The sequence below is a fragment of the Buteo buteo genome, chromosome 23, assembly GCF_964188355.1.
Source record: "Buteo buteo chromosome 23, bButBut1.hap1.1, whole genome shotgun sequence".
Taxonomy (NCBI): Eukaryota; Metazoa; Chordata; class Aves; order Accipitriformes; family Accipitridae; genus Buteo; species Buteo buteo.
Genome location: NC_134193.1, coordinates 20,824,258 through 20,966,683, shown reverse-complemented (window position 1 = coordinate 20,966,683; position 142,426 = coordinate 20,824,258). Strand labels below are relative to the sequence as shown.

At 47.6% G+C, this 142,426-nt stretch overlaps 3 protein-coding genes across 4 annotated transcripts; 1 reads left to right on the top strand and 2 right to left on the bottom strand.

The window, feature by feature from the left end:
* Positions 1-23,457: 23,457 nt before the first annotated feature.
* Positions 23,458-56,951, top strand: KCNT1 (potassium sodium-activated channel subfamily T member 1). Its single transcript, XM_075055121.1, has 31 exons — positions 23,458-23,492; positions 28,076-28,155; positions 29,244-29,343; positions 30,593-30,649; positions 31,013-31,061; positions 31,624-31,683; positions 32,549-32,623; positions 32,983-33,066; positions 33,584-33,678; positions 35,462-35,642; positions 35,738-35,902; positions 36,777-36,913; positions 37,159-37,222; positions 38,067-38,175; positions 38,723-38,831; positions 39,676-39,825; positions 39,993-40,231; positions 41,830-42,046; positions 42,990-43,095; positions 43,211-43,383; positions 43,601-43,672; positions 43,961-44,095; positions 44,347-44,458; positions 45,111-45,212; positions 45,333-45,416; positions 45,782-45,910; positions 46,331-46,351; positions 46,978-47,281; positions 49,382-49,444; positions 52,554-52,638; positions 53,123-56,951. Coding segments are annotated over exons 1-31 (3,480 nt in total). The 5' UTR covers positions 23,458-23,490; the 3' UTR covers positions 53,244-56,951.
* Positions 56,952-64,537: 7,586 nt separating this feature from the next.
* On the bottom strand, positions 64,538-93,299 carry CAMSAP1 (calmodulin regulated spectrin associated protein 1). Its single transcript, XM_075054663.1, has 18 exons — positions 92,962-93,299; positions 91,893-92,055; positions 82,216-82,478; positions 81,865-82,026; positions 80,940-81,020; positions 76,296-76,437; positions 75,227-75,366; positions 75,032-75,128; positions 74,434-74,611; positions 73,619-73,713; positions 72,727-72,811; positions 69,930-72,366; positions 68,383-68,519; positions 68,084-68,292; positions 67,895-67,997; positions 67,411-67,526; positions 67,056-67,174; positions 64,538-66,708 (listed from the first exon to the last, which is right to left on the bottom strand). Exons 2-18 carry the CDS (start codon positions 92,053-92,055, stop codon positions 66,406-66,408), a joined length of 4,830 nt encoding a protein of 1,609 aa, XP_074910764.1. The 5' UTR covers positions 92,962-93,299; the 3' UTR covers positions 64,538-66,405.
* Positions 93,300-106,266: 12,967 nt separating this feature from the next.
* UBAC1 (UBA domain containing 1) lies at positions 106,267-131,432 on the bottom strand. 2 transcript variants are annotated; one of them, XM_075056087.1, is made up of 10 exons: positions 131,001-131,432; positions 124,251-124,371; positions 122,094-122,167; positions 120,705-120,812; positions 119,525-119,642; positions 118,702-118,810; positions 117,004-117,235; positions 115,815-115,901; positions 114,742-114,880; positions 106,267-112,344 (listed from the first exon to the last, which is right to left on the bottom strand). In XM_075056087.1, the coding sequence occupies exons 1-10, from the start codon at positions 131,136-131,138 to the stop codon at positions 112,229-112,231; spliced, it is 1,242 nt and encodes a 413-aa protein (XP_074912188.1). In that variant the 5' UTR covers positions 131,139-131,432; the 3' UTR covers positions 106,267-112,228. The 2 variants fall into 2 exon arrangements, with proteins under 2 accessions (XP_074912188.1, XP_074912191.1); XM_075056090.1 differs by having other exon boundaries at positions 119,525-119,627; positions 131,001-131,429.
* Positions 131,433-142,426: the final 10,994 nt, after the last annotated feature.

Sequence of the window (142,426 nt, the reverse complement as noted above, 5' to 3'; positions counted from 1 at the left end):
GGACCTGCCGTCCCCCCTCTGGGCTACCCAAGAGGGGACTTGTTTGCAGATCCCCTACATCCATCCGTGGGGATCGGGGAGAGCCCCCCGGCAGTGGGATCGGCGGGATGCCGGGGCTGGCGCGGGCACTGCTCAGTGCACCGGGCGGGAGGGAAGCCACAGGGCATGGCTGGCTATTGCTGGGCAGTTTCTGAAGTCCTGGGTCCTCTCTTCTAAATGCTAATGGTTTGAAATCGTTAACATTTGAAGTGTTAATGCAGAGAATTCGGGGAAGAGGAGAGAAATCAAAGGCTCTTGTACTATCAGGCACACCGTCCCCCTCCGGGCTTGCAGCCTGCCTGCAAGCTCTGTATGTATTTTCTTACTTTACATAATTTTTCCACCTCTCTCCATCAGCCCAGCTCTTCAAAGGCTTCCTTCTGTTTCCAGCTGTCTTGCTGCTGCTAAATATGCTCTCCTCTGTGCTTTCCAAAATGTTCCTTCTGCCCTGAAACTCCAGTGCTCCGGTTTATCAGAGAAGTCTCCCAAACTCTGCTGAGGAGATGCTGGGCATGGCAGTGAGCTGCTGCCAGGTGCCGTTCAGTTGTACTGCCTGATTCAGCTGCCAAGACTAAATAGGGGAAGCGAGAGAGTAAAATGCAGCCAGTTAATTTCTGCCTGTGTCATGCAAATCTTTCAGGCGCCTTCGAGTGCCTGGTCTCTGGTGCGGCACCGGTTGGCCAAAGGTTTCTGCAGCTGTGCGATGGTGTCGGTGAATATTGATGTTCCCCTGAGCCAGGCTCTCTCCTGTTGGGTTTCTTTGGTTTGTCGTGGTGCTGAGCACCCTCCAGCAGTGCATGGGGGGATGGAGCAGCCCCCCCCAAACCCACCGCGGTGGGAGACGGTCCCACGGGGCGGTGCAGCAGGGAGATCCTCAGAGGTGACACCCTGCCGAAGGTGAACGTGGCTGCAATGGTGGCATTGAATGGAGACAGGTCTTCCGTACGGTTGTGGGTTTGGCAGTAACCGTTCAGCCCAACTGCCATCCCAGCCCGCCGCTGTGATGACAGAAATCCCTGCAGTTTCCCAACTTTTCCTGAAATGCTTTTAATGACAGTTTAATAATAACACTTAGCGCTTGGTACAGAGCTTCTCACCCCTGGAACTGAAATGCTTTACCACGAAGGGTAAGGACCATTATCCCCCATGTTCACAGGGGGGGAATAGATGGATTTTATTTGTGAAAGTAATTATAACAAGTGGAATTAATCAACTTTTCATATGAATGGTGTTGCTTTTTAAAGACAAACGTCGGGGAAGAGTCCTAGATGCAAAGGAGAACTCACAGTGGTGTAGATCCATCTGACGGCTTCTCGGGGAACTCGTCAGTGCCTGTGGTGCAAAGGCATTAACGTGCCAAGGCAGTGTGCAGAGGGAACAGAAACCAGTGGAAGTAAGTGAAAGGCAGGGCACAGTATTGACTTACTGGTGCCCTAGATCTGGGTGAGCAGGCGCTGCAGGGAGCTGCTGTTGCCCTAACCCCAGCGTGTATTGCTCCCTCTGCACCTTGCCTCTCCAGCTGCTCAAAGCCCCATTGCTTGGGAAGACTCTCCCAGCTCCTGAATGTCCTCTGGGGCTTGGTGCACTCTGCGTACTACATGGAGAAATTCCACTGAAATAATTACTGCTTCTAGTTTCTTAGCTGGTGGGGTCAAAGAGGCCGTAACCTCTTACAAGTTCCTGCAAAGTCACTGAAGGTTGGGCTTTTCTTTCCTTTCCTCCTTCTCTGTCCTGCTCTACATCTCCCTCTTGCATCTTGGCCCTCTTCAGACTGCTGGCTTGCAGAGGAAAAGGGCTGGGTTCTTGTGTTGAGTCCAGGGAGACAGGCTTGTTCTGGCTCGGACCTCTTGGTGTGACGGGAATGCACATGGTGAATAATAACGCCTCTGTGCACCGTGAACGCAGGTGGGAGAGTCACTGAGATGCTTTCTCGTGTCGCTGTCCTACTGCTTACAGCCCATTACTGGTTCTGTTTGTGGAGATGCCAAGACATGGATTCACCTCAAAGAAAACTGAAGTTCTGGGAAATCTTCCCATTATCTTTGGCAATCTGCTGCCAAGGGCCTCTGCTCGTAGGCACCGCAGGAGAGGGGGAGGCAGGAGCTGTGACCCGTCAGATACAGAACGCTACAGGAGCAGTAGCACAGACACGTTTGCAAGTACTTTGAATTGCAAAGCGCTGCTGTGGACTTGTCTGACCCTAACCTGGCGTGGAGCAGCGCTCAGACAGCACCGGGCCCTCGGCCGCTCAGGGGGATCCACGTCTCTCTCGTGGGGAGCAGCCTCTGGGAAGCCCCAGGTCACCTGGATGCGCGTCTCTGTGAACGTACATAGCAGTCACCATCCATCCCTGGCTTTCCCCCGGCCCCTTCAGGAAGGATTTGATCATCTGTGTCTATTAAACCCCGATTTTCATTGCACAGCTCATCTCTGAGAAAGATCTGCTGGCTCTCCACAGCAGCTGAGTGCTGAGGTCCTGCTCCCATGCCGGTGGCCACGTGCCAGAGAGGACCTTCCTCTGCAGGCTAATGGAAAGAAAATGGAAAGAAGTTTTTAAATTGACTCTGGATCAATACAAACAGTATTTTCTAAGCACTTTTATTAATAAATATACACATCATTGCTGTCCAGAGAGGATTCCCAAGCATCTCCTGTATGTTCTAATATCTCTGCAATCTGAAGTAATCAATGTATTGGTATCATATTTTTGACTGTAAAAGGAACTGAAACTCTTTGGATTCAACCCTCTCATTAACTGCAACTCCACCTGCTGATCAATAGTGAAAAATATGGGCAGAAGGACCCGTCTTGTGAGGAAAAGAGTTACTTGGGCCACTCTTGTGCACAGTGTGCTGTTCAGGAGAGCAGGCGAGGGTCTCCCGGGGGTCTCTGAGCGTGTCCGTGCTCCCACCACATCCCTGTGTGGAGGAGCAGGGCTGGCACCCCACGGGGATGGAAGAGTCACGTCCTATGCACAGAAGGAAGATGGAGCATCAACTTTTTTTTTTTTTGCATTTTTTTCTTTTTGGCAAATTTGTTATTGTAACTGAAACAAATGTCAGAGGAAAAAATATTCTAGTGAGGAAGCAGAAGCTCCATCTTCTGTAATTTTAACTTCCCATTGAAAAAGAGAACAATTATTAAACAGAAAAAAAAATTTTTACATTTCTGCAAAAATGCTGACATTTCCAGCCAACTCTGGTGAAGAGGGGTGCTTCTGCTGGTGCTTAAACAGTGCTGCTTTATGCAGCTCGGTGCTAGCCTGGTTGCAGAAGCCTCGCGGAGGGGCGTGGAGTTGTTTTTGCAGGGCTGTGCGTGAGCCTTGGCAAGCTCACAACATTGGCAGCTTTTGAAAAGCTATTTTGCAAAATGCATGGTGACAATGTAGGGCATTCCCCGGTGACTAAAGGGCAAAACCGGCGCATGTGCACTTCTTGAAAAACACTTCAGCAAATGGCTGGGCCAGATTGGTTTGTAACATTTGTCAAAGTGTTAGTAATGCTCTAAAGTTTATTAAGCCATTAATGTCATGCTATGACATTTGTTGGGGTCTTGAAACATAAGAAATGTTTGTGGTGGTAGTAAAATTGCTGGAATCTTGCTTTTTCTTGGAGCTATTAGGTAAAGGGAGGTCAGGACTGCCCTGCAAAGGCAGCACAAAGACCAAGCAGCCTGACGAGGAGCAGCCGGAGGGGCTGTGCGGGGCGCTGCTCCTCAGGAGCCGGGCGATAGCCCAAATAGAAAAGTGATTTTCCTAGAGCGGCTCACCAGTGGGTCCATAGAAGCGGGTGTTCACTAGAGAGATAATAATGAGCCTTAATGACTTTTCAGCTCGGGGTCCCTTGAATTATCACTGTATTTGGATAAATGCAGTCCCTCCTGCAGAGCAGCAGCTCTGCCGCGGCTGATAAAGTTTCTCGTGAGATGCTGACGTGGTCGTGAGCACAGACGTTTTCTAGCAAAATGTCCTCTCCTACACAAGTTACCTTTTGTGGTTTTGGAAGTATCTTTGCATAGTTGATGCCTTTCAGGGTGATTTCTCAAGATTTTAAAATATATGAAATTGGCTTTTCTTACAGAAGGCTTTACACACTAACACTTTTGGATTGTATCTCAACATAACGGGTTTGTTTGCCAGAAGAATATGAAAAAAACCCAACCCTTTCCTGTTTCATCAACTAGTTATAATGGGCCAGGTCATGCTTTATTAAAAATAAGTTGAAGAGCTGCGTAAAAGGAGTTTTGGCAGTTGGGACTGAAAGCTACCTGGATAAAAGGAGAATATTTAACAATGCAGTTGCTGTGGATTCAACTAAGACTAATGAAGAATCTGCTTCTTTCTAAATCTTATTTTCAGAAATATCATTACCACTGTAACTGCTGTGCCGCAATTCCCAGCCATCTCTCCAGCCCTTGGCACAGCAGTGGTCTCTGCATAATGCAGATATTGAAATGAGAAATCAGCAGTTTGTAATGGGCTCTCAAACTAAAATTAAACATCAATTTCCTGGCTTACAGTCAGATGGTTGTCATTTGGTTAGCTAGGCAAATATTTCTGGACCTGAGGAATTCTTATTTGGACTTTGATGTTACTGGGGTTGTCTTTTGTCAATTTTCACACTCGGATTCCCTTGGAGAACGCGCTGTACAAACAAGGTGTTTGATGTGTAGCTTACCCTTGTATACCATGGGTGGAACGCAGACAACGTGTCCCTGCAGAGCAGGCTCACCGAGCTGTACTTCAGGTTACACTTACAGCCACGGCTCTTTCTAGGAACATGCAGTTTCTGAGCAAGAATGAGTGTTCTGGGTGTGCTGCGTGATGCATTTTGCCTGTTGCATTGTTTGAGTTCAGGGTAAGCATAAAGCAGCCATGAACGGGCATCACCAGGCACAGGCAGTTAGTCTTAAACGGCTTTTTCTAAGTAACAGCCCTTCACATTCTGAGTTACAGGAAAGTGGCTTTATCCATTCTGTGTGATGCTTTACCCTTTGACAGACAGCGACGTACTCCACCAACAACCCAGCACTCAAGTGCTTTTATTTTTCCTTTTTTCTTGTCAGTGCCCTGGCTTCCCATCTCCCAGCCGAGAGGACCAGGGTGCTTTTTCTGCATTGCTGGTGGCTCAGTGACCCAGACAGCTCCAGCTTGGGATGAGAGATGTTGCCGGGGCTGTAGGTCCTTAGGTGAAGCGTGGAACACATTGTGTTGCCTGAGAGAGGAATATTTTTCAGACAGAACTTCAGCAAAGGAACTGCTTCAGCAGTCCAAGGCGGATCTGAGCAGCTCTGTGGGATTCTTCAGCCTTGGAGGGGTTCTCCTCAGCATCAGGTGACCTCTTTTCTCCCTTGGAAGGGAAATGGCTCTTCAAACCAGCAGCCCTGTTTGCAGTTTCTCATGACCCTCTGCTTTCTTCTGGTTTTTGTGTCTTGGTTTGCGTTTAAGTGCTTAACAGGAAAGGCATCTTCATGTAAAGGGTCCCACAGGCAGGAACTGAGTGTCTCAAGAGGTTCTTTGATGTGTTTTTTGTCACCTTCTATACAGCAAAAGTATGACAGGAGAGTTTCCATTTTCTGTTAAAATTCCCCAGGTCTTTCCCTAATACCTCTTCCGTTCAGTGCTACTGCGTGTTGGCATTAGAGCTGAGATTATAATTTAAGCATAAACCACTTTTCACATCAAACCTCAATCCTGAAATTAATGTTCTTCTGGAATTAGGAATACAATACAGCGTAGAATTTGCAAATAGCTCCCTAAAAGAGAGACCTGATTGCCCCAGTCCCAGACACCCCTGTTGTCCAGGAGGATTCATCAGGCCCTGAGCTGGGCACAGTCCAGTCCAGAGGGCTAACGGCAGTAATTATATCTGGGGCTTGAGAGCTACACCCTGAAGTAAACAGATATGGAGCAATAAGTTAAAGATGAGGCTGAAGCAAACCATGAAGCGGAAAGGAATGACTATTAGAAAATGAATGCATTGAGATAATGCATTATTTTGAGGCAAAAGGAGAAATTAAATGTATGCTGAAAGCTGGCACATCAGTAAATGGGCTGTGGGTTTTACCCATTTTACATTTTAAAATGCTGAAATAATGTATGTCTTACGGTGAAATCCCATTAATAAATAATGCTCTGAGTAGGGAAACAAGGGTTTGGTTAACAGGAAACGGGGACTTGGTTTCTCTTCCCAGAGCAGACAGGAACTGCCTTTGTGTCACGGGGTAAGTCATCGTTAGGTACTGATCTTAGGGGGAACAACAGCAGGCAGAGCTCATGCCTGACACTGATAAAAGAGAGGAAAAAAAAAAGACTGGCCTTTTCTTCCCAGAGTTTGGCACAGGACAGTGGTGCCGGGTGCTCCGATAGCCTTGTGGGGGTATGGAAGTGTGCAGTGTGGTTAGGGCACGCAGCTGGTGCCAAAGGAAAATGTCAGCTTTTCATTCTGAAAGTGAAGTACTTCGGATCCCAGATTTCCCATTTCAGGGCAGCTTTTGCCCTTAAGTCAAAGACAGCCCTTACACACCTCTCTGTTCTCCGACTCTGGGAAGACACTTCCAGCTATTAATATGTTGAGGTTTTGTACGTAGTGTTCTTTTTAAAGAAATCCTGTTGTGAGTTTAATTATTTGCATTGGCTTTTCATGTTGCGATGTCTCGCTGGTGATCAGTCGGTGAATTTAGTCTTTATATTTAAAGTATGCAGTGGGGCAGCATTGTCATGCAACAGTGGTGTGCAGTGGAGCAGCATTGGCACACCATGGGGCAGCATTGGTGCACCACGGGGCAGTGTTGGCATGCGGTGTTGGCATGTCGTGGGGCGGTGTTGGCATGTCGTGGGGCGGTGTTGGCATGTCGTGACGTGATGTTGGCATGCCGTGGGGCCGTGCCGTGGGGCCGCTGTCCGTGGTGCTGAGCCCCGTGCCCGGGGGAGCGGTTCCGACCCAGCGCGCTGCGGCACCGTCATGGTCCGCTTGAAGATGCTCCGTGTTGGGAACTGCCACCAAGCATGAGCTGGGGCGGCTACGGACTGGTGGCATCCCCAAAAGAGGGCGGAATGGACGACCCCCCCTTTCCAGTCCCACCTGCGCACTGGGGGACTCCCGGGTTTAGCTCCTGCTCCAGACACCCCTGGCCACAGTGAATTCCCTTTTCTGTTTGACATCTTAAATCGATGCCAAGCATGTTCAAGGAGCAGCAGCTTTTGTTCTCACCTGAAGAGGAAAAGCTGAGTTGTTCTGGGACAGGCCGCGGGCACCTCTCCAGGCACTGTTTTAGCCTGGCCAGGCGAGCAGGGATTGATTCCCTGTGGCCGCTCAGAGAGAAGGAGCAGCGAGTTCCTCTCTGCTCAGTTCACAGCGGGTGCATTTAGGAGGGGACCTTGCTCTGCTGCTTTGTGTCTGCGAGCCAAGCACGCTGAGTCTAGTCCCTGGCATGCAGTCCACACACTGCTCTTTACACAGAGGAATAAGATAAAATAGCTTCCTCCCCCTCACGTTGCTACTGAAAAACAGGGATGGGGAAAAAATAATCCCTCAGCCCCTGCCGTGCTTGTGGTGATAAGAGCAATGCAATCATTTCTTTAAAGGAGGCAGCCAAGGCAATTACGTTATTTACTAAACAAAGCCATTTCAGAGATTTCTGCATTGTGGATGTTTTCTCGGTCATTTTGCACCAAATTCGTTGCAGCAGCAAGGCCAGAGAGTTTGCCTTGACTCTCCTCACTACCAAAATAAATGTACAGGGCAGGATTGTTCCACTGAGCAGCCGTGAGTGGGGAGAGAGAAGAAGGAAGAGATGGTACGTGCCGACAGCTCTAAACTGAATGCGGTGAGGATTGCTATGTATGAGAGAGTTCAGGGGGAAAAGAGGAGGAAGTCGGAGAGGCAGCCAAAGCTCACGGGATGGCGAGAGCCAAGCTGAAGAATTCCCCTTCAGAGAGCAATTCCCATGTAAAAACTGTCCCACCAGCCACGACAGAAGATGTCCATGGGGTGAGCCCCTTGTTACCGGCTCGGAGGATGGGATCCTTGGGGAGTGATGTCGGACAAAGGTATTGCAGGACTGCAGTGATGCATGGGGCTTTGTGGGTGGGGGAGGCAGCACCTTTTATCTTTTAAATGAGAGAGAAAGGATTAGTGCCACCATGGGCTGGAGGGGTGGTGGATCAAATCTTTCTGATAGCGATGTTAAAGAGCCACACCAGCTCCAAAGTTGTATTATGAAATAGGTAGCTGGAGCAGAAGAAAGCCAGTTCCTTTAAATTTTTTATAAGTGCTTCTTGGTTTTTTTATATGCCAAAAGCATGTCTGAATGGCAGCCCTGAGGCTGTGGGGCTGCCACACAACACTGTTAACTTGCATTGCGCCTTATCTGTGCAGTATAAGACCAAAGCTTATTTACACTGCTAATGCCACAGTATGCACTGTACATAAGCACCATGTTTGCATGGAAGGAGAGATGCTCAATCCCCATCTGAGGAATAATTTATCTACAACTGCAAAAAAAAAAAAAAAAAAAAAAAAAGAAAAAGCTACCATACAAAATGCTGCAGCCTCTTTCTGCAAGCACACAGCTGATGTGTACAGAAAGAAATGAGCTGGTTTTGAGGAGAATAAAAATGCTTTACATTGCACTTGAATTACAGTGTTTCAGAAGAAGCCAGGTCCCCTAGTTATGATGAGGATGCATATGTCAGTAATTTAGTTCTTGTTCTGTTCATTCCATTTTCTGTTTTATCCCCCCCCCCCCCCATCTATTCAGCCTTTCAGCCTATCCATGCTGTCTTCCTTCTTGGCAAAAATTGCCTCACCTGTGATTGTGTACTGTATATCTTGTAGGATGTGATTTGGTGCTGTTTGTAGCTCTGGTTTCCAGTGCAAATTAGCACTGTAGGAAAGCTGCTGCTGACGGTGAATTTTACTTGTTTGGCTTTAGATTGGAAGGAGTTAACCACCTCAGCTTCAGTATCTTGGTGTATCTCACCGGTGGGCTGGGGGGAAGATGGCAACAAACCAGGATTAGCAGATGTGGTCCCCACTGGGGAAGCCGAGGAGGGAGGTGTGCATTGCGGGAGCAAGGCAGGGGCATCGGCGTGGTCATTCCCCTGGTGCTGACTTTAGTCTCCAGGTCTGGGATGCAGAGTCCTGGCGTACTTGTGGAACTGAGAGTGCATGTCTTGGTCTGATGTGTGGTGTGTCAACTCTCCAGATGGCACCGATGCCAGTTCTCTAGTGAGCAGACACTTGGATCTTGTGGGTCGGTGCCTTCTGACTTTATGAGGCAAGAGCTTACACGTGTGGAAAGCTGCAAATGGGCATCATGTGGGGGCATTGGAACTAAATCCCTTAAGCTTGTGTGGTCTCCACGTGTTTGGACAAGCAATCTGTATCTGCTCCCAGTGTTAATCAGACTGCTTTCACTCTATTTTCATGTCTTGCTTTCATTGCTTCAAAGAGACATCAAAGATTGACCTATTCTGGGGGTACCTACATCTCTGAAGGCATGTCCCCAACAGTACTGTTGGCAAAGCCATTGGAGTGAGCTTGCTGCCTTCCCTGTGCCCTCCCAGGCACTGCTGGTGTATCCCTCATAACAGTGCCAGGATGTTCACATCCAGATGCACTGGGGCTGGAAAAAGACTCCTACTTGCAACTGGGGGACTCTTGCAACTCATCCCAACCACTGCTAATCAGCTGCAATTAAACACCCAAGAGGGGCTTTTCCTCTTCTGCGCTCAGGGGCTTGGCGGGTTCCTGCCCAGGACCAGGGAGCCAAACCTTCATCCCAGAGCTGATCCTCCTTGTCTCTTGGGGGGAGCATGGCACAAAGGAGGGATGCTGCAAGACATCATTGGATCTGGGGGGGCAGCAATTCAAAAAATTGCATAGGTACAGTGTTTTGGGGAACCTTGCCAGAAGGCCAAGCGTGCAGAGTACAAGCAGGGTGCCTCAGGGCTTTATAAAAGAACCCAATTCCCTGTGTTTCACTGGAATTTCAAGTGTTTTGCTGCAGTCTTGTTGTAAGGAAGTGATGGTGCCTTGGGGTCTGCTGCTGAGAGGTAGAGAAGTTGATGGCAACGCTTCTATGCTCCTTTGGCAGCGGGCAGAGCCCTGAGAGCTGCTGCTTGCAGTGTCTGAATTCCCGACTGCTGGGCTTTCCTTCTTCTCTGTGCGCTGCTGGTTGACAATTGAGTTGGCAATTAAGATTGAGATTTGTGCACTTCTCTTTCACTCTGTGTGCAAGCAACAAAGGCAGGAAGATTGCTTTGGAAATGATGAATAGTGTGTTTGAGATGCTTCGTCTCCTCCAAAGCCAGACACAAGCAGCGTTATCAAGTTAGCAGTGACAATTGTCACTGGGAGTTGGGATTGAAATTACCAGGTGATGGTGGAAGAAGAAGCTGTGTTACAGGGTGTTCTCAGGGATGCAAATGAATTCTCAAGACGACTGAAGCCAGTGAAGTTTATTCTCACCTACTTTATTTACCTCATTACTCTGTCTCTTAGTCATTGCAGCATCTCAAAGCTTTTAGGGGTCCTCAGTCAAAACAGGAGGAAAGGATTTGAATTCCTCTGAAAAGAAACCACTCCACAGCCATGCATTATTCCACATCTGGAGGAAAAAAGGGGAGTTCAGGGCTGGCCCTGGGCATCTGGGATGGGGATGCTTTCCTGTGGGTGGAGAGCTGTGGGTGGGATGGGACGGGCCCAGGCTGCTCATGTGGAAGTGGCTGCTGCTGAAGATGCTTGGAGCTACTTTGGTACATCAGGGGATGTGACCAGGGCAGGCTCCCGGCCGCTCTGGGGAGGGCAGGCTCTGCTGCCAGACATGCAGTCCGGGCACTGAAACTCTCCTGGCACGCAGTAATCATGCAGCTGGAGCAAGCCGTGAAAGGTTGAGTCTTTCCCCTATGAGCTGGGCTTTTCCTGAGGCAGGTTGGTCCTGTGTAGCTTGTATTGGGGGGGAATTTGAAAGAGAAAGGTGTGATAGGGAACAAAGTCACAGAAAAGCCCAATGCTGCGCTGTGCTCTCCATGGAGCGGCTCTGTGTTTGGGAGGAAGCTGCTGGCAGGCGTGAGGACATGTAAATATCTGTGTTTGGATCCCATTTCATGGGCTAGTGATCTCTCTGTAATACCGGAGATGTGCGTTTAAAAACACAAACATCTTTACAAGATAGTCATGTCCTGTTTATGCAGCTCTGCTGGAAGTAGGGGAAACTCTGACCACTACCCGTCCTGGGGCAAACTGATACTCTTAAGGGACTGCAAACATAAATGTAAAGTATCTGGTTTTGAAGCTCTGCCCTAAGCCCTGCGAGGGCCAGAGGCTGGCAGTGCTGTGTGTCCCCTCCCTGCCCCACGTTTCCACCCCTGTCTCTTTGAGTCATGTTTGCTGAGCTGCCGATAGCCGAAATCTGAACTGCTGAGGTTTGGGGAAGAAAATCAGCATTGCAGAAGAGTTGAGGTTGGAGAGGACCTCTGGAGGGCTCTGGTCCAACCCCTTCTCAAAGCTGGACTAACTTTAAAGTTGGCTCAGCTGGCTCAGGACCAGTCCTGCTGAGTTTTGAACATCTCCCAGGGTGGAGATTTCTCAGCTTTTCTAGGTGCCTGGTTTAGGCTTTATCACTCTCAGGATGAATAATTTTTCCCTTGCTGCATCTTGTACCTGTTCCCTCTTGTCCTTTTACTGCACACATCCGAGAGGAGGCTGACTACACCTCATCCGTCAGGTAGCTGAGGGCAGCAATTAGATCCTTCCCTCCCTTTCTCTCCTTCAGTCCCACCTCCCACAGCCTCGCCTCGTCTCTCGGTTTGAGATATTTTTGGCAGGAATAAATGGGACTTTGCTTCAGCCATGTTACAGTCAACAGGGTGGCTGCAGTCTGCTCAGTGAGAAATAGCAGCACTCTGCTAGGGCGAGTTTAATGCAATGTTTCTTGGAGATAAAGCACTTCGGGAAGCGACGAAGCCATCCAAACATGTCTGAAAATGTAATTTCTGACCAATTGATGTTTATTCCCCCAAGGGGCAGCCAGGCATTAACAAACAGATCTCGCTAAATGTGTTTTCATCGCCTGACGCTGACCAGTGGGAAGGTCCAGTCTGGCCGTTGAAACCATTATAACCACTCTGTCCTTGCGGCCAGGTTTCCCGGTGATGATCTCCATAGCAGGTCGCGGCAGCAAGTACCTGGGTGCAATTCCCCCTGCTGTCGAACCATTGCTGTGCTGTATTACTGAATCCCCTCCCGAAGGGACAATAAGGCAACAGCTAATTTTTTTTTTTTTTTAACATTTCTTTAACAAAAGCTTTTTCCCACAAAGAGCTTTTGGAGACCTATCTCTGTCTTCAGTGAATAGCATATGCTGGTATGCCACTTCAGCTTTCAGTGAGGTGCTTTTGTGCAGGAGAAATGCTGCGGCAGGACTTCACCGGAGCGGGCATTGCCCACCCCTGCCCATGCCAACACGCACAGTCCAGCCTCAATTCTACTCTCTTGGCTGCCCACTGAGGGTTTATATCAGAAATTTAAGAAATGCTGAGACTGGGGGTAGTGGGATGGCTTGGTTATGGGAGGATTTCTGCGTCTGTGCCAGACCTTGCTCCTGCACTTCTCCACTCTGAGCCGGGACCGTCTGTGCCAATTTGTGAAGGTGGCACTGCCGTGTGTCCGGGGGGGGGCAGGAACCGGCATCGCTGCAGGCAGGGTCCCTGCGGGAGCCTTCACAGAGAAGACCTGAAAGAGAGCCCAGGGGATCCAGAGAGTTTCGCTTACAAAGTGCTTTGGCCTTGATCCACCTTCCCTCCGGCTGGGCTGGGCAGCCCCTCGCGGGGATGTATTTCTGGCGGTGGGAATCTCTGTACGGAGAGCGCTGAGTCCACGTCAGGCTTCGCTATGCCCCGCGGATGTTTGCTGACAGGGTGTTGATGCTCTGCGATGGTTGCCCAGACTGGAGCATGGCATCTCCGAGCATTCCGCTGGCAGTAACCAAACCGCGGGCTGGTCTCGGAGTTGGGGTCCGACCACCCAGCCCGCCTGCGGGTCCGTGCCCAGTGTCCCAGTGGGAAGGTGCCCGCTGGGCATCGCCTCTCCTCACAGCCTTGGGTGTAGTTTCCTTGGGTAGTTCTGCCAGGCACCGTTGTACAGCTCGGGGGGTTGGGGGACACTTTAAGCTGGGCATTTCTTTCCCACGCAGCAGTGGGCATTGCTGTGTGATGCTGAGCGTGTTTTCAGCGTAGGACCGCTGCAAAACGGGTTCAATCGCTGAACTCTGTTATAAGGGCAATATGCAAACGCACTGCTTGATCCTGATGAACGGGAAACGATCCCAGATCCCGGCTGCCAGCCCAGCGAGCTGACAGCTGGCATCCTTCACACTAAACAGAGCCGTTCATAAACACAGCCAGCAATTTCATCCTGGGCTGTGGCGTGGGGGCTTGAGCCCATTTGTTTCTTGTGCTCATCCCAGAGCTGTGCTGGAATGACCTCGAGCTCTGCTCATCCTCCCTGCTCTGTACCCACTCCTCTGCGCGGGGACAAGACCCACATCACTGTGTCCCAGCCAGGGCTCAGCTCTGAGCTCCCTCCTGTGGGTTTTGGTTGTGTTTTGGTGGCTGGTCCTGTGTTTGCGGTCCCCATCCCTCAAATCCCTGTCCCCAGGCACACTCTGGCAGAAAAGCGTTTGCACCCCCGTGAGCCCAGGGCTATGCTAACCTCTGAGCTGGCAGCACTGCAACCGGGTGTCTGAGGGGAACAGGCTGAGCTCTGGAAGTGCTGAGCGCTCCTCCCACGGCTGCTGGTGAGATGCCAGCGCCGCTGAAAATCTTGGTGCCCTATATAGGCGCTGACACGCAGACGAGGTGCCTAACCTAAAGATGCCTACACTTGAAACATGCACTTGGGCTCTGTTTATTTTAGGTCCCTCATTCCCAATCAGGTCCCATCAGGGCATGGGGATTAGCACATTCCTCCTCCTCCTCCTCCAGTGGAGGCTTTCCTGCTTGCGGTGAGAGCGGGATGCCAGGCACGGGCATCCCTCTGAGCGGGCACCAGCTGCCAGTGCTGCCAGCCCAGCCGTCGGCATCGTGTGGGACCGTGATGGAGCGGGGTCTCGCAGCCCATCTCTGAGCTCACGCACAGTCCTTCCTCTGCAAGGCTCAGCCGCTTGACGGGACCGCAGGGACTCTTCTAGCTCATTAGGAAAGGCAGGGAGGTGTGCGTTAGGGCAGCCTCAGCATCTGTAGGACCTTCTTGCCCAGTGGGCAGAGCCCCGTGCCCAAGCTTGGCAGCATCCACCCCTTTGGGAGAGCCCAAACTTTCTGGAAGGTAATTGCAGGCAGCGCCAGGAGCTGCCGGGCATTGGGCTGGGAACGGCTCGTCTGGCTGCAGCGGGCAATGCTGCGTTTTTGGCACTGCACCTTGTTTGTTTCTAAACCCTATGTATTTTAGTTGCGATGTAGGTTTTGCAGAGGAGCGCCAAGAAAAAAACTACCTCTGCAATTAAACAAGAGCCCCTCGGTGGGGAGGAGGCAGCTGCGCTCACGCTGCCGGCGTGCTGCCTGCCTGCCTGCATGGCATGCTTTGCTGCCGGTGGCGGGAGGGTTTGTTCGTGTGCCACTTCTCCAGCCGTCAGACGGCTGTCAGCGCGTGCCTGGAGCAGTCGGTGGCTTTTCCTGGTGCCCACCAGCAGAACTTGCTGAGCTTCCCCCGGACCGGGGGTGCTGGGGGCTGGAATCCCTTCCCTGGGGTGATCCCTGCTCCGTCCCACAGCCGGGGAGGTGGGCTGCCCTTCCCCGGCGCGGAGCATGCCTTCCCCTCTCACACGTGTTTGCAAGCAGGACGCGTGCATCTTCCTCTCCCTTTCCCCTTCCTCTTGCTCGTTCCTTCTCCCCCTCTTTACTTTCTTTTTTCGTCTCCTCCCATCTGTCCTTCTCACATCAGGCTATTTTGGGGGTTGAGTTTCTCACTGTCAATATGGTAGGAACCGTGGTGCATCTCATGTCTTAGAGGATGAATGCCACTTTGGGAAGCCTTCCCAAGCAGTTACCTTGCTTGATTCATTATAACCCCCCTGCCTTGCCCCCTTCTTGGAGGTGCTTCAAGACCAGGGGCTGAAGGGCACTAAATCTGACGGCTCTCTACTCTGGCTCAGAGCCCCTGGTCTCGAAATGCCTCTGAGCCTTGCAAGTGGTTATTAAGCAGCCTGAAGCCAAGCGTGGTGTTGGCAGGTCATTACTTCTGTCTTTGTAACTTCCAGGGGCTTTAAGTCAAGGCATGATTTATTTATTTTTTTGCTTGGAAATGATGGCTGTAAATTGAATAGGAACTGAAAGACAAGAAGTGAATTTTTAATACTCTTCATTTACCAAAATACCTCCCAGAAAAATCAGGAGACAGCAGCGAAGGCACAGAGCTGGCAGGGAGTTTGCTGGGATCTCTGTGCAAGCTCAGCTGAGCTGCTGCCATGCTTTGCTGCTCTCTCTCCCATCCAAGCATCTTTGAGCACTTGAAGCCCAGGGACAGTATCTAGCCTCAAATTATCTGCGTGAGGCAGATGAGCTCAATGCCACTGAGATCCCGCAGCACCCTGGCAGAGCTGAGAGGAGAGCTGGGGCTCGGGGCCGGCTGCCTTCCCTTCCCCAGAGGCAAGGGGACTGGATCTGCAGCCTGAATCCTTGGGGCAGCGGGATGCGAGGGGTGCTGCCCGCATCTCTGCCCAGTTGGAGGGAGCAGAACTGCCTTTGCTGGGGTGTGCTGGGGCCGGAGCCGGAGCCGAGGAGGCAGGACGGGGTGAAAAGGTGGCTGCTCAGCCGAGGAGCTGCCGCGCAGCGTGGGCGGGCAGGTGATTGCTCTCTCTTGTACATAAGCAAGGTGTATTACTGGCTTTTGTTCTAATAATAAATACGCCATTGTCTCTTCACCTTCTAATAAAACCCTTCCATTTTTTAAGGGGCTGCAGCTTGAAACGCGATGACAGACCTGTCTCTGTAGCAGCGAAATTTCTTCCCCCTCTGCTCCGCTCCTTTCTCTCATCCTGCCCTGCTCTGCCCCTCTCTCCAGGAGATGCTGTTTGTGCCAGCCGGGAGCTCAGCGTCGTGGTTTATGGTTTTCGGGGCTGAGACGAGGGGCTTCGGCTTTCCCTGTGCGGGTACGGCACTTCTCTCCCAGACCCCAGACTTTGGAGGGAGTAAAGGTTGGGCTCACTGCCTGTGTCCTGGTTATCTTCCATAGTAGGAATGAGATGAGTCGAGGTTTGTCTGCACAAGGATACTCAGGGAGGCAGATCTGGATGAAATAAAAGTGAATTTAAAGTAGATTATCTAAAAGACATTAAAAGTCAGTGTAACCTTTCTGACTCAGTTAAATGGCTTTAATTCTGTATATTGTAAATCTACTTTCTTTTCAAGTGAGACTGTGTGCACAAAAGGGTTCGTGCCGTTCTGCTGATCCCCTCTAGAAGTTAACCTGAGTTAACTGTCAGATAAGTGACACTGCAGACAAGTGCACAAAGGCTGGGGTGGCGTTTGAGGAGCAGCAAAGGGAGGATGCTTGTGCAGCCCCTCTGGTGCTGGGTTAGCAGCTCTGCTCGGGCCAGGCTTACACTTTTGAAAAATTTTGGGGATCTGGAAAACAACTGTTTTTCAGATGAGAATTAGAGTGATTTTTAGTTTTCCTAAAATTTTTTTCATATTTTCTCAGCAATTTGACTGTTTATGAGAATTTGGGTGCCTGGTGGGAAGGAGAGCTTTCAGCACGACATCTCAGGGTCGCTTCTTCCCCCTGTGATCGGCACAAAGCAGCTAGTTCATTGGGAAGCCGACAGCACATTTTTGTTACTATTTTATTGCACAGAGTGGCCAAAGCCACTGTTGGGGAGGTTTGTGGTCTGTCCATCACTGGACTCCCTTTTATTCATGCTGCCTTTTTGTGAGATGTTTATTCGCCTCGCAAGCCTGTGGCTTGCCTGTTTGGGAAAGGTGTCCTGGGAATCACTCCAGCTCATCCTGCTGCTCCGGGACCCATGGTGATGCCAGACCTTCGGGGTCTGCAGGACCCCATCATGCTGTGTGATTAAATGGGCCATTGCTGATTAGTTTTCAGGAGTGGTGTTCTGCCTTGGGGAGCTGCAGCTGAAATAAGCCCCTGCTCATACAGTCTTCCCAGTTGCCAGCTGGCAGTATAATAGGAGAAAACCAAATCATTTGCTGTTTCTTTCCCATAAACATCTCTGCGAGACATAAAAGGCTCCTGTGCAAAACCAAACGCGGGCGGAGGGGCTTGAGGAGCCCCTGCTGCTAATGTGGGATAATCCAATTTGACTGGAGGGAGGTGAGCTGACGGGGCTCCTTCCTGGGGCTACGCTTTCCTCTGGCTTGCAGCTGGAGAAAGTCTGGGTTGTTTGTTACTAATAAATGCCAGGGCTGCTCCGAGGGACGGCGCAGCTGATAGACCCACCGCGGGGCTTGTTACCGCTGGGAGAGATGGTGCGAGAGAGCACTTGGGTGTGAACCGACTTACTGCTCCGTGATCATGGCACCAGCAAGTTAGAAATTAGAAGGGCAGGGGGGCGAAGGTGGCAGGTCAACGGCTTTCTTTCCACAAGCGGATTATTTGTGGGTGAGGCTGGCTGTGCAGCCCCAGGGGCACAAACCCACGCTGGGGGGGGGGGGTCCTGTGGGACCCCCCTTGGGCTCCTGGGAGGCCAGGAGCGATGGCCAAAGCTTGGCCAGGGCTGAGCCTGCAGAGCGGAGGTGGGAACCCCCAGCTCTCCCCGCAGGCAGCCCCAGCACCTCCTGCCCCCGCGGCCCCCCGAGCAGCTCCCCGGGGAGGGCCGGTGGCCGGGCTCGTGGGGAAGCGGGGCCGCGTGGGAGCCTCTTGTCTAGACAGAGCATCTCCTCGGCTCCCCCGGCTCCCTCCCTCAAGGTCCTCCGGCATCTCCCCCAAGCTGAGCATCTCCTGTGGCTCTCCTGGGTCTGATGTGGGGGGACGTCGCTGTCGGTGTCACCCGGGATGGCGGCTCCGGTCGGCACAGCCTGCGCGCTCTGCGGGCGTTTCGGCTTTGGGGTGATGGGTTCGTCCCTGCAGCCTTCACACAGATAATAAAAGAAGAGTAGTAGCAAACTAAATCATGCTGCAGGGAGGCCCTCAGCTCAGGGATGAATTAGCTTTCCTTTGGACTCACATTTTAATTGAAATGTCAATTTATTGCTTTTATTTAGTTTGAACTATGCTGGAGTGCTGTGGACTCATAAAACACAAAGTAAAATAAAAGAAAAACATTTACGAGCTGCAACTGCCCCCTTTGCTTTGGTTATATTTCTCGATTGCCCTGACTCACGTTAAATAAGGACAGGAAAGAGGGCACTGCTGGACACTGGGAGGCAGGGAAGGGCTCCAGCTCAGGCGACAGGGACCCGTGGCCATCCACAGAGATGGATGTGTCTTGAAGAGAGTGTTGGTTTTGCAAAGGGAATTTTTTTCTTTGCAGCTGCAATTGCTTTGTTTCTTAGCACTGTTCTGCTGGCTGGCTGGCTGCGGGATGTACAGTACACGAGCACAGTCCCTTTGCCTCCCACCCACTCTCATACATCTCTGTGTTCTTCTTTCTCCCCCTGCCATGACCCCCTCATGTTACCCTCATCATTCTTTTCTGTTCCTTTATTTTGTTTTCCTTTCTCTGGTTATCACCTGTGTCTGTAAAATAATCTCTGTGAAGGTGTGCATAGGAGAAAGGCCATGTTAGTTCCTAAAAACACCCCAACCAGCATCTTTCAAAATCTAATTTCTCCACAGAAAGTGATACACTGATTTGAGACAGAGCAGCGATGCAGTTTGCGAGATTCATTAAAAGAAACCCCCCAAAATCATACAAAATGTTTTTATCCACGGAGCTGAGTCCTTAAAGGGGCCGTACACTGGCAAAGCCACCAGAGCATCGCCAGGTCCCCAGCATCCCCAGCCGGGGACCTCAGCAGGGACACGTCCCAGGCACGGCGCGACCCCTGGCCGAGCATTTGGGTGGTCGCTTGTCCCTCCTGGCACAGCTCCGGCTCTCGCGCTGGTTTCTGCCTGGCGGCTGTACGTTTCCCTCACCTCCTGTGATGCTCTCGCTCTGTAGGCCACACGCCGAGGACTTCAGCATGGATTCCTCCTTCTCGCAGTAAGTGCACCGCACGCGTTTCCTTGCGCCGGCGCTGCGGGGAGGGGGGGTGAGGGCTGCTGTGGCACCGCCGGCCCCGGGGACCATCACTCTTCCACTGGGGAGAAGCCAACCGCGTTCTCCGGAGAGCGAAAACCTCCTTGCCGTTTGGGGTGTGTGTGCGGTGCATGTGCGCATGGTGTCTCATGAGCCAAGTATTTTGGGCGGTACCTGCCGCCAAGAACAGCGGTTAGCCTTGACTTTAAATTAGTGGTAGATTATTCCGCTTTTAAGGGAGTTGATAAGCATGAGGTTGGTCTTTAACTGCTCTTGGCACCAAGGAGTTGTGTCCAGGACTGGCAAACCCTTCTGAAAGAGCAATGGTTCCCACCATGGGGAAGACTAGCTGCGCTCAGAGACAGACAAGTTTCTTGGTGAAGGAGTGATATCTTTGGCAGCAAATTGGTGATTACCCATTAGCGATGAGCTCCATGCGCAGACTCTAATTAAACAATCCAGATTCATCAGCAGAAGCAATTATAGGAGCAGACTCATGAGTGTCAATATCCAATGTTGCAAAACAAATAAGCCAAACAAAACACAGCATGTTATTCCATTGCTGCTTCTCTTTCTGGGTTTTAATCTTTTTAATTATTATTATTCTATTAAGAGCAAGCGATGCCACTGCCCAGCCTCAAGCAGTGTGGGGCCAGGGCTGGGGCTGCTCCGTGTATCCTAGTGAGGCTGTGGAGACCTTGGATGGGAAATGCAGTGTAGGGTTGCACGTGGGCACGGCACGGAGCCCCTCGGTGCTCCCCTGGCTCCTCTCGGATGTATTTGCCTTGTGTACCTTTCCGCGGTGCACGCTTGTGCCGATACCCAGAGCAGCGCTGTCCCCCGGGAATGGCCCCGACCCGGGGTTCCCAGCCTGGGGAGGCACCGGAGCAGCCCTGGGGTGAAGCAGGGTGTCCCGCTTCACCCCGGAGCTGAACTCACATTTTTGGGGGCGTGGGGTGCTGCCGGGTAGGTGCCGCGCTGCCGGCCCCGCCGTGCATCACCGCCCCTTGCTCTTTGGTACCGAGGGCACTTGCACAGAGACATCTTCAACCCCTGAGTGCATCCCCGCTGCCTGCAGTGCTTGCTTTGGTGCCTGAAAATGAGCTCCACACCTGCTAAATACAGTTGGAGAGAGATGATAGCTGCCTTCGGGGAATAAGGAATTGATGAACTCTTGCAACATAAAAATCCCATTTTCATTGCAGTGTCCTCCCTAATAAAAAACCAGGAAGAAGCCTAGGAGCAGCAGATTTCTTTTTTATCACTACAGATTCATGTACCCGTTCCTGCAGCGTGTGTCAGGGCTGGCCAACGCCTGTGTCCCAGCTCAGCAGAGCCCTTGTGCCCTCAGCGTGGTGCCTCCTGCCCGGCCTTTATCCCCCCGACACAGGAGTGCTTGTGCGGATGAGTTCAGGGCATCGTTCATCTCACGGTGCAGGATGAGTGGCTGTGAGAACTGGCGTGTGAAGCCAGCCTTGGCCTTGGGCAGAGTTTTTCTAGAAGTGGCTGCTTGGAGCTTGCTTTTCATCCCCCCAAAATAAAATTGCAGTATTACTGCTGGAGCCAGGATGCCATTACCTGCATCCAGCTGTGTTTAATTTGCTGCAGAGTGGTTGGCAATATCGCTCTTTTCTTTGGGCAAAAATCACACTCCATAATAAAACAGGAGATGCTTTTTTTCCAATTTATTCCCATGATAAATGCATGAAATCTTGAAGAAACAAGTTTTTGAGCTGGTCCTGGGGCAATGTGTGCCACAGCATCCTGATTCCCAGTGCAGCGTGTCTATTGGTGTGGGACTCAATTTTGCTAATCATCGTTTGTGATGTGCCTCGGCATGTGCTCTGCCCGGAGCAGCTCGGCCAGCTCATTCCTGGTGCTGCGTGAGCAGCGGCTCGGAGTGCTCCATCATTCCGATGGGGCCACCCCGGCAGCTTGGCCGAGAGGCCGGAGCTGGCGGGAGCAGCTGCCTTCCCGCGGGGCTGCGATGGTGCCACGGTGGCTGCGACGGTGCTATAATGACTGCGACAGTGCCATGGTGGCCACGACGGTGCCACGGTGGCCGCGATGGTGCCCATGAAAGTCTGCAGAGTGCCTCGGGGCTGGGTGCTGCCACGATCTATGGGGATCGTCTGGGACTGTGCAGAATGAGGAGGGAAGTGGCTTCAGTATTGCACCTACTAAGGGATGGGGGACAAGAGTGATTCGTAGAAAACGGGCAGATTTCCGCTGTTTGCAATATGTGGCCTTTGAGACCGTGCAGGTTCTCGCCCTGGTCTCCCAAGTGCTCTCAGGTACCTCCCCGGCGCTGAAACCTTCACCCTGAGAGAGGTCTCCCCTCTCCCCTTCCCTGTGCGGGTCAGCAGCATTGGCCTTGGGGGCTCTTCTCCCCAAAGTGGGGAGAGGTGAGCGATGCCGCGGCTCCCAGTTACTTTTGTGCTTTCTTGTTTAAAAATGTGCCAGAGGTTTGTTGGAGAAGCTGCTGCAGTGAGAGACGTCCAGGGGTGTTTGATAAACCCCTGGAGAAGCTGAGCTATTGATGGAGGAAAGCTCCGAGCGTGCTGGCGGTGCTACACGGCTCGGTGGGAGGGTGACGGGGTGTCCACGCCACGTTCGGCTTGCAGCACAGCCGAGCCTGGAGCTTGCAGAAGAGGCAACGAAGCAAAACCAGGCAGCAGATTTTGCAGAGCCCCTGTTGTGGGCTGGTCCCTGCCTGGTGCATGGGGGGACATGCAGGGGGTGCGGTGGGAGATGCCCCCCAGAGCCGTGCAGCCCCACGTGGTTTTGAAGCCGTTTTCTTGCACGCTCGCCGGTGCTGAGCCTCGTTGAAACCCACAACCCTCCTCCTTTGAGTAATTGTTCAATTACTGCTTATTGAGCGTGGGGGCAGCCTGTTCCCTGTTTCTCACTTTGGCAGGCGCCCAGGTTTTCTATACGCACACAGCCGTACAGCTATTCCCTCTTCCCACCCCAAAACTGTGCGCTGGGAGCGGCTCAGCGAGCTGGGAGCTCTGGTGGGAAGGGCCGTAGCTGTCCCCTGTCCTCTACTCATCCCAGGATAGATGGAGGATGGAAAACGCACGGATCACAGAGGTGGTGTTCAGTACACAAAGCTTACCCAGTGTCATCCGTCTTGCGTTAGCTTCTGTACCCGAACGCCTGTTACCGTCAGAGAAAACGGTGGAAAAAAGGAAAGAGCATCTCCGAAGGAAATCAGGAGGGCTGGCAGCTGCGGGAGATGTGCCTGGGTAGTTCGTGTGGTTGCCATCAGCAGGTGTCTGAGCTGTAGGCTGGCTGGTTCGGTGGTTTATTTGAGAAGAACTTTGGCTTCCACTTGGCTTCCCCTGATGCCCCGCGGGGCCGTGCTGGCACCGGCCGCCCTCTGTGCCGGGCCGGTGGCTGAGCGAAGGACCAGCAGCAGCCCGGCTGGGATGCGGTGCCTTTAGCAGCACCCTGCCTTTTGCACAATATCCCCTGCCGTTCCTTGCGCTGCAGGATGCTGAGGGCAGAAACGTCGCAGACCTGCACTTCAGCGCTGCTCCTCACCTTCCTCTGCCCGGGGCCTCATCTGGTACCCACAGCCCATCCCCAGTGAGCCCACCTGGGCCATCAGCACATTTCTTTAACTTCAGCTATTGTATGCCACAGCCGCATTTCTTATGTATTTGACCGCTGTGGTTTTGCAGGGAGGATGCAGAGCTGTCCTCCGGGCTCAGCCAGAGTGGGGGGGTCAAGTGGGGTCTCATCTGAGAGTACACCATCTTGGCAGAAGTGGGTGTTGGCAGCCACCAGATTGCAGAGTTTTTGGTTTTATTTTGTTTTTTTTTCTCCCCATATCTCTGAAGAGTCTCATTTGCATCCCACTACATGATGGGGGAAGTTTCTTGAGAAATTTCCTGGAACAAGAACGGCATTTCCCACCCAGCCAGAGTGTGAGAGCAAGGATTGGAGCTGCGGAGAGATGCTGAGATTTTTTTTCTTGTCTTTCAAGAGCCATATTTTTTTGGAAGATACCCTTCTCATGGCAAGAAGTCTCTGTTACAAAATAGAGCAAAAACTCCCTGGGCACCTAAGCCCTTTTTTGGAAAGCAGCAGGGCAGCAGGGAGGCTTTGGGCAGCATCCCAGCGCAGGGGGTGGCAGCTCGCTCCCGTGGCCGGCCGGTGGATTTTGGAGCTGTCTCAGTTTTCAGGCCATGCCTGGTGACTGTCACATGCCGCGGGGACCAGAGGGGAGCTGCCTGCGCCCGACTGCCCATGTAAGTCTCCCGGGGACGCAGAGCTCGGGGGTACGTCTCCGTCCCCCGTCCCTGCCTGCGCTGCCCGTGCGGGTGAGCCCTGGCGTGGGGCTGCACGTGGGTTGCTATTTTTCGTGGTTTACTCATCTTTAAGGGGAGCGTGTTTATCCCCAGCTCTCTGGGGAAGGCACAAGTATGGAGCTGGGGCTGTGCTCCTCGGTGTCTATTTTAATGCCGTCGAGCCGGGCTGTGCTCGTCCTGGTCTTGCATCCTGCACTTTTCCAAAAAAACTATTGTGTCTTTTTTGGGAACTCATCATCTTAGAACAAATTGCCTCCAATCTTAGATTAATAAAGTACAATAAATAACCGAACAAAGAAAATGAAATTGCTCAGGCATTATGAAGTGCATAATAGCAGTAATTACACTTCCAAGCAGAGGGCTTGTAACTAAACTTGTACCGTGATGATTATCTGTGGCCCGGGGAGGTTCAGCCGGGGCGAGGAGGGGGGAGCGGCGTGCTGCCTGCACCCGTGGCTGCTGCCTGCACCCGTGGCTGCTGCCTGCACCCGTGGCTGCTGCCTGCACCCCTCGCTGCTGCCTGCACCCCTCGCTGCTGCCCGGGCTGGGCTGGGACCACGCTGCCCGGCCAGCGGGAGGGATGCCTGGCTGGCAGGAGAGATGCCTGGCCATGGCAGCGGGGAGGGGGCAGTTTGAATGACCCAGCTTGGCTGAGCTGCTGTGAAGGCAAAGCCAGTCGGGGTGCGTGTTTTGGGGTGGTAATGCAGTCGGAGTTTAGCTTGATTTTTATTTGAAGTTAACTTCTTGACAACGAAATTCAAGAGTATATTTTAGAGGGTACAATCTCCTTCCCTCAGCTGGAAGTGCAGTAGGAGCTTTGATGCTTTTGGGTGGTTGCTGCTGCCTGGTAAAAGCCATCGCTCGCTCAGTGGGTCGGTGCTGGGGTGTTGAGTTAACCTGGTGCCCACAGAGCGGGTGCAGCGTCGGACCAGGGCAGTGTCCTGGTCCCCGTCCTGCCGAGCCCTTGCTCTGCCCTCCCTCCTCCTCCAGACAGAACCACGGGCGCTGTCGGAGCTCGGCAGGGCATCGGCCCGCAGGAGCCCGTACAGCTCCAGGGGCTCAGCCCAGAAACCAGCGACGCAGGTTGTCTGCACAGAAACGTGTTCTTTCTATGTTCTATTTCTTCATCTCTTAGCAGTGATAAATACCCCCTTTCCCCTACAAGACCTGCTTCAGTTGCTTTCCAAGTGTTTCTTCTTCCTGCAGCCATTATGATGGATAAATACATGGGCTACTTTTTGTCACAAAAAGTTAGATCTCTTCTAATCGTTCAGTTCTCTTATCCATCAGCATTTATATTCATAGTCTCGAGGTGGGCTGCAACACTATAGATCAGCAAACCATCTGTCTGGCGACAGAGATTTATACTGCTGTTTGTTTCTTTGGTGCGGAAGCGAATGTCTGGGAGAGGAATCATGCTCCCTGAAGTCTCCCTCTCCTCGATGCACTTAATCCTCAGGGACTCTGATGAATGGGGTGCCCAGCGCTCATGACAGAGCTGAAGGCCAGTTCCTGGCATTTCCTGGGTATTTTTAATAAGGAGAAGGAGCAATTAGTTTGTGTGTGCAGTGTCATGAGCAATTACGGCAGCTGATTTATGCCCTGACACAGATAAACTATTTGCCAAGTCTGGCTTTGGGAACAATTAATTTTAACACGTGTTAAACCTGCGCTTACGAAGCTCTGCGTTTATGGCTGCTTGCTCCTAAGGCATCGTGCTGGCTGAGCCGGCGTTCATAAATTCTGCTGCTCGCTCCCCAGCGCTCGCCGTCCCCACAGCGGGGTCCGTGGTTGCCCACCCGCCTGCCCGCTCCCTTCTCATGCCAGCGAGTGCGGCTGGTGAACACGCAGCGGGTTTGGTGCAAATTCCCCCGGCTGCCCTCCCTGCTCCTTGGGCTGCCCGGTCCCCGCGAGCATCGGGGCCCCAGGGGAGACGCAGGCTCAGGTCCTGTCCCTGCCGCTGCTGGCTGGGGACGTTTGGGGTGAGATATGTTCTTGGTGAGCCCCCGCAGCTGCTGCCTCAGGTGCATTTGTGTTTTAGCGTTTTTCTTCAGCTGATGCTGTGAAATGTCCTGGCGAGGAGCGACGCGCTCGCATCGCTGCTGATGGGCTTGCTGAGTGCTGCCAGCCATACCTGGGCATCCTTCCCCTCGGCATTCTAAGCAGCACACATGCCAAACCTCTTAACAGGGTTAGCGACTGCCCCACCGAGGCTGTTGGTTATTGTCACCTCCGTTACGGAGCTGCTCGGTGCGTGACGTCCTGCCAAGGGACCCGGGCAGGGCACGGAGTCCGCAGAGGACATGCCTGCAGGTGGGCAGCAGGAGCTCAGTGTTTGCTTCCCGGTTAAGGCTCCTGATTTCTTTCCTCTCCAGCACCGTCGATGGGGACAAGGTGACCCTGCAGCGTGGAGCCCCTCGGCTCTGCCCGCAGCAGCTCTGGAGCCGGCGGGGCTCAGACGGCTGCATCTCACCCACCTCCCCGGCTGCACCCGGTCCAGGCTGTGCTGCTCCAGCAGCGTTAGGGAGATGCTGAAGGACAAGGCTCTCGGAGCGGGTCAGCCACCCCCAGCCTGTCACCCGCTCCCTGCCAGCCACCAGACCAGGCAGCTGCCGGTGGTTCCCGCTGCGTCCCTCCGAGGGAGGTTAAGCCAGAGAGCGGTTACTGCCTTATGGCAGAAGCATGCAAAGTTTGATAGCTCGTGTAAAATTTTATCCCAGCTATCGTGCCTGAGGTGATGGGTTTCTCTCTGTGTGTTTGCTTTTTGTACGCAAGAGCCTTGTAAATTAAAAATCTGACTTTTCAACTGATAAGGGAGTCCGTGAGAAGCCCTGAGGAGCTCTCAAGCGTGTGCCTTGCTTTTTACATGCTGGGCAGTTTGCCCACAAGCAGTCAGGCTGGCTGTGAAATGCCAGCAGGCGCTGGTGGGTATCAAGACGAGGGACTCCTGAGCAATAAGGGTCTCGTAAAACCCTTTCCCAGTTTGCTGCCCGATCAGCTCAGCAGTAACGCTCGGTAAATATTTGTTTATCCCTCTGTTGTCAGAGCGTGTAGCAGCTGCTTTCCAATAAATCACGATTCGGTGGCGTGTGCCAGGCAGCACGCTCAGCTGGAGTTGGCACCATGTGTGCACTGGGGTTGCACAGGCGAAGTAGAAGGGGGAGATAGGTTTAATGACTCTCACTGTGGATTTGCTCACTTTGGTCTATGTCTTGGCTTAGTAATGTGCCTGATTAATGAGATCTTGATGACCTCTTCCAAGCAGTTAAAAAAATAGTGATAATAGTAGCACTTACTTAACAGACTTGTTGAATACAGTGAAATAGGGGAAATGGCTAATTCATTGCACTTAACTCCATTATCAGCTGTAACAGTAATGAACAGACTGTCTTGCTTAGACACTGAAGCCGAGGCATCAGAAAACCATCTCTTTTTTGCCTGCACTTAGCAGGCGGGAGTGTAATTTATAACGCTGCCTAGTGTGAATAAGTGAGTTTGCAAAGGGCTGCGGGCGTTTCTAAAGTAATAGGAGAGGTGGGTGGCAGATGAGCTAAGCAGGGACCGGTTTCTCCTGCACACCCTTAATCCGGGTCTGCCTGATCCCAGACCCCACTGACATCCGTGGTGAGGAACCTCCAGCCTTGGTGAGGCTTTGCCCCATCCACACGGCTGTGGGCACCCACCCGGCACGGGGGGATCGGCAGGAGGGCTGCGGATGGGAGTCGGTGATGGAGGCTGGAGCAGCTGAAGATGAAGAAGTGCCCGTGGTGGTCACAGCGGTGGACGGGCCATTTTCGGTTTCACCTGCAGCTCCTCCCTGCTGGTTTCTACAAAGTGCCCCGACAGGCAACTCCCTGCCACGGCGCCTTGTCCCTGTGCCACAAGTCACCAGCGGCTCCGAATGCCAAGTGACGTTGGGAGTTGGTTGGCAGCTCTTGTTTTTTTTCTGGAATGGCCAAATGCGGTAGCTTAGCAACAAAGGGAATTTTTCTCCTTTTAGATCAGATTTGTTTTTTAACAGCTTCAGTGCTGAATGTTGCTCCTACCCGGACAGAGCCAGGGCATGGGTGTACCGGGGATGTCGCCCTCGCCGGCTCCTGCTCTGCTGCAGCCACAGAGGATCGGAGCAGATAAAACATTGCTGGGGGAGACTGCTCCAAGGCCACCGCTTTTCTGAGGGGCTTTGAATGTTGTAAAGCATGCGGGAAAGGAGAAGTTTGCAAGTCCAAAGTCAGCTGGTTGCACGTGAATGAAAGCAAACCCTCAACCCAAAGCAGATTTGGCCCCGTGGGTCACATTTGCTGCTTTGGCAGTTGTCGATGCACCATGTCCTGGTGCTCACGGCTGGTGGTACCGGTGATTTGGTACTGTGGGAGGAGCTGGGAGCCTGGGGCTGAGTCTGGGGTCTGCTGTGGGCTGCTCTGGGGGGTCACCCAGCCGGGATGGGGGAACGGAGCTCTTGTGGGGCTCCAGGTCTGACCTGTCACCCTGCTGATGGGCTCCTCTGGGTGCTTTCCCCTCAGGGTGCAGGTCGAGTTCTACGTGAATGAAAACACCTTCAAGGAGCGGCTGAAGCTCTTCTTCATCAAAAACCAGCGATCGAGTGAGTGCTCCATGCGCAGAGTGAGCGTCTGCCGGGAGAAACCAAACCCTGCCCGAGCTCGAGAGCTGTTCTCTGTCCTCGTCGTGGGACGAGAAGCCGTTGCCATCTGCTGGTGGCTGTTTCCCTGAGTGTCCCCAGCGCTGGCTGCCCAGCCCAGGGCTGCCGCTGCCTGTTGGCCTTTCTGTTGGGTGTTGGCCAACTTGGGTTTGGTGGGAACGCAGATGAACGGGGACTAGGGGATGCTGCCTGCCACCTTTGCTCGCTGGGGACAAACATAGCATGGGAACCAGCTGGGACAAGTTGGCCGGGAGCAGGGTGGGTGTTGGGAGCTGCTTGGGGGGAGTCAGGGAGCAAATGTCCCCGTCAGAGAGCCGGCGATGCTCCCCCAGCCTGCAGGGAGGTCAGCGGCTGTGGGGACAGCCGAGGCAGGCTGTGAGTTACCCACTCCTGCTTCAGCCAGCCGGGTTAATATCCACTTGACTAATGGTGTTTTTATTTTCTTTCTCTGAGATGTCATTAGCCGTCTGGAGGGAGTCTGCTCGTTAATTTATAAATTCACATTTTCTTTTCCTCCCTGCATCCTGTTGTCTTGTTAAAAAGCTGGAGCATAGCACAACAGGGTGCCCACGGGGAAGTTTTTAATGAAAATGTGATGAATTTCTCACTTGTAATTTGAGTAATAACCCAGTGAACTGGCTGGGGAGGGAGACCGGATAAAGCAGCAGCTTTTGCTCGCCGTCCCTCCTCCTGCAAGCTGTTTGCAGTGCAGTGAGCGGAGCGGGGCCCTGGCCCTGCCTATCTGATGCTTTTTAATGGATGCCTGTTAATGAGGGGATACACTCCAGCAGCTCCTCATTTGTCTCTCACATCTATCGGGGCCAGCAAGGAGCTGACCCATTGTTGCTTATTTCTATATTGGTTTCCTATATATCTGACACTGGGTAGGATGTGTAGAGCCCCGGGCAAAGCATGAGCGACACCCTGCAAAACTCGTAGGAAACTAAAGGTGCTGTGCTGTGGGGTGCAGAAGGTGCCTGGGGTGCCCGGGGCGTGCTGCCTGGCCCACGCCGTGCTCCCCTCTGCCGCAGGCCTGAGGATCCGGCTCTTCAACTTCTCGCTGAAGCTGCTCACCTGCCTCCTGTACATCGTCCGCGTCCTGCTCGACAACCCGGAGGAGGGTATAGGATGGTGAGTGCCCCCCGCCGACACCGCCGGGCTCCCCAGCCCAGCCTGGGCAGTGGTGAGCGTGGGTGCGGCGGCGGCCGCTCGCCGGGTGCGAGGATGCACGACGGACGGCTTTTCTCACTCCGGCTGTTTGAATTGGTAGTTTAGCAAAACTCGCCGGTCCTGGCGGGCTTTGCTCCCTGCTCACGCCCCACGGAGAGGCACGTGGGCGTCTGCTGGCCCCGCACGGCGCACGGGGAAAAGGTGGTGGAAAAATTCAGCGTCACGTTCATTTCCAAATGCTGTCTGGCTCTAATGGTCAGGGGTGTAACGTGGCCTTCAGACGCAGGCAAGAGCTCATGACTTCAGTGAATTGCCGTGCAAGTATTTCCTGAACGCTGATGCCCTTGAAGACACTTATGCTAAATCCCATTTAAGCATTTGGGAAGGAAATACACTGTGCCATTTAGATCCCCGAGGTGACAGATGATTACATACATCAGCTTTGCTCTGGGTTTCAGTAAAAGCCTATTTTTAATATGTCCTTGCTTTGTTTAGCTCACATACAGTGTGGGTTTTTTTTGTCAAGAGCTAGGAGAATTAGCAATTTGATTTTCTCTCTGTAAAGGTTGCAGACTACTAAGTACATCTGCGTGGTCCAAAAGTGGTTTCAAACCTGCAAGAATTAAGCGTGACACAGACACACATCCTTGAAAGGTTTACCACAGCTGCTCTTCAGGGCAGTCCGCTTTCCTGAGGGTTTGTGGCAAAATAAACCCTGGCCAGCAGGAATGCATCCCCTGCAGCAAGGCAGGGGGAGAACTTGGCTTCAGCGCTGCCTGCCTGGCAGGCTGCTCGGGCCCAGCTAGCCTTGTCCTAGAAGCTGAAGCTCAGTAGTGTTTGCTAATTGTAACCTGGTAATTAGTTCCCAGCTGCAGCCCTGTGGTTGAGCACTGTGCCCAGGGAGCCCCGTGCCTGGCCAGTATCAGTATTTTGCAGCATCTCTGGTACGGACTGAAGTACCTGGCGGGTCTTATTCTCCAGTAATAAGATGTTAAAAACTGCCTGGGTGAGATAGGCTCCTGTCGAAAGCCATGGTTATAGGGACCAGCGTGCATTTGGACCCGTGGGCATGTTGTCCGGGGGCCTCCCCCAGCACCAGGACAGTGCGGTGAGGGCACCCCATGAGCCTGGGGACCCCATGCCAGCACCCCTTTTTCTTCCCCCGCCACTGCTGACTGCTTTCCCCTGCTTTGTCTTTCTCTTCTCCTAGCTGGGAATGCGAAAAGCAGAATTACACGGCGTTCAACCAGTCCACAAAGATAAACTGGTGAGTCAAGAGTCGCTCCAGTGCTGGGGTCTGGCTCTGCTGGGATGTGGGGACATAGCGATGGATGTGCCTGGTGCTGGCAGCTGCCCGTGGCCGTTTTTCGGTCATGGGGCTGCTCGAGGGATGTGGAGCAGCATCCCAGGATCAAATCAATTGACAAGCGCCTGTGGGTGCACCCTTGGGAATGGCTTATTCCCAGTGCAGAGGCTGCTCGAACAAACCGTGTGGTAAGGAACACCAGTACCAGTCCTGTGCTGGATCCTGCATCAGTGACGGCCTCAGATTTGCATTTGGTGGGGGGGTAAAGGTTGGGCTACAATTAGCTGGGCTACAGTTTAGATCCAGTTTGAATTTTCTTCACAGGTCACACATCTTCTGGGTGGATAGAAAAATGCCACTGTGGGCTGTGCAGGTGAGTGCCCAGACCTCGGGCATGGTCATGCAGGAGCGCAGCAGGAGCTGGGGTTTGAGCTCTGCCGCCAGCGGGTCTCTGTGCATCCTCTGCCCGCAACAGCGAGGGGCAACGGGTTGTCTTGGGTGAGCAGAAAACGAGCCGGGGCTTCTGTTGGAAGCAGCCACATAGCCCTGGGTGAAAATCCTGGGGGCTGATAGGAGAGGACAAGCTGTAGGAAGATAAAATCATGAGGTTGGCTCAACTCCTCCCCAGCCTGGATGCAGCTGTACCACTAACAGGCTGTTTTCAGGCCGGGCAGCTGCCTGGGGAATCGCTTGCAGGAGGGTTGAGCGCCCGTCGGCTTCTGCTCAGGGCTGCCTGCTCAGAGCCTGCCGCTCGTGCGTGGCTGACGTTCACACGTCTAACCCGAACGGGTGCAGGGAAAGCAAACAAACAAGCCCTCGTCTGCGTTACCCACGGGCTCCTCATCACGCAGGGCAGGGAGGGCTCGGCAGAGCTCTGAGCGACTGACGGCGCGTCGGACGAGCCCTCAGCAGCCTTTGCCTGTCTGTCTCTGCAGGTCAGCATAGCTTTAATCAGCTTTCTGGAGACCATGCTGCTCATCTATCTCAGCTACAAGGTAAGTGCCCCGGGGCGGGCGGTGGACAGGGATGTGCCGCCTGGGTCTGAGCCCCTGGCATGAATTCATTTCTCCTTCGTTGAGCTGTCTGAAGCCTGAAGCATCCCAAGAGGACACTTGTCTCCGCAACGTCTCAGCTGCCTGTGGCTGTTTTCCTTTCTCATTCCCCCTCAGGCTGCTGGATAAGTGTTGTGCAGAGCAGAGCTGGGGGATCTCTTCTTCTTCTACTTTCCTTTAAATTCAGGACTGTTTTACAAAGGCTCGCTGTTTTTAGGGGGGTTGCAGATTGACACATGCCGAGTTTCCTAAGGTTGAGGACCTGGAGCTGAGCTCGGCAGCGTGACTCCCGCTTGTGCCGAGGTCTGCTGCCTCGGGAGGGAGCAGGCTCTGCTCCAAGCCAGGCAGGGAGAGCCACAAGCTGCCTTCTTTGGACCAAAGCCCCTTAAAATGGCCGAGAAAAGTGACCTTAACAAATGGCATCTTCTCAGGGTCCCTGGGACAGTTGGCAGAAGAGACACAGACCCTGCGTCACCCGCCTGGTCTGAGTGCCAGCGATCTGTATCAGTCACTCTCGTTCTCCGCCCTTGCCTGAAGTGTTGTTGTCCCCCGGCTTTGGGCAGCAGCAGTGACGGACAGAGGGATGTCGTGGCTGCGGAAAGGACTGAGCAGTTTGGGAAGGTTTTACTGATTCCAGCGTGCCTGCCGCCAGCACGGCATCTCTCTCCCGCAGGCAAACCAGAGCATCTTCTGGCTGCTCTGGTGTACTTCCCCCATCTAGCAAGGGCTGTGGCAGAGTGGGAGCTTTTTAATTGTCATTGGCAGATTTTTAAGCTTATTTAATTATTATTTGTTTTTCATTCCTCAGGGGAACATCTGGGAACAGATTTTTCGCATTTCATTCATCCTTGAGATGATCAACACGGTGCCATTTATTATCACGGTGAGGGTTTCCTGGTGAAATTTTAAAGCAGCATTAAGTTTAATAAGTACTGTAGTTTTGGTGGTGAAATAAAGAAAAATGGATGTCTGGCCAAGTAGATTTTCAAGCTGGCAGGAAATTTTTGCTTCAGTATTTTTCAGTATAGTGACTTCCTCTGCAGTGTTATCCCCCAAACCATCCTCCCTTTTCAGCTGCTCCGCCGCAGCCGGGGGAGTAGGACAGCGTTTGGTGGCAGCCTCTGCAGAGGCCGGTGCTTAGTTTGGAGATGGACCCCTTCCCGACAGGGCTCATGTTGGCTGTTTATAGCTTTTTCTGATAAAGAACATGGATTTTTCTGCGAGTAACTCTTGCTTTCATAGATCTTCTGGCCTCCTTTGCGGAATTTGTTCATTCCTGTGTTTCTGAACTGCTGGCTTGCCAAGTACGCCCTGGAGAACATGATTGTGAGTGTCCCGATGCATCCCACCCCTTTCACCCTGGGTCCCTCTGCCCCGGGGATGCGGTGTGGCTGGGAGGGATGCTCTCGCCTGCCGCCGGCTCTCGGGCAGGTTTTGGGTGCTCAGTTGCGTGCAGCCGTGCCGGTGTTGGGGGGATGTGAGGCTTTGCCAACTGGTGATGCTGGGCTGTGACCTGTTGCAGAGAAGGAGTCCTTTGGGGTCTGAGCCACCTTGACTCTGTTGGCCGCATATTGACAGGGATAGCCTCTGGCTGTCCCCAGGATATGGTATTTCAGCAGGACGAGATATTCCAGCCATTCCCACATGCCCACTCGAGCTGTCTCTCCTGGCAGCAGAGCTCAAACCTGCTCACAGAAATGCACATCCCTTTCCAAGGGCCAAATTCTGGCCTGACCTCCATCTGCGGGGGCATTGCTGGACCCAGCAAGACACCAGTTGGTACTTGGAGGATTACTTTACCCTCAGCCTCCCCGAGTTGGTGAGTCCTCTCCTCTCTTCCCAGAACGACCTGCACCGAGCCATACAAAGGACCCAGTCTGCGATGTTTAACCAGGTGCTCATTCTGATCTGCACCCTCCTGTGTCTCGTTTTCACGGGGTGAGTGTTGCTCTTCGTTTCACTAAAGCACCTTCTTCATCCAGGGAAACCAGCTTTGCACGTCCCAAGGGTGACTGGCGGAGCCGGGCTTTTGTAGGGCTTACAGGAGGGGGAGGTGGGACCTTCCAGCTGTGGTGGGATGGCACTGCCAGGACCTAATGAGGTGATTTGGGAAGCCAGAGGATGTTCAGTCTTGAAGTGGTGTCTTCTAGCTGGATCTTTCAGCCTAAGAGGTTTGTGTACACTGAAGAAAGCCTAACTGTTTAGGGCTGCTGATTGGACTGAACTCCCAAGTCTTTGGCATCCTTTCTTTGCTAATGGGACAAGTTGCAGTTCCTCGGGCTGAATTTTGGAATTAGGGAGCCATGGCAAGGAGTGTGGCCCAGGTTTCCACATGTGTCCATGGGCTTTGGCTTGGGCATGGCCACATCTGCTGGAGCTTTGGGAGACCCCCCTGCACCACCAGCCCCCGGCACCGGGCTCCTCCCTGCCTGGCTTCATTCCCCAGCGCACTGAACACTGGGAAGATCAATTCCTATTTTAGAAACTAATTATCCTCCCTAATTATATGATTTTAACAGAAACTTTTGAACGGGCGCATGTGGGGATGAGGGGGTCGTCGGAGGGAGATGGGTGATGCGGACACGCGAGTCTGGGAGTGGGGCTGTGAGCTCTGCGGGGTCGAGGGCAGGGACAGCAGCTTCCCGCGGGGACATGAGCTCCGGTGTGTGTGACGGCTCATTCACCAGGACCCATTGCACTCACTGGCTCCGACCACACTCTTCCTCCCCACCAAGTTACTGTGGCTGCTGAGCTCATTTGTGTAACAGGCCACTGGGGCTCCTGCTAATTAACTGGGCCCTTTACCCTGCACATTGCCAACAACAAGGGCATCTCTCTAGAAAGGAGTCTGCTCTTCTTGCTGGGTACTTAGCTTTGAATTAGGCTTCTTGACTCTTCCTCTGGCTCCCTTGGTCTGGATTTGCAGCACATAATGCCATTAAGTTGCTGGACGCACAGGAAATTAAGCTTTTAGGCTCATGAGTCTTTGGCAATAAAGACGATCCTCTGATGTGAATGACTAACGCAATTTCGGAGCTCATCAGTGCTCCCTGCCTGTGGCACCTCCTGCCTGCTGGGGCTGTGGACGTGTTTCTTGGTGGATGCGGCAGGGCTACAGTTCGTGTCCAGGACAGCTTAGGTGACACTTGTGTTTAGCAAGATGACTTTGAAACCACAGTTTGTGGAGTTACGCTGTCTGCATATCCACGGGGAGCGAGGCAGCTCTGTGGCACGGCTTTGCAAGGGCAATGGCACAGGACTGGGAGTGGGCGACAGGATCTGCCTCCTGCCTGCTGGAGCGCGTCCCCCCTGTAATTGAGAACCCTTCCAATGGGCCGAGTCCCTCCAGAGCCTTACTGGGACAGCTGCTTGCTTCCACACTTTTGCAATGCAAGGGAAGGGCCCAGGTGATGTTCAACATGTTGTCCACGGCATGGTCTTATTGTGACCCATCACCTGGGACCTAGACTTGCCCGTGCTGCTTTGGTGAGCAACCACATCAAACTAACTCCTTCGTCTGTAAGCGCCATTAGCTGAATCATTTCTGTTGGTGACATAAATTCACTGCTGATGCTGACAGCATGTTACAGACTCATTTCTTCTATGGACATGGGTGTAAGTCACCTTCTAGGGTTCCCCGCTGACTTCAGCAGGCGCTACGGGCACTGCCTGTCTCCCAGGCAGGGAAGCACTCGCTGTGATGTGTCCTTTCTCCCTTTAGGACCTGTGGCATCCAGCATTTAGAAAGAGCAGGCGAGAAGCTCTCCCTCTTCAAGTCCTTCTATTTCTGCATTGTCACCTTTTCCACTGTGGGCTACGGAGACGTGACACCAAAGATCTGGCCTTCCCAGCTCCTCGTCGTGATAATGATTTGTGTTGCCCTGGTCGTGCTGCCACTCCAGGTTAGACCAGCGCAGCCGAGGATGGGGAGGGATGCAGAGCCTGCACCCGGGCAGCCCTGCCGATGGGGACATCAGCTCTCTGCCTTCGTTTGCAGTTCGAGGAGCTTGTCTACCTGTGGATGGAGCGGCAGAAGTCGGGAGGCAATTACAGCCGTCACAGAGCCCAGACGGAGAAACACGTCGTCCTTTGTGTCAGCTCCCTCAAGATCGATCTCCTCATGGACTTCCTCAACGAGTTTTACGCCCACCCACGCCTGCAGGTGAGGACCAGGCGTGTTGCCACGCTGTGCTCGGTCAACGCTTACCCTTGCCAGGCTCGCAGCCTTACTGGGCATGGCTGGGTTGCTGCTGGTGGTGAGTGCCCTGCCCAGCTACAGTGGATGTGGCAAAGAATAAGGCAAAAACATCCAGCCCTGCACTGGGAAGCTCATGCTGCACTGGCCGAGGAGAGGTGACAAGTGGTACCGTAGGACCACCTCGCTTTGCCATCTCAGTGGTGGGGCTCTCGCTGCCTGATGCACCCCGTTTTCTGGCCAGGCCTGTTACAGCAGTGTGTAAGTACATGGAGAGGGGCCAGAGGGACTTTTCTAGATTGGAGGGTGTCCTACTCAATGAAGAATCTCGGACAGAAACAGAACATGTAATTGTTAAACCTCGGTGGGATTTACCCAGCTCTAACTGGAGTATCCCCACATAGGGAGTGATCTTCAAGCAAATGACTGTGCCTTTCCCTCTCCCCAGGACAAGAGCATCACAGACATGTTTCAGATTTGCATTTCATTCCAACACTCACATATGCTTCATTACCATCGCCCAGCCTTGATTCCACACATTCAAGCTTTAAAATCCTGCTTGTTTCTGTAACTGCAAGAGGCTCCACTTTGCTGTGGGCATGCAGATGTGTCTGCATTGGCTTCGTTATGCAGAACAGCGTGGTGAAGCTGCCGATGCGTTTTCCAAAACCCTTGCCAGGGCCGTAGAGCAGGGGCAGGGGGTGTCACACATGGTGACAACTATCAGAAGCCCCAGAGGAGCCGTTCTCTCAGGCAGCAAAACCCCATTTCTCAGCTCGCTGCGGCAGGTTTGTGTGGGACCGCCAGCCTGCTGACCCACGCGAGCCTCTCTCTCTTCCAGGATTACTACGTGGTGATACTTTGCCCGACAGAGATGGACATCCAGGTGCGACGGGTCCTGCAGATCCCTCTGTGGTCGCAGCGAGTGATCTACCTCCAGGGCTCTGCGCTGAAGGACCAGGACCTCATGAGAGCCAAGTGAGCAGAGGGACGTGCTGTGCATCCACAGCACCACCGGTCCTGCCGTGCTGCTGAGCTGCCCGCAGGCCTTGGAGCCGCAGAGGAGGGTCCCCAGTAATGTCAGCCCAGATGTGTGATGATGGGCGTCCCTGCATGCCTTCGCTGGGGTCTCGGAGGGGGCTGGCAGCATCCTGGCTGCTATGGGCAGACGCCCGGCTTTGCTGGCCCATGCAATTCATGGGGTTGCTGCTCTCTGTTTGCAGGATGGACAACGGAGAAGCCTGCTTCATTCTCAGCAGCCGAAACGAGGTGGACCGCACCGCAGCGGTAAGCCAGGCCTGGGGGTTGGCACGGTTGGAGATTATTCATTTCTCAGGCCAGAAGGGACCGGGGTCATCACTGCATCTTGCCTCTGCATGGCACAGGAGCGCACTGGGATGCAGCCAGGGCAAGAGCTTGGGGTTGAGTGCTGAGCAATGTACCCTGAGCACCCACACAGGCTATGCACCCCACACTCCTTTGGGCAGCTCACCCCAAAACCTCCTCCCCTAATGCAACCTTATCCCAGCCTGGGCAGAGACTTTGCTGGGAAGATCTTAGTTTTGAAGCCCTGGGAGAGGGAGTGGGTGGCAGCGGTGACAGCTCTCGCTGCCGGCTGGTGCCAGGGATGCTGCCAGTGCCGTGGTGGCAGCTCCTGCCTGTCCGTGCTGTCCTGAGCCCATGCAGCCCTGCTGGAGGGTCTGTTCTGCAGGTGCTAACGTGCAGAGCAAGGGGTGCCACGCTCCCTCCCTCTGCCAAGGTGCTGCCTGGCCCTTCCCTCCTTTGGCACTTGGCACTCCTGCTTGTAGAGAAACTGCCGAAGGGTCCCTACAGGCAGGGAGTGACCATGGAGAAACATGGGGATGGCACGGGGATGGCACAGGGACATGCAGCAGCACACCGCTGGCTGAGCCCCTGCAGGCTCACCTTCCTTCTGCTGTCCCAGTTTCCCACTGGTGCTGGATTTTGGGGAGCAGGAGAGGGCGGTTATCCCCCGTTAGCAGCAGGTGTTGGAGGAGCCTTTGCTGTACGTCCCCGTGGTGGCCGGGTGCTTTGCAGTTCATCCCGGGTGTAGAAGCATTGGGGAAAATAAGCCATCAGACAAGTAGCTCTTGCTCTTCTCCTTGGCTAGGACCACCAGACCATCCTGAGAGCCTGGGCTGTGAAAGATTTTGCTCCAAACTGTCCTCTCTATGTTCAGATCTTAAAGCCTGAAAACAAGTTTCATGTCAAGTTTGCCGGTGAGTCGGAGGGGCTGTGCGGCGGTGGGCAGCACCGCTCGCTTTGCCGGGCTGGGCTGTCTTACCTGCCATGATAGATGTTTCCAGCGGTGTTTCCATCTCAGAGGAGTCTGTGACCTGGTGCTGAGACTCCTCCCCATTGCTGGAAGATATTTTAGGGCCATCAGCCCCCTTATCATGATGCACACTAAAGCCTGGGGCTGGGGGAGAGCTGGCTCCGGGCTGCCCCGGGATGGGCTGCGTGCGGGCACACCAGTCCCACGTGTGCTTGGGTTTGCGTTCCTGCGGATGCAGCGGTGGTGGCCTTGGCAGGCTGGTGTCCACCTGGCTGGTTTCCAGCCTGCGTCCCTCTTCTCCTGCCTGCATTAATCCCATTTGTGGTGTTCCCTATGGGCCGTTGATCGGCTGAAAGCCCTCCTGGACTGACGGCAGGAGGAAACACCCACCCCCCAACACCACCCCAAAATTACCGCACCCCCTGGCACCAGGCTGGCCAAGGAACCCATCCATCCCCCTGCCCATCGTGACGGTCCCCTCTGCCTTTCAGATCACGTCGTCTGCGAAGAGGAGTGCAAATACGCCATGCTGGCGCTGAACTGCGTCTGCCCTGCCACCTCCACCCTCATCACGCTGCTGGTCCACACCTCCCGCGGCCAGTGAGTGCTTCCCTGCCTGCCCCTGCCTGCTCCTGCCTGCCCCTGCCTGCCCCTGCCCTTGCCTCCGCTGTCCCAGCCTGAGCGTGGAGGGACGGCAGGACCCGGGGGTCTGCACCCAGGGGCAGAGGGTGGGGGTCTGGGGTGGGTCTGGAGGAGCACAGCGGGACCTGGGACCCCCAGCCAGGTTGGGAGCAAAAGCCAATATTGTAGGGGGAACGTACGAGGGCAGATGGGCTGGCCAACACCACCTTTCCGGACACTGGGAATAAAAAAATGTCGTCTTTATACTGGCATGGTCCCGCTGGTGGGAAGGTTAATTCACAGCCCCTGCAAGGTCGGACCCTGCAGGCTGCTTGGTGGGTTTATATAGGGCACAGCTGGAAGGAGCTCTGCCAGCCCAGTAAAGCGGTGGTGTGGGTCCTGCGCTCCTTGGCCAGTCAGAAATGCCTGAATTTGGGGTAAAGTGCCATCAGAAGAGTTATGAAACATCATTGCCAGATGAGTCTTGCCCCATGCTCAGAGCTGTTTGCCAACACAGGCTCTGCAGCCCCCCCGGGAGCCCTTGTTAAATAAAAAGGCACTTAAAATCAGAAATGAAAATGAGCTCGTCCTCAGCGTGCAAACACGGACAGCTCGTGGAGACACGTCGCTGTAATTTCACCGCTGTTGGGCTAAATGGCAGTTTCAGCGCTTAGTAACACTCCCACTGTGCGGCTCTGCCCCGGGAGCTGGCTGGCGTGCCGGGGTCTGTGCCAGCACCAGGGGGTCCCATCCTGGCACCATGGGGGGGGTCCCATCCCAGCACCGGGGGTTCCATCCCGGCACGCTGCTGCTGTCATTGCAGGGAGGGCCAGGAGTCCCCGGAGCAGTGGCAGCGAATGTACGGGCGCTGCTCGGGCAACGAGGTCTACCACATCAGGATGGGCGACAGCAAGTTCTTCATGGAGTACGAGGGGAAGAGCTTCACCTACGCCGCCTTCCACGCGCACAAGAAGTGAGGGCGGCGGGGGGGCGATGGGCAGGGGTGGGCAAGGCTTATCTGCCAGTCTGCATCCCTGGGGAGTCGGGGCCGGAGGGAGCTGCGAGGTCCTTTGTGCAGGGACAAAGTCCCGAAGGGGCTTTTCTCCAGCTGTGAATGCCCACGTCGTGCTCCCGGCGCAGGTACGGCGTCTGCCTGATTGGCATCCGGAGGGAGGAGAACAAGAGCATCCTCCTGAACCCCGGCCCGCGGCACATCATGGCAGCGTCCGACACCTGCTTCTACATCAACATCACCAAGGAGGAGAACTCCGCCTTCATTTTCAAGCAGGAGGAGAAGCAGAAGAAGAAGGGCTTTGCGAGGAGAGGCACCTACGACGGCCCATCCCGCCTGCCCGTGCACAGCATCATCGCCAGCATGGGTGAGTCGGCGGGGCCTCGGCGGGGCGGGGGGACGGCGGGGCTCCCCGGCAAGGGGGGGCAGGAGCCTGCACGCACCGCTCCGTCTCCTTCCCCAGGTTTGACTTTGTTTCCTTCCCCGGCTTTGGGTTTATTTTGCTTTTTGCAGACTCCTAGCCATGCCCCCCACCTGGGTTTTGCTGAAGCCACTGAAAATCCATTTCCATCCCCTGTCCTGGTCACCTCACCAGTAAAATGCACACTGTTCCTTGCACCCTGGGTGCTCTCAGCAAGCTCAAATATCATTATTAAAGCTCGTGATGTCCATTATCATTAACAGTATTTGCATAAATCCCCCAAGCCCTGGCTGGAATAATAAATGCCATTGGCCGCATACTAAATCATGTTTATGATTCACAACCTGATGAAGAGCGTAGTTTGCTCTGCAGCGAGCAGTGCATTTTTGCAAATTAAAAATACCATGAGTCATTACTTCCAGCTTGTATCTGGGGAGAGCAAGTTTTGGGGAGGCTGCGCTGCACGAGCAGATTATATTTCAGGCAAATAATCTATGCGTTTGTACTCATGAGCAGCAATTTGCATAGATTATCTCCCAGCAAGCTGCAAAGCACTTTGCTGAACAGCATTTGTCAGTGTTCTCGTTACGTGACTGCTTCGCAGAGGGACCTTTGGCAAAGAGTTTGGCAAAGAGTAACGAGAGGGAGAGAAATTGCGCGAGTGCAAGCAGGGCAGCGGTGCCCGGAGAGCCCAGCATCTGGGCTTTGCTTGCTGGGAAGCTCCCTGCGTTCCTGCCCATCTACAAATCACTGTTTGGCCAAGACTCAGATGAGAGCCTTGGCGGGGGTTTGTGATGGTGACTCGGTGGCCCTGGTCAATACTTGGTGAATGTTTGGTTTTTTTGGAAGCTGCTGGAGGACAGGATGGGGAGGCCTTTCTTGTCCCAAGTGAAAAATCTGGAGCTGATCAAGAGGGATGCAGGAGGTGGATGAGGGTGTTGCGCTGCGTTGGGGGCTGCCCGCCTGCCTCTCCTTGGGGGCTTGAGGACCATCGGGGCGAAGGGGTGTCCCTGGGGAGGGCAGCGTCCCAGCGAGGGACAGACACGGTGGCATCAGCTTGTTCCTAACCTGGGTGGTGTCTCCCAGAGCCCGCAGGTAGGGGTTAGGCTGGAGGGTTGTCATCTCCGAGATACATCAGAATAATAAAAGCTACCATAAAGCCAGGTTTTGCAGGTTCAATGCGCAGCAGGTGGGCAAGTGGTTCAACCTGCGCAACGGAGGTGACCACAGCTGGGTGACAGAGAGGGTGACAGTCCCCGGGGCCAGCAGCCTGCACCCACCGTGGGAGCAGCTGAGCCGTGCCCCCAGGGAGATGCTCCACGCAGCAATGCCCAGGCGGAGGTCGCTGGTGGGTGCTTTGCCTGCACTCCCTGTGCCCACGAACGGTTTAGCTTCATCTGGGTTGTATTTAACAGGCGGGATGCACGGCCCTGCGTGCTCCACCTGGTCCCCTTGCAGGGCTCAAGGGCGTGATGCTTTGCCGACGCAGCTCTCTTCACCTCCTTAGAGCGTGTTTGCTGTGCTTCCCTCCCCACCGTGTCCAGGTACAGTAGCCATGGACCTGCAAAACACGGAGTGCCGCCCCGCTAACAGCAGCAAGCTGGCGCTGCCGGCGGAGAACGGCTCCGGCAACCGCCGGCCCAGCATCGCGCCCGTCCTTGAGCTGGCCGACACCTCGTCCCTGCTGCCCTGCGACCTGCTCAGCGACCAGTCGGAAGACGAGATGACGCAGTCGGACGAGGAGGGGTCGGCGGTTGTGGAGTGAGTCGCCCGCCTTCGGTCGAGCCGTCCCTCGTTTCAGAGACGGGGACCGTTGTCAGTGATGGGCGTTCGGTGGTGCCTGAGGGATGCTCAGGCTCAGCCCCTCTCAGCTTTTGCTCGAGCACGTGAACGTCTGTAACACGGGCAATCACCGCTTGGCCGTCAGCCGTTTGGGCTGCTTTGGAGAAGTCTTCTCTGGGTATCAGCGAAGTTGCACCGAGGCAGATGCTGCTGGGGATGGGCAGGTTGTTCCACCAGTCCTCTCGCCTCCCTTCACTCACCGACGTGAAGAGGATCCTATTCTCTATTGCACATAAGTAAAAAAATACAAAATAGATATTTACTCCAGCTTTAAAGCTGGTTGTTAGCTTATGACAGCCAGATAAGCACTTGCTTTACTGGTTGCCTGTTTGGATGCTGTCATAGCAACGTGGGGAGTTTACTGAGAATCTGCAAACTCTCACAAATTGGCTTTTAATTCATGTCCACTTTTAGCTGCTGTTTAAATGAAAATTTCTGCTTCTGGTTCCATCAAAAATACAAGTGGTGATTTTTTAAATATCTGTTCACCAAAACAACCTCTAAAAATGGACAATGAGTTTTCTTGCTTCTTTATATGGCTCAGCATTGCCCTCCTCTCCTGGAGGTCACTGCCATGTCTCCCTTCAACTGGGCTTAATGGTCCTATCTGCTGCCTTTTCCACCCGTGCTGGGAACACTGCATATTTAGAATCTCATGACCCTTTGCATAGCAAAAATAATTCCAAGATATGTGTATTTTGGAAAATTTCCAGCTGCTGCAGGAGAGTTTTGCAAAGCATTTGACAGTGATGTGCTTGAATCCCGGGCTGCTGCTATTAAATGTTTTTCCTACGCCTGAGTGTTGTATACGTGGAAAGCTCTCCCCATGTCCTCACGCTGCTGGATTTTCTCTCTGCTGCAGGTACGTGAAAGGCTACCCACCGAACTCTCCCTACATTGGGAGCTCCCCGACTCTGTGCCACCTTTTACCCGAGAAAGCCCCATTCTGCTGCCTGAGGCTGGACAAGGTACGATGGGGCTGCCTGGGGGCTGCAGCCCCCCAGGAGCGGGACGGCTCCGTGGGTGGGCGGGTGGGCGGCCGAGAGCTGCACGCTGAGTCCCTGCGCTGCTTTCCCCGCACAGGGCTGCAAGCACAACAGCTTTGAAGACGCCAAAGCCTACGGCTTTAAGAACAAACTGATTATCGTTTCGGCAGAGACGGCTGGGAATGGACTCTATAACTTCATTGTCCCCCTTCGTGCGTACTATCGGTCCCGCAAAGAATTGAACCCAATCGTGTTGCTGCTGGACAACAAGCAAGTACTTTTCCGTGGATGTTTTCCATCGCACCGAGCCCTCCTCTATGTTTTCGTGGGCATCTCGTCCTCTGGGGATGGGAGCGTGGAGGAATGGCAGTGCCGCTGTTGGGTCCTTCGGCTGATGTTGGCCCTGGGGACTCCTGTGTGGGTTTTGTGTCCATCTTTGCCCCATGGACTTGGTGAATCACTTTGTGCTCTGTTGCTCTTCCTCCAGGCCCGAGCACCACTTTCTGGAAGCCATCTGTTGTTTCCCCATGGTTTACTACATGGAAGGCACGATCGACAAGTAGGTTTCCGCGTGTAGCTGTTGTTACTTATGGTGCCTAAATGTGTTGCATTTACCCCAGCCCAGACTTTTGGGTCATCCCATGAGAAGCCCCAGGGTTGGTAGCGTAGAGCTGAGCCCACCGTTGGCTTCTTGGGTTGTCAGCCCCCCCCAGTAGATGGGAGCAGGTGAAGAACTGGTGGTTGGGAGCAGCCTGGGCTTGCTGTAGCGCTGCGTATTGCAGCGTGCTGCTTCCCTGTGTCGTTTCCAAGGGCTGACCCTGCGCTCTTCTCTTTGGGAACTGCCCAGCCTGGACAGCTTGCTGCAGTGCGGCATCATCTATGCCGACAACCTGGTGGTTGTGGACAAGGAGAGCACGATGAGCGCCGAGGAGGACTACATGGCGGATGCAAAGACAATTGTCAACGTCCAGACCATGTTCAGGTGAGGGGTCACCACTGCCCCGGCTCCATCGTGGCCACTTACCTCTGCGGAGACAAGACCGGGAAGGGTGCCGGTGGCTGGGGTGGTGGGACACATCTGCAGTTGGGCTCGCTCTAGGAAACAGCATCTAATCAGCTATTTCTGACCTCAGACAGGCACGGGGATGGTTTTGGTCTTCCTCAGCCTTTAAATGCAGGGAGTGCTCTCGCTTCTGAGTGAGCTGCAGGACAACAGGTCTCTTTCCATTGCAGGCTCTTCCCCAGCCTCAGCATTATCACAGAGCTGACCCACCCCTCCAACATGAGGTTTATGCAGTTCAGAGCAAAGGACAGTTACTCTCTTGCCCTTTCCAAGCTAGAAAAGGTAAGAGAAGGTCTTCCCCTGCATGTGGGGCCTGGGAAGTCAGCGCTGAGAGTGACTACATTTGAGCTCCTCAAGGTTCTGTGCTCTCCTGGATGCTGCAGCTACCATAGTTAGTGTGCATCTACCCGAGATAACCTGCAGCAAACAAATAAGTGGGCAGTTGATCTTTGGACTAGCTACCTCCTTCTACATATAGGTGGCTGGAGTTTGTGCTGCTTTGCCTAGTGCTGTGCTGGGCACACTAGATCTCTGAACCGGGTTTAATGCTGTGGTTGCAGTAAGGAAGGGGGGCAGTGGAGTCACTGTGCTGAGACAGATCTTCTGACAAGGGAGAAAATACCCCTGAACCAGACACTGGGACATGTGAAAGGGCCCTATCCAGCCCATGTCAAAAAACCCCAACCATCTCTCACACATTTCCATGGAGAAAAAAAACCCCTCTTTCACCCAGTGTAAGGATGCTGCCCTGGTTCCCTCCTGGCACACCCACCAGAAACACTACGCTGGTGTCCTCCCATTTTCATGAGTCTTCTAGTTTCTGTGCGTGGGAAGTTGAGTGGTTTTTTTTTGCTAAATGCCCTGGAAGGACGTGAACAAGCCCCTGCCAACGCCGTTTGCCTGTGGGTGCTCACGTCTCCCCTTCCTCTTCCAGAAAGAGCGAGAGAATGGCTCCAACCTGGCCTTCATGTTCCGGCTGCCCTTCGCAGCCGGGAGGGTCTTCAGCATCAGCATGTTGGACACGCTGCTCTACCAGGTGAGAGCCCGACAGGCTCTGGGTAATGCATCCCTGCAGCTGCGGCCACCCCTTTGCGTCTCCCGATGAATAACTGAGCAAACCTTTTCTCCGGCTTCCTGCCCAAATGTCTCCCTCTAGTCGTTCGTGAAGGACTACATGATCACCATCACTCGGTTGCTTCTGGGCCTCGACACCACGCCGGGCTCCGGCTACCTCTGTGCGGTAGGTGCCAAGTCCCTCCGGGTTCAAACCATCGGGCCAAGTTATCGTGGATCTGGTGGGATCTGTCACTCTGCGCACGGGGGGTGGAGGGTTCCCCTCTTCTGGGGAACTTTGCCAGGTCATCGCTGCCCTCCATCGTGTGTGGGGAACCTCAGCGCTACCAAAAGCCCAAGAGCTGCCAGCTGCCCAAAGTCCCTGGTCTGAAACCTGAGGTCGGAAATTGCCCCTGGTCTTTTTTGTGGAGTCCGGCTCGCTTTTGGGATTGACACGGATGAGCCGGTGTGAAGCGCGGGACCAGCCCCGAGGTGCTCCTCAGTGGGCTCTGCACGGCGCAGGGTGGTTGACGTTTGTCCTCTGTTGCTCAGATGAAGATCACCGAAGATGACCTCTGGATCCGGACATATGGCCGCCTCTTCCAGAAGCTCTGTTCCTCCAGTGCGGAGATTCCCATCGGGATTTACAGGACGGAGTCGCACATGTTCGCAACCTCCGAGGTGGGGGCACGGTGATGGCGTGTGCCGGGAAGGGGCTGCTGGTGGTCCCAGCCGAGCATCACTGCCCAGCAGAGATGTGGTCCATGAGGCCGGCCGGGTCCGTGAGGCCCCTCGGACCTGGTTGCAGCAGCGGTGGGGAGGAGCGAGGGGAGGGGAAGCTCTGCCTTCGCTTCGTTAGCGGCCCTGCATCTGCGTTACGGTCGTGGGGTCCTGGTTCCCCAGCCGGGTAAGCTGGGTCGGTGTAAATGCCCGTCTCTGCGGGCAGCAGCCTGGCTGTGGGCAAGCGGGGGGCATTTTCTTGGCACAGCTCCGCAGTGCTGCGTGGCACCCAGTCCCCAGGGAGCGGGGGGGATGTGGTACAGCAGAGCTGCCCGTTTGCCGGGCTGACACTTTATTTTCCTTCCTTTTCCCGCGCTGCAGCCCCACGACATCAGAGCGCAGGTGAGTGCCGCTCGCATCCAGCCGCCGGGCGCTCGAGGGGGGTGTCGGGCATCACGGCACGGCGCTGCCTGTCCCCGTGGAAGGGTGATGCCGGCTGAGCCTCGGCAGTCCGGGAATACAAAAGTCCTTGGCGCCCTGAAGTATAATTAACTGGGATAAGAGCAGGGGAGTGAGCCAGGCTCTGTTTTAAATACCTTCCGTTTTCAGCTTTGTAGGAAGCAGCTACAGGGAGCTGAAAGTTGACATTAATTAAATGCAATCCACCCCTTTCTTAGAGATGCTTTAAACTGCTTTATTAATAAATTCCTGCTCACCAGCGGGGATTGCTGTATCGGAGATGCGGCAGCACATCTGCGGTAAGATGAAAGAGGAGACGAGGGCACGGCTGTCCCTTGGGCAGCCCAGACATAATCGTGGCAGAGATGTCAGGCGCCCATTAGTCTCCACTCGACAGTGCTTATCCCAAATCTGCCGGCCAGGTAGTTTTAGCAGTACGGAGATGGTGTGCCGGGAGAGCGCGCGTGGGTCAGAGAAAGGATCCCATCCCATGGGAGAGATCCCACCCCACCAGGGACAGGACAGGCTCTTTTGGGGTTCCCTCCGCCCGTGACCTGCTGGGCTTCCAGTCACAGATCTCAATCAACGTCGAGGACTGCGAGGACACAAAGGACGTCAAGGAGCACTGGGGCATCAAGACCAGCCACCACAGGAACTCGTGCTCCAGCGACCAGTCCGAGCACCCGCTGCTGCGACGCAAGAGCATGCAGTGGGCACGCCGGCTGAGCAGGAAGGGCAACAAGCACTCCAGCAAGACGGCCGAGTGGATCAGCCAGCAGCGCCTCAGCTTGTACCGGCGCTCCGAGAGGCAGGAGCTTTCTGAGCTTGTCAAAAACCGTATGAAGCACCTGGGCTTGCCCACCACCGGGTACGGTAAGTGCCGTTCGGTTGCGCTTCTCTGCGGTGGTGCATCCTGCTCATGGGCTCCTCAGGTAACCCTGTGCCGAGCCTAACCCCAAGCGGAGCCTAACCCCATGCCGAGCCTAACCCCAAGCTGAGCCTAACCCCAAGCCGAGCCTAACCCCAAGCTGAGCCTAACCCCAAGCCGAGCCTAACCCCAAGCCGAGCCTAACCCCATGCCAAGCCTAACCCCAAGCCGAGCCTAACCCCATGCCAAGCCTAACCCCAAGCTGAGCCTAACCCCGCAGGTGCTGCCGGGTCCGGATCCGAGCAGCACCTCATTCCCCGGCTTGCTTGTGCTTCTGCAGATGAGCGCATTCAAGGCTGGGGTCCCGCAGCGCAGAGCCCCCTCGCCTGCCACCCCCCCCAGCCGACTGCAGGCAGCCGCCCCTGTTTCGGGGCTCTGGGATGGGCCCAGGCAGGAGTTTGTAGCGGCAGAGTAACTCACCCTTCTGCCTGCAGCTGGACTGAGCACCGCCGTGCAGCCTTTGGGTGCCATGCCCCGCTTGCCCCCCCCCAGCTTTCTGGCCGTGCAGAAACGGTGGTTCAGGACACGCTGACTCCAAGTCAGCAAAACCCGTCTGCCCGAGAGCCCCCCTAGTGCGGCAGGGAGAGGTGAAGCCCCATCAGCTGGCGGAGACCCCTCTTGTTATAGACTTTTATCCTTCATAAAACTCTTCCATGGAAAACACTTCGGTAGCTACAGGGCTGAGTGGTTTGCTTCATTGCGTGTGAAACCGGTGTCTGGCTGTGATGAACCCGCACGGCCCCGGGGCGTCCGCAGCGCTCGGGGTCCCTCCGTGCAGCCGCATTTCTCGTGAAGCTTCTCACCCGCCCGTCCCGTCGGTGCTGGCGTCTGTGTCCCCCCCGGATGATTCCCCACCCCGTGGTTATGACAAAGTCTGTAGCCCACAGCTTCCTCGGTTTGTTTGGTTTGGTTGTGGTTTTTTTTTTCCTTTCTTTTAAGCCATCTTGTGCTGCTGCCTGTTTGCTCCATCCTCGAAGAGTGTCCGTCCATCCCGTGCCAGCCCCTGCCCGCACACCGTGCCCCAGCGGGGACGGGGGCTGATTTCAGGAGGCAGAGGGGGGATTCCTCCTCTCCCATCTTGGCTTCTCCCTCGCAGCCCTTCAGGCGCGTGGAAGAGGAGGAGAAAATGTAAAGAAATGCAGCGCAGGAGGGTTTGGAGTGGAGGGGAGGGAGGCAGGAGAGCTGGCTTGCAGCAGGACAGAAGGGGCACAGGGCATGCCAGGCGAGGGCTTGCAGCCGTGCATCCCCTCATCTCTTTTTTTCCCCACTTTACTAGTCCTAAAAGTTTCTGCTGCTTTTTCTGGGGGACTTCCAGCTCCCTGCAGCTCTGTTGCAGGGTCCGGAGCGTGGCTGATGGCATGCACCGCCTTAAAAAAGCTGGTTTACCCAGCTGCTGGGCGTAGGAAGCTGGGGAACAGGGTGCACGCAGAGCACAGCCCACGCACCCAAAGCAAGATCTGCAGCAGCGGGTGCTGCGGAGGGCAGGCCGTGGCGCGGCATCCCCTGCAAACACTGGCAGAGGTTAAAGCAAAGGCAGCTTCCCTGCCTGTACGGCCTCGGTTGAGGATCCCGACGGGCCACCCCGCAACCAGCCCCGCCGGGATGCTCGGGGCGCCGTTGGCTGGGTTAGCATCAGAGTTTGCATCCTTCTCCTGGCCGATCCGGCAAATTTTGGCTGGAGCAAACCGAGGGAGCTCTGGCAAGTAAAGAGGCAGCGGGGGGTGCAGGACCCGTCTCCCGTCAGGAGACGCTGGACCAGGGCGCTGGGCACGGCGGGGGGACCAGCAGCTCCCTAGCCCCTGCGGCACGTCTGCGACCGGCCGTGCTGGGACTGTGCGTTGTCACCGTGTGTCACCGTCAGTGTCTGGACACCTGTGGCGTTTTGGAAGGACACGTTGCTCTGCCTTCTCCCCCTTTCCTTTTTTCTTTTGCTCATTTTATTGCTGCAGTGCAGGAGCTCGTCTCTGATATTTGCCGAATCATGGCTTGCTGACCTCTCTCTCTCTCTCTGTTTATGTCTGTGCCTTTCCCTGTATGTTCTGTAGAGGATGTAGCAAATTTAACAGCCAGTGATGTGATGAATCGGGTAAACCTGGGATATTTGCAAGGTAATTCCCTTTCCCTGGGAGTCCCGCGTGACTCACGGCGTGCAGCGTACAACAAGATCATGCCAGCTAAGCCCAAACCACACCCTTGCCGGTTTTCACCTTAGATACCCGAGCCTTTCAAGCACTAATTTGTTGGGTGGCCTTGGAAAACAAAAGCCCGTCCTGCAACGGCGGTGCAAACACAGGGCTCTGTAAGTCATGGAGATAAAAACCTCAGGGACCCTTTTCCAGTTGAATACTTACAGGGAAATCGCAGCCCTCGGCTGTCCTTAAAAGAAACCCTCCCTCCATTGCTCTGTAAGTTGGTTTTGGTCTGTAAAGCCAGTGGCAGTTCCAGGAGGGGATTTGCGGAGGGGGGACACGAGCGCAGCGGAGCTGCCGGTGTGTGCTGCGATGAGATGCTGGAGCTCCTGCACCGGCCCCTTCGCCTCTTGACCGCACGTGGGTCGGCCGCAGCTCAGCGGCAAGGCAGCGCTTGGAAAGCCCTTTGCAATCCCTGGTTTGCGTTCCTGGACGACTCTCAAGCGTCAGCAGACCCTGTTTTCTAACGGGGGGGTTGCTGGGCTGGGCGCGAGGCAGCAGCAGCAGCAGCAGCCGCGGGTGCCACCCGTGCTGCAGACACCCCAGGGCACCTCGTTGGCGTCTGCAGGGTTATTGCATCATTTACACCTTTACGCAGTGGTGTAAAGTGCCCTGGAAAGGCCCCTTTTTACCGCAGCAGCCTAGAGGTTAGCGGTAGCCCGACCTAGCTGTATTTTAGGCTTCACTAGTCCATGCTTAAGGTGAAAAGTTGGCATTTTCCTATAAACTGTGTCCTTCATCAGAGAAGCAGCCCCAGCTGGGGCTCATGGAAGCCCCACGCCAGCAGAGTATATTGCCAGCTGGGCGGCGGGTGCTGGGCAGAGCTCAGACCCCGCTGGTATCTCCCCCCCTTCCCGCAGAAGAGCTGGGGCTGAGCGAGAGCCCGTCTCCTGCCGCGGAGGGGCCCAGCACCGTTAATTCGGCCCAGCTGCCCGCTAAACCAGGAGAACCCACGGGTGACCGTCCGACGTGGCGGCATCGCTGCCGGGGGGCTGCGTGGGTGCGGGAGCTGGAGCTCAGCGCTGGCTCCCACCACCATCCCCCCCGCCAAAAAAAAAAAAAAAAATATCGCTGGAGGGTGCCGCTGGGCTGAGCCCTGCCGCTGTGCCGCAGGGGACGATATGGCAATATACTTGGTGGGTTTAGCAGTGCCTGGCTCGGCTGCATGGGGGGTCAGGAAAAGGTGCTTCCATGGAGCAGGGAAACCTGCCACGAACCAGGGCCCTTCCCCGCCTCCCCCGTCATGGCAAACCCCGTGTCTCCCGTCGGGTCCCAGGGTCCGTGTGCCTCCTGTGCCCCAGCATTGCCACCCCCTGTCCCCTCCTCGCTGTAAGGCTGAGCACTGGGATGGCCGAAGCTCTCCAACTCCTCGAGGGACCGGCCGGTACCTGGGGCTGGGCACCCCGACCCAGTTCGGGGGGGGTCCCGCACGGCACCTCCCCAGTCATCCCCTGCCTGCGGCACCTTCTGTGGCCTCAGAGGTGCCAGGGAGGTGTCTGAGCAGCAAAATAAGGGTCTCGTGCCCCCCCTGCAAGCGCCGCTGTGTGCAGTACCGGCGTGGTCCAGCCGCGGGGATGCTCTGGGGCTCATCCGGACCAAACGCGTGGCAAAGGCAGCCCGGGGCAGGACCTGTTTGCATCTCTGGTGGCTGCGGCGGCTTGAGCTTCTGTGGCTCTGCTTACAACTCGAGAAAAGCCCCGCTTCAGAGGTTTCGCCCCAGTCCCGAGGCTGAAGAGAAGTGTACTCCTTGCCCACGGGCTGGCTTGGCCACCGCCCCCGTGCCTGGGGTGATCGCGCACCCATGGGTGCTGTTATGGCAGGAGACTCAGCCTGTGTCCCGCCGTGTGGCAGGGCAGCTTTTGACCGGGGGATCCGCTCCAGATTGTGGCTGGGGCAGGGGGACAGTAGGGATGGGATGGTGGGAACGGCAGGACAGGTCGCAGGGAGCAGCCCCCAGCCCGGAGCTAACGCCTGTCCCAGTGGCCGGTCCCTGGTCCTGCTGCCCACCAGACCGAGCTCCATTCGGCCGAGATGGGCGAACATCTGGTGCACACTGGTGCTGCTCAGAGGAGCCTTTCTAGTAGCCCGGAGAGGCGTCCCAGTGACGAGCCTTGCAGCGAGCTGGTGTCCCGCCGCGCTCATCACGCTGCCCCTGGCGTCCGTCTGTCCATCCCCTCTCCATCCTGTCCATCCGCACCCAGTTACTCAGTCTGTAAATGGTGTTATTTGTCGCAGCTTCCACCCCCCTCCCCGGCCGCCCGCAGCCTTGCACCCCCATTCATTTCACCCATGATCTTGTTCTCAGCTATTTCGGAAAGCGCAGGGCCCCCCCCCCGGCCTCGAGGCCGCCCGTTCGCCCTGCGCAGCACCCATGGGTGCTGCTCTTGGTGGCCCCGAGACCCCCGGGAGGTCACCGTAGTTTAGAGCTGTCCCCGAATGGCATCGATGGCTCTGAAACTCCACGGAGGCGGTTTCCCTTCGGCAGGAGAAAGAAGCAATCTTTGAACTAAATCCTGTTGCTGGATGATGCTAAATTAAGTAATTCAAGCAGGGGACAAGCGGGCAGAGCGTTCGAGCGGCCCGGGGGGGGTTTGGCTGCCCTGACCCAGTGGTTGGAGTCGTTGCGCTATACCTAACGTGGCAAGACTAATCTGTTCCCTTTTTTTTGCACTAAACCAAGGTAAGACATCTTCCTTTTTTTCGGGAGGGGAGCGGGGACTTTGAAGAGTTACGTCTGCCAAGCCCCTGGGCCGTGCCGGGCGGGGGGAGCGGCTGGGGAGGCGCGGAGGGAGGTGGCAGTGATATTCTCGGTGCTCTCTCGGTGGCAACGCCATCGCCCCCGGCCTCCCCCAGTGAAGGGACCCATTTGCTGTCCTTGGGGACGAGCCGTGACTTCTCGGAGCCAGCTGCTCGGGGATGCTGCAGGGGGGCTGCGGGAGGGAGGGAGGGCCGCCGGGCTATCTGTCGGGGTGTCTGTTGGGGCGTCTGTCGGGGCATCCCTCACCAGCCCTTTCCCCTCCTCTCGCAGATGAGATGAACGACCACCAGAACACCTTGTCCTACGTCCTGATCAATCCTCCCCCGGACACACGGCTGGAGCTCAACGACATTGTGTAGGTGCTGCCCCCCCCCACTCCCCTGTGGGCTTCCCCCCAGGCAGGAGGGCTCCCCGTGCCCCCAGACCTGCCCCAGCGCCGTGGGCTGACCCCCTTGCATTTCTTGCCGTGATTTCTCGTAAAACCCAGTGGGTTTTGCCTCCTTCCCAGGCTGTTTCCCCTCCCCATGTCCCTGAGCAGCACCCAAATTGCCCCAGCCCCAGCTTCGCTCATCACTGCTCCGACCTGGATGCATGGAGGTTTTCCCTTGCCTTTTGCCGCTGTGCAGCACCCGCAGAAATAACTCCGAATTATTTTAACAGCTGCCTTCCCGCCCCGAGCAGCAGCTCCCAGCAAAACGCTGTGGGGCATCCCCGCAGGTCCTGCCCTCGAGGATGGGCCAGACCCCAATTTAGGGGTTGCACAGCTCCCTCCTGCCATTGGGGAACTGGGGGAATGGAGGGGGGGGGTCCCATTGGCGTAACCGTGCTGTCCCCCGCAGGTACCTGATCCGCTCCGACCCGCTGGCCCACGTGGCCAACGATGGCCACAGCCGCAAGAGCAGCTGCAGCAACAAGCTGGGCTCCTGCAACCCCGAAACGCGCGACGAGACCCAGCTGTGAGCAGCCCCCCCCCGCACCCCCACGCCCTTGCCGGGGGCCGCTGGGCTCCGGGGAGAGGCGGTGAAGAAGAAGAGGACGGCCAGCCGGAGGGGAAGGCTGCTGCCGCCCGCGGGTGCCCGTTGCCCCGGGGGAAGGCGATGCCCGGCCGGGCTTTGCGCCGCCGAAGGGATGCCGGGACCCCCCCTGGAGGGACGGGACAGCCGGACAGACCGACAGCCGGCCGTCGTACGCCCCGTGGCTTTTAACTTTTTATACGAATACCGCAACTAGTGAGAAAGTTTTCGCTGGTGCTGGTGGGACGTGGCTGAGGCCAGATGACAACTGACCCTGCGCGAGCAGGAGGACTGTGTTTAATATTGCCCCCAGATGATGCACGTTGTTTGCATTTGATGGGGCTTGTCGATACAAGAGCAAAACTGCGCCAAAACCCTCCTCCTCCTCCTCCTCGCCCTTCGCCAGGTATCCCCCGGGGTACCCAAACTTCTGCTTTTTCACTCAACTCATGTTCTTCATCCTCTCTTGGTTTTCTGTTACGGACGTCGATGCGAGGAGCGCTCGGAGCTGCGCCGGGAGGCAGGGAAGGACTCGCCGGTGGCCGCGGGATGGACGGATGGAACAAGGTGGGACGAGGCGGGACAGGGTGGGACGGGGCGGTGCAGCCCCCTCCGGTGCCTCCGGTGCATTTTGACATCTCCAAACCAAACCGCACCAAACCCAGGGGACCGAAAGCCGCGCCGTCCCTGCGGCAATGCCTCTTGTCACCCGTGCCCCTGGGTTTGCGTCCCCCGCCGAGCTCGTCCCCCGTTGCTGCTGCTGTCGGGGCTGACCGGGGGGGACACACACGAGGGACTTGGGGGTCCCTGTACCGGGGAGGGGAGCGGGATGGGGCAGGCTGGCGGGGGACACGCACCTTTGGGTGTTGTGGGTCGGCGTCTCGGCTCAGCCCCTTCCCCTCCTTCCCGGGGCAGTTTGGGGTCCGACACCCCCCCGGCTAGCGCAGCCTGGACGTGGCTTCAACCCCTTCCCCTCCCCTGGGTCACGGACCAGTGACACCATTAAAGGCAGCGGGTTCTGCCCGGGCCCCCCCCACCCCGTGCCCACCGCGGGCACCCTGGCAGCTCCTCCCGTCCTCGCTCGACTTTGTAACCCAGCAGAACCGCGCGTCCCAGCGGCTTCGCCTGCAGCAGAGGTGCATGAATGTACAGAGCAGCGTTAAAGCCTACACCGCCGCATCGCGTACGCTGGCCAAGCGCTTTCGGTCTGCACCGGTCGACCCGTAGAGACCTTTCGATAGCAGAAACACAAGATGTATTTTCCATCTATTTTTGCACACTTTACAACGTTGATGTGTAAAGGTTTTATTTGATTGCCAAGTGAATAACCGAGTTGTTAACTTTATATACTTTTACATTCATATATTAAAACTCCAATGTGATTTTTTTTTTTTAAAAACAAGAAGCCTGTAAAGCACAACATCACCATGAAATCCCATCAGCCATCCCCGGACTTGCTGCCAGCTGAATGGTTTATTGCCATTAACATTCGCCGTTCGTTCCCCATGACACCCTCAATAAAAGTTGTTTACAAAAAAAAAAAACCAACCAAAAACCAAACCCAAAAAACCCTGTTTAAAATTGCAGTTTTAAGCAGTTGGTGAGATGTCCTGGGGCAGCCCCAGCCCATGGGGATGTGCTGCCCGCCCTGTGGGAAAGCAGCAATGGGAGAGAAACGTGTGGGTGAGAAACGGGGATGCCCTGGGTGGCGGTAGGACCCGCATAGGGGTGGCATTGCCTTGAGAAGGTGAGAAAGACCTTCTGGGCCTGGATGGGGTTTGGGGTCAGTCTTTTTTATTTTTTTTAAATTTTTTTTAATTGCTATTTTTTCCCAATGTGCTGGCCACGAGGCCCTGGGTGACCTGCACTGGGCACCATCAGCTGACGGTACGTCACGGGCTCGGAGAGGAACCGCAGGTAAAGGCAATGAGCCCAGCCCGACCCTTTGGCTACACTTAGGTGTGGACACAAACAGAACTGGCTCTGATGCTTTTTTGGGTTGTTTTGGGTTGTGGGTTTTTTTTTTATTAATAATTTTTTTTCTATTCGGTTAAGGCAGATACATGTTGTTTTATTTATTTCTGTTGGTAACTTAGCATGCCAAAAATATCATTTAAAAGAAAAAAAAAGTTGTTGTAGGCTAAAAAGTGAGCGCGGTTGAAGTACAAAAGCACATGTCGGGTCTGTGTTAACTTAAAGCCTCAAGATGCTGAGATAACTCCAGAAATGCCTCTTCACGTGTTAATATATTTAATTGTCTAGATTTCAGCCAGATCATTTTCCAATCCCCACCTAGCTTTCATGGGAGAGTGGAACAAAGCAGTATTACAGGTTCAAAAAAACCCAAGCCATGTGGATGACGTGATTACCTGCACGTGTTTAACTACTCAGAACGTAAGTTTTAATTTTTTTTTTTTTATTTGACTGATGGGATGTGCCAAATGACACAGCGCTGAGCATCCCGGTTAGCCAAGTGCTGCCGAGAGGGAAGGGTCCTCGTGCCAGCGGCCCCGCAGGCTGCAAAGACATCGGGTGCCACGGCAGGAGCTCAGCTTTAGGTACCTCTCCTTCCTCGCTGGGCGCTCGCCAGTCTTATTGACCCTTCATCGAGGAGATAATTAACGTAAGAGGAAACCCACATACCAAAAGAAGTGTAGACTACATGTGGTTTGTAAAACTATTGAAATAACAACCCTCAATATTACTGCATTTTGACAATGCTTCTGTTTGTTTAATGTATAAATGTATGTATTTAAAGAGAAAGCTACGTGTATAAACCACACGCGTTTTACATACATTCTTTCTATGGTGTAAATTTATAGCAGACATTCTAATGGGATGTTGAAATAAATACTGTAGATACTTACTTACCTGTGGTCAATGCAAGTCTAAGAGCAAACGTTTAATTTTTCTAATTCTTTAGACTCAGTTACAATACTAATGTAAAAACAAAGGTATTTTATTTTTGTAATGGTCCTGGAAATGTTGATGCATCAAGAAGAGTTGTTTCTGCTTATAAAAGGGCTGTCTTGGAGGGGTGCATAACGGAGGACTTTCTCCCAGAGCTGCCTGGTACAACCCCTGTCCTGCACTTCCCATGGGGAGAGGAAAACAATTGCTATTGCTTCCAGCTGCTGAGAGTAAACTTAGAAAAATAGGATTTTCTGAAGGAAACAGTTGTGTTCTAAAGCAAAGACATGACAGGCCCTGGGGGAACGCAGAAACGAGGACGGCTGCGGCATTTTCAGGTTTACTAGCAAACGGCTCCATCGCATGTTACATGTCCACTAATGGTTTCATATGCTAAATATGGACTAAATCCGTATATCATGCATTAAAGTAAAATCAAATATTAAAACAAATGTTAGAGTATATTTATTTCCTGTTATACCCCTTTTTACTTCAATCTATACAGAACATGGGATTTTTATTTCCCCTGAGTGAGACCAGTCATCTCTCAAGGTCAGCTCATGCATGGATTTTTATCAGCAACAGCAGATAAAACTCCCACCTTTCCTCTCCGAGACCCAATTTTGTGACATGTTCTGCTGGGCTGCACTGCAGCCAGCCAACTGCAGATGGTTTTGTACAATTATTGTGAAGATGCTTCACATTTCTGTAAAGACAAATGAAAATAAAAGAGCTGCATGCAGCAACAGTAGACTGCTGTCTTCTCTTTTTTTTTGGGGGGGGGGGGGGGGAGGGGAAGCAAACTTTTATTTTAAAATCCATGGCAAGATGTGGCTTCTTTGGCAAGCATGCCAAAGTCCTCTCCCAAAGCTGGGACACATAGAAACTGGGTTTTTTTAACATCAGCTTTCAAAACTTTTTGTGCATGAATGTAGAAAGGGCATGTTAGCTTTGCTGTTGTGTTACAGTAACAGTACAACTCCAACATTGTATTTAAAGGTCATTTAATTCATTTATTTAATCCTTATTTTCTATGATTCAACAAATGCATTAACATTTGTGGCTATTTAACTGAACATTTTTTTTTTTTTTTTTTTTTTACTGATGTTGAGCCAGGATTTAATACTCCGTATTATTACTACAGGTAAATAGAAGCTGTTATGTGGTTCATTAGCTACAACACAAAACTCGGTTGTTTTTCCACCTCTCTGCATTTGCTGTAGTTGGTTAAAAAAAATCATTATTATTGATGGTGCTCTTTCTAGGGAAGTTGTGAAAGCTTGTCCACATGCCCGCGGCATCGCAGTACTCTGCGTTTCTTAAGTGGGCTTGGTTTTGGTTGCCTCCGGTTTCCACTTACAGATCCCTGGCTGTGAGATCTCCCCTACCTACCTTCATTTCTCAACAAACCCCAACCATTCTGTGTTACGATTTCCAGGGTCGCAGCTCACTTTACCGTTGTGTAACTGTCACCAGATCCTGTTTCTCAGTTGCTTTGTCACCATGCCAAGAGAGCTTTGTTGCTTCTCAGCAGTAGGTTCTTTACCTGGTTGTACCTGCTTTTTATCTTGCTTCATCTTCCACAGCAAGAGAAGCAGTAAAAGAGGAGGAAATAATACCACAAAACGACCAAAAATTCATTTAAAACTTTGCCCCAGTTGAGAAAAATTAACTTCCAAACTGAAAACTTCAAAATCTAGACAATAAAATATACATTAGAAGGAAAAAAAAAAAAAAAAAAGAGAATGTTATTGAAGTGGCTGGGAAACAAAAAGGAAACCAAAACCGTGAAGGATTTTTTTATTTTGCTGTAAATTCAGTTTTTATAGTTATTCCCTGAAAGAGATACATTCAAAAGCAGCTTTTTCTTTGGTAAGATTTCCATGTAATGCCATGGTTTTGTATGCTTCAAACCGTTCTTCCAAGTGCCTCATTTGAATTTTAACAAATGCTGTATATTGAATATTTAATCATCCCCGCTGCACACATCAGTTTAAGATGCTTTCCCCAGAGTTTCCCACACACACACTATAATAAATATATGTTATTTTTGAACAAGTTCAGAAGGATGTATCAGAAAACTATGACAGTATTTCAGTACCAAGATGTAATTTGAAAGTAGATTTATATTTAGCACAGACAAACAAATAAATCCATCCTGTAATTTTGCAACAGAAATGTTGCAAAAATGCACACTGGCATTCCACTGAAAAGGCAGGCTGGGGAATGAAGGAAGGTACATAAAATATCACAGCTGTCCTTGCTGTCACAAAACATGTTTTGAAAAGCACAATATGAAATAAGGTACTAAACCTTCAAGGAAACACGCCCGAGCAGATAGCACCTCACTGAGGACAGCTGAAAGTCAGCAATGTTCCCAAGAGCCTTTCCTTTCACTGCTGGGGGGCTTTGAGATGCTACAACTAGAGCCTTTTCCAGGAGGGAAGCATTCAGCAGCTCTGTGAAACCAGAAAGCATATCACTAGAAAAATCTATCACTTAAATGTCTAAATATGCTTTAGATAACTAACACAGTATAATCTGCCACGTGAAGTGTACGGAAAGACTCAATCCTGCAAAGTAAAAGAGGAATAGACTAAAGTTAACTCAATTTTTAGTTCATATTTCTATCATAATGAGTCTTTAAATTTCTGGAGTTTATCCTTTTGCCACATGGACTGTATTTAATATAGTTCAACTACTGAAATACTAGCTTATTTTTGTCACATATTCTATCCAAACATTGAGTAATTTTCTGTCTGGGGGACAAGAATAGCTAATCAATAAGGCTTGGGATCATTTATGAACTGAAAAAAAGGTGCAGCATTTTAATTAGGTAATCTTTTCAGTTAATTTGACCTTCATCCAGAAGAGACATTCCATTTCTTTCACATGAAGGCCCACAGTTACAACAGGAGTTTTCCTTGGATGACTTCATATTATGGACTTTTGACAGTCAAACTGTCAATGTAAAACAAAAGAGAAGAAACAGGCATTTTGCTATGCTTTTTACAGTATAAGCTCAGGCACATACTTGTCTTACTCTTCAGTATTATCCCAGGCAATACACCTAGTAACGAAGTAGATCTATAATACAGTACCTAGAATATACTGCCATCCTTAATACTCAGTACATAATCAGAAATCACTTAAAATGATATAAGGCATTAACACAGAAAATCATAAATTAAGTCAGACTCTCTACAATACCCAAATCTTTAGTGTTCAGATCATACAGGACATTTTATAGCACTGCTTAAACTCTTATTTTGTGAATTTTCATTATCTGATGTTTCCTATTTATTTCAGAAAACTGAACTTGCACTATTCACTATCTAGCAGAAAAAATCCAAAATCCTGAAGATGACATGAACAGTTCCTCGGACTGTAGTTTCACTGTTGGGAGATATCCCACTGAACACATTTCTTGATAAAGTAGGTATTACTGGACAGATAAATCAAAGTTAGCTTTGATAAATGCTTCAGACTTTCACCTGCAATCTTATTGCTGGCTAAATTCAGCGTGGTCAGGTTAGGGAAACTGGGTAACACATTGGGTCTCACTTCCTGAACAATATTAGGACACCAAACAATTTTCTGATCAGTCGGGTTTGGAAAGCTACGAAGCAGAAATTGTCGTCGAGTTGTTTTGATACACTTTGTCGGGGTTCTGGAGGGAGAGAAGGCTCCAGGGTCAGTTCTTGCGACGCTGCTCTTTGCTAGAGGGAGGCTTGTGACAGGCTGCAAACGGGGCTGCTGAAGGCTGTAGAATCCGTAACTCCAGTCCTGGTTGCAACAGGCATAGCCAAGGCCAGGCTCCTGGGAAATCTAGGGAAGAAGGCAAAGAAATGCTTGCATGAATACAGACAGATAATTTCTTTTCATACACCAGAATTTAAAACTGTGAGGAGATTAAAGATGTTCTAGCTGGATTGTGAAACGTGAACATGAATGTGAAAAATTAAGCTCTTGTTACCAACACATAAGCTTATTTTTAATAGCAAAATTTTTCCAATTCTAATATAAGTACTAAACAAATGGTTAAATATAGACCAGAATTATAAGAAAGGTCTTTAAAATAACTGTTATATTAACATGGATTAATGTAGTCTACTGCAAAGAACTTAGACATTGGCTAACTCTGCAGAACACTGTAGTTACAGTCTTCAATTCTTTTATGCACACACACAAAAAATCCCCAAATTACCGACAACTAACTAATGGTCACCCTAACAGACCAAACCAAGATTAAACAAATAACATATTCATATTTAAGAAAGCTTAAGTGGTAGGAATGGTATTTTTGATACAAGTTTGGTTTAATTTTTAAAACAAGAGTTTAACTTACCACTTGGAACAGAAGAGCAAGAATACACCTTTTCATACACACACTGTTGAGATCTTCAAAACCCCTAAAACCAAAATAAGCCTTAATATACCTGCAAACAGAAGGCTCAGAACCATAAGGGAAATATTTTGCTTATATAATAATTTTATATCAGTAATGTATCCAAACAAAATTAAAAAAAAAAAAAGAGAACCTAAATATTTTTTACTTACCACATGCTAATAGTAGTCCATTGTCGGAATGGCGATCTCAAGTTAATTGCAAAGTTTTAAATGCAATGTGAGCAATATACTTACATTTCATGATGTGAAAGTTCCTCCTGTAATTCTGGTATATTTGTCCTGACAATTTGTGTGAGAAAAAGGACTGTAACAACGCATGTCATACCCTCGTGGCAAAAAACAAGTAAAGATTCACTGTTTTCTTCTCTTAGTTTCTGAAGCACATGACAGAGGTGGATTAAATGTGTCTTCATACTGTGACCGCTCATGATTACCTGTGAAGAACCTCTTAGGATGTGTCACACCAATGTTTCTTGGTTGCTGCAACAACATATTAAAGCTAAATCCATGATCAGATTCACCATCCATGGAAATTTTAAGTATATCATAATACACATGTAACACCAAAAAAAATTACAGAGCTAAGATGAAGCAAACTTTTTCTCTCATTTTTAATACTCAGTCTTCATATATGTAATTAAACAATAGAACATCTGATCAATGTAAGTGATGACAATAATTTGATTTTTTTTTTGCTTTGATGTGTTGAAAGATGTATTTCAGACATCTAAAAAATATACTCAAGTAGACCACATGAATATCTCAATTTCAAACTGTCCTGAAGAATATTATATAAAAGTTTTCACTTATGAGAAGCACACACAAAACACCTCCCCACAAAATACTTCACAGGTTTCTCCAGTTCTGCATATGTAACATAGCAATAAAAATGGGTACAAAAAACAATCTCAAAAATCTTCTTTGCATGTCACTTTCTGGAGTGGTGTCCTTGGAGAAAAAACCAGCCTCACCCAAAGTCTTAGAATTCAGCTACCGTTTGGCATCCTAACCACAAAACCTGCTACAGAAATCGTACCCTGTGACTTATCCCCACCACTGCCATCCTCAGTCACACCAGAATGCAGCCACTTGCATCTCACTGAACTGCTTAAAATGAATTAAATTTAAAATCCTAATTAACTGAAAGTTATTTAATTGGATAAGCATAACATGGATAATAGCGTAATACACAACCATAAAGACTGGCTATACTAATGTACAACTGAAGAAAAACCCCAGGTGTGATCTGCTGTCAGAAAGTGCAAGATATCAAATTCCAAGGACAGTCAGTTCAGAGCAAAGATGACACATCTTGTTTGATGCTATATTTAGAAAAAACAAACAAAACCAAACAAACAACAAAAGGAGGGGCTTTTGAGTGTTCTGACACTGCCTCTAGTGATCAGTCCTGAAGACTTGTGGGGAAAAAAGCTAAAGGAATGGAAAATTCCAGTCCTAAGAACTCATTCATGTTAGTCTTACTCTGTACTATAGTCCCAAACCATTGGTTGTAGTAAGTGAAAAATCCAAAGAGATCACCAGTTTCAACGCTCTTAACTCTCCAGTGTAGTGGGAAGAAAAGTCAAGATTTTTTTTTTTTGCACACTCAACCATTCTAAACAGCCCAGCATAGAGAGTTGAACTGTATTAAGGTTTTCAAAATAGTATTTTCTAGACTCAGATTATTCTTGCTTGAACTCTTACTCTGCCAGAGAGCATGATGAAAATAAGACAAAGACACGTTAACTACAAATGCAGACAGCACGTGTAAATACACAACAGACTGATGTATGAAAGTTTGAGAAAAAGAATTTGCATTTAAAAGCACTTTAAAGATGTACATTCTTGCGTTTATTATGTGTAAGAAACTAGTAAGAAATCGAGAGAGGTCAAAGACAGATCTACTTTCATACTACTCTATATGGGAAACTAATTCTCTAGCTCAGAGCAAACACAGCGAGACTGCTATGGTCCATTTCCAGGGAGTGCTACAAAAGGCTTACAGATTGTTCGGCTTAGGTATATCTTCAGAAAATCCAGTGGGGAAAAAAAAAAAAAAAGAAATATCACTTGTTTTTAGACAGCTATCACAGCCTACTTCCCTTCTATAGTCAGTAGGAAAAGCTGATACTGTAGCTGTACCTAAAGCTTCCACTCTCTCCTCCTGCCCAAACTCCCAGGAACCACAAGAAGAACCTCTGTGAGCAGCTGGAGGGTTTTTTTAGCCAAAGCCAGTTCTGCTTGCTTTTACATGGCTAAGAGGGAACAACCCTGGCTCCAATTAATCCTAGTGAAAAACAAACTAAACAAACAGCTTAAGCTGCAGGTTGACAAATTACTTCTATTTATCTAGAGGAGGCACCCAGACACACAGCATAGTACCATACTACTGAAATAACCAATAACTTTCCACGCATTTCAGTTGTGAGGGTATTTACACGGTACTCTCAAATAGCTGTGGAAAAGACAAAATTTCATATTCTAAGCAGTGATTTTTAGAAGAAGTGACATCAGCAAATAAGGTGTTGGCACCATTCTTCCACGACAGTTATCAGTGTACAGGTCATCTAACTATTCACACACAGAATGATTTTCAGTCACTGGCAGTGAAGCATTAAACATGATGTCACTAAAACCACGGTTAAAAATCCTATGTATTCAGAATTTGATAAACTTAACGCAAAAAACAGAGTTAAAGATATGTAGTCACGGTCCTACAACCACATTTTACCCTGGGCTGACACCAAGCAGCAAACACATTTAAGTTGACATTTTGGCTTATACAAAACCTGTTTAATAAAAAGAATTATTCTCTCTTCTACAAAACACTGTCTGTATTTGCCTACACACAGGTACAGTTTTCCCACATTCCTCTGCACATTTGCCCCAAAATTCTATGTTATGTTCTTACAAACAAGCATCTCTCTCTCATCCTGTTTCCAGACTAAATTAATACACCATATTGCTTGCCAAGGTATTTGAGATTAATGGTTTTTTTTGATAACTAGAACTCAAGGATGTTAGTTTTCCAGAGAATTTAATCTCTTAGAAAATGACTTACTCCCCTACTTCCTCTGTGATTCTCAGCTTGGGATTTTGGACTACATGCTGCCTACAGATGAAGAACTCCCAGCCTCCTCTCCCTCTCCAAACAGATGTCACCTCCTACTGTTTCCAGTAGCAAACGAAGCCACATTGCAGCAGGAAAAATAAGGACCTGATCTAGCGCAATGAGATCCAGGAGGACACTGAAGGTGCCATTGCCGCCTTTTATTCCAGTCCTCTCTATGGGCAGTGATATCTCAGCCTGAATGAAATACAGAAAAGTACAAATCACTAGAATCGCTGATTTTTTTTTTTTTTTTTAATCTCTACAAACAAGGACTATCTTTGAAAAATTTATTGCAGTCACAGAAAATTATTTCTGCACTGGAAAAGTCTATAGTTTTGAGAATGCAAATTTCAGTTCTGTGCAACCAATATGGATTAATTATGAAGCTTAAACAACCAACTTATATCTAAATTCTAGAAGCAACTTGTCTTGACAAATCACAAGCAAGTTAATACTGAAAAGCCCAACAAATTAAATTCTCTTGGTGCTTCCAAAATTCCATCACTAACTGAATACAAAGATCAAAGAAGATGCACCAGCCAGATTCAAGTCTGAAGACTGATGACATAAATCCTTAAAGACACGGTTAAATTACTTTCCAATTTTCTGAAAGCCTTTTGGTCAAATTCTTGCACATTGTAATCAGGGTCAGGAGAACTAAGCTCTTGTCATAAAGTTATTATGGCTACTTACAGATGAAACTTTCTAAGAGCACAACTAAACATAGAATAGCACATCTTTAAAGCATATTAGTTCTTTGAGGGTATGAAGTGTCACAACAACAAAAGTCCACATGAAATAAAAAGGAAATCAGTTAATGATTTTTATTAAATTTCAGTGTTTCATAAAATAAATATGGTATATAATATCAAACAGTGAGAAATAAAGCACAAGCATGAAAAGCATGGTAACAAAAGTTACACTCATGACGGTGTTTAATACTTAGCACTTTAGAAACCATAAAGCCTTTAATTATTTACAAGCAGCAAACTATCTAACATAATTTACAAAGTTGCAGCAGCCTAGTCAAGGAGTACTGGAAGGGGAAAAAAAATGGAGAGACCGCAATGGAAGACCTTCACTTTGCTCTACCTAGTTAGCACTTTATTTATTACGTACCCTATTTTCCCCTTATGTACATAACTCTCTGTAACTTCCATTATTCTCAAAGTTTAATAATTACACTGTATTGTATTTTAGAGCTCAGTTCATCTCTAGCATGGTGTAGTGCCTTTTGCACTTACGAGATACATATTCAAGTAACACTTCAAATAAAAGTAAACATGTGCAAACCAAAGTTATAAGCCTACATAACCCTCAGGTAGTAGTGTCAAACCGGATGTAGCAGGCGCTCGTTAGCAGATTAAATTAGCTAATAGCTACAGCAACCTACTCAGAAGTCTAGCCAGGGCCAAAAATGAGAAATGGGAATATTAAAAAAATGGAACTGAACTGCAAATATACCCTGTTACCACAGACAAAAATTTAATCTGCTGAAACACAAAGACTTTTAAGGTCATAACTCAAGATTTAATATTTCAACATGAAAAGAAATCCAAGCCATTCGACTTATTTGGGCTTTTGAAACAAATGCAAATGTCTCTGTTTAAAAATTGCTTTTACATGAGAAAAACAAATCAATATATATTAATATATCACCCAAAATAAAAAAAACATAACACACTCTTCATTTTAGAGCATGCTGCTCATTCAGAATAAAGACAGGACAAAGAAAGTAGTATTACATTTCATGATGTAATAAAAACATTAAAATTTGTGATCATTAAGTGCACCGTCGTACAGGAGTAGCGTGCTCAGAGTGGAAATGTTCTATACCTACCAGAATCCATCTTTATTAAAGCAAACAAATCTTTAGGACACTACCTGAAACTCAGATCAGTAATAACTGTGCTCCATTCAGCTTGCCTTAAGTTTCAGTCGGGCATATTCCAACTAGTAGCACCTGTATGCCTCTTCATGATTGTATTCCAGAAATCCTTAAATTTGCGAACAATTTTTTTAAAAAAAGACTGGCTTTTGCAATCCTTGCAATGCTTATCCTAAACAGATACTGCAAGTAAACTCTGTTCTGAGCAGCACAAGTTGGGGCTTTTTTCAGAAATCTGAGAGCTGGACTTACGTTGGCAGTAGATACAGTACAACAATTTGATGTATTAAACAGTTCCTCAAAAAAAAGTCTGAAAGGAAGATTTCCCTAAAGACTGTTTAAAAAACCAAACCAAACCAAACCCAAAACACTTCACCCAAGATCTGTTCAATCCTTCTACTGAAGTTTGGAGCTTGCCAACTTTAAGAATGACAGGAAAAAGGAGAGAATGAGGCGGAGAGGAAACAGAACTAAATTATTCCCAATTTGTACCGATGAATAGCTTCAAGTAAAAGGAAATCCACTTGTTAAAGATCTTGCTACATGCACAGTCCCTCATCAGTTGAAAGCCACAGTAGTTAGCATTGGGTGTAACAGCAGATTTATCAATAAAAAAAACACTGGCAATGTTCCTTCATTCTTAGTAACTTGCATCCACAGTTTCTGTTTAGAAGCTTCTTAAAAAATGTTTATGGGTCTGCACATTTCATACCAAACTGGAGGAAAATGGTAAACATGTCTTCTTTTGATGCAATCCTGTTCAGCAATCTTCTCCCCAAGAACTCAGTGTCATTTACGAGTCTGAGTCTTCTTTGGCACTGCAGGTCGCTTGGCTTGCCACAAGTGGTTATGAATAGTAAGAGCATCCACACTGACAGACATGGTTTTGGCTGGAATCACATTAAACTGTTTTCTGTCCGAACTGTACTTATAAAGTTTGTCAATCATTTTCTTGGTGATGCTCTTTGGCCCTGTTCCAGTCAGCTTGTAGATTTCTTCAGTGTCAGGATAGTAGCAATAAAGTGCTCTAAACTGGCAGCCAGCATCACGGAACAAAATGATGTAGTGGTTGGCATCACATTTTTCTAGTTCCTGCATTAAAAATGAACAAACATACATATACATAGATTGTTCACAGTGAAAATTCTCATATTATGCCAAGCTTTAAGCTTTCACATATAGCTAAGTAAGTGTCTAGAAGTTTTTTTAACCACTAGATCAGTAACTATGATTTTCAGTCCTATAAACTTACGAGTTGAACTCTTAATACAGGGTCATGTTTTCCACAAGTCCATACAGTCATGGGAAGTAAAGAATTCTCAATACAGGTACATTTTAGGAAATGGCGGTCACTACAATGCATCAGTGGGATTATGAAATGAGCATTACAGATACGTTTTATTGTGAGTTCATTAATAATTCTGTATTTTAATGTTTACCTCTAATATTGAATTCTTATGTGGTTCATTCACTTTTCCAGCAAGACAGCAATGAGATATAGCATTGTGAATAATAGGTTTGTTTGATTTGCTGCTGGGCTCCTTAAATAATTTTGGACCTAGGGAAGACAAACAAGTAAAAATTATTTGCCCTACATTTATGAACATTAAGATTTTCATCTGAAGTGAAAAAACTCTCAAATACTTTTTCACAATAACTTATTTTTAGGGATATTGAACAGAACAAAATACACCTGACAACTTCTCAAAAATAACAATGTGTCACATCAAATATACCACAGCTTTTATGACCTGCTATTCATCACAAATGCTCAAACTAAACCGAAATAGTCACCTGTGTATTCTGCCACTGAAGCAATAGAAGATGCTGTTGAAGCATTCTCCCAATCTCTTTCTGTGTTTCTGCTAGGATTTCTGCTCAGTATTGGTAAGGACTCCATTGATTCAACTCTGAGGCGGGGAATAAAAAAAAATAATTATATGCCAAGATTTTGGTTTTTTCTCCTCCAATCTTAAATAAATTCACCAGTTGCTGGCCCTGAATGGAACAGGCTACTGTCCCTTTTCCTCCCCCAAAACAGTCAGATTCTCCCTGCTAGATTATCAAAGCAAAATTCTATTAATTCCTTCGGGAGAAAACAAAACAAAATTGCAAGTTTGTACAGAACACTGGAGTTGGCAGCCACATAAAATAGAAAATGAATTCACTGATTACTGTTGTGCCTCTATGCCAGTGAACTGAAGCAAACACTGAATCCCAACACTATTTCATAACATAGTAAAAAATTAAAAAATTAATATTAGGCCTATCTCTCTACCTCTGAGATGGCGTGCCACCAGAGTGTACGCTTTCAGGTTCAGTTGTTGCTGCTGAGGCCAAAGAAAGACTGGAACCAGACTGAGCACTGCTCAAATTATCAGCTACAAAATAGAAGAGAAAATGTGAACCATGCTTTGTTAAAGCAGATTTGCAGACTCAGTGAGAGCAAACAAATCAAAATTCTTACGTGTGGAAGAACACTTTGTTCCTGAATCACTGTAAGATTCCTCACGATGGACCGACTTTGGCCTGGGTTTTTTGGGCTTTGATTTGGGCTTTCCAAGCCCTTGCTCCTCCAAAATTTGCTGCTGTTTTTTCCTTAGATATTCTTGCTTGATAAGTTCTCTTCGAGCCTTCTCTTCTTCTTTCCGTATTCGGTCCTCCTCAGCTTTGCGACTGAAAAGCAAACACAACATTATATTCAACATATAATAGTTTTCCTCATCTTAAAGACAAAAAGAAGTATTCTTTTCCACACGTTATTACCGAGCTTCATCTCTTTTTTGTTCAACTTCAGCCTCCAACTGCTGTTTCCGAATCCGAGCCTCCTCAGCTTTGCGCTGCTGTTTCAAAAGAAACGCTGCACGTTTTTTTGCGAGCTCATCTTCTGCTTTCTGTTCATCCTGCAAAATTCATAGGGATAGAGAGTTTTAAAGAATAGAAGAAAATATGTTAAGCTGGGCATCACAAGACTGCCAAAGTTTCCAGGAATATTTTAGGGAAAGAAAAACTATTACTTTTGGAAATCTTTACATTTTTAGAATTGCTAAGTATAAATCAGAACTGTATTGAACTTTTTGTTGCTCAAGAAAAATTTAGGAGACAGTTTTAGTGTCCCCTTAAGTCTGTGAGGAGAAAAAACAGGCCTCATCTTACTCTGACTTGTTTTTAAGTATGCTTAATCATCACAAAACCTTCTAGAACTGCAAAGTACGATGCAACTACCATGTGAGCTAGGATGGACACCACAAACAACCCCAGCATAACAATAACCTTTGAGTCAGTCAATATTAATCACACTATATAAACCCAGAAGTTAAATTCACCGAGATTGAGACAGTCTAGCTTAACTTTCTTGAAAGAGAAATTAAAAAAGAAAGTATCACCATGTCAGCACATTTGAGGTATTTAAAATAATCATTGCTAAGCACAAATTAAGATACTAAATGTTCCGATAGCAGTGCTGAACTTCACTAGAGGGAGCAAACACATTATTTAAAAAACATCCAACCCAATATAAGAAATATCACTGTACTAAAAAACCAACAGCTTAACACAACCACCCTTCCCCCAAGCCACAGTTAGGTGTGAAATGAGAAAAATTACATAAATTTAATGCATTTTCATCATGAGCCCTATACACTACCATTATAGGACTAAAATGAAAGCTGCATGAAAAACAGTCATTTCTTCAAACAATGCACTGAAGCATCTAATTTTTCACTTGCATCTCCAGCCATACAACTAAATTCTCCATTACAGCCCTTGACTTTTAGGCTGCTAGGCTGCTCAAAATTGGAGAAATTTGGATGCAAATGCCAACAACACCCCCTCCCGCCCCATTAAGACTCTCAGCTCCCTGACAAGTTTTAAAACCTGTTCAGCAGGCTTTTGCTAGACACCTGTGTTCTGTCAGAATTTTTCCTTTCAGTTGATACAGGTTCACAGAATGCTGCAATTTCAAAATGGCAAATTCTTCCCTTGCATTCTGTGATGCTTTTGTGCTAAGTATTTAAAATAAGTTTGTGTCTTTGTCTGTTTCTCAGATAGAAAAAAAACTAAAGGAAAGAGAAGAAAAGCAAGGTTAATCCTGATTCCTAGTAAAAGTAACAAGAACCAGGATTTCATACATTAAGTCAAAACCTTTTTTCTCCACAAACAATTCTTTTCCAATGCATTTTTTAAAAATCCTAATATTGCAACCAAGATGTACTGTGTTCCATCAGAAGACTGAAGAATGAAGTAGACAAGAATAGTTCTAATGCTGGGCAAATGTGTAACAACAACCAAAGACAGAAAGGCAACATATTTACCTTGAAGAAGAAACCCACACCAGACTTCTGATCACCCTCACTAATTATATCTGTAGAGCTATCCTGGTTTTCAAGTTCTCCTTCATCTGGAGCTTTTAAGTCAGACAAGTCTACTTCAATGAGATTAGCCTTGCTTCTCAGTGGCTCATCCACTGGGACATTTTCTTTTCCTGAGCCATCAGAAGAATTCAACCCTGTTTCCTTGAAGCTGTTATTCACCTCTTTGCTCATTTCAGAAATAATATTTGCATCTTTGGAGGTGGAGAGAACAAGTGCCCTTTGATTGCTCTCATCATGAAGTCTATATGTATCAAAGAAACACTTTTCTTGAGAACCACTTCCATGATCAGGACTACTTTCCAAGCTGATTTCTGTTGGTGTCTTTGACAAGCTATTGGATGGAAATGGTCTTAAATGTGGTAAGGTTTCTAGACTTTGTGTTGGGGTTTTAACACGTGCTGAATTTTGTTGTCTGTCTTTAGTGACTTTCAGATCAGCTGGTCTTCCTGATCGAGGATTCCTTCCTTGACCAAATCGAGGCGGTTTACGAAGACTGTTCATTCCAGTTGGAGAGAGAGGCTCAACAAAATGAATTGATGGTTTTACCTTTTGGTCCTGAGAGTTACTTCTGGTTCCTGGTGATGGCACTGATGGAGATTTCATAAGTAGTTCCTGTTGCTGAGAAATCTTTAATATAGCCTGCTGAAGCGTACTGATTGTTTCATTTAGTTTTTCAATAGAAAGATCACATTCATTTATATCCACTTCAGTAACATTGTCTTCCAGGAGGGCAACGGAAATAATTTTACTTTTTTCCAAATCATGTATAGCAGCAGAGTCTTTTGGTTTATGTTGCTCAGCAAAAGCTAGGCTTTCTTGCATTTTTACTTTTGTTACTTCTTGAGAATCATTAAGCATTTCTTCTCTCTCCTCCTCTTTCACAAGAAACTCCTCAGATTTGGAACTCAAAGAAACTTCATCTAAGTCTTCACCACTGTGCCGAGAATATTCTTTTGCAAAATGTTCTGGTTTAACAGGTTGTGGAACATCAGGAGATTTCCCTTTTTTAACAACATGCAAGAAAGCTGCCTTGCCCAATTTTAGTCGCTGCCTTGCTGATAAGGCTTCCATCTTCTTCTTCTGCGCTTCTATTGCCCTTCGTTTCTCTTCCAACTGCATATGAAGCTGCACCAACTCAGAAGCTAAAAGATTAACATTATCTTTATTTTGTCTGTTGGGGCTTTGTTCTCGCTTTTGTTTCCATGTGGTTAGTGGTGCTGGGCAGCTTTCTGATCCATCTGGTGTGGTCTTTTGTGAACTACTTGTGCTGGACTTTGTTTCATAGCTATTAAGTCTCTGAAGCTTTCGTTCTGCAAAGTTGGTCATTCGGACACTCCCACTAGTCATTGACACACTGCTAACTTGAGAAATTGTACTCAAACATGGGCTGGAACGTCCACTAGCATCATCCTTATCTTCGTGTTCTTTTACCTTCATGTCTTCTTGCAATTTTGCAGATTCTTCCTCACCAATGTATTTACTGACTATAGGATGGTCATCTATGACTACCAGATCCTGTTCAGTGTCTTCTAAGTCTAAGAGATCTGAATCAGAGTCCTGTCTCACCATAGTCCATGTAGTATCTGGAACGTGCGAATTGATGCTTTTCACATAACTTACATTGACTTTACTTGCTATGTCATCATCAGATTTAGCAGCATGAAGAAAAAATCCTCCAGTGGATAGCTCCTGAGTGGAAGGATCTAAACTGCTACTAGCCAAAGGTCTGGAAGCTTCTAAACCTGCCTCCACCAGTGCCACTGGATCTGCAGTACTAGGATCTGCAACTGGAGTGAAATCAGAACTAGAAATTGGAGTAAAAGTCCTATTGAGGTCATGCTCACCATGACTGCTATTTGTTTTCTTGCGGATCAAAGGCAAGTGTCCTTCATTTAATCTCTTTGTTATAAAACTCCTTTGTTTCCCCTCCCCACATTCATCCTCTTTATTGATTATCTGTTTTTCCTTTGCTGGTTTTAGAACGGCAGGCATTAAAGGCTCCAAGTAAAAACTGTCTGGTTTGCTTTCTGAAGTCTCACTATTTGTTTTTGGAGACCATGCAGTTGCAACTATGCTGGGCACCCTGGCTGATGCATTCTGTAATTCAAGATCACTACGGTTTGGCCTTTCTTCAGATCTGATTATTGCAATAAGCTCTTCATCTTCGTCCTCAATTTCAACATTGTTCAGCAAGCTCTTCCCGTTAGTTTTCGTTGATGGAGGATGGGGCTGATTTTTTGGAGTTACATTAACAATGTTTGAAGCAAGACTGTCTTTGCTGATTGATCTAGCCAGACTAATGCTATCACCAGACCCAGGGTCCACATCACTACTGGCAGAATGATGAAGAGCAAATGGTGTTGGCTGAGACAGAGGCCTAGAAAAGATAAGAACAGTCTACTGACACTTAAGCACAAAAAGTCACAATTTGTTGAACTAAGGACCATAATATAGACAGCTAAAATTTTTGCTCCATTTGAAAAATGTATCAAAAGTGACCAGCAATACTAAACAGCTACTTCAGATACTTAATTTTCAACCGTGCTTACTGAAAATCATGTTTAAAATATTTTCAATTGCAACCCTAAAATGAGTTGTGTCTGAAAATGTACTTTAAGAGAAAACAAAATTAGGTGACTCTTGGTCCAGTTCTAAGGAAGCGATACCATATTACTACAATGAAATTGTCACAGTATCCTTTCATTAAACAGTATTGTAATACTTAAATGCATGTTACCTGGGTTTCCTCTCTGGCCACGCAAGAACTGAACCTCGTGGCTGCCCATCAACACGGGTCAGAGAATTGGAACGATGCCGATGACCTGAAATATTTTTTAAATTTTTAATGGTTTTACAAATGGTCTTTAAACTAGCACTTTTACTTTATTTAATAGCAAACATCATAAACTCTTTCACCAAGAGATGGCAGCAGAAAACAGATTTGCTGACATATTAACCAAACACAGACAGTCAAAGTCTGAAAAAAACCCAATGAAAAGTAACTACATATACATATCGGACTTTTGGATTTCCAAACATGAAAATGTTTCAATTTGCTTTCCTCCGTCAGCCCCTCAACTTTAAAAAAAAAAAAAAGTCTTCACTGCGTGTTGTTAGAGCCTAAGCAGTTGGAATGTTTGGTTGGTACCTTAGCTGATAAAAGAAGAAATTCTGAGCATCTCCAGGTAAGTATAAAACCTAGGGGTTTAGTAATTAAAAAAATGTTTAGGTAAAACATGTCAAGTACTAGAGCGAGTTTGTCATTCTGGATGACAATCTTACTTCCTAAGACTTTTGCTAGTCTTATGAACATTTGACAAATGGCTTTTTCCTTTCTTTTCACAGACTTGACATTATTAGTCTTAATTTCTTGCACTTGAGATTCTGAGAAATAAGCTTATTTGTAAAAGAAAGAAGTTTTTTAAATCCAGTAACTTTCTTAAAAGATCTTTAAATTCTTTTAATGCAAGCAAAGATTATTTACTCAAACTAAACATGCTTACCACTTGGCTGACTGCAGTTTAATTCAATTTTAGATCATATGCATATATGAACTTACATTTTTATTCATTACTGTATTGACATTGATCATCATTGCTTGTTGAAACACAAATTCAAGGTAGACTTACCAGGGCTGTCTTCTCCCTGTAAAGATTTTTGTTGCTTTTGTCTCAAAGGGAGCAGTGGATGGGAAGGACTAAAGGCAGGGCTTCCTCCTTTGCCACTAATTCAGAAAAGCAAAAATTCATTACTACAATAATTTTTTTTCTATAATAAGAAAAATTACATAGTTGCAAAGTGACACTGGTAGTAGTTACACCCATCTCTTTAAAATACAACAATATATCATTAATTTTAATGTTAAAGAAGTTACTTAGAAGAAAAGGTTTCCACATGTAACAATGCAAAAGTAAACCTACTACCTGAAATCAAACTGTTTAAGTTTCTAAATACAGCAGATTTAAAATGTGGCTTATGTAAATAGTACATTAGAGACAAAGCAAAGGCTGAAATAGCTTATTCGTTGCCATCAAACCTAGGTCAGCTGAAAAACCTTGTCGTTAACCTTCTTGTACATTAGATTCTATTGAAGTTTGTTTTCGTATCACCATTTATAGAATACCGCTAGTAAAGATGAGCTGCTTGAACAGTTTTCACGTTTCGCGTTTTCTCCAAAATAGAAGTTAGACTAACTTCTTCTGTCACGCAATGGTGACATTTACTGGTGGGGCTTATTGGCATTTGCCAAACAAAGATCTAACATAACAGTGTAAAGTGTTTCTTTGAACTTGAGAATTGAGAGTATTTTAGAGACTGACTGCACACAACTCAAATTCACTCAGACTGTAGCAAAATCAGAACATTTAGCAGCAGAAATTCCTAGGTTATCCAAATGGAAGCATAAACTGAAGATTAATCTAAACAACATGAAAAACAGACTTACAGATAGTCAGGCTCCTCAGGGTGCAGGTAGTATCTATTGCAAGCTTCAGGGCCTGTCTGAGCCAAGGGCTGTGAGTCTGCTGGACTTGTACTAGCAGGGCTAGCCATGAAACTTCGCTTAGTTGCATTGGAAATAGGAACAGGTGGACGACTGCTCTTCTGCTGCAACACTGTTTTAACTGTGCATATGTTAATAACATTAACACAACTTATACTAGACATTAAAACAACAAAACAGAACAGGAAGTTTTCAGATTGCAGTACATGAGAACGAAAACTTTACTGCAACACTAAAATAAAACCTTAAGTACTACTCATTATTTAAAATATGTATCTCCTGGTGACCTTAATGGAAAGAAAGTTACAAGTAAATCACTAGTGGTTTTAGGGAAAAAATTAGCTACTTCATTCAAAAAATTAAGACCTAAGTCAATCTAGGACTAACTTTCCTTCCATTTTTACTGCTTTCAAAGATCCCCAGCGAGCAAAAAGTTTGAGTAGAAACAAAACTCCAAAGGAAACACCACCGTGCAACAGTTTCATTGTAATGCAAGTATTTTAAATAACATGCTAAAATTTATCAAGAGTTAAAAACTTACCATCTTTTATTTCCTGAATATCTCTTGGTTGTACAAAGTCTGGTTTGACATTCTCAAACCACCAGAAGAGTTCCGCAATGAACACCATGACGTTAGGCTAAACAGGAGACAAGAAAAAACACACCTCACAATAACAAAACACTTATGATTTACCCATATTTTATTTAAAAATATATTCTTCATTATGGTTCTTACCTTTAAAACTAAAGGAGCATATAACATGTCCTCCAATGTGAGGTAAAAACATTTGTTTAGATATTCATTTGAGAATTCTCTCAAAAGTTGAATATTATAGAGGCTGTCTGCAATTGAGGTTACCTCCTTCAAACAAATATCTAGAAAGGTGAGAAAGAGTAAGTTATGACACTATCCCAATGAATTAAACTACCATCCACAATTAACAGAAACACTACATACAGGAACTTCACAGACTGCTTATACACCATCATTTAATATTTATTGGTTATCAGTGACATTTCTCTACCTGTTAAGTACCAGAGGGATAGGAAAAAGAGGAAGAAAAACATAGATAAAACAGTATCAATTCTGCATTCATTTTAGAATCCATATAGGAGTCTCTCTATTACAGCAACAGAAAAGGTAAGCAGGCTACAAAGAACACACATAACGAATAAAAAACCCCCACAATTAAAACCAGACATCTTTATTTGCAAACAATAAAAGATTACTACTAGGATTCACAGTGCTGGTTCCTTCTGAAACCATTCAGGAGCTCTGCAAGGTACAACATATCTGAGAATTTAAAAACCAATACAAAATGTTGATTTGTAGAAGTTAAATGCAACAAGGACATTGAATTATTGAGAAAAACACTTCTGGGAAAGGAAATTCATGTTTGATATGCTGAAGAGTGACAATTGCTGAAGACTGGGAGAAACTATTTTAAAATGCCAAATTTTTTGTACTTGTACAGAACAACATGAGAATTATCAGCTAACAGTAGTGGACAAGTATTCCTTTTTTGTGGTCTATTGAAACCAAGTTCAGTTATTTGAACAAAGAAAGCTGTATCACCTAGATCTATAAAAGAAAGGATTATTTTGTAGCTCATAAGATACACAGCAAAGCCTTCTCAATACAGTAAGTAAAAAAAAACAAAATCAAAGAGACGTTACTTTAAATACACTGATGGGGATTCCGTACCTGACCTGACTAACTTGCTGTAGTCCACTACCAACTTTCAAAGATTGAAGAATTTTTTTTTTATTTTATTTTTTTTTTTTAAGAAACCTTTACTACATACCATCTAGTTTCATTTGCTCTGGACAATAATAGTGTATCACAGCTAGAAGAGCAGCACCATCGCTACCATCCTTCATCAAATCTTCAAGCAAAGGAAAGTAAGGTAATTGCCTGCTTGAAAGATGGTCTCTTCGGTAACGCACCTAACAAAAGAAAAAAAGCATTCATATGATGATAATAAAAAGGAAAAAAAAAAAACCAAACCCAAACAAAAACCCAAACAGGAATTTTTGTTAAGCACTGAAAACTCTTTACGGTGGATCCTTTATAGCATTCTGCTCCAAGTCAAAAACAATTTACAGGGTTATACTTTTCTCTCAATGGAAGCCAATTCTGAAGAATACAGCGCTTTCCTTTTAATCATTCTCCTCGTATCTGGAAGCAATCCATGCTGCGGAGTTCCTAGCTTCATTCACACATTTTAACTTACTGCAAGCAATTTAAGTCAAAATCCTTCCACACAGATGCATGAATGCAGAAGATCCAAAGAAAGAGACACAGATAACTACATGAAAACACTTAAAGCTTGGGAAAAACAAAACAAAACAAAGCAAAAAATATTTCAGATGAGCTAGTGATTTCTCATACATTACCTACATCCACAGACTTGCCATCATGTCCACAGAGATTCAGAACATGGTATGTCTGGGAAGCCAGTATACAATACTAATGTCGTGCAAAAGAAAAAAACATGGCCTTTTCCAAAAATCGTCAACAAGAGGAGCAAGTAGGCCTTTTACATCAATGGCAATACTCTTCTTGATTTCACTATAGATCAACATCAAACTCTTCTGCAAACCACTCCCTAGTCTTCATGTAATTTGGAGCACAGCTGAAGAGTAGCTAAAGCCAGTCAAGTAAAGAACAAATCTTGGCATTGCTTCTTGCAACTTTTGCAAGAGAAGTTTTAGCATTGATATTTACAAAGCATCCACATGCTAGCTAGACTAGAAGGCTGTATCTAAGTTTGAGCAGCAAAGCAATCAGGCAAGCAAAAGAAGAACACGCTACAGGGCCTAGCAGAAATACCTTTCAGTGTTGGAAAAAGATTCCTTTTACACTTTAATGCATTAATACCACTTAGCATTTAACAAGCTACCTTGACTGATATGTTGGCTTGACGTGCAGATATACAGAGAATGTATTTAATCATCAGAGGAAAGTTGGATTTTACCAATGGTATCATATACTTTCCAAGATAACCTGAGAAAGCTCTCTACACAAACACATACACACTCATGTGTCAAATTAGGATGGCACAGGCTGAGAAAAAATCTGTTCAAAGGAACGAAGATCACTTACAATCAGAGTAATAAGAACCAGTTTATTTATTTTGCACAAATATAAACATGTTAAGTTTCCCTGGCAAAGGCAAGTAACTCTAAAAGCTATCTCTATATGCTAATGCTATTTTTCCTGTCCTTTTACCAGGTGCAAATTATTTTTTTTCCCCAGCCTGGAGCACTCCACAAATATGTAATGGAATGTGAATCATACTGTACCACACGAGCATATTCCACTGGTTCCAGCATGCAGTGCGATATGGCATGCATCAGATCAGGCTTACACAAAAAGAAATAGTGAGATATATGATGGTGATTATTCAAACATGAAAATCAAATCAAATGCATTAGCAACATCCATTATGCACTGGAAATGTGGTCATTAAGTCTGATAAGTATGCACACTAAGGTGAACTGGTTAGCTTAAAAGGTTCATCATTTATCCACTTAGTTGAAGTAAACATATTAAAGGTGAACTTCAGAAATTTCTTTCTAAACTTTAATTCCTCCTGTATTTAAAGCAGATATAAATATATCCTTTCCAATAGGCTTAAATGGAATTTAAACCAACTACAATCAATACCAAGAACTACAATCCATAATTCCTTGTTTATTTTACCTTTGGTGAAAAAACACAAATTTATCATCAAAGAAATTTTTTTATGGACTTAATTTAATTCCTTATTTTTTGCTCAACTATTACTCTCTTAACCATTCAGTCTTTTGTACTGGAAAATTCCAAATTCTTTCTTATATTCTAAGCCAAGTTTTGTGGTTTGTCCCCCTGCCATGCATACAACTACTGACATTTGTATGCCCTAAAGTGCAGAAATGGGTGCTACTGAAATAGAGGTAACTCCATATTTTAAAAAAAAAAAAAAAAAAAAAATCACAAAAGAAAAAAGAAATACAGAAGTGACACAGTGTGGCAACTAATATGGAGACCGCAAAATCTGTCAGTAAACCATTATAATCTAAGTTGTACTGGACTAGCAGTGAGATAACCTCTATTTACTCCTTCTTTCACCACCAACTTGCTCAACGATATCCTGCAAGTCAATTCCATTCTTGTAGTTTCTTCTACTCTCACCCAGTTGTCTCTAAACAAAACACAGACCTACTCAACTTCCTCGAAAGGCTATCAAATGTACACCTCAAATACAGACACAATCTTTAAGCACACTAGAATCTAAGTGATAAGCACTAGGTCAATACTTCATTATATACTGGTGCAGGTCATTAAATGAGGCTGGAAGACAGGGCTCTGTCAGGTTTTATTAGCCTGCAGATCCCCACTCGAATTTCCTTTATATCAGATATTTAAAGTTTTTACTGCGGTCCATACATTTGGTTCAAACAAATAAAGGATTATGAGGCAGATAGGTGGGACTGAGCTCTCTGTGGAAAGGCAGAGAGACTGGGGGGACAGGTGACTGCCTGATCATGCCTGCCTTTTCCAAGTGCACTGCTCTTTGGAACTTTCAACTGAGACAACAGCTCTCATCTTCCCAGAGAGAAAATGAAAAACACCAAATCCAGCAAGTGCAGGAGAATGGTATCAAGGCTAAGGAAAGCAAAGGAACAAAGAAAAATCTCTACAAGTTGAAATAAACCCAGGAAACTCAGCCAAAAGAAAGCAGGCTTGTATACTAGAAGTACAATTTTATTATTTTTTTGTATATAGTGGAATTGATATTCCATTTTCACACTTCACCATAAAGCAAATAAGTATTTTGTTCTGATATGTAAACTGTCTTTCCTCCCATTATGCCAGCTTCAGTCTCATTAATTTAGCATACAATTCCAACAACTGTCATAACGGGTCCAAACTGGTTTGTCAAATCTCCTAACCCCATCTCAATAACAGTGTTCTGGTTTTGACAAATTTACAAACCTGTGCAAGAGCAGGTGCAAGAGCAGTGCAAGAGTATTATTTAACAAACAACTGCAAACATCTGAGTATCTCAACTATGGATTCAAAGATTAAGCAACCATTTAAACTGACCAGCTTTTATATCACCTTAGTGCTGTGATCAATTGCCTACTTACAACAAAAATAGTGCCTACTTACAACAAAAATAGTAAATGCAACCATTTCAACTGTTTTTAATTTTCTAGTTTTTTGCTGCTACTCCATATCCCTCACTCCTGCACTGTGGAAACAATTTTGAAATGCTGTAAAGTGATTATGCTATATGCTGTACAGTATGCAAAAATCATGTTATGAAAACTAAGCCTGATGACCCAAAAGCTTACACAGGTTTTTTTCAAAGACCATCTAAGAAGCATTGTAATGGAAGCAAACACTCTGAAGAAATTTAAAAAGCCATGATTTTGTGGATGACAACTGGTGTAAAAGTAGTTCACTTACAGGTACTAATTTCCAATACCATTTGGAAGGAGACTGCTCAGGAAGCAAGGAAAGGAATGTAGGAATAGGAAAGGAACATCAGCAATGCAAGTTAAAAGCAGTAATACTTAAATGCACTTCAGCAATAAACACTTTCATGTTTTAGAGGGGTTGTAGCCTAGAAATTTAGATCTAAAAATATTAAAATGAGACCCAAAAGCCAATAGAGAGTCAAATAGTTAAAGGGATCCTTTAGACCACGCATCAACATATAAACAGCTCCTTAGCCCTTTATCATTGAAAGATACTGTTTTATTGCTTTTTACGTAAAGCATCTTTGCCACTAACATGAAAGTTAAACAATTGTGCCTTGTTCATAGCTCACATTTTTACCCCCTTTTGCACAGCAATGCCAATTTGAAGAAAGAACTTAGCAGTTTTTCTTAAGCCTTCCTCAAATCATAAATTGGGAGCTCAGATAGCTGATACACATTATGTTTGAGAAAGATCTATTTGACATTCTCCAGAAATGAAAGTGTACTATATTTTGCAATGTTAGTGCATTGTGATATAATTTCAAGGGAAAAGGTGGAAAAAACTACAAACACACACATATAACATTTGAATGCCAAGAGTATGCTTACTAGATAGAACTTGAATAAACCTCTGAATATATATTAGACAATTAACCCATGCAAAATGAATATGCCCCAAGAGCTTTCAAAATACATATTCTGTGCTGTGAAAGCCGAGTCATATTTACCCACATAAAGTTGATACAAGTTATTTTAAGTTGAAACAAGTTGTTTTAGTCCAACTGAAACTTAAAAGGAAAGTCAGAAGATACCAGTGGGCTTGAAAGGTAACAAGGGCACTGATGATAGACACAACACAAATGGCATGTACAAGATCTCAGGATTTCTCTGACAAAGAAAATACCAAGATGTTTGTATTTAAATCCATTAAAAAATCAGCAATACATAAAATCACAGCCGAAGACAATTTATTTTACCTTTTGGTGCCCTGGACTTTCCATTAGTTGCTGTTTTAATTTAATCTCTTTCTCTGTTATCTCTCTCATTTTAAGGTTCACCTGAAAGGGCATAGCATAAAAAAAGATATTAAAATACATCTGAATATGTTTCCCACAAGTCAAGTTTTCTTCTTCTACCCCTTACTTAATGGTCAATCTGTTCTACAAACATAAAAAGTTCATCGAATAACGTGTTATAACAGTTTTCAAGACCAACTCTCTTATTAGCAGTAGCTATAATCACAACAAGGGAATCTTGGGCTTGCAAAGGAGAAATTCTCTTTGGAATGTGACTCTGTTGTCACTCAAAAGGGTTTCAGTAACTTAACCTCTACCCTTTGAAAAAGTTTCAGTATTTCTGTTAAAAGTATTCAAGCTAGTCAGAATTAAGTCTATCCTGTTATTTAAGATGAAACAATGCTTCACTTAAAAACTTATAGCAGCTTGTCTGAAAATAAAGAACCCAATTTCCACAGTTTTCCTAATTTAGTTCTTAATTATCTTCTCTATTTTAAAATTTGCCTTGAAAAATTTACCAGCTTTATTACAGCATCCCTAAGAAAAAGAAATTGCATTTCCCTGCTAGTCTGATTCTCTTCCCCAATGCATATGGAAACCTTGGGAAGCCACACAAGAAGATGAAAATAGAATACATTGCAGTAATAAGGAAATCAAATACCATTAATAATAATCTGTATTAGGAGGATATTATACCCAGCTACCATTGGATTTGAGGTAACAAGTAACAACCCAGTAATTAAAGCAGTTCTCTTCATCTTAAGTGGAAAAGATGATAGAAATGCACAAGTAAGAAAGATGGAAGGAAGACACTCATCAGAACCTTTTTAAAAATCTGAAAATTGACAGTAAGAAACAGGCAGGCTTTTCTCAAAGGAAATTTTACCTTGTTAATCCAGAAAACCATTGCATCCTCCAAATCATAGGGCAGTTCTTTCGAGGCACTGAATGTAGAAAAACGCTTGACACTAGCAACCACCTTTTCAATGCTGATCATTTCTACAGTATAGGCCATCATTAGAGCATCAATCATGGCCATATGAGAACTCTAAAAGAAGAAAACAATAAGGACTGAAAAATAAAATCCTTTAAGAAAAAAATTACATATTCTAACTGTATTTAAAATGAAAAATTCCTGAGGTTAGCGACCTAGAAATCAAGAGCTCTTCATTCCATTCACTATTTTAAATAGTGTTAAATAAAAAGAAGATCATTAGGTGGATTTAATTAAGCTAACCATTTTGATTGGTGCACAGCCCAGATCAGATTCAGACACAGGTGTATCATCACTCTCCATGACGTAAATCCCTTTTCGAGACAGAGCCTGGATGACTGACTGGTGTCCCTGCAGAGCAGCCACCTGATCCCCCTTCAGAATGAGGCTACAGACACGGCAGTACAGCTCGCTGGACAGCAGCAGCTTGATGACGGGTGGTTTAATATGTTCTTGCTCATACTGATCTATGTAAAATGGGTCCTTCAGCTCCTCTGGGACATTATCTGAAACAATGAAGAAAATTTTCAGCAAGCGGCACCAGGAAGTGGCATCGGTTATAAACAAAAGGAAACATTTTTACTTTAATTCAAAGATGGCATATGAAAGAACAACAACAAAAAAAAAATCAAGCACAAAAAATACTGAATGTAATTAAGTCTGCAGTTTCATATTGCAACTGGTTTTCAATAGGTCTTCGCGCTTAAACTTTAATTCAGTAAAGTGTATATAATTGGCTCCTGCCATACACATACTTCAGTAAAATTCTTATACATTACCAGTCAGCTTTCTCAAGATACTGGAGTACCTTTCACGAAAGCACTTCAACACGGACAAAAGTCTCTACGCATCTCTAGCTGTTTCCTTGAATAAGACCCAGCTTAATCAGAATGATATGCTACCACCTCTACTGATTGGTGCGTATTATTAGTCTTTTAATTTTATTTAGAATTATAAATCATTTACTTAGATCACAGGCTAAAATGCTCTGTGTATCAGATGGGCAAAGTTGATATATCTTCAAAGCAAAATTTACAGCTACTTCAAGCAATATCCCAAAACATCTGTGCACAGCAATGAAATAACTGCAATGCTCAGTCACTAAGAGGGACTAGCCAAACATTCTCAAATTGAAAAAGAAAACTAAGCCACCTATTTCTTGGTCCTAAACTGCCAAAGTTCATAGAAAGATTGAAATATCTGACTAAAATCTCGAGTATTTTATAAATGGTTTGCAAAACAATTGAGTCTCCAGTGAGCTGATTTTCTATTTTTTTGACGACAAGAGCGTTGAAGCAAAAACTATTGCAGCTTTTCAGCCTTTAAAAAAAATTAAAGCCTATGAAGCAAAACCACTCCGCTTGGATTTGGATTCAACATGAATTTTAAACTAAGTCTAAAATTAACTTCTTTTGTAATGGCACAATTTCCACAAGTTGTCTTACAATTCTATCAAACTGAACACAGATTCTGAGTGTAGTAATTTACATGCAAGTCAAAATTAACAACACAGAAGACTTGGTCCTCGCACACCACTTCTTCCCCACCAGTTCCCTACCCTCATAAAGGCTTACACTTTTGGTACTAATCAGCACAACTTCATAGCTGCCAGGAAAGAAAGGCACTAACAACAACTAACACTCTGATCACTCTAAACACATCTAAGACACTGCAAATCCATACCTTGCTAGCTGAGGTACTGCCAGTGTTAAAGGTTGTAACACTACAACACAAGGCAAATGTCAACTGATTACAACAGTTGAAAGTGGAAGGAAATGCTGTTGTAAGCAATAGTTTGATATCACTGAAAACACAAAACAAGTTAAAAATAGATATATCCCAAAATAAATACTTCTACTCATATTCAGTAATCAGACTAGAAGCTATTGATCTGTATAATAGCCTAGCAGTAATGAGAGCCTCAAGTGTGTTTTCTTAATAGAAGCCTGACATTTCATAATTTTGAAATATAAAATTCTATCTTATGCTATCCAGTCACTCCGAAGATCTTCCCCTGAAGTCACTTCAACAGTTCATTTTAAATACGTCCATCTACACTTAAAAGAATTATTACTTTGACGGCATATTTACTTTTCATGCAGCTCATTTCCAGAATAATTAAATTTCCCCATTCAAAAAACCTCCTACCCATAGTATATCTTTGAAGTGCAAAATAAGGCGCACAGTATTTGTATACTGCAGAGCACTTAATGTTCATAAAGAAGAGAAACTGAAACAGAATGTTATCAATTACATGAGCCAAGAGCACAACTCACTTAAATGTGAGTAGTAAACCAGTGTTATCGTAACAGCTGTAACAGCTACTCAGTCACACAGTACTGCCCCTATTTTTCAAAATTGAAAGATTTTGAAGTTTTTAAAAATTGAGATCACTATTTTTCCTTTATGTGACATTGAATGCTGTGATATACGGACTACATACTGAAGATGGTTAGAAAAGACACAATAAAACCCCACTGGTTCTGTAGTAGTATTTGTTAATGTTGGTATCCATTTTTAATGAAATAGATAATAAATTCAAATATTTTTAATCTTCTTAACATTAGTCAACCTGACCTAAAATCAAAGGCTGTTGGAAGCTAATTCCATTTAATGTTCATTGCCATTTCCAGAAAGAGAACTAGAACTTCCATTTCTAAAGACTGGGGAAAGATCCAAAAATCAAAATGTAAAGCAGTTCACTTAATTCGATATTTTAGCTTCATTACAAGCAGCTACCCCTTTAACAATCAAAGATACATTACTTTTTACTAAAGTTATTTGTGAAAGGAAATAATAGAATACTAGCTCATAAAATATCCATAAAGAAGTACATTTCTGGTAAGAGCATTAGCACCACTCCAAGTTTTGAAGGCTTTTTTAAAACAAAACAAAAAATGCAAATTCAAAGTGTCTGAAACCTGAAGTACTTAGACGAGGGTTTTAGTACGAACATCTGCCCTCCACCAGCTCCACAGAGCCCGGTGGAGCAGGGTAACCGAGGTGACTGTCTGAAACTGCGCTGTGAGTAACGGCTGGACAAAGAACCCTGAACCTCCTCCAACACATCAGCTGCCCAGCTATCCATGCAGCCCACTGCATCAGCAGACAGACAGCTCTCTTTGCATTTTCTTCAGGTCCCTTTTCCACAAGGCAATAACTTCTAGTACCAGCATTAATAATTTGAATACTATCATAAGAAGTTATTCTTAAACACTAATCCTCCCATAAGTGCAATTTATTTCACTGTAAACACTTGTCCAGTTTTATTTCCTACATTAGTGTATACAACACTTCTGCCAGCTAAATTTGCCTATCTGTGGCAGAAAGGAACAGTTTTGTAACTAACCTGATGTCCTGACTAAAGGCCCACAGAAATTTTAAGATATAAAAACCACATCAAAGCTCAAGAGCAGTAATATTAACTTTACTATTAACTCTAATTTATTTCACACTGGACATAATCGTACTAGCCACATGGCAGCCACAAATAAGTAAGAAATAAATGGCAGGGAAAACTGTAATGCAAAAAGGATGCTATGTAAGTATGTAACTCTGAGTTGAGAAACTTCCAAATATCATAGTTGTGGATGTCCTATACACAATGCAATTACCTCAAACAGGGTAACATAGTCTTCCTAGACAGCCACCAATAAAAAAAGTGCTCTAATCGTGAGATATCTTCAATATTTGAATTCCGCATCTGAAAGTGCAACGTAAGGAACCCATCTTCTCTTTCACATATCTGCTAATTATTCTTATCTGCAGTGTAATGCCACATAAAACACTTGCAGCACCCAGGTCTGCTCGTTCCCCAACACTCCCTTAAAAGTGTCAAAATCGCCACATTGCCAAAAATTTCAGAAATACATTATCAGTTTTAGACCAATTACACACCATCAGAGTTAACCTAACACTAAGTTAAATAACACCCTATGGGTACACAAGTAAGCACTGGTATTACGGATAGCATTTCTCCCCAGTTTTTATGGATCCGGCAAACTCCAAACATGTCATGTTTTTTGCTTGCCTCACTACAGAATGTCAATGCTCTTTTTGAAGAAAATGTCCCAGTCTTTTCAAGTCCCAGTTTCTATAAGCACCTTTTTCAACACCTTACTTTCATGACCTATAACTGAACTTAGATGTTAGAAAAATTGTGTCCATTAAAACTTGTATTTTTACACATTTATGCTATGGAATTTGGAAAAATCAACATGAAAAATTAACTTCTGAGCAATTAACTTCTAAGCCATAGCTACAAAAATGTCTGCTCGAGAAGTTTAACTAATCATACCAAAGCAAACCAAAACCAATTAAACCATGTCCCTTTTTTTGCTTATAAAAAGGTGTCCAATACCATCATAATTCCAAAAGGAAGCCGCTTTTAAGTTACTACTGCATGTTATCGGAAAGCTTGCAAATAGCTTCTGCTTTTCCTAATGTGCTTTCTAAGTTGTTACCCCAGGAAAATGTTAGCATCAACTTCAACACAAGCTGTACAGTTGCCATTTTTAGGCAAACTGAGGTGCTCGAAAGACATAAAGCTTAAAAACTACCAGTGTTTTTATAGTAACTTAAAAACAATGGCACATAACCTGATAATCAGATCTGTGAAGGCATAAATCATTAATTCAGTTTGTCCTAAGTTTTCTGTCAAGAATTGTTGAAGAATTTACCACGCTACACTCAAAATAGGAGTTGACCAGATCTCTTTCACACATGGATTTTATGTAAATTTTATGCCATGTTACTTAGTTGCATGCAGTCAGCTTACTATAGAGCAAAAATGCTCATTTTTGCTGTTTCCTACACTTATAAAAACAAAGTAATAACATATTTTTTCCAAGTTTCAGCAGCATAAACTTTTAAGTGTTCTTGCTCTACTGAGCCTACTAGAAGAGATATCTCTACCAGCTATTTTTATAAGAGATGAAGGACTCAAAAATAAACCGCCGTAATTTCTCACGAAGCAATTCTTCTGGTCCGTTCCATCATATCAATGAGTTCTAATCTCTCAAAAAACCTGTCAGTTCCAAGCATAAATCATTGCGTACAACATAGTTTACAGGATTACAAAAATAATTTCACTTTTAACAACCGTCAGAGAGACAATTATTGCCAGACTCTCTTCACTTTAGGGTAGGGACCATTTCTTTATCATCTCACTTACAAAACCCTGTTCAAAGACGACTACTTGATTATGATTTGATAAAGAAAAATACAGCAATCTGTACAAATTTGACTTATACCTTGAACTGGAGAAGTGGATACACCCCAGATCTTATTTTACCTCCAGAAGCATGAAGAACTGGTTTCACATGGAAAGAGAGCCAAAGCATCATGGTAAACAGAACTAAGCATATTCAAATTCTGAGTGGGATTTCGTTAGTGTCAGTATCTGTTCACAGAATTATTTAGTACTGTATGGATGTCCTCTAAGCTACAGATCACGAGCAGAAGCTACACGTTCTCAGCAACTAAGACCACCTGCATTATAATAAAAACATTCTTTGTTGGTTTTCATTACAGAACGGTATTATAAACTCCGTAAGTGATCTATAACACTACACCTGAAAATTTACATACAACAGGCAAAAAAAAAAAAAGCTAAAGACTTTGTATACTGCTGGTGAGAGTGACCGCACTCTCATTATCATATCTTTTGATCAAGCATAAAGCCACAAACCTGGATGAAGCAGAAGAGACAAAATAATAATTATGGAATTCTTCACCCCTGTAAACTTCACACAAGTAATATTTAGTGTTTATGAAATGGGCATCATTAAAGAAACAAATGTTTAACTATTGAATATTTGCAAAACACAACAGCTTGCTTAAAAATATTTTTACTATGGACCTGAGAAAAAAGCTGACAAAGACAAGAAGTAGGGAACCCAGGAATTTAGGGAATTTAGCCCAGGAAACATGCTCACACTGCCTCTACCAAACCGGTAACTGTGGGTAGCTATTACGGTACTGTAAAACCTTATTTAACAGGTAACTATTAAGTACTTCAAAGACCAAAAAAAGCCACAACTTGCATTTCCCCTACAATGCATTACATTACTCCTTGGCTTTCCTGCCTGTATCTTGCCAAAGGTCTTGGGCTAATGTTAGCATTAAGTCTGGAAACTATGTAAAGCTCCTAGCCCTAATAAATAAGTAAAATGCAGCAAGTTCGTTCTGAAAAATCCGAATTTTACAAACTGTTTTAAAGAAGCGACAACATTTGTTATGGAAAGGGTTGCAAACAACCCACTTGCTCACAGCAAGCTGCAATGTTGAAAAACTTCCATATACTCCTTCCATATCTAAATTTTAACATTATAACCGTGATGGTAGAAAACAGTTTCTACACATAAATTCGTGCTGTACTAACTAGATCTGCTGAGAAATCACAATTTTTCATTGTCATTGTCTCTTTTCCCAAGTGGTACCAAATGAAAACGTACTAGTTGTGTTCCATTCTGACTGCTGCTGCTCAGAGCCGAGGGGACAGTGGCACTGAAGGACCAAGTCCACTTCCCTCCGCTCAGCTTTGTGCGGCGCGTGGCCCTGTTACTGCTTGGCAATCTGGTTCATTCCACCGACTGTGAAAAAGTGATCTCTCCCACGGACAGCTTGCCAAGCCTCTCTAAACCTCCCACACTCACCTCCCGTGAACTTAAGTTCCACAAACTCAATGGCACCCTTGCTCCTCAGCCACTTAAATGTTATGAATTGTATTTTCACACTGCTAGTAGAATTCCTTACAGCACACATTTGGTTCTAATCAAAGTTTGCTGATGAAAAAGATAATTCTGTTCTAATCAAATTCCATTCCCTCAAACTACTGTCTCAGCTAAATGGACTTTATAATCTTTCAAGTGTACAGAAGGTTTCCAGATGTTTACACACAGACTTTTAGAGCGATCCATGTCAGTACTCCCAGATTTATTTGGGGAGACGGACGACACTGAACAGGGAAACACCTTCCTTCACAACATCCTTCCTCTCTGTCTTCTGGAATTCAGACAAACAGTTGTAAGACCTCCCTCTGGAGTCCATCTGTGACAACCAGGCAGCCACCACAGACAGACAGAAGGGGCTATGGGCTTCCAGAAATAAGCCAGCCAGCCCAATTTCTATGCAAGAAGAGGGGTTGTTTCACTAGTAGTATTTGAAGAGAGAAAGTAGCTGTCCTCAGTTGTTTGGCTACCAAAATTCTCTCTTTTCATGGCCAGAAGGGAAAAAAGGAGGAATGCATCATCAAATGAAACAAAACCCAAACGAGGACTTCAACTCCAAATTATGTGTCATGCATGCTCTCAGTAATTTGTCCTTGAGAAAAAAAAAGAAAGGATGAAGAATTTTTCTACATAGATGCCAACTTAGATGTGGAGAATTCAAATATCCTGCAACAGCAAATAGAAAATCCAGTTTCAGGTAAAACCTGCAGTGATGAATGACTTTTAGCAAGAGTCTACGCTAGAATCAAATTTCTGTTCTTGACTATTCCCACACTTCAGCACGAGCTTAGACTTACTCAGATGAAAATGAAATCCAGGATATGCACCAGCATTTGAAAGATTAAGGCACAAAATTACATCAATTTGTTTACATCAATTCCAAACCTCACATTTCAGAAAACCACTCCTTACTTAGCCACTTGGAAGGCAGTTACGGAAACCCTATCAGATAAGAATTACTTTAAAACATAAGAGAGTGTTTTAACCTTATAAACAGAGAAACATTTTTTTCCACCAAATTGACCAGAACTAAGTCTAAAAAGCCCCCCAAAACTTTCACCTGCCTAGTGAGATTTTATATAACAAATTCACAATTGCTTGGTAGCTGCCCAAGACTCACTGAACAATATCCAATATCTTAAAACAAAAACATAAGCCTGAGAGAGAAGTAATATCTTACATTCAAATATTATTCAAAACGATAATCACATAGGAAACCTTTCTAAACCCATCTCTCTATGAATTAAAGAGGCTTATAAATTTCTAGGTATTTTGCAATGCTGTTCCTGATGTAAGGGTTACTATGTGACAATGCCTTGCAGGAGCCATTTCAAAAATCAAACTAAATTTCCATGGGCCACGGTCCTGCAAAGATACACACAAAAAACCTTACTCGCTGGATCTAACCGACGACGCAACACCAAAAGCCCCAGCAAAAAATATTTCTTCCTACTGTTCACAGCATTTAATTTCTATTAAAATGTAATCTGAACAAGCCTAAATGCAAGTAGAAGAACTGGCAAACACTGCTACAACCTTCTCTACGCTAGAGATCACATCATTGTCATTATGAAAGGTGTCTTTCTTTTTAGCTTTTAGTCAAAAGAAAGCCAAACGCTTATTCAATGTAAGCCTGTGTTGTCAAGTGCATAAACAGACTTGCTGTTAACCAGTTAACTGATCCAAGATGTACGGGCACAACCCCGAGTTCTGGAGCCCCAGAAGACACTACACCAAGAAACACGAGGCCACAAAGCTTTCTCTGCAGCACAGGATCCATGCCAGTCGATTCTAATTTGGGATTAGCTTTCTTTCGAAACAAAGTCATAATATAAATAGTGCGTCTCCATGTCTGGAATACCCATTTTATCTCTGATCACTAAAAAGTCTTCAGGAAACATCACAAACAATTCCAGCAACTGAAAAATATTTACATGAGGAAATGCCTGTTCAGTTCTTTTAAGTTATCAACGTTCTACTAACATACTAACACCCTCCCAAAACTCCCACATTTTTTAAACGTCATCTGATAAAGGGGGTTTTTTTGCCTCTTGTTGCTTGTAATGAAAATATCTTCACTAATACTAAACATTATAAACCCATGATTTTCTGTTTTCCCAAAAATCATTAAGATGATGACAACACTGAAAGAGCTGAAAATATTAAAAAAGGAAAATAATTCAGAAAAATATTCCAACAAGGATTAATATTTAACTGCAGGAATGGACTGCTTTTCTTCAGCCTTGTCACAAAGTAAGCTAGTGCTAATCCATTAAGCATATTATGAGTTTGGTGAATTAGACTTAAGATTAACAGGGCTACCTCATTTTCCAAAACAAGATTCTGTACACATTTTTATTATATGTTTTGTTCTGGACAAACAAAACCCACAAATATTCTATCATATTTCTCCATAATGAAGCTACTTAAAGTCAAGATGTATCTAGTAACAATAATTCAGAACAGACAGATAGATCTAATTCAAAACAAAAAAAGCAAATTTCAATAGATGTCAGGAAAATACTGTACAAACGATACTCCAAGAATCTTTATTTTTCCATGTTTGACTGTAAAGGTTTATGACAACATGAGGAAAAGAACTCCTCTACCACCTACAACTTGCTGTTTAATGTCACAGAACCCAGATAAACCATACCTGCTCATTTGACATTTCTTTTACATAAAAGAATGTTGCTGATCATAAATGCATTGCTTTTTAGTTCGTTTTGAAACCAAACCCATGATCTGACAGGAAAAAAGTCCTAACTGAGTATACAAAGGGCATCAAGGTCCTAGCATCCCTTGGCCAAGATGACTAGACCAGGAAACACACTAAAGCCTTCACAGCCTGGAGGGACTTGGGGCCTGCAAGCAGTGACATACAGTTCTGTGGAAGCAAGTCTACTTAACTAACATGAGGATTTAAACATTTTGAGGTATGCATTCTTCACAAGCGCAATCTGTGAGTGTTCACCATTAGGTTTGCTGATTCAGGGCACCTCTTGCAGTTCCATTATTCCTGTCGAAGGTACCAGGAAACATGTAATATTGCAAGAGAACAGACTGTCATATCATTGATATTTAAAACAAAGGTGATTCAAGCCCAATTTAATTACTTCTGGAATGGCAGGGGAGACCGAAAAAACAAGAACAAAATCAAGAATGACTTCCAGAGAAAAGCAATCTTACCTATTCCGTAGGCTTTAGCACAGATCCATTGTAGATTAGCAGCTATTTTTGCTCTGGCTGAATCATAGAGCTCCAAAGGGACAATCTCAACTGCACTATCTGTCAGGGCATCCATTTTTCTTCTGGTACTATCTCCACCGGCACAAACATCAACATCCACCATCTAAAACAAAAACAAAAGGCAGCGGACTTTCACACAAGCAATCGCTCCCCTCACATTTTCAGAACGGCACAGGAGAGGAGCCGGCCGAACGCATCGTGCCTTACACCAGGCACAATACGGCGGGCTGAACGCCACAGGCCCGACATCTTTCAGGATTTTCCTCGGAAGGGCTCATTTAGCAATTTAAAATCCACTCGGAAATCAAAAGACATCCGAGCCCTGAGCGAGCATCCCTTTTTAGGGAAGACAGGGCTTCGCTCACGGAAAAAAAAGCCCTTTGCCGAGGCTACCAGCTGGCGTTAGCGACAGAAGAAAGGAGCAGCCCCATCACCTGCCCGACCGCTGGAATAAAGAAAGGCTGGGGCGCTTCCTCTCCACCCTCCCAGCGCACCCTCCGCCGCCCCCCCCACGGCCGCCTGGCAGCCGAACAATGCGGGCAGGTACCGCGGCCATCCACCCCCCCCCCCACTTCTCCCCGCACCGCCCCCGCCCCGCGGGGCCGCGCCGGGGGCAGGGGCCGGGGCCGGGGCAAGGCCCCGGGCAGCACCTGGGGCTCCTTCCCTCGCCTCGCCCGGGAGAAGCAGCAGAGGTTTCTCGCTCGCACCCCCATCCCCGCACCGCTCGCCCCCGCCGGGCGGCGGGAAGCGCCGGAGGAGGGCAAAGCGGGGGGGGGGGGACGGGGACACACACGGCGGCTCCCCCTCCCCGCCGCGGCCCAGCCCGCATCCCCGCCCCCACCCGGGAGGAGGAGGAGGAGGAGGAGGAGGAGGAGAAGGAGGAGGAGGGAGAGGGGCGCAGCCCACCCGCCGCCGGGGAGGCTGCTCCGCACTCGGGAGCCGCCGCTCCCCCCCCACCCCCCCGCCTCACCTCACGCCCGCCCGCGGCCTACAGGCCCCGCCGCCTCACCTTTCCACGCTACCGCTGCCTCATCCCCGGGGCGGAGGAGGTTGGGGGGAGGACGAGGAGAAGGGCACCGCCTCACAGCGCGCCCGGGGCCCCGGCGGCTCGTCGGGAGGCGGCGGGGAGGGGGGGAGGGAGGGAGGAAGAGGCTCGGCGGGCCGGGGCCGCCGCCGGTGCGGGAGGGAGGAGGGAGCCGCCGCCGCCGCCGGGCCGGGGCTGCCAACGCTCGGGACCGCGCTGCGCGCGCATGCGCCCGCCTCCCGCGCGGGCGGGCGCGCGCGCGCGCGCTCCCTCTCTCCTTCCCTCCCTCCCTTCTTTCCCCCCCCCCCCTTTCCCTCCGTCCTCCTCCTTTCCCGGGCCTAGGCCGGGGCGGCGCGCGCTCGGCGGGAAAAGAGGCGGGGCCCCACCCCTCCCGCGCGCGCGCGCGCGCGCGCCCCGCCAGGCCTCGGGGGCCGGCGGGCGGTGAGCGGGAGCTAATGCGCAGGCGCCGAGAGTCGGGCCGCCTGCGGCCCTCGCTAGGCAACCGTTGCCGGGGCAACGGGGAACCGGCCCGCGCGCGGCGCGGGGAGTCTCTTCACACACACCCACCCCCCCCCTCCCCCCGCCCCGGCCGGCCGCCTCAGGGCCCGGGCAGGGCAGGACGCGGTCCCGGTGTCCGTGGGACACCCTGTCCCGTGGGTGACGGGGAGCTGCCGGTGGCCGGGTGAGCCCTCGCATCCTCAGAGGGTGACTGCGGGGCCTGGTCAGGCCGCAGAGTCCGCCTCTCCCGCCGAGGGAGGGAGTCCGGCCGCCTCCGCGGGTGGTGAGCCCGTGCCGCGGCTTCGTGGCCCCGGCTCCGCTTTCCGAGCACCGGGGATCCACGGTGACGGTGACAGAGAAAGGAGACCTTTCTGGTTAAAAGCGGGGTGAACCACGAGAGCGGCTCGGGCCGCTTCGCCCGCCGTTCCGTCAGGCGGGTCGCGGCCCTCGTAACCCGTTTGAGGGGGTTTGGGGAAGCAGCGGGCGGGCAAGGCTGCGGGATGGGGGTTTGGGGAATGAGCTCCGCTGCCGACAGCCCGTTGTTCCCCTCCTCTCGCCGGCAGCCCCTTCGCAACCCGTTGTCATCTTCGCTTGGGCTTCCGTCTGCGCGCAGGGAAGCACGGGAGTGCTCGAGAAACTTTGTCTCTTGATTGCAAATCGCTATAGCCGTGGAAACCTTGAGGTACGCAATAAATTCCGCTGCAGTAAAATCAGACTTTCGCTTGATCGTGTGAAGGGTCGAGATCTCTCTCTGCTGCCAGCCACGCCTGACAAAACATTGGTTGATAATCAGCGATACTTTTCCTCAAGTTATTGCAAATAATTTCCCCCGAGACTTGATGTGTCAGTACCTGCTGACGAACGAAGGATGTCAAAGATGGTTTTCAGGCAGAAACCTGGCGTATGCATCTTGCGTATTTCTTAGCAAATAGAGAATTTCTTCACCGTGTTTTTGCCATGTTCCACAGATAACAGCAAGAAACATTTGACAGGTATAGTATGTTGGTTGTTGTTCTTTGCTGGGTGCAGTTAGACTATCAAAATCACCCTCAGGCCATGCTGCTGGGTGCCGTTAGACACTGCTGTCTACCAGCCACCATCCAGAGGCCAGTGTGCTGCTGCTCCCACGGAGAGCCTCCGGGGTTCATCCCACCCTGTGCCGCGCACTGCGTTTGTGATCAGAACCAGATCCTGCAGATTAACTTGCTTGACAAGTGAGTTTCAGGGCTCATCTCAAAAGTGAAGCTACATGATTAAGTGACTAGAAGTTCAAGCCTTTAATGCCCGTGCTGGATAGATGAATTATCTTAATTTCCAGCTACTGAAAATGTGATTATAAGTTTAGCTGCACAACAGTGATAGCAGATTGACCTTATTCTACCTAATTTTCTTTGTTATGATTCTCATAAATTATTTTTTGCTGCATGTAACTGGTACATTACATAAATGTTTCAAAATCATTAAAGATTAATTTGGGTCTGTCTTAAGATTCAACATTTATTTCCCTATATCTTTTCAAAGTGCAAGCGGAGGGCATTCTGTGTCATCAGGAAATAGAATCTGGTGTTCAAAGGTTATTCCAGCCTCTATCACTCTTCCATATTGCAAGGCTGTATGCAATTAAAGTAGATATCCTTCACAAACAACTTGCTAGTTGTTTTATAATCTCTGTTCGAAGAGTTCGGTTTGCAATAGAGTTTTCACAGGCTGTCGTTTTGTGACGTTATCACTATAACAAGCTGCTCTTGTTTTTAGATTAAGCATTAAGGCCCAATCCAAATCCCCTTAAACTCAAGAAGAATGTTTGCATTTATGTAGTGGGTCGGGCATTAAATGGACTGCAGAAACAGAATGGCCCTTTGACTCTTAGAGCAGGTGACTGGTATGCAAGGGTAAAGGTGCAACCAGGAGAAAACTGACCTGCTTTTTCCTCTGATGTATTTTTGCTAGAGGTAAAGAATGGATCCAGTTGTTAAATTTATCAGAAGCACTTAAAAATACGTTCTAAGAGGGTGGCAGACTACCTCTGCAAAGCCAAGCCAGTATTACCCGGACCCCTGAAACTCTCTGAATAAAAAAGTGGAAAAGTTTGCCTCAAGAAAATGAACACTGTGGAGAAAAAGCACAGGGGGAAGTCTAGTGGTAAGGAGAATGCTCTCCTTTTACAGGCTTCTGCTGCATGTAGGATCCTGACCTTAGAATTACCTCTTGTTCTACTCCTTTCACACACACGGCGCTATCCTCCAGATCGGCATTTATGTATCGCAGTCGGATGTGAAGTGTGCTGCCACTTCTTCCTCTGTGGCAGTACCCTGAAACTCTGCTACTTAGGGCATTTGCGTGTCCTTAAGTGGAAGCTGAAATTGGTGTTTCAGGAAACTTTGTAGGTGATGATGAAGTGGTTTGTCAAGAACTCGGCACCATCCCACATCAGCATCCTCAAAATTGTCCTGGGGATAAAAAGCCTGCATTTGAAATGGGAGGCTCATCAGTGGATTGCTAAACTTGTTTGCTTTTTCCATGAGAAGATAAATGACTCTCCCATGTTCAGTAGCAGCAAATTCATCTTTAATTTGTGTACCACTTGTTTCTTTCCTGTACTCTACTATTAAACATGCTTCAAGGCTTTGCTTCTGGAAAATGTTAATACGTTGCTTTTCTATAAGAAATAATTTTCCTGTTAGTCTCCTGGATTCCTTAACCATTCAGAGTGGGTGTACATGTGAACTGACAAATACTGCGCAACTTGTCTTCCAGCAGAACTCTGGAGGCCATACCTTTAAGAAATTACCATATTCAAACACAACACCTATTACGTGTAACAAAGCTGAACCCACGTGCTTGTTTTCTGCCGTACTGGAAGAAAGCCTGCGATTTCGTTTTTTTCCACCATGTTTCATTTATCAGTATGGGAGACTACGTGTAGAACAAGTACGCCAGTCCCTTGTCATCCCAAGGACATCAGATCTAAATTGATTTTGTAAAAAAATGTATAGTCTGTAGAAATATAAGTGTGCTGTGCACTGGGATCCTGTAGGGTGGAGATACCTCCTGGGTATGTAGAGAAAGCGAGAGCTAACCCATCAGAGGCACAAACCAGCACCTTCCAGTTGCAAAGGCCAGCCAGGAATTGGGATTCTCCCTCAGCATTACAAAAAAGCACCTTCAGTTGAAGGAAAACGTGTATCATCTGCCAGAGACTGCGTGAAGCCCATGCTTCACTGTCTCCCTGTAGCTATTTATGGAGAGGGAGGACTCCATGCAATGTCTCTACCCTTCACATAATGCTCTTAGTGCTAAAATCAGCAAAAAAGCAGGGCGAGGGTCTATGGCTTGGGAATTTTGGCACGCTGGGTACCCTGATTTCTGCTTCGTTTACTTTCCTCCATGAGGCCTCACCACACTTTTCCAAAGTAACGATTTCCCATCTTTGACTTCCTTTCTTCCCCTCCCCAGGAAAAGAACAGTTATTAGCAGGAGAGAAAGCCTTTCCCTCCACCAGCTCCTCAAACGCTGCCCGCAATCAGGTAAGATGCACCATACCCCAGTCCCACAGCATAAACACTGTACGGATGGGTTTGCTCCAGGCAGCACCGCCACAGAACAAGCAAGAAGAAACCACTCTGGTCTGGTGCATACTGCGCTCCTCTTCCCTCCGGCTGGTTTATAACCCACATCTTGCAGGACCGAGCTGCCCGCTGCCAGGGCTGCTCGTTAGCGTTGCTGGGGCAGCGCTTGCTAATCCACCCCTCCTCTTCAACAGCCTGTCAAGGTGGGTGGCTCTACCTGGGAAGAGGTTCTTTGCCTTCAGTCTCGCTCGACAGCTCCTGCCTGCGCTCTCAGGAGCAGCGAGAGAGGACAGTCAAATGAATCAGCGGGAATTTTTTCCTGTTATCCTTGCAAAATTTGCATAACGGTCAAAAGTGCTGAGGACAGGCCCAGCAGAGCAGTGAGGAGCAGCTCGTGCACGCTTGCAGCCCAGGCTGCCTGCAGCCCTCTCCTTATGGCTCTATTTTCAGCCCTGGACTAATTTTGAACACCGCTGTATCTGCTTCCCAGTGCTTAGTTCTGCAGGGCCTCGTTTGCCCCGGTGCTGAGCACTTAATATCCCCAGCTGGGATCGACTTAGAGCCTGGGTGCTTCTGGAGGTCACTGACGCTGGCACTGCCACTGCGGGCTCTCTGGGAGGAGGAGAAGTCCATCTTCTCTGTGCTGGTAAGCTTTGGCATCCCCCAGCACATATTACAAAGTTCAAAAAAAGTTACATCTTACTAGAAATTCACTAAGGAAAAAGAGAAGTGGTCAAAAAGGTATTTAAAATATCGCCTGAATGAATGGAGCTGGGGTACCGTAACGTGAGGGTGAAAGGGGGGCTGGTGGACTCCTTATTCCGTTGCTGCTCTGACAGCTTCAAAATGTCTTTTTCTCCCTTGTATAAAATAGTTCCCTATGACAGTTCATCATGCAGCCAGCCTTAAGGAGGAGAGAGCAGAGTATTATTCTTAGTAATAGAACAGTCACTTCAGTGTGATTACCAACACCACGGGAACAGTTTCTACAGCATAATGCCATTGTCAGTAATTACTTATATCCAGTTCTGTAACCCATGAGGAATATGCAGTGGCATGGCCTTGTGCATCGGGGAACCGCATACAACAAGCAATATTCTTCATGTAAATAAAGAAACCAAATTAAGTACAGATAGTGGGACTATTTCATTCATGCATTCATATTATTTTAAAGGTAATGTGCATGCAATCCAGCTATTATACTGATGAGTGCAACAAGTTATTCAAATTTATTTCTTTTCCTCTCGCTTAAAATGTTTGATGTGTATCAAATGATGCCGGGGGAAGTACCGCTTCACACCACCGTCTGCCATTTGGGCCTTGCCTGGGCTTCCCCTGCCAGCCCACGGGGCTGCTCCGGGGCTGCTCCTGCCCCTCGGAACGCCGGGACCAGGACCATCCTGCTCCAGGGGCAAACGAGCCGGGCAGGGAGTGCTGGCAGCTCTGCTCCTTGCAGAGAGGGGCTTTCCCCTGGCTGGTGTGCACGGGGTGAGGACAAACCCCATCGCATCTACAATAATACTTCTGTTCAGCACTTATCTTCAAAGCGCTGTACAAACATTAATTAATGACTCTCTTATTGCCAGGGGGAAGAGCTGGCAGAGGGAGGGGTGACAGCTCGCCTTGCCTGGCTGGCTTGCTGGAAGCCAGACCTTCCTTTGCCGGCTGCGAGGAGGCTGGATGGTCCCTCACCGGGCTTGCGGTTATCTGCAGCAATTACAGCTCTGGAGACACTGGTGGTGGGTTTTAAGTGCCTGCATTAATAATAGGAGGGGTTTTAGTGTGTAAGATATTTTTATCTATAAGATTATTTATTTTTACAGTCCCTGGGCTATGTTTAGGAGGATGACAGGTCAATAGCATTTACGACGCACCAGGTTTTCCAGAGAGACTTTCATACCAAGAGGTTTGGTACCGGTGTGCCTTCCCTGTGCCTTGTCCTTCCCTGAGCAACCCCAACTAGAGAGACCCCAGGGACTAGCTGGGCAAGTGCTGAAAGGTTTTTGAGTGTTGCCACGATCTAATTAATGAGCAAATGATATTTTTTCTATATTTCAATGCATCTTTATATTCATTAAACCCTCTTAGCAGTCACATTTGGGTAGTGTTCAGACAAAAATCAATTTCAATGGGAACTGTTGATTTGCTTTACCCAGATGATTTCTTTTTAAAATGCACTTTTTTCCTGAGGACACTTTGGAAAGTAAAACTGTATTTACCATAAATGTATAACTATACAAAGAGAGAATGACTTATCCCCAACTTTTTCACCACTATTTAAACATTATTGGAAAGCAATGAATAATTGAGAGGCAGAAGAAATGAATAAGAAAAAAAATCTAACTGAATTCCAAAACACAACATCTGCCCCCTGCTCCAGGCTGTGCTTTGCAAGCTGCAGTAGCCAAGAGCAACACTGAACGTACTCGGCATCTTCATCCCAATAAATGCCATTGGGTTTGTGGCCGGAGCAGTACAAAGCCTCGGCACCCCGATAACCTGACTTCCAACAAAATGGTACACAACCCTCCTCTCTCCCTATGAGCTGGTGCAGGGTTCTGCTCAAAAACAATATCCTGAACCACTGCTAAGTGTTACCTTTGGGAATTCACAGCGGACTCCAGCCAACCGTTTCCAAAAAAGTGTGACAACATCGTTATTTCACCAAAATGCTTTACAATCGTTGCACAGAGGGACGTGTTTGCGTGGGAACGAAACTGGGGCCACCTTGTTCCAGGTCCCCCATGGGATGCACAAGGCAAATGCTGCCCACTGGGTCCTGGAAAATCACATCTTCCATCCCAGACACAGGAGGGATGTACTTGACACAGGCGTTTCCCTTTCCCTGTGGCAGGTTTGCGTTACCGTCTCGAGATACAGGGGGTATGTTGAGGAAGGGCTGTCATTTCTGGATTTTAAGGCTTCTCCCTCCATAGATTAGATATAAACCACACAGCCCTGGGCTGAGGGCACAGCACCGCAACCCGCTCCAGGTGATGTTGATGTGCAAGGCTTCAGCCTGGAGCACTTCTAAAGAGCAGAACCTGCCTCAAAAGCAAATAAAAGCTCCTCTAATTCCACCAAGGCAGGGTCTGGTGGGGGGCGGGCAGCGCCTTCCCACTGCATTTCGACTCATTCCCGTTCAGTATTTTTAGCTCCTGCTATTCTGGTGGGACGGCAGCTCCTGGTTCACCTCGCTGCCGGCTCCGTGCCGCGGCTGAGCCCTTCACCTGGCAGCCCTGTCCCCTCTCGCCCTGCCTCTAGAGAGGTGCCAAAACAAACACTGCCTTCCTCACTCCCTTGGGTCCCTGCCAGCTTGCACACGCCGCGCTTGAACACTCTTAAATCTGTAGCCAGAGAAATATGTTAATGTACAAATTAGTCAGAGTAATTGAAACATCTCAATCCTGCTTGTCCGGGTCCTATTTACAGCGAGAACTCGACGACTGCAAAATTCAAGACACCGAGCAGGAAACCACGCCAGCACCTCCCAGCCACCACCGGCAGCAAACTCTGGCCGACGGATCTCAGAGCAGATGCCTCGGGTGGGCAGGAGCAGGCAGGGGGGTGGGCAGGGACCAGCCTGGTCCCCACTTTGCTCCCTGGCAAAGATGTTCATGCCTGGGGGGGCACGGCACGTCCGTCCCCGCTGCAGAGCTTGGCACACAGGGGCTCCCCGCACGCCCCCCGGCTGCCCCGAGCAGGGTATCCATCGCCCGTAATCCCTTCCAAAGGCTTTGGCACACCCCAAGGTCGGTAGACGCAGCCCGCGGTTCTGCGCGGGCAGGATGCGGCCCTGCGCCAGGACGGGTCTGAGCGAGGAGAGAGGCTGTGACACCGCGAGCAGCACCCCGGGGCTGAAACACAACGTGGCTCGTGGTGGTCCCATCCTGCTGTGACAGGGCTGACCCCGCTGTCCCAGTCGAAGCGGGTACGGTGCTGGTGATTCGGGCCATCAAGTACGGATGCTACCCACGCGTGTGGGGCTGTATGGCCCCTGTCCCCTACACGCAGCGCTGTACCACCCCAGTCCCCGCGCGTGCTGAGGCTGATGCCTGCCCAGCACCGCTCTGCCCTGGGCTCCCCTCGTTCCCCGGGGTTCGGAGCTGGCTGAGAGCCACCCATACCCCCCAGCTGGCCCTGGGAACTGGGGCGACGAGACCCCCGGGGCTGCCAGCAGCACACGGAGAAGGGGATGCTGCAAAGGACACCCACAGCCGTGGGGCTGGGGCATGGGTGCCGCTGCCTGCTCCTGCCAGGGAAGACACACGGATGCTCGAAGACCCCTGGCAGAAGCCCCCCGGACGGGTAAACCCCCGAGAGCGCCGACTTACCGGTGACAGGCGTCGACATCCTCGCAGCCTTGAGGGTCGCAGGGGGCTGTGGGCAGCAGCCCGTGACGTGGGATCCCATGGCACGTCCCGGGGGCTCAGGGCCGGGGGGCTCGGTCCCCTTCGCTCCCCGGGAAGGGCCGGGGGGAGCAGGGCAGCGCTGAGCTCCCCAGCATCCCTGGCGTCGCCACGGCAACTGCTGAATGACTCACGCTCATTTATGAGTGACATCAGAGATGCGGAGGAGGGGGCCGGGGGGCTGGAGGGACCCAGGGCAATGTCAGGAGCAAATATTCCCGGTTCGGTTTTGGTGGTTAAAGCTGGAAGGGTTTGTGCAGGGAAAACATTCAGATCCAACCCGCCCTGGGCAGCGTCTCACCGGGATCCTGGCGTTATTTTGCAGGAGATCCACGGAGTTGGGAGGGAGGAGATGCCGGAGCCCCTCCATGGGTCGGCTCTGAAAGCTGCCCAGGGCACGGGGCGGGCTGGGGCAGAGCAGGACGGACACCCCGGACAGACAGGACCCCGCTTCCCCGTGCTGCCCTTGGGCCTCGATTCTGTTCAAAACACAACCAGATTAAGGAAACTGGTTTAGAAATCACTTGCCTTGACTGGCTTCGCCTTCATGCCGGGCACACGAACAGGGGGAGAGCACCTTCAAGGGGCACATTGAGCTCCTTGTCTTTAGCGATGCTGCGCCCGTGCATCATCCCCACAGGACCCAGCCCGTCCCTGGGACGCACTCGCAGCTCCCCAGCACTGGTGGCCCGGCACGGTCACACCGTGGGAGCTGAAAAGCGGCCTCGCTTGGAAACTAGTCAAGAAGAGGGAGAAGCATTAGCTGGGCACACACACAGGGGGGTTCAGGCACCACCACCAATCGGTCCCTATCCAGACATTTTTCAGAGCATTTTGGTAGCACCGTCGCTCATAGCTGTGCTGTGCGGGGCTCCGTTACGCACCACCCGCTGACCGCAGCCAGCAGCGATCCGTTAGATCGAGCCTGATGAGACAGAATGAAATATTTTTAGTAGGATGAGAGTCCTGCACGAGGCTCTGTACTTAGCAAGAGCAGCGCCAGGTCAGACAGTGATGCAGCAGCTACACGGTCTCCAAGATAGAAACTTTTCTCAGCCCTCCACGGGAGCAGCCCCAGGGGCATCACTCACCCCCCCACACCAGACACCCTCTCAGGGGCTTCTGGGCATCCCTCCTTACGTGAGGCTGGGATCAGGGAACCCAACACTTGGGGCTTTTATTTTTAGCACAGCAAAACTATAAATACATCCCACGGTAACCTACGGAAATCTGAGCGACTTCTTGGCCTGGGAAGCGACGGCACCGAGGAAGCCTGCGGCGGCCAGAGCTGCCCAGCCAGCACCGCGCTGCTGGGTCTCTGGTGGGGAAAGGCACCATCCAGCTTCCAGACACCGAGGATGGATGAAAATATGAGGCTCTTCAAACCGCTTATGGGCTTGGCTGCACCGGGCACGATGCTCCTGCAAGGGCAGAGAAGGGGCTGGCAGGAGGAGCGGGCTGCTGCCATCTCCTGCCTGTGCTGGCAGGAGAGGAGGGATGGGGAAGGATCACTCAGAGGCCAGAGCGCAGATTTCATGGAGGACTGTGCATTTTTTTCCTTTCTCTGTGAGCGTTTGGGTCTGGGAACAGGGGAGGAAGGCGGCCGTCTGCGAGGAAGCCAGGCGCATGGGGGTAAATGCGGAGAGCACCCCGTGATTCATCGCACGCAGCCTGGCAACGAGCTGCTGTGTAGGGGAAAACACAGATGGAAGAGGGCTGCTGCAACGCCGAGCCAACAGCACGGAAATCGTCGGCTGGTGGCCTTTTAAGGATGATTTAGAAGGGTCCAAACTCTTTTCCTTTTCTTGCACGCTTTACGGAAGAGCCGTGCGGGACGTGGGGGTCCAGCAGCCCGTACCACCTGGCTCAGCCCTGCTGGAGCCGTGCTGCTGTCCGGCTGCCAGGATCATGTGGGAACAGCGCAAAAAATCTAATCCCGTGTGCCAAGAAATCCAGAGAGATGTCCCAACCCCCCCCACGGCCCTCGTGTGACGGGAAGGGGTCGAGGCGGCTGCGTGGCTGGAGGCAGCAGGTTCGGCGCGGCACCGGGGGCTGCACCATTCCGAGGGCTGTCCCACACAGCAGCGTCGAGGAGCAGATGAATAATTCAACCAAACTTTGGGCGTGAGGGAGCTGCCGCGGGTACGGGACTCCCGGGCACAGATTCCCTGCGGAGCAGCCCTTCCTCGGAGGACAAATAGAGGTTCACTACAACATAAATGTGGTTTATGCCCAGGCTATGGCTCATAAAAGCCACATAACCACATCATGCATAAGCGCTACAAGTCTTCCATGAATAATTTTTTTCAGGGTGCACCAGCAGCCACTCACACCTGCACAGCACAGCACCGAGGCGCTCAGACAGCCCTCGCCAAGAATTAAATGCGAAGCCTCCGCAGCCGTCGCTTGCACAGCACACGCGGAGCCCTGACTTGGAACCAGCTCGACCAGCTCACCGCTCCGTGCACGCCGCTTCCCAGAGTGGGAGAGCTCGTTATGCAACTGCTGATGGCAACGTTAACGAGAAACCTGTTTGAGAGCTGCAACACTTCCCTATGACAGCCGTGGGGAAGCAGCAGTACTGCATTCTGGGGTGCAGGATCTGTGCAGGACCCCAAGACGTGGAGTTTGCATCCTTCCAGCTGCTGCACCCGGAGCCACGGTGACTGCCCAGGAGCCCCAGGGAACTCGTGGGCTCTGAACTCAGGCCTTTTATTTGGGCACCAGCTCCTCGGCCAGCCGTCTGATTTACACCCTTGGGTTTGAGAGAGCTGGTCAGTTCTCCAGGTTTATTTTGGTCCGGCGTGGTGTGGTCCAGCACATCTCGAGTTACTGATGTCCCTCCCCCAGCTCCACCAGTGACCGGATTCCTGGTGACACTGGATACACGGGGCTCGGGCACTGCCGTCCCTTCTCAGGTCACGCTCACTGGCAGTCGTACCAACGCTGTTCGCACATCTACGCTCCAGACCTGCCCCCTTTCAAGCCATTTTCCAGGACCAAACCACTGGACCAATGCTCCAGCTCACAAATGCAGGTCTTGCATTTGAAGTGAAGGCTTTTGAGTAGTGACACAAAAGAATTTGCTCCATTAATTCTGTCCCAAACATGCTTCCCCTATAGCAAAGCATCCCCAGCAGCTTCCAGAGCTGCTGCTTCCTTTGGACAATTCCTCTCCTATAGTAAAATCACCATTAAAAAAAAAAATAAATAGCACGATCAAGCACAGAGCAAATGATTGTCACAGAGGGGACTGCAGCCTTGATCTGGGCGCATCAGGCTGCCAGGGTGTACGAGCTCCCGGGGCAGCGTCTGCTGTTTCCTCCCATTTCCACTGGAGCCCACTCCAGGAAGATATGTTAGAGGAGCCGGCCAGGTAATTGCATGATATTCTACTGCTTTTTATGGGTTAGTGTGACTAGTGACCTCCAATTCATGGGAGAAGCTTGAGCCCATGGAAGGAGAAAGCCCAATGACTGCACGGCTTGCTGGGAGAGGCTTCGGCAAACCACCCACTTAGGAATGGGAATGACTCTCTTGCCACACCATTTGCATTAGTAATGTCTCACCTTGCCAACACCAAGTTGCATTTTCAAAGCCGAGTGCAACCTGTACTTACCTTCCCCACCCTTTGTAGTACGGACTTGGGCTTTGCTGGAGGCAGCTCTCAGGCTGAAGGAGCCTTTCTCCTTATCGCTGCTGGAGAACACCAGCAACACGTCTCTGTGCTGAAAGCGCACTTCTCATCTCGAGAGCTGACAAACACTACGCCAATTACAACCCATCCTGTCACTCAGCAGCACTTTTTAATTTTTAAGGTGTGGATTTCTGCCTAGACCTGCTGTACCAGTTTAGGTTCAAAAGTACCATTATCTAATGATAGACCACAAGCTGCTCTAGGGGTTTCTTTTTTGGTCTCGTTTTAATTTTAAGTTAGTGGAGAGCTGGACCTTTGAATGCAGCCTACTGCTAATCTGTGCATTAAAGGAAATCTGAATTAGGGGCCACTTGGCACCAAGAGAATACCTGCATTTAACACCACCACATTTACAAACCTGCACCGAACAAGCAGCATTTAGATGTCTCATACACTAATCCTCCGATCTTTCACGGGATCCAATGAAAATTACTCTGAACTCCTCACCAGTTGCTGCAAGATGTGCTAAATAAACAGGCTGCTGGCAGGTGCTCTTCCTTCCCCTGAACATTGTGTGAAAATGCTAATAACCCCACCTCTTTAGAGAAATAACCTCGCACACTTACAATCTTAATCAGTTGCCTCCAAGGCAACCACACACACGTGGGCAAGGCTTGGAGGCGCTTCCCAGCTCATTGCCAAATGGCCAGCAGCAGCACTGGCACCACGGAAGCGAGAACGGCATTTTGGTTTCGTCATGTACAAGTTGCTGTGTCCCACCACTGCGCCAGCTGCTATTTGCTTGAGCTGTTTTTCTTAGCAAGGGTTCCCTTGCTGTGGAAGAAAAGGCTTTCAATTTATCAGTCAACAACTGTCAAGATAAATACCTCTAAATGGCATCGGTCTATCACAGGGGATCACCAAATCTTGTTTCACATAGCCCTTACAATGAATCTTACCGACACAACTTTTCCTGGAAAAGAGAAATAACTTTCAGGTGCAAAACCAGGTATCGAACCAGGATTTTCCGCACAAATCGTGTTACAGGTTTCTTGACCAGCTATTGAAATATCTTTTTTTCTGAGAAACAATTCCAGCAGTCTGCAGATACAAGGAACATTGAACGATGTGGATTCATAAATCTTTGCTGCTCCTGAAAAAGATGTTTCAGAACACCTTGTAATAAATCAAAAAACTTTATTTTTAAGATATATTATAAATTTACAACACACATAACATCAGTGTCTTCAGTGTGTATGTGTGAGCAGGTTTAAAGACTCAGCATTCATTCTAGTCTCATCCGTGGGTACGACTTCTCCACATGCTAAAGGTACGCAATTGTTTCAGTCTGAACAGGTCTGGCTTTGCTAAAAACCTTGGTAACTTCCAGGAATATGTTTCAGTAGACAACAGTGACTGCTTAAAAGGATAACCAATTAGTAGCATTTCTTGCTTTCTGCCTGGAAGGCTATTATATAGGAGCAAAGCCTGCTGTTTTTCCCACTCAGGGAGAGGTCAGAAACCCACGCGAGCATGTCCAGAATGAACCCTGAATTCCACAGGCTCAGTGGCGTCCGCCCTAGTTAAGCTTCATAAAAGTAATGTTACATCTTAGAAACAGCTGTGCATGCCACACATCAGTGTCAGTGCCATATAAAAATTATCATATGCTGTACCTAATTATTTTATACACAGGTGAAATGAAAAATGTTAAGTCAGTACCTTGCAATATAATTTTACTGGTGCTGCCTTGTGGTAAGTGCTGGATAGCAAATCACATTCTTGTACAGTTCATTAAACTATGATAAAAATATGCAAATTAAAAATCTCTACAGGCCTCTGTTACCTGCTGCAACAAAGACACTTTGTTTTGTGGGGCTTAGTTTAAAACGTGATCCAATTTTTTCCCTCTCCCCAGAGCATGATATAAAACTATACCCAAATTCAGTAAGAATTTAATGCATTTATATTTATTGAAGTTCACATGCTGCAAACAGGATCTGCATTCATTGAAGGTCTTCAAATCTAGGGCAAGAAGTCCTTAAAAAAAAAACCCTTTTGTTATACCTAGATGTCAGGATGCAGGTGAGAACCACCACCATGATAGCATGTTCACGTAGACATAATATATGCTGCTTGCTGTTTCCTCTGCAGGAACAAGGGGATTGCCGCCCTGGCCGGGCTCACTGACTGTCGTACCTCCGACAACAGCCAACACAAGTCCTTCAGACAAATAATCAGTCCAGAGAGGAGGATACAGTCAGTGGTTTGCTTATGCCTCGAAGTACAAGGACTTATGATGGGATGGAAATACCCAGCTGCAAGTGCCTCTATTCTGCTAGTTAATAAAAATGTTATTTATTAAAAGTAGAAAAACAGGGTATTTACTTCGGATGAAACACTTGGTATCCTGTGCATGTGACTTTCGGAAAATTGCCACTGAAGTAGAGATCTCTGGTAACCTCTGTATCTCTTCCACAGGCAATATTTGCTGACAGTGTTACTATACATTCGTTTGGTGCGATGCTTATTTAAACAACTTTCAAAATATATTAAAAGATCCTCAGCCCATGAATCACAGTGCCTAAAAAAAAAAAAATCCTAACAGTCCTAACTAAAAAGGATTTCAATAACCACTAAAGCGTTTCTTGGGTATGAAGATCAATCTCCAAAAGACAAGTTTGGTTCCAGAAGAGCGAGGAAAGAAATGGGGGTCAAGGTTCTGGGACGTGTCTGTGATAGAGGCTGCGAGCAGCCAAAAAGAAGCAATTAGCTGGAGATTTCAGACCTCTTGCAGGAGTGAACTTTGCACCATCCCAGAAGAGCAGGAGTGCACTGATGACTGCTTTAGAAACCGTGCAAGTCAATTTTCCAGCTGCATGGAGAACAGAAGCGTCCTTGAAATGGTGTAAAGATCAGTGAACTGTGAAGCAGCTGGGTAAGCTTGTGTGACCATTTCCATGGAGTGATGCAGCAATCTTAAAGGAAGACTCATGTCACTGCTCACAAGGAGAGAAAGAATGGCAGATTCTTTGGACTGGACCAGACACTAGAGGTTTATTAGGAGAGTTACGCTAGCTCAGGCTCACAGGTCAAGACAATCAAGGTCCAAGCTGTCAAATAGCCACTGGCATATTTTCCAAATACATCCCTTTAAATGCATCCCCCTATAAAGAGAGTATAAATATGAAGCCCTGAGAACAAACTTCCATATAGTACATTTCTATTAAAAATATCAGTGTTTTGATGACAAAATTATAAGTTATATATATATTTAAATAAATAGCTAGCTAGCTTTCAAGACTCATGTAATATCAAAAGGTAGAAGATTGTCTGTATCAACTGATGGGGCAAAGAGCTAGAACTGTAAGAAATAGACATTGTCTTGGCCACCTACCACCCCATTTCCTTACTACTTGATTTCACAGGTTTCCAAATATTCCCTTGACCGCATTATGAAACACTTAAATATGACACGTCTTTGCTAGTTATAACTTGAACGCCAGAGATGCAAGCACAGGACTTGAACCTGTAAATCCTTACTCCTGTGAGTAGTTCTTCCTCACAAAAACTTTTTTTTTTTTTTTAAACAAAAACTTCTATTCCCACATGCTTTGGGACCTCTCACTGGCTTACAGACCACATCCACCAGTTCTTTACCCTTCAGCCACAGAACAGGACAGTTTATCACCAGGCAAAGCTCTTACCACACACACTCCTTGTGCCTGGAGACCTGACTGCACATTCTGACTCAATAGCAGTGATCTTTCTAGCAGTGATCTTTCAGTTATTTGCAGGTTTTGTGAAAACTGAGATAATCAATGCCTTTGCAAGCACAGTGGACTTAAGTCCCCCTCCATTTACTGTGATGAAGTAGCAATACACCCAAGGTGTGATGGGGACACACAGCTCCCTAGTCTGCTACTAATTCATACCCTAACAACAACACTGGTGTCTTGATAATTCCTCAAGTGTTTGTTTAACCTCAAAGGTAGTTTTTGTTTGCTTTAGATCAACTCCTATGCCTTGCTGCAAACATCACACCTCCTAAGTTTTGGCCTCTTTCAGCTACTGGCCACTGGAAACTTAAGCTCTCAAAAGACAAGCAGGACTATGTTAAAGCCATACCAAGCAAAAAGACTGTTTGGTAGATCAGGAAGAACACACTCTCCAACACTTCAGCTGTGTAAGTGCTGAGCTCTGGAACAACAAAATCCAGAAATAACCACATACTCTCAAGCCTTCAAGCATTTTAAAGATGCAGTATTCCTTTATCCCTAAGGTCTCTAACTACTGCTGCAACATTAGGTTATGTTGTTGAACCTGGCATTCTTACCTTCCTCTATTACATAAGCATGATTTGTTTCACTGATACTTTTTTTCCTTACTTTATAAAAGGTTCAGTGGCACTGATTCCGTCCTGGCATACCAAGGGAGGCAGCTCTGGTAACTTTTATCACCCTGATCAAAATGATGCTGAAGAACATGCACAGTTCAATAGCAGGTCCTGCCAGTATCACACCCTGATCCCACTGCTGTGGAGCTGATGCAGAGATACACAAGCAGCAGAACCTTCACCCTTAGAAGTAAGCCACTCTGCTCTTCTGAAGCAGGTCAGACACCATGTACCACGAATGCGCTCAGCTTCAATCCCCTAAAAGCTGGGGAGCTGGTTCAAGTTCATCACCCACATTGCCCTGGCAGCAGCAACAGACAGTCCTGGGGGCAGCTCCTCCCCTGCCAGTACAGGCAAGATGGGTTGCTCACTCTTGCCATATGGTTAGTCCCCTAGGTTCTGCCAGCAAACCAGACGCCAAACTTTTAGATGACTCTAAAGTTGACAGATGATCCTTGCCTGGTCTGTCTGGAAGCTCTACAGCCACTCCAGAGTCTAATCATGTATTACTGAAATCAGAAGAAGCATTTTAACAAGCCTTTACATTCTGCAAAGACCAAGACTGCTACCGAAGTATCTGTTTGTTAAGTCTGAACCTGTCCTTATTCATTCAGAAGCCAAAAAAACCCCACCAAACTACAGGGTAGTTTTTCCCAGCTTTGTCTTCTAAAAACACTCATTAAAAGGAGTATTTACAAGAATCCTGATTCATAGAGAAGGACATGCGCCTCTAACATTAAAAGCTTCAAGTAATAGTGTCTTGTATTACACACAAAAAGCTTCAGGGAATAAGAAAAAAAGGACAAAATAATCAAAACCTTTCGTAACACTACAACATACAGTCACAACTACTCATGAGTAGTTGTACTGAACTCACTAGGTTGCAGGATTGGGTTCCTAGCTTTTACATTTCTAGGTTACAATTTACTGTCAAGCTGTCCATCTGTTCTTAGCAAGAGTCTGGGAAAATGGTTTTAGTGTCCAATTTGAACAGAAGCATCATCTCTATAAAGCTTGGAATTTCTAAATGTAGAAGTAAATATTTCAGTAGTCATGAACTGTAAAGCTTAATGTGAAATTACAAATAACAAAAAAAAGCCTGGGATAGTAAGTCAAGATAAAATCTCATACTGTTTTGATCTCCCCACCCTTCATATTAATTATGTGAAATTGGCAACTTCAGTGCCTTGACTGCATAACAGCATAGATTAGATGCCAAGTTCAGGCCAAAACTTGTTGTAGGGTTTCAGGTTGCATCTTGTTGCCTTTTTGTTTAAAAAACCCAACTGCACCCCCCACCTCCCCCACCCCCCTTAAAAAGGTGACTTGCAGAGCTATTCAGGATCTTTCTATTTGACAGGACACTTTTGTGCTATTTAAGGATAGGGTCTCCATCTGGTTACTGTGCATTTTGGAGAGGCAGGTCTTGCCTAGCCTGCCTTTCCAAAAAGGGCTGTGAAACACAAGACATGGCAGGGATTATGACAGATGTCAATCATGTTTCACTCACTTGAAAATAAAAACCATTGTTGTTCAGACTGTTAAACACCTGCAGAGCCCAATCATAAAAACTAGCTGGATATTCACAGTGAGTTCCATTCTTAAAAGCTCACAACTCCTGTCTGAAATCTCAAGTCAGTCTTCTAACAAGATAGGAAAGACACAGCCTGACATTCTTGGTACTTCCAAGGTAAAAATAAGTGTCAAGAAAAACCACTTCTACCTCAAAGATGATGATAATCTCAAGCGTGCTTTTAAATACGTTAAACAAGATAAAAACCTAAGCGGTTCTGCTTCTTTACAGATCACCAATGAAAAACCCATGCAAATTATTTGCTTTTCTGTAAACAGTTTGAAACAAAGTAAAAAACCACAAGTCTCTCTTTCCAAAACTGTGCACATAAAAATGCAAAAAACCTACTACATGAATATATCCCTCCTTGTGCTAGGATGTGGCAAAGTGTGAACTTAGGAACTGCAGCCTACTTGAGAATCCAAGTCTTGGTGTAGCAAGTTCTGTTGTGAAAGAGATACTGCATCTTTAACGTAGCTGACAGAGAATCTCCTACAAGTATAACCACCGTGGGACTGCAACAACACTAACGCAGAAAATAAATAGGAAAAAGTAATGCTATTTATTAAAAGAATTCCATCTCTGAATTATTCTGTTTAAATTATAATGCAAGATAAACAAGTTTGGATAGAAACGTGCTTGCTCTCCCAATATTTGGACTTTTAAAAAACATTTCCTAAGAATCAATTTTAAAAAAGCATTTTATAATTTGATATAGCCATAAATTAATACTGTATGGAGATGATTAATATCTTATGCTAGTGGTCAGTGACCTTTTGTAAACACTAGCCAGATGCTAGCAAAACTGGCTAGAAAACTACTGTCACAGGCCTTTTTAACAAGCAATATCGTATTTCTTTCCGACAATCAAATTCTTAATTGTTTTCACAAAACCTTTTCCTATTTTTTGATATACTTTATTTTAGACCTAATACCTGAAAACATAAACAAGTCTTCAAACCTCTTCCCCTAACACTAAATCCACAAGGCAATTAACTTCAGTTGGCTGTAACTACATAAGCTCTCATGCGAGAGACCCATTCAGACAGGATCTCCCCCCTCCTTCCCCTTCCATCCACCCCCCTCCCTAAACAATCCATGCATCCTCCCATTGAGGAGAAGGTGAAGCGAGGGACAGTAGGAAGTGGCACAGTGGACTGGCATTCCCCTCTACGTGCGATTCAGCGTCTGGAAGATTCGAGAGATCTGTAGCATAACAGGCCCAGTTTCTGGATCATTCATCCACTGAGTGCTGTTCAAGGGGTTTTCAAGCATATCCTCGAAGGCTGCCAAGAGATGGAAATTGCAACACTCAATTAGTCTTTTAGTCAGTGAAGGCTTCAATGCTTGGGATGCTTCAACAACAGGACAGTTAGAAACAGCTACAACTCAAAGGCAGTGGGCAAGCATCACACAAAAATAATATAAAACACAAAAATGGTGGGAATACACATCATACATTTACCGTTTGCACTCCTAAGTCTCCGCAGCCTGGGATGCTACAGGCTGTTACGCTTTCCCCGTTCCTCAGCATTAAATTCACTGCAGACAGAGGCTGATTAAATACTCAGCTTGGATTATAGTCCACCTCACAAAACCTCAAGGACATGGGTTTGAAGAGCTAAAGCCTTAGCAAATGTCTACATGCAGCAGGGAACATGCTATGTGATTCATCCACATATGAATGCCCATCTTAGAAATCTGCTTTCCTATGCTGCACTTTGGACATCCTATGGCTACTCTCTCATAACATCTCTGAAGAGAAAACTAAGCCAGCAAAATAAGAAGCAGGTATGCAAAGGCTACCCAAGAACGAGCAGCAGAGCCAGCAAAAGTGTAGCCCCTTAAGCTCCCAAATCTCGGAGCTCTATCTTTTCACAGAGGCCTCTGGAGCCAGAAGGGAAGCAGCATCTTCCCTCAGAGCAGCATGTGCTTTCTTCTTCCTGGTGTTTGGAGAGTAGAGGATGTCAGGGAGGCAGCCAGTTCCACCTGCCTAGACACAGGCAGAAGGGAAAAGGCTGTGCAGAACAGTTACCTCCTTTTCTGAACAGTGACAGCAATCCAAATATTTAAGAGCTGTTTTTTCTTTCTGTACACAGCTGTCTTTATAAGCTTTGTTGTTGGTTTTTTTTTGTTGTTGTTGGTTTTTTTTTTTTTTTCCCCTTTTAAATGTGCTAGTTTTCACTCTTCTACTTATGTTGAAGGAACCAGGCAGCTACTGCAAGAGCTAGGCTGCAAATTTGGCAGAAGAATGGTCCAGGCAATAATTTATAAGCCTTATGACAGACACTGAGCTGGGCTGCTGGACACTTGGAGCAGCTATCACGGAACAGGACAAAAAAAGCAGTTGCACATCTGACCTATTCAGAAGCCACCAAAATGTCAGTGTTGTAAGAGTCTGGCAGACCGGCACCAAGGTCAGTGTCTTAATTCTCCCAGGAGTGTTAGTGTACAAAGCTCCAACTGACATTAGTGGGAGCTGTAAGTACCCAGCACCTCTGAAAGGCTCATCATTAATACCTTGCTCAAGGTCATGCAGCATGCCTACAGAAAAGCCCAGATCTCACCTTTCACCACTTTAACTATATTCTTTTGCAGACTCAAGAGCTTAAAACTAAAGATTTATCAACATTCTTTAAGTATCCAATTAAATGCAGACATTCATTATTAAAATCTGTGACATAAGAAATTTGCAGATGTATCATTAGGAATATATTCTCTGATGTTCATCCAAGCTTTACAAGTGCACATAATGGCATTTCATTTTCTATTTATATTCTGCACTGCAGTGTGGAACCCTCGTTGGAAATGAAGAGACCATTTGTTCAGAAATCAGAGTGGGAAGGTTCTGCTCTTGAATTGTTTAAAGGCTTGCAAACTCTCCTAATTACATTTAAAGTAGTATTTTTAAAAGCTCTCTTTCAAGAGCTGCACATACACCCTTTATTTAAAAGCATTGCTTCAAATAAATTTTGAAGCCAAAGACTAAATACAGAACTTTTTATATACATCACAGAGCCAATGTCATTCTTCTGTGTCCTCCTCCAGAGTCAGAGAGACCAATTCATCAGAGATTTATGTTTCACTGTCAGGCTCATCAGTTGGGCACTTGCTGTGCTCACAGCCTTTCTGACCACGAGCACACAGACTTTACCACAGAGCTGAAACTCAAGCAAGGGGAAGTGTGTTTTCACATATGTTCTCCCAACTTTGACAGGCAAGGCCTTATTTAGCTTAGACTTCTTGTTTGGTTACTCCTCCACAAGTTATCTTCTGTCTCAGTGATCAGGCCTCAACACACAGTAAGCTGTACAGCAGGAGACAGCCTTGTTTTTTCTGTGAAAAACATTCCTGATTTTTCCCCTCGTGGCCAAAGGGAGCACACAAAAGGTCTCCTAAATCCACAAAAGCATTGCAGCCAGCAGCTACCAAAGTTCTGAGTTCAGCAAGTGTAATCCAGTAGCCTGGGAAATTAGTATCATTCCTGGGACAGCCCCAAGTTCTGTTCTGGGTTTAGCTGAGTTGCAGTATGAAGCAAACAAACAATATAGCTGCTGAAAGTGAGGAAAAGGGTACAGAGCTGCACCTAGCCCACAAAGTGTGCTGTCATCATCCAGGCTCTACTCTTATTTGCTAAACTACAGAGACAGCATACATATATCAGGAACCCAAGTAGGACTTACCTAGTAGAGTTTTAGGGTTGGTTAGCCCTAACTGTACCACTGGGTTTTCTAAGATGGCTTGGAAGAGCGGGCTATTGGTGTCAATGCCCTTATCTAAGTCCTCTGGAGAAGGCTTTCTGTCTCCCAGCAGCCATTCACACTGAAAGAAATCACCAGGCACAACAGATTTCATGATTGGTTCCATTAGAATCAGTGTGTCTCAAAAGTTTTGACAATGTGGCATGTTAAAAATATTTCTTCCTCTCACAGTTAAAGACTGAGCTATACATTTCTTTTCACACTGGACTACTATTCATTTGTGTGTTGCTCCCACAGAAATCAACTTCTATTTCAAAGGAACAACAGCAGTGCCTGGTATGGTAATGAAGTTATACCAACTTTGGATGTTTCAAAGCTCAGGGAAGATGTGTATTATCCTACATATGTACCGCCTCAAAGGAACCCCATCAACATGGTTACAATGCAGCAGCCTGAAGTACCATCCAGCCCAACATCCTCTCTCTAACAGTAAGCAGCACTGGATGCTTAAGAAGAGAAGATTCCTTGGCTGTCAGCTGTGTCCACATAATTCTCCTTAACATATCAGCCACTAGCAGGGGACTAATCAATCTTTGAAAACCTTCATGTTTTTTGATTCCATAAACTGTGGCGTGCATTGCTGCAGAATGGTAATTTACACACTGCATGGCTTGAACCTCTTGCTTGATCATTTATTCCTCTCCTTTAATCAGTTATTAATTATTGGGAATACCTCCTCCTTTCTCAGGATAGCATAATCTCTTCTGCAGACTCTGGTGAGGGAGTTTCTCAAAAGCTTTTAGAAAATCCACATATGCTATTCCAACTGGATCAGCCTCAACCTCACGCATGCTGAGTTCCTCTCAGAAGTTTAAAACCTTTGTATTCTAGTTGTGTATCTAGTTTGAAAGAGGCACAGAATATATAGTGCTCATTTCATCTCCAGTAACAGTTGGGCTTTATGATAGATCAAAACATCAACCAATTCAACAATGAAAAGAATTGGTTGAACAGACTATTATAGCAATAAGGAACAGAAGTGACGTTGTACTCACGGCCGCATTTTGCTGGTTGTTGTTTACTCTGAGTGCATCAACCACTTCTTTTTCATCAAATCCCATCTCCATCAGGGCAATGACAGCCTAGATCAGATTTGCACAGCTTAATAAATGTAACATTTAAAACAGAAATGAGAACAATCATATCCTTTCACCTTCTGTGCAGGAGCTTTTTGTGGGGTAAAAAACCCCATTGTTTCAATTTGTAGACCGCTGAGTATTCTTAACTACAAAGTTTTCAAATACCCTATATCAAAAGTGTCTTTATTATGGAAGAAGAATAAATCTTAAGAGTGAAGGCAGTTCCCATCCTCAACACTGAAAGCTAAATGCAAGGCAAAGAGCAAGTGTACCTGGGGTAGAAAGGAGAAGAGCAGGGCAGAAACACCTTATTTAGAACTTCTCTCAGGTCAAAGCTTTTGTTCACATCTCACTGACAGATCAAGCTTCACATGCATTTGTACTTCTATTCACTCAATTTAATTTCACTTCCTGGATTTATTATATTGCTAGTGAGTGTTATGTATTTAGACAAGCGTACCTAGATAATGTTATGAGAATGTTTAATCATTCAGAAATTGTACCCAGGTCATCAAATACATTTGCAGCTTTTAACTGAAATCTTAAGAAAGAGCTAGTTGTAAAAACAAAGTGTTAGATTCTAAAGAGCACCTCCTGGTGAGTTTACAGTGTGATAACAACACATTTCACTTCAGCTAATACTGTGTTCTGAAAAAAAAGGCTAACTTGTGCATTTGCTGCAAGACTTAAATCTGCTGGTGACACTTTTTCTTGCCCCCTAAATACAATAGCGCTCTTCTGTTCTTTTCTACAGCAAAAGGACCTACTCCTGCCCTGCAACCCCTCCTTCCTAGACAGCAGTCATTAAAAGCAATGCCAGGAGTCTGGCAGCTCATTTCAGTCCCACCAGTTAATTTTCAGGTGCAGAAGTAACAGTGTCAGTAACTCAGATACTGCTATCTGAGACAGCAATGCATTAATTAGGTAATATCCCTTCCAGCAACCTGAATTTAAACAGTCCCTAAAAGACTTCCACTAAAATACTGTCAAGCTAGCATAATACACATCTACCCAGATGTCCCATTTCATTTATTAACTAAACATCCATGGTGCCCATGCAGTCCCTTCCAATCCTAAGTTACACAGCAAGATAAACAGCACGTACTCGTGGGTCTGGACGAAACTCCCTTTTCCTCCGGATCTTCTTGAATATTTCTGTCAGCTCATCCTTGGCCTCTTCCCCACCCGCTTCTGAGCTAGGACCTGCAGCTGCTTCAGCAGAGGATGCACCAGCTTCAGCTGTGGCTTCTGATGGAGTCTGACCTGGAAGTGGAGCATCCACTGTAGGGTCATCTGCGTGTTCTATCAACCACTCCATGGCCTGTGTCACTGACATACTGAAAAGCAAATCAAAACACAGGGATGAGAAACACTCTAGATGTACAGTAGTGTTCCACATACATTTGCCTTTGCATTTATTCCCATGGTATACTGACTTGCAGGGTAATTAGTATCTGAAAAGTCATAAAAAAGTTTTGGAGCAAATCTCAGAGTGCCTTAATTCCCTGTGCATTCAGGGCACAACCATCTTCTCTGAAGCCAGCAAGTCAGAGGAATGAAGTCCAACTTGGACAGCTGCAACCCAGATTTTAAAAGGTGTTTCTGAGGGAGTCACCTTATTCTCCACATCATCTGCTTCATTTCACAACAGAGAAACACTGACTATTTGCAACTGTTGACAAAACTGCAAACAAAGCATGTTCCAGATTTACATGGAACCACATCTCACATGCAAGCTGCTTTGTTGCTTCTTAAGGAGCTCGCTCTGACATCCATTCAGTGATCAAGGAATGCCATTAACAACACAAGAAAGAAAAAGGGTGAAAAACATTGTATGCACACAATATTGCTTGACCGAGAGCAAAATTCAACACAGGCAGTTGTCCTTGGACATGTACCACTCTGTTCTTCCTCCACTTTGGCTTAAGAAGAAATCTGTGATCCCTCAAAGGAGAGGCCAGCGCAAGGGAACAGAACATCATCATCATAACACGGTCACTTGCCATGCAACATAAGTGCTCAACCTAAAGGATCTTGAGAGTGCCCCAACACATCTCTTCCCAATGAATATAGAGGAAGAAGCAAAGATAATGTTAGGGCAACTGAACATGTAATTTCACTTGACACATGGGAATTATTACATGTTCATAGAAAGGAAAGCCTTTGCCTATTTGGCTTTCCAGTTACAACATGAAAGATGGAGGACATCAGGGGAGAAAGCCTTTCTGAGCCACAAGGGAAAGATACTGGAAAAGAGTGACTGGAATATGTTGTGGATTCTCTATCTTTACACATTTTCAAGAATGGCCTAATGAACCCCTCTCAGGAGTGAGCCAGTCCAGCTAATTCTTCTTAGGGCATGAGAAAAACTACGTTACCTCCTATTTTTCTACAGTTGCTATCCAGACTTCACAATATTCTTGCAATGTTTTTAAAAGATCAGCACAAAGTATTTTTCTACAGCTGAAAGACCAATGGGGATGGGCTAGGTTTGCTTTTTTTCACTGTAAAATTTGAACTCTAAAGTGGAAGGAAATGTGAGTTTAATACTTGGAAACAGAGCAAGCCTGGCAGCCTTGTGAACTGCAGACCAGCTATTCTTTCCAGAGCAAGTATAACACTGTTTCCCCTTCCCTGTGCCATCTGCACCTGCGCACTGCCTGAGGCAGCACTGTTCTTTGAGTTAATGCTTTTTCCAACCTAGTTTTAGGTGACCCACATTAAGGAGACTTTAGAAAAAAAAAAGCAAATTTTTTTTTAACCATATCAAGTAATTTACAGGCAGTGTGCTGAGTACACTTACTGATTTAATCGAAGGGCTTTGACAGCTCTGCTTTCTGGAAACCCCATTTCTGTAAGCTGTCGCAGAGCTATCTCATCCACTCTGTCTTCCTCATCCTCATCCAGCATGGCTACACATACACAAACAAAACAATGTTCAGATTGACTTCAAGCTAAAATAAAACCCTTTCTCAATGGAATGGCATGTGTTAAGTTCAAACCCCATTCTTCTCTTCCATCCCTTCTTTTGTTTCTGTCCCAAATTTGCTATCTCATCATTTAATTTGCTGCACTCAGCTTGGTCTGGCTCAGATAGATTCTTCCAGGACAAAGACTTTGTCCAGATGTGTTCAAGATCTCAAATAAAAGACAGCTAACTCTCACATGAGCACAGGATTTCCACATAAGTAAATATACAGGAGATTCACTGAAGATCTATTTATCATTTATCTAGAAAGTAAGCTGGATCTGGTTGTAGCAGATCTCAAGGGCAAGCATTTCCCACAAACTGAAGCAACAGCTATACTTTCTTCTCATTTTACTGTCTCCTTGTGCATTTTCAACTATTCTTTACCATCTCTAAAGTGCAACTCGCGAAGTTTTCAGATTTTTTCACTACTAATTATTTTATTTTTAAGTGGAACTTCTCATCCATCCCAAAGGGACCTTATAAATTCACAAGTTTTATACAATCTATATCCACAGGGTGGAACCTTTGCCACAAATTTTGTAGTAGCTTTGCTATTACATCAGGGTCTGGACTTCACTCTGCAAGCCCACTCTTCTGCTATGGAAGCAAACAAATTCCCAGGATTGAACTAGTAACTATAAAGATATGTTCATACCATTTGCCTTCTTAAATAGTTCAACTGCATCCGGGTTCAGTGCTAGCAATTTCTGGGCAACTTCTATGAGAGACACTAAGATCTTCCGGAGCTCTGTCTGGAACTGCAAGAAAGGAAACTGTCAAAACATTTAGACAGGAAGTTACCAGACATCATTGAATCTTAATATATCTATTGTTAGTATCTCAGCAGTAATCTGGCCCCCTGTACAGAAGGTTGCTTTATTTTCATTGTTTAGTCTCTCAAGAAGCACTGGGCCTTCCCTGTGGAGTGCTACACATAAGTAAAAGCTACTTGGCAGAAAGGTCCTTTTATTCCTACTGCAGCCTGCTGCCTAGTACCACCACAAGATGTGCAGTGTTCAAGAAAACTCACTGCTTCACAGAAACACTTTGACTCCCACCTTGCAGAAGTGTTGTAAGAAGAGAATCGCAGTAGCTCCATACCAGTGCTACTTGCTTCTGTGAACCAACAAGCCTTCCTAGTCTACTATTTGCTTTCCAGTAATCTAAATTTGAACAACATAGATCGAAGCTATTTTCTAAACTGAAGCATCACAAATTCATTTCAGTTGGACATTTGGTTTTAAATATGCTGTGCTCAGTAGGTCATGTTGGCCATTAAACAGCTTAAATGCCAATTGTCCCCTTTGGGTTACTAGGGCACACTGACAGCATGCAATATGTAGGCAGATTCGCTGCTTCATACCCCTACTAGTACAGAAGGGTGAAAGTAGTCCCCACACTGCTGAACTCACAGTTAGAAGCATTACGGACTCTATCAGCATTCAATTACTGAAGTCACAATTTATGCTTTATTTCTCTTTTCAAAACCGTGGAAGAGACAACAAAAACAACTGCAAACACGCGAACTATTTAAGACTGAAGAAATAACCCCCCCTAACTTCACATTTGCCAGATCTTGAATATGTTTACTGTGGCTCTCCCATGGACAAATAAAACATTTAAAATCTTGACTTAGAACAGAGTGTTTTATTATCACTAAATAGTATGACCTGTATCTAAATCTTAAACTATCTACTTTAATATACATTATATAAATCTGAATTTCTCTTCCAGAGAAGACAATCATATTCACATGTAAGAGAAAAGGTTATACAAGATAAAAGCCTATTTGGATGTTAGTGTGTGAGTTAAAAAAAGTCAAGTCTAATACTTACATCCCTCATGTTGTGATGGGCCACAGTGCGATCTACATTGCGTGAGGGCAGATTTGCAGTTGCTTTGAGAATAGCATCCTTATCAGGAGCTTTCTGCTCTTGTTTCCTCTGAAGGATAGGAAACATGATCAGGTTTCATAACCCATTATCCACAGAACAGAGAACACAGCATAGCGGAGAGCAGTTTCATATTCTTCACCAAGGCATCAAGCAGTGCTCTGTAACTTGCAACTATGAGAAACAGCAGTCTAGCAATACAATGGATTAATAGCACCAGTATCATTTTGCAATTATAGAGCAAAACTGGACCTGTTGGGTTGCCCCACTTTCAGTCCTTATACCTACGTCTGTTATCTAAACACACAGGGAAATTCCAGCATAAAGAGGGAAAGTGATGTATCAAACATGGAGAGAACTCGGAGGCCTCTGTGCCCAGGACCATATTCTGCTCCCCATGGTCTGCTCACAGCACGCTCTCTTCAAACCCATGGTTTGTCGAGAGATGTACCAATACTGTGCACAGACTAACACTTAACTGCTTAACACTGGAAGTGCTTCGCCACTTGCAAGTATCATGCAGAGATATATGGTGCCTTGGATTTTCAGTACATGCTTATAGTCCAGGGTACAAACATAGCAGGGTACAAACTACAAATATTTCCCAGTCTTATAACTTATGCTCTTACAGTGACATTCTGCACAGCAAGACCATACTGAAGAGAGACATACACCAATACCTACAGGAAGGGATACAGAGACATACACCAATACCTACAGGAAGCAAGAAGAAACAAAGCTGTGCAAGGACAAAGTAGAGACACCTAGGAATTCACAATGTCAAGCACACCATTGCTCAAAGTGTTTATGCGATAACATCAACTGCAGTACCACTCATGCATAAGAATCATCCTGAGAATCACTGACCCTCAGTAACAATTACATTCCAATAAAATAAAAAAAATAATAGTAGGGGGTCAACACGTCAGCTCTAGAGACCTGGTTAGAGGGTGACAAGCCACACACAGATAAAGACAGAAGACAGCCTGACAGCAAATCAACATATTTCTATTGGGTTTTCAGAGACAAAGCAAGGCACTTACTGAACTATGCTTATACAGGTATTAGACATTTGTTCAAAGATCAAATCTATACCACTTCCACAGAGTGTATCCGTGTGTCTTATTCTAAGGCAAATGTTCTCACAATCAAAGTTAAAAATGGAAAAACAGCTTCCTCAAAGTTTGTAAGAAATACGAAATAATTTCACTAGAATTTAATTGGCAGCATTTGCCTCTACAAACAAAAAGAATACACTACAGTAATCCTTTTGCAGCTCATTAGTAAAGCAGTTAATCAAAACGGCCAAGTCAAGAAGTCTTTCAAACTCACTTTCTCCTCTGCTGACACGTCTGCCATTTTGGGGAGCGGAGGTGGTGCACGCTTCTTTATTAAAAGCAAGACATCTAGAAAGAGAATGATACTGAAATACATTAGAAAGTAATGTGAAAACAGTTCTTGTAAGATACCTCACAGATTCAATTTTTCCTGGAGATTATTTTTGTATTAATTCCCCAGTAGCATTAGACCTTTTTCACACTTTAAAACCTGTATGGCTTTACACACTCCCCTTCACATTTGCAATTCCTTAGTGCACAATGAATTCAAAACATGGTCCATTATTAGTTATGCTTGGACTGTTACTGTTTACTTCTCCTCACACACCACCATTAAAGAAAGGCTCCAGTTGTCTTGTACATTAATAGTACATCAACTGGCTCATCATAGTAAGAAAGCATCAGCACTTTCAGTGCTTCCACTGAGAAGGAAGCAGTAGAGACAGGCCACAGACGGTTTTTGGTCTAAGCTGGGGCCTTCCTTCAACTGCAGCAAGGCAAATGCCAAGCTTCAACAAGAACTTCCAGTATCAGGCTGAAGCTCGCCTTTGTGTTTGAATGGCAGTGGAACAATTCATGGTCTACAGCAGGCATGCAGCACTGGTAGCCCACCAGGGCAAGTCTCAAGGGCAAACAGATATCTGGTCTCAGATATCCCATATGACCTGGCATGAGTTTGATTTGGGCTTTTAAGACTAATACTTTCCCCTTATGAGGCACACTTTTTCTAGAGACTACGTGATGCTTTACAAGTTTCTAGCACCTCAGTTACCACCACATACATTCTAAGGGTGGAAAGATGCAGACACACTAGTTAGAACTCAAAACAGGTCTGTGCAGCATCTGCAGTCCTTCAACCAGATATGGCCTGACATGCAGTTTTCAGTCCATTGCATTAAGCAGGTAACAAGCAAACAAAGCATACTTTGCACAACAAGTTTCCTTGGTCTGGCTCAGCACGTAACAGCCAAGAGCAACAGCTGGTGAAGGCTGTTAACCCTCATTTGTCCAGCTGATCAGAACACCAAAGGATCCACATGCTGACTCTTGGCTGCCCTGTGCAGTCAGCCGGTGGCAATCAGCTGTTGGCTGTGATCTTGTCTCCCTGACAAGCAAGGCACGTGGAAGGTACAGCACATTGCAGCAGGAAAAGGAGCGAAGAGGCACTCGCATGGCAGCTTACTACGACTACACAGTTAATACTGCTTAGATGCTGCAAACTGCAATTCAAAACTCTGTAGGAGCCAGCGCCTTGCCTAGAAATAATACACCACCAATCAGCAAAAATGCTGTCCCTTGCCTTTGCCTAAGATGGCACTTCTCAGCTCCTGTTCAGCTGTAAAGGTGATAGGTGACACTGCCTTGGAAGAGACACCAAACTGCTCGTATTCACAGCAGCATTTCTCCAGCCTGCATGAACTCAGGCAAAAACCCGGGAATTCTACTCCTGCTGAATTTCTGGTTCAGACAGTATTTCAGTCTACAGCAGTCCGGCTTCTCTCACTTTGTGCACCACTGCCCTTTATCTCCAGAAGGGCCCATTAGCTTAAGCTGCCTCGTAAAAACTGACTCCAGCTGTCCTGACAGCTCTCATCTTTAGATCTTGTTTTGTCCTTTATACGTTTAACATTCAGGAGCAAATACATACCTCACATACTCTACTGTAGTCAGTGATACTATAGTGTGATGGATTCTGACCTATGTTTGCAGAGGACAGAATGAGATCTAAACTGCAGACACTCTGATACACTTCAGCAAACATCCTTCACAGACAGGGTTGTCTGTCTTGGAATACTCAGCCATGATAACTATTTTTTAATCAATTAGGAAGATAAATGCTGCCCTGGAGGTTTAAAAAAAATCCTTTAAAAGGAGGTAAAAATGATCTGTTTAACTTATTGACTTAATGAACACTCCTAATTCCTTTTCAACTCCTAAAGGGAAGTGTGAAAAAATGCAAACTGTTCAAGGTGCTTTCTCTGGGGGAAGAAAAAAAACCCCAGAAGTCTTTTTCCTCTTCCTTTTTTGCCACCTTATTAGCTTCCTATGTCAAAGCAGAGAGTAGATATTAAAAAGGTTACTGTTTGGAACAAATAGTTAAACACAATCTCATGTTTCCAGGCTGACAGGATTAAAAACCAGACAACCTTACCTCTATCTTGAATGTTTTCCTCCAACACTGTTTTTGTGTCTGTCAGCACCTTCTCAGAAGTAGCATGTATCAACTTATGATGTGTCACGGTTTTTGGATCTTCCAAGCTCCCAGGTACACACTGCAGAAGATAATAAATATTGAAGATCAGAAGACAGAAATAAGCCTACTGCATGAATCACTGCACTTAAGATTCTCCACATGCAAACTGTACCATCATTTATCAGCTTCTTAACAGCTTAAACTAGAGGCCAGTGCACAGAATGTATTTTATTAAAGAAACTGAGGCTTGATTTGTGCTGTAATAATATTGACTGTGGTAGGTTTCTACCTGTGTATCCAAGCTCCTGGCTGGGAAGAATAATCAACAAAAGGAAGGATTCTAGCCTTCCTTCCCTGATACTGTTAAATTAATAACTACATCAGGGACTTGGACTTGATGATCCTTACGGGCCCCTTCCAACTTGAGATATTCTATGTTTCTATGATTTAAGTGCTGACTGGTTACGATGTTCTAAAACACTTCTTGAAACAGACAGTTTCAAAGACCTAACATTACATCCCAATCGCCCCAAATAAGCCCTTCAAGGGCACCAGCCTATGTGCATGGATTTATACTTCTGCAGTACGGTACATCTCTATCACACTTAATTTTGAGTGCTTGGTCCTATAGTCAGGCCTATGGAGATTTGGAGCAAAGCAAGGATGCTCTACGACCCACAGCTACGTTAATTCTGCAACAGATAGCTAAGGTCACTCACTCTTAGTGAGAAGTCTGAGGGTAGCAATTAGTATCATGAACTAAGAATACACATCTACAAAGACCATCCAGTGTTTTTTTACAGAAAAGAAGGCTATAATAATGCAGTATGTTTCTCATTTGTAACTAGTGTCAAAATAGAGGAGAGGCTCTTTGCTTCATTTAATAATTATTTACACACACTGTCAGACTAAACAAGCAACTGCCAGCAGTGATTTTGGTATACTTGACCTTAAACTGGGAAAGAGCGAGCAGTTTCCACACCTTGTTTGAAGCTGAAATCAACAGACTTGGCTGCTGGAGCCCTAACCTGGGTTCCTGCTGAAAGCACTGACAAAAGTTACATTCACAACTTTTCTTCCCAACCATAAATAAACAGTGTACAGTAGATTTTTTTAATATATGACTGTTATGCTCAATTCTTTATTAGAATTCTAAATTACATGTCAGCTAATTCACTAGGAAATCAAGCTCAAATCCTGAAAAAAGAGCACACGCAGGCCTTGAACTGACTCATCCTCACACCAGAGTGGCTCCCAGATCCACAGCTATAGATTTCAAGAACATTACATCAGTGCATCTAGAGGCTTCTAATTTGTTTGAGTGGAAAAAGAAAGCACAGTGGTTGCAATTCCAGAAAGGCAAAATTAAAAATAACAACCTACCAAAGCTACAAAATTGATGCTGTTCTCACCACAAAATAGGACACTTAATACTGACCTCACCTGCTCTGCTCACAGAAAACAGCTTTTAATGACACTTCTTTCAATACATGTTTCTACCAAGCCACTTTTACCATGTCTGCGGACGGGTGTGTTCACGTAACACACATTTCAGAAACCCCACTGAAACCAGTTATTCACTTTAACGTAACATTTAGTCCTGTTCATCATTAATACATATCACCAGCCTCGACCACAGGAATCTTTTTAGTCCATCATTACCTCTTCTGTTGTGACTGCAACTGATGGAAAACTCAGCTACCTGCTCTTTTTTCCAAACATAATGCACTTGTTCTCAAGACAGATCTTCAGTTCCTCATCTGAACTTCTGTACGGTTCTGATGCCTCACTAAGATTGAGGCGAGAATGTTTGAGTCCTGCTTTGTGTAACAGTAGCTTCTTACTAATCCTTCAGCACATTAACTGCTGAACAAAAGCCAAAGAACACATTAAAGCCTAGAAGCAGCTGGAAGTACCTCCTGTAATTGATCTGGTAAGTTACCCAAAATGCCTAAGAGTACATCAGTGGAATATCACCTCTCTGAACAAGCTCAAAATATTACTGTTACAGATCCTGAGAGACAGAGCCCAAAAGGGAGAACTTGAAAATTGGAGCTGGGAGGTGTATGTTTGGGGTGAGACTGGATGGGACACAACACAGACCTATTATATCCTTTCCCCCCCCCCCCATGTCCTGGTTTCAGCTGGGATAGAGTTAATTTTCTTTCTAGTAGCTGATATAGTGTTATGTTTTGGATTCAGTATGAGAAGAATGTTGATAACACACTGATCTTTTCAGTTGTTGCTAAGTCGTGTTTAGACTAAGTCAAGGATTTTTCAGCTTCTCATGCCCAGCCAGCAAGAAGGCTGGAGGGGCACAAGAAGTTGGGAGGGGACACAGCCAGGACAGCTGACCCAAACTGGCCAAAGGGGTATTCCATACCATGTGATGTCATGCCCAGTATATAAACTGGGGGGAGTTGGTCTGGGAGGAATCACTGCTTGGGAACTAACTGGGCATCAGTCAGTAAGTGGTGAGCAGTTGCATTGTGCATCACTTGTTTTGTATATTCCAATCCTTTTACTATTATTGTAATTTATTACTGTTACCACTATTAGTTTCTTCCTTTCTGTTCTATCAAACTGTTCTTATCTCAACCCATGAGTTTTACCTTTTTCCTTCTGATTCTCTCTCCCACTCCACTGGGTGGGGGGGAGTGAGTGAGCAGCTGCGTGGTGCCTAGTTGCTGGCTGGGGTTAAATGATGACACCCTAGCACATATAAAGAGGTGGCGTGTGCGTGCAATCAGAATACTAATAAGGTGAAAGTGAAAAAAAAAGAAAGTTGCTGTTTTAAAAGAAGAGTCCTGTGGACACCTATTCTTAGTTTCTGTTCCTCTAACCACTTTATCAACAACTGCATATATTAATAAGGCATATATGGACAGTACCTATATCAAAGAGACTGCTTAGTGAAATGCTTAGCTTATCTTAACATTTTAACATGCCCTGGAACTAGAAAAGCCATCTTAACAGGCAGGTGCCTCCAGTAGCTCTCAACAGACCACCAGGAACTACCACCACTTATCATCAGATCCCAGTGTGGAATCTTGCTTCATGAGAACCGCATCTGCCAAAATACAGTATTTCTGTATTAAATACAATGCTTTAAAGTGTAACTGAAAACATCTTCCTGCCTAGGGAACAGCACTGGTAATCCGCAGGAAAGGCAGTGAGGGGGAGAGGAATTCCCTGCACAGCGCAGTGGAAGCATCTGTCACACAAGTGAAAGGAAGCCAGGAAATCAGGGTGCACCTTGAAGCAGAGAAATCAGGGTGCACCTTGACGCCCCAGGGCACTGCAGGGTATGGCTGGGGTTAACAAGCACTGCTCCCCCAGCAATGAGAGGTGCAGCGTGCTGGGGAAGATAAGCACTCTCTCATGGTTTTGTACAAAAGGATTGTAAGGAGAGGATCTGCTGTTTCATCATTTTGCTTCCAGCATAAATATTTGCATTTCTTTTTAACACTGGAGTTTACAGCAGGCTGCTTTGCCAGGCAGGTGAGAAACCTTTGTTCACAGGTGCCTGAGCAACTGCTGACATTGTAAGCCCTGGTGATGCCAAATGCTATTTGCGAAGCTTGGAATCCTAATAAACCACAAGGCTTTCTGTTTGTTTTTAAAATAAGAAAAAGCATTTTTCATTTGCTTTTATTAACAGAAACATTTGAAAATAGCATTGAGACTCCCTGCTACTAAGCTTGGGTGGCTTAAACCATCTGCATTCCTCACAAAGTATTCAAAACATGCCCAGGGGCATGAACCTACCTTACCTTATCTTTGTACTCTGAGAACTAGCACCTTGCATCTCTGTTCCACAGATACTCCTTATCATACCTTAAAACCCAGGTGAGTATCACTGAGGCAGCTTAAGAAAAGGGGGAACAGAAGCATTAAAACCTTGCCCCACACTGCCAGGAAAATTACCCATAGAACTTACACACACATACAGCCCACATTTGTGCATCCCAAGTGCATGACCACAATTTACAGCAGTATTTCAGAAATACTGCTGAGCCTCAGCAAGAAGCAATGGTCTCTTGCCATTAGAGTATCGGAACCAGGACCTGTCTACAGCACCGCTGGCCCATGCAGGGCTGTGCTTGGACTGTCAACACTGGGCACAAGAATTATGAATCATAATATTACTTAAGCTTGAGTTTCTGTGGTTAAGCTGACCCTTCTCAATTCTTGTTCTGAAATGAATAGTTGCTTTTTAAGGAAACCACAGGAGAGCTCAGGGCCTGCTCCTGCTGAGGTGCTGGGGCCTTGTGCAGGGACAAGTGACTGTTCCAAGAGAACACTTTGGTGGTGAAACTCGAATTAAAAAATAACTAGGAAAGGAAACGATGTATTATCAGGTATTTGTTCACAGACTACATAGACAGCATTACTAAAGGCAGCAGTTTAACAACAATCACCACTGAATTGTTACAGGTCAAGAGACAAAACTAGTAGGAGGGGTTTGTTTGGGTTTTTTGCTTTATCTGTAACAAAAACACCCCAAAACATAAAATTGGGGGGGGGGGGGGGGGGAAGACATCAAGAGTGACACTTCAGAGATCAGTAAGCATTTGAATGTTATGGAGGGAAAAGTGGCCACCTTCCTAGTTCAAATCTCTTACAAACATTACCTTCCTCTCCTTCCTGGAAGAATGATTTCAAAGACTTTAGGGAACATACTAATCAGCATCTCACAAGAGATGGCTGCATAAATTATCTCAAGGTGCTATCAAGATTCATTGCAACGTAGCCATGATCAGGAGTCATGATTCTTCCATTTCTATTTTTCCCTTCCATAAAACTATATATTATCCATAATGGTTATGCAAATCCACACCATTAGCACAAAGCAGCAGAGAGAATGAAATCAAACATCATGCCAAGTTATCAATTGTCTTCTGCCCTGACTTGCACTGCAACGCGAGCATCTATTCAATTAAGCTTTCTGATAATTAAAGGCCTTTCAGCTCCACACATATGTGTGTAATCATTACCCCACCCTGTTTTGGCAGTCTTTGCACCACTCTTCTGCTTAATCACTCAGCTGTGCTGAAGGGGGACAAGAAAGGAGCACTGAACTTCTTCCAGGAACATAACAGTGTGGGGGGCCTTAAACCCCACAGCTTTCAGCAAGGCACCCCCATTTTCCCTCAAGAATAATCACACCTACCTCAGGCAAAGAAAACCCAAACATAGTCCTTCTCATCCCTAAATCAAAAAGCACTTACAAAGACTACGGGACAAGAAAAAGAAGTGTGTTCTGTGACCTGTAGTTTCCAGGGGTTCTAGCTGAAAGCAAACAACTAGCAGGCCTGAGGCAGAAGGTGCCTGGGCTGCTGGCAGCCCTTACTTCACAGTGTGCTCATTCAGAAAATAAAACCTTTTACCCTTCAAATAGGGATTAAGCAATTACATATCACAGGTATATTCTCCTACTGCAAGCATATTTTATTAAAAAAAAAAAAGTCTTTCCAAGACTTTGAAGACAAACAAACCACTATTAAATGCCATTTAGTAATTGCACTCCCAGAGATGGGAGTAGAGGCTCTTGCTTTTGCCACTGAAAAGTTACACATCTCTCAGCAAAGCTCTCGGCAAGAAATTCAGCAGGTTTTGACTCAAGCTGCCAGACCACGTTGTGTTGGTTCCAGAATGACAGACTTTAGGACAGTCCTGGTCATGGCTCACAACCTTACAGACTGTTGTCGTCAATCATGTTTTTGCTTTAAAGTAAGACGCTGTCATGGCAGATCTTCAAAATTCAGTCCAACAGTTTTGAAACCACTGGTTTTAACATTTAACACCCACAAACATATGAGCGATAATTGAGCATGCGAGTACAAAGAGCCAGTGTATTCCCACTCAACTTCTACAGACTACGCCTGTGCATTTTTATGAGTTTTCTCTTCCAGACAGTCATTGGTAATTTACCCTTTGGACACAATCATTAAGACCTTACTGCTTAGAGCACAGGGAGAGCATTAGACAAGTCTATTATCTTCCCACCGAATATCCCACTAGCTACTGGGCCAATGCGGGGTAAGGCCGTACTAAGACTTTTTTCAAAAAAGGTAAGTTCTCCACCAGTTACTAGTTCCCCTGTTTGTTCTTAAACAGAAACAAGAAAGAAACCAGGCTATAATTTCTGAGAGGAAATCATCAGAAAGCAGTTCACCAGTCCCTTGCACACCACGGTCACCAGTTCATAAAGCGCACACAGGAGATGGTGATCTTTAACACTACCACGAAACACAGGCCAAATTCTGTAACTAAAGCTTGCAAAGTAATTTCCCCCCAAATCCTCCTTTTCCAACACACAAAACTCTTGAAACGGACGTTTTCTTTGTATATGGAACAGTTTCATGTAATTCGGGGGGGTGGCAGACACGACAACCCAGGAAACCAGAACACAAAAACACTTACTTGAGCTTTCTTTTTTTAAAAAAAAGACGTTTACAGGGCGTTGGCAAAATCTGTTTCCTTCACAGGGGGACTTGCCTGCCCTTCCCCTCGACCATGATTTTCAGTCCCAGCCCGGAACGCGGCACGTACCGCAGAAAGCACCGAGATTTCGGCGCTATCTAGAGCTCACACCCGCCCGGGGCTCGCCGCTCCCTGCCAGTGCGCCGCAGGACCCACCACACCCGAGGGTTTCCCGTGAGTAGCCGCCAGCCCCGGGGAACGGGACGGGACGCCTCTCCTTACGTGCTTCAGGCACCGCTCCTTCAGCTTCTCCACCGTGGTGTCCTCGGGGACCTCCTCCAGCCACTCGGCGCCCTCCATGGTACACACATGGAGCCTCAGCACCTTCCCCGCGAAGATCTTCTCCTCCTGCACGAACATCGCCCCGGGTCCCGCCGCCTCCTCTCCCCGCTCTGTCCCCGGCGAAGCCTCACCAGGCCCCGGGCACCGCCGGGCCCCGCGCTACCGCCCGCCCATGAAGGTGACCCCGCCAGGCCCGACGGGAGCGGCGAGCCCGACCGGGCCGCGCTGGGAGAAAGAGGAGGGGGAGCTCGGTGGGACCCCGGCGACGCTGCCCGCCCGGCCCGCCCGCCTCCCGGGCCCGGCCCCGGCCCCGCCGCCGCTCCTGTCACCGCCTCGGCCCGGCGGCTCCCTCTGAGGGGACGGGGGCCCTCCCGCGGCGGCCGGAAGCGGAAGGGCGCGGCGCCGCGGTGCATGCTGGGAGATGTAGTTTTCTGCAGCGGCGCCGGAAATGAAGGCCGAGGCGGGACGGAGCCCCCCCCTCTACCCCTGGGTGCGAGGGGGAGTTTTTTCGACTTTTATTAACGGCTCCGCGGCGGGCGGGGTGGCTGGGTCTGACAAAATAAAAATAATTTTTTAAAAAAATGTTTTTCCCCGGTGCATTGTGGGAATCGCGGCCTCTCCCGCCCCGGAGCACTGTGGGAAGTGTAGTCCTCCCCTTCCCGGTGCACGCTGGGAGTTGTAGTCCTGGGCACCCAGGCCTTCTCCCGGCCGCCGTTAGAGGGAGAGCGTGAGCTGCCGTGCTGCACCGGGGCCTGTCTCCGTCAGTCCGGGGCCTGTCTGTCTGTCCAGGGCCTGTCTCTGTCTGCCCGGGGCCTGTCTGTCTGTCCAGGGCCTGTCTCTGTCAGTCCGGGGCCTGTCTGTCTGTCCAGGGCTTGTCTCTGTCAGTCCACAGCCTCTGTCTGTCTGTCCAGGGCCTGTCTCTGTCAGTCTGGGGCCTGTCTGTCTGTCCAGGCCCTATCTCTGTCTGTCCACAGCCTGTGTCTGTCTGTCCAGGACCTGTCTCTGTCTGTCCAAGGCCTGTGTCTGTCTGTCTGTCTGGGGCCTGGCTCTGTCAGTCCAGCCCTGCCCGCCTTGAGGCTGAAGTTAGCCACCCATCTCCCAGCCTCTTCACATTCCCCTGGGTGTTTCGGGGTGCGGCAGATTCATTTCCCCTGGGGAACGTGCGATGTGTAAGAGTAATCCACAAGTCCCAATGCTTCCCGCGCTGCTCAGTGTGATTTGGCTTCATTTTTCCCTTCCCAGGTTATTGCCTGCAGCCTGACAGGCTGTGGGGTTTTTTTTTTGGTGTCAAATACACTGTTAAAGGGAGCTTGAAATGAAAAAAAAAAAAGGGCACTGCAGCTATAGCGGCTGGATTTTTTTATGTGTATATTAAATAGAGCCGTATTTGTCTAGAAAATATGAGGACTATGTCATCGTTTCATCTCTGAGAGTGAGCGCTGTAATATTCATGTTACACACTCAGTCTGGAGTTGGTTGAGCGGCAGCTAAAGCTCTCTGGAAGATATAAATCCAGACAGAATTAGCAGACCCAGAGACAATAAAGGCAATAAAGCGTTATGTGAGAAGGAGCTGAGAGCTCCAGAGAGCCAAAATTCAATCCCATCAAAAAGCAGATTTAGTTTGGGGTTGTCAAAAGCAGTAGGTACTGCTGAAGACCCAACCCAGGAGTGCATCTGTAGGGGTCTTTATGCTTACACCGTGCTGGGCCAGCAACTCCCAGGAGTCAAATGGGAGATTTTCTTTCCTGTTTTCCAAGATGTGAAGGAATCCCGTCCCTTTCTGCAAACATTGCTGGCATGCCGGGCTCAGAGACCAGCTCCCAGAGCTCACGACAGGGAGCAAATTCCCCCTCAGCAAATTCCCTGCCAGCAGCAGCTCCCTTTGGGGACAGCCTGGATGTCTTTCCTCCCGCCACAAGCGTGGCCCTGGAGACATGGGGTGTCTGCCGGGACTGACACGAGGGGAAGGCGCAGGTCCCGAGGGCAGCAGCGGGGTAACCCCAAATCCTGCCCTTGCAAGGGGCCAAGCGGGAAGCCCTGGCTCCAGCCGAGCTGCTGCTCGAAGCCAAGCACCAGCTGCCCAACATGTCCCGGCCACTGAAGCCAGGCACAGGCACTGGCACGGTGCTGGGTGCCCTGCCCAGGGAGAACCACTCTTTTCTTCTGATTACCGGCGTTATTTGCTCACTGCAACTTTTCCTGCTTCACGAAGGGAGCTGGAAGTCTGGACGCTGACTCGGGAAGGCAACGCTCAGTGACCCCAGCAGCCACACTCTCTCTGTGGGCGAGAGCAACGATAACATTTTGCTAGGAGATATTTTAAACCAGCAAAGAAACACCGGGTGATTTCATGGCAGGCTAAATTCAGTTGTAAGCTCTTAGTGCGGGGAGGATGTGTGGATGGTACACAGCCATAAAGAGGGCTCTTAGGAGTCGCTACTGCAAGTAGAAGCAATATTTGGAGATGAATCTGGAGCTGAGGCAGAAAAAAAGGAGATTTCTGCTTTCTGGCCATATCTTGCATCGAAACAGTGCTTGCCTAACACAAGTGGAATACTTTATTTTCATGCTTTGAATGCAGCTCCTGTGTGCTTGATAAAATGTACCCATAAAATTGCAAATAGAAGGCAATTTGACTACTGATGGCTAATGCATCATAACGGCTAAGGAAATGTGAGCATTTAAAAATACCCCATTTAAATGTTGGGCACTACCTCCTATACTTGCACTATAGCAGAATAAATAAACAATATGTGTGTATTATGTTAATATTGTCCAAAGCCAAAAGAATGAGTGCAAAATGTGTTACTTGCTTTTTATGACTGATCCATTATGTCCAGAGACCAATGTGTGAATGAGAAAAGGGGGAAATCAACAGCTCTTTTCCTTTGAGAAATGGCTCCTTTTGTTTTACGTCTCTTGGGTGAATTATTTTCCGTGATTGCATCTAGCAGCAGGAACCCCTTGCATTACTGAGGGTGATACAAGTCCCAGGGAAGCCGGTTGCAAAACTCTGTTGGTTTGATGATGGCAGGTGTTGGTCTGGGGGCTACCCCACGTTATGGGGGGGAAGGCAGAGCAGGGGAGGGGGGACAGAGCCCACCCACAGTCAAACACCCCGTGTTTGGGCTCGCTGGACTGTACTTGTGCAGCAGCGTAACCTTAGTATCGACTCCTGCAAGAACCAAAGAGGAGGGCTGTGGGAGCAGGTGCTGCTGCCTAGGGTCTCCTTTTGTGCAAATTGGAGCAGTTTTGGGACTGTTCTAATGTCTGCAAATTGCCTGTGGCCCTCTTAGGGGGGTCCCGGCTCCGAGGACTCCTCGGCACGCATGGGACGCTGGCTGTGCCTCTCCTAGGCTGATTTCTTCTGCGGCAAGGACTCCAAGGAGCTCATTCCAGACCTCCAGTGCTGGAGGAGTGGGGACATCCAGCTCAGGGAAATCCACACCAGCAAACCCCTAATCTCTTTTAAATTGTCTGAGAGTGGGAGGAATAAAAGAGAGTGAAAATTACACCACCCCCCCAGCTTTTCCTGGGCAATCTCAGAATTTATTGAGACAACTCCTGTGGGATGCTACATCATGTCATCCAAGACTTGTGTATCGACTCTCTTTTCCTGCTGCTGCTGAGTGAAGAAATATGATAGCGGGAGGGATAATGAAGCAGACATGTTTTCTTCAAATCAAACCAATTCTGTCTTAAGATGGAATAAAAGGGTAAAGAACTTTCCTTTCGCGATATTTTTCTCAGTAATGTGTTTTGACAATTTAATTTAGAAGTCATAGAGTAGCGAAGACAAAGTCACCCGGTGGGTGGACATCGGAGAGTTCAGTTGCCTTTGTGATGAATTGGTGATAGTACAGAGATGACAAAACAACACAGGGGGACAAGAAGGAGGCTGGCAGCACTGTCGGCAACATGCACAGGATAAATTGAACACTACACTTCATCCAGGATCTTCAATAGTCCCAGGCATCCCGATATAATTTATGAATAGCAATTAGCATTTTATTATGGCTCGTGCTCGAGCTGCGTACCTATCGCTTGGGTTCAGGTTTTGCAAGAGTTGCAGAGCAAAGTTTTCCTAAGTTTAAAGTACCTGTTTATTTAAATTAAAGCAATAAATATGCTCAAGAGGTTGCTTTCCTGTTTTTAAGCTGCAGAGGTTGCGAGTGTGGATTTCTTGCGGAGGCTTCTCGGGGCGCTGGCTCACGTGGCTCTCCTCGCCTGGGCTCCGGCAGCACACGTGCGCGTCCTGCTTGTGTTTGACAGCCCGTCCCAGGCGTGCTGTGGGACCCGGGGCAGGATCACCAGCAAAGCAGCCAAGGGAAGCACCAGGATCTGTCTGTGCCCAACAGCCCCAGTACGGGATCTTGGCTGCATTCATCACGGCTGAGCCGTCCCTCACCGTACTGCAGAGGAGCCCCCGCTCCCTCCCGGTCTCTGCGCCGTCTCCGTGTGTGGCTCCACGGGAGCCTCGTCCTGATGCTTTGAGGCCGATGGGTCCCAGATTTATTTCTCTTTTTCCAGGACATGGAAACTTCTGTCTCTTGCCCCTTAGCAACTTCCCCAGTCAGACGGTGGAAGAACAATCCCTTCTCCTGCTCCCCTCTCCATCCCAGCCGGAGAAGCAGCGCCCTTCTGCTTCCCCTTCCCTGCAAACAGAGGATCATCTTTAAAAAAAGAGCCTCTTAAGCTGGAAACTGGGAAAACTGGTGGGCAACATCCGTCGGACTGTCATTGCTGGCACTGGTTCAGGACCCGCAGCACCCCAGGGCCGCGGGCGGGCAGGAGGGTGCCCAGCGGGGGCTGCCCCGCTCCCCCCTGCAGCACCCCAGCACCTCTCTGCCCCATCCAGCTTCGCCTGCAGCGGCTGCGGCTGATACCCCAGTGCGGAGACACGCAGATCTGTTGTACAATTTAGCTCCGGAATCACTCTGCAAGGCCCCTGACTGTGCTCCAAACGACTCTGTAGGTTGTTATAAATATACAAAGCTTTTTGTGGGGTTATTCATGAAATTCTATCACCGTTTACCCTGGCTGGTAATGGCCTTGTTTATGTATGGGCTCTATACCTGGCTTTGCAGCCTCTCCAAACACAATTCTATTACCGTGTTTAACTGCTCTATCAGTGTAGTACTTAGCACTCTCTGCTTTCCAGCACAGCTCCTTAATGGCCGGGGAAGGTATTAGGCACTGCAGTTTGTGAGTATTCAAAAGAAAGTTCAAATCTCACGATGTCTTTATTTTAAAATTCATGGAATTTCTAAGTACCAACTTCTAAGCCATGACCAAATAGTCATTTCTTTCTTAAACAGCCTTTTATTTTCCCCTCTTCCCCCCCCCACCAGTTAACTTGCTCTCACCAGCTTTGCGGGACCCGCAGCTCTCCGGATGCCAGTCCCTGCCTGTCCCACCGCGTGGGCCACCACCGTCCTCCGGGTCCCCACCAGCTCTTTTCTCGCTGGGAGCAGCCGCAGCGCTGGGAGGGGGCATTGGTGGGAGGGGGTCACTTTGGGGGTTTGCAAGCGGCGTGGGGCAGGGACTCACCCGTGCCCTCCCCGAGGAACGCTGGGGTGGACAGCGGTCAGGGGAGCAGAGACAAGGGGGAAAAGAGATTTAGAAATCGGGGGGGGGTGTATTTAAAAGGATGTGACAGTACCTGTGTGAGAAGGGTGGCAGAATCAGGCCACTGGCCGTGCTGGGGGCAGCAGTGGTGGAAACCATACTTCGAGTCCTTCCTTATAATCAGTGTTTTGGGTTTTGGTACCGTATGGATCCAGTTCACAGATTTCTTTCCTAAATGGAGAAGAAAAACCTTTCAACTTCATATTTAAAGTCCCACTTCTCACACACACCGACGGAGAACGATGAATACCCGTGTCCGCCCGCCGCTACCTTGTCCATCAGGTGCCGTTTTACCCGCGACCATCACCGCTGCGTCTGGGTGGCAGGAGGCAGCCGGGACAATTTGCCTTCTCTTTCCAGCTGATCGAGAGTGTTTTCTAGTTTCCTCGTATGTTTTGGCAGAATGTCACAATTTAATTGTTGGAAACAAGAGCAGGAAATATTAGCAGCACCGGCACAATAGGATTTTAATTTAGCTTCAGGATAGAAATGGGTCTCTAGCAGAGTGCCAGGCTCCAGGATTGCCTGCGAGTACGAGGAGCCTGGAGTTTGCCTAATAGTTTGCACAACTGGGGTAATTCTGTAGGGATGCGAGGGACTTAATTGGGCTCATGCTTAAACATCCTCGTAATGTGAGGCACACTGCATGCTCCGAGCATTATTATTAAACAGCCCATTTCACTTTTTAATGATCATCTTGGATCACCGTAGCAGTGATCAGCAAATAATCTTGGACAAATAAACATCTGTCTTCAGTGTTTCCACAGCCGGGGCTGCCTCCCGGCTCCGAGCCCGGCTGGGGTGGGGGGACGGCCGTGCCCCCAGCCCCACGGGAGCCCCACGTGCCCCCCGCTTTGCCCAGCGCCCTTCATCGGGCCGGGGGGCTCAGAGGTCGGGGTTAGTCCTCAGCACCACGTACCCCTCGGGACATCAATGTCTGCCCCAAACACCGCCGGGCTGCACACGCAGGAGGCGTGTCGCTGCCCGCCTTGACATTGAGGTAAAATATGGGGCAGCACTAAATTATTCAGTTGGTGAGAGGGGCTCTCAGGATGGTGTGTTGCGCTTCTGCAGTGTAATTAATAGTCTTTAGATTAAATATGAAATCATTCCTAGTCATTAATAATTTAGCCGCAGCGTGGCGATCTTTAGAGAGCAGCAGCACTTCATATTCTTCTCAAGTATGTTGCCTGAAATGCTTTGGGGGAAGCCAGCCGCCCTTTCATCCATCTCAATTACAATTGCTGGCTGCTCGTTTCCTTCTTGAACATTGTTTTGCGAAGGTGTAAAACTCTTCCGCTCCCGCTTTTCCTAAGTCGGTGCTTAACAACATCAGTGTGTCCTGGAAACGAGGGGCCGGTGCTCTACCTCAACAGCCATCTGCCGTGGAGCGGAGGTGCAGACCTCCAGCGCTTCCCAAGGTGTCCGTGCTCGAGCCCTGGCACGCGCCGTAAGAGTTTCGGGGTCGGATTTAGCTCGAATGCAGCTTCCACCATCCTCGCTGTGGGACGGATGGACCACCCCGAGAGGGGTCTGAGCCGGTCATTGCCGAGGGAGGTGGAAGGATGGAGAAGAGCTTCCCGTGGCCAAAGTGCCTGCACTGCTGCCCTGCCGTGGCTTTTGCTGTGGTGCCGGTGACCTCGACCACGGCCGACCCACCAGCACCAGTCCCAGCTCCGCGGCATAATAATCTGGTCCTTATAATTTCCAGAAAACGGGAGCTGACCCACCTCTCCTCCGTTTCTTCCAGCCCCCAGGCCCCACCGCCGTGCTTTTTATGGGCAGGATGGAGACGACGGTTTTTGCTAATGCTGACAACTACCATAATTTAGCTTTACGCCAGCACTAAAACTGGAGAAAAAATTCATGTCCTGGGACATCTGTGACACAGTTGCGGCTGACGGCGGATTTATGTGCAGCCCCAGCGGCTCCCAGCAAGGAAAGCACCCTGGTGCATATGGAGAGGTGTAACAGCTCCACTCCTCTGCCTCCGAACCGGCGCCGATCCTGTGGGTGAAACACATGAAATCAGCTGTCCGGCGGCAGTTCCCGGTGCGGACCCTTCCCCCCGGGGACAAAGCCCTGCTTTGCCTTAGCCCAGCGCAATCAATGGGAACAGGGGAGGGGGAAAAAGCTCCATCCGCACCCTTCTGCGACGCTGGTGGGCTCCCACCGGTGTGCTGGACCAGGCGGGCGTGCAGGGCCCCGCTGCGCCGGTGCAGGGGTGCGAGGATGCCCTGGAGAGAGCGGGGATGCTCAAAACCAGGGAAAAAAAGCAGCCATCTGGGCAGAAGCACTGCTAAATCCCCCCCGCAGCTGGGCTCCCGCTCCCTGCCATGCGATCACAGCTCGGCTGCAAAAGGCCACCCATAGCAGGAGGAACATTTTGGAGCCCCGGGGTGCTGGGCTGGGGCCGTGCCAGCTGCCGGCAGTGGCCCCGGAGGGAACCCGCCTTTCACCGAGCGCCGTAATTCCTGTTTCCAAACAGCAAACAAATGTTAGACAGCTGCTGCAGTAAAATTTGAAATCAAAGCCAAGTCCCCCAGGGGTGCCAGCAGTGGCTGGGCGAGGAAGGGAGAAGGGACAGGATGAGGCCAACCCTGGCACGGGGCAGGGGAACGCAGCCCTGGGCTCGGCGGGGTGAAGGCAGCGGCTCCGGGGGTCCCGGTGGGTCCTATGGCCCCGGCAAACGCAGGCACTAAATGTCACATCTCCCAAGGAGCCTTAAATAACTGCACGGCTGCTGTAACCTTTATAGAGCCCTCCTGATTCACGCGTTAGCTGTTACAATAGGATAAACTTGTTTGCACACCTGGCTGTGTTTTAAATAGGTTTAATTCCTTCGTGCCTCTCCGCAGCTTCCTCCGATGACTAAATGACTTGTCAGCTGTCGACGGCTGAACGCTGCCGGCTGCGACTTGCCCCCGCGCCGGTCCCCCGCCCCCCCGGCAGCATCCCCTGGGATGGTTTGGAGCCGCTTAGGCATGGAGGAGCTTGGCCAAAAGTACGGTGCTGGCCCCAAAGTGCTGCTTTCTGTGGGGTGGGAGGACGTAGGGTGATGGGGATGAAGGGGCAGCGAGAGGCCAGAGATTTCTTAGGGGGTCAAACAGCCTCCGGTGGAGCCCCACGGTATCGGGCACCCTCCCGGGAGGGGCTGGCCCCCAAATCCTCCATCGGTCCCTCTGCCGAATAACGGGATCCCCGCATCCTACAGGGAGAGCGGTCGGGGCGATGGGTGAAGGCGCCGATCTGGTGCTGGCAAGGAGGGGACGATGCTGGGGCTGGATCCATCCCCAAATCACCCCAAAGGTGCTGGTGGCGGCAGCGGGGGGCGCTGGGGGAGCCGGGGCTGGTGAGACCCCGGGCATCCTCCCCGCTGGGGCTGGAGGGTGGCACCCGAGCGGTGATTCCTAATTAAATTGGACACGAACCCAGGCAGGGATTACAGAGCGGATTCCCGAGACCTGTTTCATTTTGGGGACCGAGTTAGTGCTAGCCCTTCTGCACGGTGCAGCGGGATATAAAAACAGGACCATAAGGGAGCATAGTAATGAATATGGAAACCTTCTTTTCTGGTATTGCGCACTCATAAATGAATCCACTTTATAGAGCCATAGCAGAGAGGAAATGACTATTCGGAGCCTGATTTATCTGCTCAAATGCTTTGTAGTACTTCAGATTAATAAAAATATTTAATAAAGAATCAAGATGGTTTATCTGTAATGCAAAGAGAATCACATCCCCTGTATTTTTATTACTGAAAAATTGGAAGCGGGAAGAAATAATGATATAAGCTACTGTATAAATGACAAAAATACCCATTCTAGTTATATGCATTGCTGTACAATCTTTTTCTATCCTATAAACATAATATATTCTTATGCCTATTTCAACTGATTCAGTAGTCATATGCTGCATTGTGCAGTTTAATACCATCCCGTCCTCAACAGCTCTGGCAAGTGATTAAATAAGAAATAAATTTTGCTGTCATTGCATTTAAAATCAAATCAAGGATCATTTGTTACCCCAAACGAACCAGTTATCCTTCTCTGCTCGTAAGTAGGCTGCTGTTTGCTGAAGCATTTAGAAATGTATATATAGTAAACTCTTTGCATAATGGCTTGTACTGTAATATGATCTTTATGAGCCTGCCGCTCCGGAGACACTCGGAAGAACCAATAAACAGTACATTGCTTTTTTAATTTAAAGTTATAGGTATGAGACATTTCATATTCTCCTTATATTCATCTGAGCCTTGTTGGCCATGCCGCAGAGCTGGGCCCAAAACTTCTCATCCCACCAGTGCCCCCCAGACCCGGGACGGCCACGGCACCGTCGCGCATCACCGCGATAACCCCCCGGTGCCGGCGGGTACCGGCCGTGCCTGCGCAGCCCTGCCCGACCTCTTGAGCATCGGGGGTCCCCGGCACCGTATTTCTTGCCTCTGGGAAGAAATACGGAAGCGCCGAACCCCAACCAGCCACCGGGAACGCACCCAGGAGGGAGAGACAAACCGTCCCATTTGCCAAGTACATTAAATTTAATGTCACTGCCTCGTTAATGGCCCCTCACGTTATAATGTGTAATATAAACTTACAAATTAATTGCGATACCTTCTAAAGCTTCTTTAACTGCTGCTGAAATGAAACCTTGTTAATAACCATAATTTTAAAGTCCATTCTTGTTAGAAGATTGCGTCTGACCAAACTTCTTTTGTTGGCACATTATTTTAATTTCTCTCCTCCCCCCGAGAGTTGCCATTTTTCGACCACCTACACGCCGTCATCGGGATTTACCGGAGAGCAGCTGCTATTTCTTATGGGCTTCCTCTCTGATGGATGAGCCTACAAAACTTTGATGAACAATCTGCCTGGTGCTCCAGGTGAGCGAAAAAGCCCACAATGGGAAGCTTTTTTCTTAGAAAGAAAAAAATAAAAGAATTTTCATTAAAAAAATGACCATTGTAATGAAAAGGAGGTTGCCCGGGGTGTCCCACGCAGCGTCGGGCATCGCCGCTGGCTCTCAGCCCCTCGCCATCAGCCCCGCGCCCGCCATGAACCCCACCAAATCCAGTGGGTAAATTACTTGTTGCAAATTATTTGCTGCAAATTATTTGCTCAGCTTTAATTATCAAGTTTTGGCACCCATTAGTTAAGCCGGTTAATTTTATTACAGAGAAAACAACAAATCACAAGGCTGACAATAATGAGGATGAACAGGCATTTAATTATCCTTGTTCTAGACAGAACAATTATTAATTTTAAATTGCAAAAACTCATTTGAAAAGTTTGGAGTCTGGAGAATTATCGCGGGGAGCGTAATATTGCTGGGGGAGATCTACGGTCAGCTGTTTCATTAATACCAGTAAATCAAGCAAATCAATTCCTTCTCCAGCCTCTTCCTCCCCGTTGTAAAATGTAGGAATAAAACTAATAAACTTTGGTGCTGGGGTTCCTTCTTTGTTAAAAGAGGTCTGGTGGCCCCAGAACAGGGCTGGTCTAGAGTCTGTCTCCCAGCCACCGTGCTTGTGTCGGACTTGGAGATGTGCGCAACCCCTCTCTGCAACGGCATTTTACCCGAAATCAGGGAAAGGGTCCCCCCCTGGCAGGGCAGCCACCGAGTGGCTGGGTGATCCAGCCTCAACGGGCACCCATGGGTGCGCTTCGGGATGAGCACCGACCCCCAGCTGCAGAAATCGCTGCTTACCCTGAGCACGATGTCCCCAGGTGAGGATGA

Excerpts from the sequence above, each read along its gene's own strand:
- KCNT1 (XM_075055121.1), top strand. Across the intron at positions 33,067-33,583 it reads ACGCCCTGGAGAACATGATT|AACGACCTGCACCGAGCCAT; the intron begins GTGAGTGTCCCG and ends CTCTCTTCCCAG. Across the intron at positions 44,459-45,110 it reads CCCTTTCCAAGCTAGAAAAG|AAAGAGCGAGAGAATGGCTC; the intron begins GTAAGAGAAGGT and ends TTCCTCTTCCAG.
- CAMSAP1 (XM_075054663.1), bottom strand. The coding sequence starts at position 92,055 with ATGGTGGATGTTGATGTTTGTGCCGGTGGAGATAGTACCAGAAGAAAA. Across the intron at positions 76,438-80,939 it reads AAAGTCCAGGGCACCAAAAG|GTGCGTTACCGAAGAGACCA; the intron begins GTAAAATAAATT and ends TTCTTTTGTTAG. Across the intron at positions 67,998-68,083 it reads AACAAAGTGTTCTTCCACAC|CTGATAATTTGAGCAGTGCT; the intron begins GTAAGAATTTTG and ends TCTATTTTGTAG.
- UBAC1 (XM_075056087.1), bottom strand. The coding sequence starts at position 131,138 with ATGTTCGTGCAGGAGGAGAAGATCTTCGCGGGGAAGGTGCTGAGGCTC. Across the intron at positions 124,372-131,000 it reads AGGAGCGGTGCCTGAAGCAC|TGTGTACCTGGGAGCTTGGA; the intron begins GTAAGGAGAGGC and ends TATCTTCTGCAG. Across the intron at positions 119,643-120,704 it reads CCCATCACAACATGAGGGAT|TTTCCTTTCTTGCAGTTCCA; the intron begins GTAAGTATTAGA and ends ATGTTTTGACAG.